The sequence below is a fragment of the Malania oleifera genome, chromosome 3 (genome assembly GCF_029873635.1).
Source record: "Malania oleifera isolate guangnan ecotype guangnan chromosome 3, ASM2987363v1, whole genome shotgun sequence".
Taxonomy (NCBI): domain Eukaryota; kingdom Viridiplantae; phylum Streptophyta; class Magnoliopsida; order Santalales; family Ximeniaceae; genus Malania; species Malania oleifera.
In genome coordinates, this window is record NC_080419.1 from 126,014,212 (window position 1) to 126,137,483 (window position 123,272).

The 123,272-nt window shown below is 36.0% G+C and overlaps 3 protein-coding genes across 5 annotated transcripts; 1 reads left to right on the top strand and 2 right to left on the bottom strand.

Annotated features, from left to right (window-relative positions):
* The first annotated feature begins 39,026 nt into the window (after positions 1 to 39,026).
* On the top strand, positions 39,027 to 50,942 carry LOC131150373 (mogroside IE synthase-like). Of its 2 annotated transcripts, XM_058101062.1 has the most exons (3): positions 39,443 to 39,678; positions 39,887 to 40,606; positions 50,058 to 50,942. In XM_058101062.1, the coding sequence occupies exons 2-3, from the start codon at positions 39,953 to 39,955 to the stop codon at positions 50,793 to 50,795; spliced, it is 1,392 nt and encodes a 463-aa protein (XP_057957045.1). In that variant the 5' UTR covers positions 39,443 to 39,678; positions 39,887 to 39,952; the 3' UTR covers positions 50,796 to 50,942. The 2 variants fall into 2 exon arrangements, with proteins under 2 accessions (XP_057957044.1, XP_057957045.1); XM_058101061.1 differs by having other exon boundaries at positions 39,027 to 40,606.
* On the bottom strand, positions 50,928 to 92,402 carry LOC131150372 (uncharacterized). 2 transcript variants are annotated; one of them, XM_058101059.1, is made up of 15 exons: positions 92,106 to 92,402; positions 89,738 to 90,400; positions 89,306 to 89,618; positions 77,552 to 77,698; positions 77,379 to 77,467; positions 77,147 to 77,239; positions 76,289 to 76,415; positions 74,328 to 74,392; positions 74,046 to 74,220; positions 73,501 to 73,695; positions 73,338 to 73,385; positions 72,629 to 72,775; positions 72,432 to 72,514; positions 52,358 to 52,473; positions 50,928 to 51,418 (listed from the first exon to the last, which is right to left on the bottom strand). In XM_058101059.1, the coding sequence occupies exons 2-15, from the start codon at positions 90,331 to 90,333 to the stop codon at positions 51,336 to 51,338; spliced, it is 2,277 nt and encodes a 758-aa protein (XP_057957042.1). In that variant the 5' UTR covers positions 90,334 to 90,400; positions 92,106 to 92,402; the 3' UTR covers positions 50,928 to 51,335. The 2 variants fall into 2 exon arrangements, 1 of the variants encoding a protein (XP_057957042.1); XR_009135527.1 differs by lacking the exons at positions 50,928 to 51,418; positions 52,358 to 52,473 and having other exon boundaries at positions 72,629 to 72,758; positions 92,106 to 92,336.
* A 1,236-nt stretch (positions 92,403 to 93,638) lies between these two features.
* On the bottom strand, positions 93,639 to 103,616 carry LOC131150374 (integrin-linked protein kinase 1-like). Its single transcript, XM_058101063.1, has 12 exons — positions 102,639 to 103,616; positions 101,539 to 101,613; positions 101,347 to 101,451; positions 99,875 to 99,960; positions 99,065 to 99,185; positions 98,560 to 98,639; positions 98,354 to 98,416; positions 98,111 to 98,232; positions 96,318 to 96,403; positions 95,884 to 96,008; positions 94,950 to 95,081; positions 93,639 to 93,884 (listed from the first exon to the last, which is right to left on the bottom strand). The coding sequence occupies exons 1-12, from the start codon at positions 103,053 to 103,055 to the stop codon at positions 93,878 to 93,880; spliced, it is 1,419 nt and encodes a 472-aa protein (XP_057957046.1). The 5' UTR covers positions 103,056 to 103,616; the 3' UTR covers positions 93,639 to 93,877.
* Positions 103,617 to 123,272: the final 19,656 nt, after the last annotated feature.

Genomic DNA, 123,272 nt, shown 5'->3' on the forward strand with positions numbered 1-123,272 from the left:
GAGTGTTAAAGTATTTGAAAAACACCATGGATTATGGTATACATTATGAAGGATATCCTACTGTTTTAGAAGGATTCACATATGCCAATTGGATAACTGATCGTAATGATCATACATCAACTGGTAGGTGGATATTCACCCATGGTGGGGGAGTTATCTCCTAGGGTTCAAAGAAGCAAAGCCTTATAACATATTCCACTATGCCATCAGAATTTGTGGCTTTAGCTTCTTGTAGCAAAGAGGCAGAATGGCTTAGGAATTTGCTATTTGAAATTCCAATTTGGCCAAAGCCTATGTCACCTATATCTTTGCATTGTGATAGTGAGGCAACTTTGTCACAGGCATATAGTAATATATATAATGGTAAATCCATACATATTGGCCTAAGACATAGTTATGTGAGGCAATTAATTAGTGATGGTTTAATTATCATAGATTTGTGAGATCAAGCCAAAATTTGGCTAATCCATTAACAAACGGACTTGCGAGAGACATGGTCTAGAAAACATCAAAGGGGATGGGACTTAAATCCATAACCCATAGTCACCAAAGAAGAAAACATAACTCAACACTTGAAATTTTCAAGCTCTTAAGTTCCATGAGCAAAGTAGATCATACGTAGCGACTGGAAGCACTAAAATGTATATGTGTCACATAATCCATATCAAGGAAAATAGTGCTTTGTACCTATGATGTGAAAAAGGTGAAGGTTGAGCTTAAGCTCTTAAGGGGATTATAACAAGTTTTGTGAGGTACTTTAATTACAAGGGTACCTTTGATAAACCTACCTATATGAGTGTCGGAAGTGGTGCCACTTCCTTTGAGAAATGGATTTATCTCTAGAACACTTATCAAACTAGGATATAGACGCAAGGTCAATCCAAGCATTGGCTTTTGGTAACACCCAAAGATTTGATAATTTGTGTGTGATATGTAGCCGGTTAATAAAAAAATGATTGTCAGTTCAAAGTTTGTCTACTAAGTAATCCTAATTAACTTTGATATGTATTCACTAAGTGAAGGTTCAAACTCTAAAAACACCTTCATTTGTGCATAAATTTTCTCTTATCTAACTAAATTGTTTTTCATCTATATTTTTAAAATGGTGGGGGAATGTTGAAATATTTTCTAAAATAATTAATTTTATAGGTTTTTAAAGTCTTCCATTTATGAATTCTCTAAAGCCTTCATGATGAGTGTTTAATGCTATGTGGGTTTGTCCCACATTGGCAAGAGTGGAAAAGAAAAGTCATTAATAAATGATAAGGTGGAATAATCTCTTAAATTTGGCTAAGAGATAGTGCTAGTGTGTATTCTAGTGCACCCTAGGACGGTGCCACTATAAGGCACTAGTGGCGCATTTAGTTGGTGCACGAGCACTTAGCACTTTGCACGCTTGCATCATTGCGAGATCGTGACCAATGATCATGATAGAATGGCTTAAAATTAATCTTATATTTTTTATAAGATCAAGTGGTGTGATCTGAACTGTATAAATAATCTAACAGTCAAAATAATTGATTTTCTAGAATGTCTCAACTAGGGCGCGATCAAGAGACCTTGGAAAGGCGACCAGGTCTACTGAACATAAGAAAGAATTAAATATATTCTAGACTATGTCGACCAAGGCTTGACCAGGGTGCAATCAAGTCAATGCTTGGTGCGACCAGGTTGACGTCTAGTCAACTTCGGAAATCTGCTTCACAAATGGCTATTAAGGAAACAGATTTGAAAAGATGTAACCTTTCGAAAAAAAAAGGCATAATTCAGTCTATTTAAAGACAAAATTTACTCCATGAATACACAGAAAAATTCAATCATCCTCTCATTCTCTCTCTCTCATAAAGCTTTCACAAATTATATTTTCTTTAATCCTGGGTTCTGTTTTCTGTAGAAATAGAATTCCAAAAATTTGTTCAAATTCCTCTAAGGGTATTTATGATCAGTTTTTCATTTGTGTATAGCGCAAACTAACATCAGATTACATTCTGGGCTTCATGGTATCCTAGAAACATATTTGCTGACTCAATACACACCAATCTAGTGAGGGCAAATAACGTTTTAAGGAAAACGACATTGTAACGTGCCTTGAAGCATTTTATGTTCTGTAGTATTTCATACATTTGTTATTCTATAGTGTAATCAAGTCTTTCCTTAAGGACTGGAGGGGTGATGTGGTGTGCTTGCAAGAAACTAAGTGGGAGATGATGGAGCAGCTCTTGATCAATGACCTTTGGGGCCGGTATGCCTATGATTGGATATCCCTTAGAGTAGTAGGCAACCCAAAGGGTATACTAGTCTTATGGAAGCCTAGTGTAGTGGAGCTATTGGACCATTCCAATTTCCAACTCCTTCTCAATCTTCTATTTGTTCAAAAGCACGAATGATAACTTTCAATGGATTTCCATAGGGGCTTACAACCCAGGTGAAGGAACCCCCCCCCCCCCAAGTCTCTTTTTTGGAATGAGCTCTTTGAGATTAGGAGTAAACAGGATGCTCATTGGATTACCGTAGAAGATTTCAACATGATTATACATCTGAATGAAAGAAGTGGTGGTAGCCTTAAGACTAGTAGCATGAAAATTCCTAGACTTTATCAATGTGAATACCCTTATTGATCTCCCTCTCGTTGATGGCAACTTCACTTGCTCGAATTGTAACGACCTGCGAGCCTAATCTACTCGCCTAGTTGGATCACCTAAAAAATGTTAAAGTAATAGGATGAGACGACGCTCAGCAAGACGAAATATGCTATTGCTAATGTGTGGCAAATGAGTTACAATTCTATAAATGTTTGATTCTATATAAACATGTATAACTGAATCTGTAAATACGGTACAAATAATATAAACCACCACCTATATCCATGTTGTTTAACATATCCGTATTTTATGTTTCTACTCATAATACTTCTAATGTACATAAGTATATTCTCTGTTTCTGTAAAACTGTATATACATAATAATAATTGAAAAACTTCCCTGTGGATAAGTGTATATCATGATTTAACCCCTCATGATAGGGTTGTGCGGCCAGTAGGCGGGATTTACCACTAGCTGGTCTACCAGGATAAACCACTGTACTCCGTCAGTCAGATCAGCCCTCCTCAACCCATTTCTAATGGGGAGCCTATTCACAACAAGGCACGATCGACTTATCTACCACGTATTATCTAAATACGTGGTTGCACTTTGAACTGTATATAGTTACGGTACCATGCTATGTAAATTGTATCTATAATGGTCCATCAGGGTTTAATAATATATAATACGTTTCTGTATATTACTATCTATTTTACCATGATTCTGTAATAATTGTATTAACCATGACGCTATAATAAACTATGTCTATATCAACTGTGTTTCTGAAATAAACTGTAAATTTGTATGTCATGGTACTATAAAACCTGTATAATCATGGTATACTCTAAAGCATATCCCCTGTTTGTATATTTTCTAAAACATAATCTTGAAAATATAGTAAAACATGTTTATGTATAAATACTATAAAACATAATTTTGTACTGTATCTATATTCTCATGCCACACACTAATTTAAAACATCTTAAATATAATTGATAAACTGCATAAATTCCTGCTGTGAATAATAATCTGATAAAAAAATGTATAATTTATACTGAAAACATACTAGAATTGCCTAGCATAGCATATTTTCCTTACCTAATTCCTGCTAGGATCCCCTACTGTGACAGGTCCTACACCCGTCAGGTTCCTCACTCAACATCCTGAAAATCATAAATCTCAAAACAAAATATCGTTATTTCCCAGCGTACTACATTTCCTACAATTGCTGGAAAGCCAAATTTTGACAAAAAGACCTTACCCTAAATCTGGAATGAAATCCAACTTTGTCCCACCAACGATCCGCTATGACAGACTTAGGGAGAACTTTCTCAGGAGCGTCATGGTGGCCTTATATCATCGATCCGGCAAACGACAGGGCCGAAATCGAAGAAAAAGGGAGGAGGAACCGCAGGGGAGAGGAGAGAGAGTGTTTTGATGATTTTCTGCGTGAAAAACTGAGTTTAGCACTATTTAGACTACGGACTTCGTCGACGAGCCACGTTATCTCGTCGACGAGGCCAAAAAGGAGATTCATCGACAAACCACATCTTCTTGTCAACGAAATTTAGAGCTTAGAAACAGCCTCTCGGTATCTTCTCATCGACGAAATATGTCCTCATCGAAGAGACTCTCTTATACCCTCATCGACGAATCCCTTATATTCATTGACGAGGACCTGATTAATTTTCTTGGGTCATTACATTGTCTCCTCCTCAGAAAATTTTGTTCTCAAAATTTACTATTCATATAACTCATCATCCCTTAAGGTAAAACGGTCTACTTATTTTATTACCTGCCCTTACTTATGGAGAAGGAATATCGTGATTACATGGGTAGTTCTGGGAGATTACAACTATAAAAGAAAATTCTCCCAAAACCAAAATACTACCTATCTTTTACTCTGCATTACAATTACATTGTACAAAACAAAATTATTACTACTTAATTTACATATCACTGTTATAACCCACTAAACTGGTGGGGGTATTTTTGTCTAATCTCATCTTCAAGCTCCTAAGACGCTTCTTCTATCGTGTGATTCCTCCACAAGACTTTTACTACTGGTATCTTCTTATTATGTAGTTCCTGTTCTTTTCTATCCAAAATCTGAACTAAAGCGTCTTCATATGATAAAGCATCACTGACTTCCAATTCGGCATAGCTGATAATATGGGAAGGATCTGGGATGTATTTCCTTAACATAGATACATGAATTATGCCATGAATCCTGAATAGAGATGGCGGTAAAGTTAGCCGATAGGCAACTGACCCAATCTTCTCGAGTATCTCAAATAGGCCAATGAACCTAGGGCTCAACTTACCCTTCTTCCCAAACCTCCTGATCCCCTTTAATGGTGCTATCTTCAAAAATACATGATCACCCACTTCAAATTCTAGTTCTCAATAGCGGATATCCGCGTAGCTTTTCTGCCGACTCTGTGCTGCACAAAGTCTATCTCGAATAAACCGAACTTTATCATACACTTGTTGTACTATTTCTGGCCCCAAAACGCGCCTCTCACCTAGCTCATTTCAGTATAAAGGGGAACGGAACCTCCTACCATAGAGCGCTTCATAAGGTGTCATGCCAATGCAAGCTTGATAGCTGTTGTTGTAGGCAAATTCCACCAATGGCATATACTGAATCCAGCTACCCCCAAAATCCAATACACACGCTCGCAACATATCTTCAAGTACCTGAATCGTTCTCTCTATCTAACCATATATCTGAGGATGGAAAGCGATGTTGAATGCTAATTAAGTCCCCAATGCCTCCTACAAACTCTTCCAAAACAACGATGTAAAACGTGGATCACGGTTTGAGACTATAGATACCGGCACTCCATGGGGTCGAACGATCTCCTGTATATAAATCTCTGTTAACCTGTTCATAGGGTAGTTAACTCTAATAGGCAGGAAATGAGCTGTCTTTGTCAGCCTATCAACAATTACCCAGATGGCATTCTAACCACGCGGCGGCGGCGGTAAGATTGTAACAAAATCCATGGATATATGGTTCCACTTCCACTCAGGAATGAAAAGTGGCTGCAACTAACTAGCCGGCATCTGGTGCTAAGCATTAACTTACTGGAATGTCAAGAATTACTGCACAAATTCTGCTATTTCCCTCTTCATGCCACTCGACCAGAAATACTCCCGCAGATCCCTATACATTTTTGTACTGTCAGGATGAACAGTGTACAAGGATCTGTGTGCTTCTTCTAGAATCGTCTTCCCAATGCTATCATTCGCAGGCACACAAAGTATGGTGCGAAATCTCAAAGCCCCATCATTAGAAATGTTGAATTCCACTCCCTGACCATCTTGTATTCTAGCTATTACTTCTGCTAATTCTGGATCATTCCCCTGAGCAACTTTAATCCTTTCATAAAGTGTAGGTTGCACAACCAGACTAGTAATAAACGACTAAGGATTATCTTCAACTAACTCCACGCAGAACCTCTCCAAGTCCATATGAATTAGGTGCTGAATCACTGCTGCGAGCTGCACTGTATCCTTTAATTTACGACTCAGTGCATCAACTACCACATTTACTTTGCCTGAGTGGTAACTAATGGTGTAATCATAATCCTTGATGAGTTCTAACTATCTCCTCTGGCACATATTCAACTCTTTTTGTGTAAAGAAGTACTTTAGGCTCTTGTGATCAAAAAATATTTCACATTTCTCACCATATAAATAATGCCTCCATATCTTCAGTGCGTGTACAACCGCAGCTAATTCCAGATCGTGAGTAAGGTAGTTCTTTTCATATTCTTTCAACTACATGGAAGCATACGCTACCACCCTACCATACTGCATCAATACACAACCGAGCCCTTTCAAGGACGCGTCACTGTAAAATACATAACCATCACCTCTGATGGAATCGTCAGTACTGGTACAGTGACGAGCCGCTGCTTTAATTCCTGAAAACTCAGCTCATATTCTTCATCCCACACAAACTTATTTTTCCTAGTTAAATATGTGAGAGGCCCTGATAAGGCAGAAAATCCCTCGACAAATCGACGATAATAACCGGCCAGTCCTAAGAAACTTCTAACTTCCTGAACGTTCTTTGGCCTAACCTAATCCACCACCGCATCAATCTTGCTGGGATCTATTAAAATACCATCTCCTGAGATTACATGGCCCAAAAATGCAACCTTCTCAATCCAGAACTAACATTTACTAAATTTTGCGTAAAGCTTTTCCTCCTTGAGAGTCTGCAATACCTTTCTCAAATGTGCCTCATGATCCTCAAAACTCCTTGAGTAAACCAGTATATCGTCAATAAAGACCACTACAAATTGATCTAGATACTGGTGAAAAACTCTATTCATCAAGTCCATGAACACAACTGGGACCTTCGTCAAACCAAATGGCATAACGAGGAACTCATAGTGTCCATACCTAGTCCTGAAGGTTGTCTTCGCAGCGTCCTCTGCTTTACCCTCACTTGATGATAACCTGATCTGAGGTCGATCTTGGAATACACCCATGTACCCTGAAGTTGATCAAACAGATTGTCTATACAAGGAAGAGGATACTTTTTCTTAATAGTAATCTTGTTTATCTTCCTATAATCAATACACATCCTCATAGTCCCGTCCTTCTTCTTTACGAACAACACTAGAGCTCCCCACGATGATACACTGGGTCGTATAAATCCCCTATTCAGCAAGCCTTGCAACTGATTCTTCAATTCTCCTAATTCAGCTAGAGCCATACAATATGGAACCTTTGAAATCGGTGTTGTCCCTGGAGGTAAATCTATGGGAAAATCCACCTCACGTTCGAGAGGCAACCCTGGTAGCTCCTCTAAAAAAACATCTGGATATTCTCGTGCGACCGGGGTACTGTCAAGCTTCGATTCATTTTCTGTCACTTCTTTTACAAAAGCTACAAACCCTTGACTCCCATCCAGGAGCAATCTACTCACCTACATGGTTGTCACCAGCTGCAATGGACCCTGTACACGAGAACCAACAAACCTGAATTCTTGTTCATCTGGGGGTCTGAAAATCACTTCCTTCTGATGGCAATTAATACTGGCGTGATTAACAGCCAACTAATTCATACCTAGTTTTATATCAAACATACACATCTCTAACATGATCAAGTCATCCGGTAGCACTGTCCCCTGAATTTTTATAGGATAGCCTCTGAGTACCCTTTTACACCTCATCACTGCCCCTAACGATGTAGCTACTAACAGTTCTCTATCTAATAACTGAGTCTCATTTCCAAATAATTTAACATTGGATATAGAGACAAAGGAATGAATAGCACCTGAATCAAATAAAACAATAATCGGATGTGATAAAAGAGTAAATGTACCTGTCACCACATCCGTAACAGCCTCAACATCAGCCGATGTCAATGCGTAACCCTCGTCAGGCTACATTCCTCTACTGGCCTCCACGAGGTACCTGATATCCTCCCCGATAGGGCCTAGGAGCTAGAACCTGATCTGGTGGTCCATGGCATTCACGTGCCATGTCGTTAGGTCTCCCACAACGATAGTAAACATCTCTCCTAACCCGGCACTCCCCCAAATGTCGTCTCCCACATGTATGACATACCGAAAAAGCCAGTGCACCCTCATTCTCGCGAGGTCTTGTCATCTGTCGCTGATCTCCCCTATCACGACCCCCTCTCCATAGACCCTTACTGGAACCAGCTTGAAAACTCTAAGGCGCAAGCCTCTTTCTCTGAATCTGGGCTGCTATACCTCTCTGTATACAACTTTCAATGGTCGCAGCCCTATCCACAACTTCCATAAATTTCTAAGCCCTGAAACCAATCACCTACTTAAACAAGTTCTGGCTCAGTCCCTCTTCAAACTTCTTTGCCTTTTTCTTTTCATAAGGTGCTAGATGTGGAGCAAAACATGACAACTCAATAAATTGAGCCATGTACTAAGATACGGTCATCTGCTCCTGTACCGGGTTTATAAACTCTTCTGCCTTCACGCTCCAAACAACCGAGGGAAAATATCACTTGAAGAACAGCTCCTTGAATCGATCCCAAGTCACTAGCTCAAGAAACCGACTTTTGCTCTTCTATCAATCGCGCTGATCTCCCCCAGCCCTTCGCCTCTCCTTTTAGTTTAAATTTTGCGAATACCACCTTCTGCTCATCTATATGAGGAAGCACAGCTAACGTCTCTTTGATTTCCTAGACCCAATACTTAGCTACAACTGGGTCATCTCCTCCAGCAAAGGATGGAGGCTTCATCCACGTAAATTGCTCAATCGTGCAACTACGCTCCCCTGAGCTCCTGGCCATCTCAACCATCACCTGCTGGGTGACGCTGCGTAGTACTACATCCGTATCACCACCACCCATTCTGGAAGGTCCTGGCCTGTCTCCCCCAACATTCATCCCACTGCTTCCTGGGTCCATCCTAAAGACAAAGAACACACTTTAAGTACCTTATTGCCTATAAAATCCTTATTTATTTTATTCAACTAAAATCCCATATTCACACTTTACTATCTTCCCTATTCTAAATTTAAAATCAGGTTCTGCAACCTAGACACACGACTCGACGATAGTTTACTATGATTTTCCTGAAATCGTCACCCTAGGAGAAACACAGAAACCACCACGGAAATCCTGCACCCAGATACAGAACAAACCTCAAATCCTTTCCTAAACTCTAGTATTGCTTCTATTGCATTATAAAGTCTACAGAACCTAACTACCTAGGCTCTGATACCAAACTGTAACGACCTGCTAATTAATCAATAATTGCTTCTTTTTATTTTTCCATATTGAAACCTACTCTGCTCTAATACCTGCCAATTCAAGTATAGTTGACAACCTGTACAGCGAGAAGCTAAATATATATATAAATCCACAACCATATATTTTAAATACAATACCAGAGTATTAGATCATTCCCAAAGTACACATATACAACTGAATAAAGGCTACACAAAAATACTCTCCTCCCCAAAAGACTCACCCTACAGATAGGGCAGGACTGAAGCCCTTCTACCTACGAGTCTGATCTGCTCGCCTAGCTGGATCACCTGAAAAATATTAAAGTAATAGAATGAGACGACGCTTAGTAAGACACAATATGCTATTGCTAGTGTATGGCAAACGAGTTACAATTCTATAAAAGTCTGATTCTATATAAACATGTATAACTGAATTTGTAAATACGATACAAATAATATAAACCACCACCCATATCCATGTTGCTTAACATATCCGTATTTTAGGTTTCTACTCATAATACTTCTAATGTACATAAGTATATTCTCTATTTCTGTAAAACTATATATACATAATAATAACTAAAAAACTTCCCCGTGGATAACTGTATGTCATGATTGAACTCCTCATGATAGGGTTGTGCGTCCCGTAGGCGAGACTTACCACTGGCTGGCCTACTAGGATAAACCACTATTGTAATGACCTGAAGAATAATGGTAATTAATAATAATAATAATAATAATAATAACAATAATAATAATAATAATAATAATAATAATAATAATAATAATAATAATAATAGAAAGGGAGGAAATAGAAATTGGAAAGGATGATTTGAGCATCCCTGAATTTCGTCGATAAAGGAAGAGTTCGTCGACAAAGGCCAGTGTATAAATAGTGTTAAACACAATTTTCCAGCTTAATTTGGCCACAAAAACTCTCTCTCTCACTCCCTCCGGTTCCCTACCCTTCTTTCTAATATCTCGGGCTAATTTTTTGTAGGTTCGACGATCTGAAGCCACCAAGACGCTCCTAAAAAAGTTCTCTGCAAGTCTACTGGAGCGAATCGTTGGTAGGACAAGTTTGGAATTCATCCCAAATTTAGGGTAAGGCTTTCTACTCAATATTTGACTTATTAACAGTTGTAAAAAGTGTAGTACGCGTAGAAATACTAAATTTTAGTTCTGAAAAATGTCATTTTCAGGGTATTGAACGGGAAACTCTGCGGGTGCGGGACTACTTACTTTAGGGGCTTCTTAGGAATCAGATAAGGGGATAAACTAAGTTAGCTATTTTATGAAAATTTATGTACGTTATTACGGCATTCGTTTTCAGGAAAAAAAATATACTTATGTATGCATTATGTTGGGAAATATTGCAGAAAATGATAATATGTTCTTATTATGCATAACACCCATTTTGTGTGGCATGAGTAGATTTTATGATGAATTACTGTTTTCTGGGAATATGATAATGATATGAAATTGTTTAAATAATGAAAAAAATCGGCGTACAAGCCGAGAATTTTATATATGTTTTTCCGGCATACAGGCCGAGCTATGGATATGTTTTACCGGCATACGAGCCGAGCTATGGATATCTTTTTTTGGCGTACGGGCTGAGCTATGGATATATTTTGCCAGCGTATGGGCCAAGCTATGGATATGTTTGCCGGCGTACGGGCAGAGCTATAGTAAAATATGAAATGTCGGTATACGGGCTGATGATTTTATGATATATAACTATGCAAATGATGTGATGATATTAATTTTGCAATTAATAGTATGAAATATCCATGTATCACAGTTTCATTATATGTTATATGCTATCAAAACCAGGTTGGCTTGGTTTAGGCTAGCACTTGCACGGTACCGCTGCTATGTGTTCATATTCATCATGATATTTGTGTTAACGCTGCTGTACGAAGTAGAGTGAGGTTGGATGGGTCGATGTGGTTTTAAGAAGTGTGAGCACCGTTGGTGTACGGACCGAGTCTGGCAGACCCATCAGACTTACAGACTGTACTTTTGACTTGGCAGTGGTTGGCCAACCATTGTCAGGTCCCACCTTCAGGACACACAACCCAGTCATGTGGGGGAAATACATGACAATAGTCAGTTAACCTACCAAGGTTGTTTTCATTTTATATTATATGAGATGAATTATATTTATGAAAATCATGTATGTTCTTCCATGATATGAGAATATATGTTTCCCAGATATGATACAGACAGTTATACTAATATGTTTATGTATGATTTTATATAGCACACAGAAATACTCATGTTGCCACACACTAGTATTAGTTTATTTCCCTTACTGAGAAATGTCTTACCCCAAATTACATGAAATTTTTAGGAGCCCCTGATAGAAGAGCAGATAAAGCTCCGCTGATATAGTATTGTTGATCTGCCCTCTCTAAAGGGTAAGTTTTGGTGGAAATAGTTGGATTTTTGTGGGAAATGTCCCTAGGTCTTTCTTTTTGGGATGTATATATTTTAAATACAGTGGATGTAGTAACTCTAGTATTGAGATGGAAGGTTTTGTGCTTTATGATATTATGATTTTATGTTTCCTACTGCTTAGGCTTCCGTTATGTGTTTCTGTTTTATCCCTGGTACCTATGGGGTTAGATTGATCATGATCTGTTGGATTTATTATACTGATTTGTATTATTTAAAAAAATAATGAAAATTAAACAGGTCGTCACAACTCTACTTCTTCAGTCAGATCAGCCATCCTCAACCCATATCTGATGGGGAGCCTGTCCACAACAAGGCACGATCGACATATCTACCACGTATTATCTGAATACGTGGTTGCACTCTGAACTGTATATAACTATGATACTATGCTCTGTAAACTGTATTTGTAATGGTCCATCAGGGTCTAACACTATAAAATATGTTTCCGTATATTACTATCTATTTTACCATGATTCTGTAATAACTGTATTGACCATGACGTTGTAGTAAATTGTATCTATATCAACTGTGTTTCTGAAATAAACTGTAAATTTGTATGTCATAGTACTATAAAAACTGTATAATCATGGTATACTGTAAAGCATATTCCCTGTCTGTATATTTTGTAAAACATAATCCTGAAAATATTATGAAACATGTTTTTGTATAAATACAGTTGTCGCGACGTCCCCGGAGCGCGTGTGCCCCGGGTGGCGAAATTAAAAATCAGTTTTAATTTTCAATTAAAAAAATATTGGAAGTCGGAGTCGCCACTAACCTTTAGTGTGGTTAGAACACAGGATTACTACCCCGTTAGGGGTAGAATCGGTCTACATTACCAGAGTTGGGGTCGGGAGTTCGGTTACGCGAGGGGAAGGTACGAGCACCCCCTACACGCCCGTTCTTACGAACGGTACCTAATTAATTTTAAATTATCCCTAAGTTAATCTAATAAGTCTTTAAACTACTCCTTTTATGAATTAATAAGCACACATGAAAAATGAATAAATAAATAAATATATACATATATTCCCTCAGAGCTTAAGGTACGTGAAGCCCGAAGGCTCATACCCCCGCAATAAAATCATAGGGATAATAATTAAGAAAATACACTCCCAAAATTTTTAAATTATATATAAAATTTTTATAGAAAAATACTAACATGGGAGGTTTTTAATATATGGTAATAGAATAATAAGCCTCACATACCTACTAATATATTATGAATGTCAAAATAAGTAACTAAATACTATATATATTAATATATTAAGGACACTTAATACTAAATATAGTAAGATTCTAATAATGATTAATACTAAACATATTTATATACTAAAAATAGCTGATACTAAAAGCACTAGGATACTAATAATTAATACTAACTATATTAATATACTAAAAAAAATAAAAAAATAAAAAATAATTGATGCTAAACATGTGATTAAAATGCTAATTTACCAAACATATAATATCCATTAAACCATAAATCACTAAATACATAATATTAGAAAGAAAATACAAAAATGCTAAATATGTAATATTTACCAATATACTAATATGTGATATACATATAACTAAAATTATTAATTTACATATAATGTCAATGAAACACCAAGCTATGAAATATGTAATACCACATTATCACAATAATAAATTTGCAATATTATAAAAATGCTAATTAATATAATAAATATATAATATCAATAAAAAGTCTACCACACTAACATTAATCATTTAATATATATACAATAGATACCACAAAAATCTAACCCTGCAATATGAACATTAACATCAATAACAAAATTCAAACTTTGAATGTTAAAATGACAAAAAATTCTACAATAATAATAATAATCGTTCAACCATAAACACAACAAAAATATACACATAAATATCAACATTTAAACAAATATTACAGCGTTATAAACCCTACACCATGAATATTAACAACAAGACAAACAAAGCATATATATTAAATATTAAAGCAAACATTACAATCCTAAAATCTCACAATAACAACCCTAGAGTATATATAAACATTATCATAAAAAGACTTTGAAACTACCCCAACAAATAATAATCTCAAACCCTAGGTAAATATAAACAAGAAATAATATAACTAACTCACCACCAATACAAAAGTTAAACTTAAATAATAACAATAAATCAAGCATACCGAACATATAAATAATAAAACATAATTAAAAGACTCAAAATATAATCTTATCAATACTTGACCCTAAATAATACGATACCTATTAAATATATATATATATATATATATATATATATATATATATATATATATATATATATATATATATATATACATATACACACACATAATACAACAACAATAGTATGTTAGGATACACACACATACAAATAACAGAAAAAGAAAAGAAAAAAAACTTAGAGACTTGAACTTTGAGAATTAAAACATATATATATATATATGGTGTGTGTGTGTGTGCACTGTGTATATATGTACAGTGCATGTGTGTGCAGAAGTCAGGGAAACTCACAGCAGGCTTACTGTGGGCTGACGGAGAGGAGGCTAGTGGCCGGAGGATGGGCGATGAGGCGGTGATGGCGGAAACGGCGAGTGGAGGGACTCACAGTGACGACGGCGGCTGCTGGGTTGCCGTGTGTGGCCGGAGGCTGGTGAGACGGGCAGTGGCGAGGAGGACTGGCAGAGGGCGACGGCGACGACATGGTGGCGATGGAGTTGGAGATCATCGGTGATGGTGATCGCTGCTGTGTGCGTCAGATGTGTTGCCGTCGCGTGTGTCTGTGCATGCAAAAGACTCGTACCGGAGTGCTGCCGGAGCTGGGGGCTGCAGCTGTCTTGTGGAGCAGAGGTCGGATCTGCTGGTCGGAGGTTAGCCGAGAGCTCGGGCGTGGCGTCGATGGTGGCTTGCCTCGGCAGTGGTTGCGGCTGCAGGAGAGCTTGGGAGGTTCGACTGGTGTGGCAATGGAGGTTAGGTGAGGATGGTAATGGCGATCGCGAGAGAGATGAAGGAGGAAGAAGAAGCAGAAGAAGAAGCAGTGTTTTTTTTTTTTCGGCCTGCTGCGCTGCGCCCCCTTTTGTGTGTGCGCTTGGCCTCCCCTTTTATAAAATCTCAACCCTAAAAATTCCTTCTTCTCCTTTCCTTTTTCATTTTTATTCCCTTCATATTTTATGGTAATAATATATATAATAGTAATGACAAAAATAACTAATAATAATAATAATACAAAAAAATAATAATAATAATAATAATAATAAATAACAAGATAAATAAATAATAGTAATAATAATAATGATAATAAAGATACTAAAAATAATAGTGACAACAAAATAATAACAATAATAATAATAATAATAATAATAATAATAATAACCGAAATAAATAATAACAATAATAATAGTAATAACAAAGATAAATAAATAAATAAAATAATAATAATAATAGTAATAATAAAAGTAAACATACTAATAATAATAATAATAATTAAAAATAATGTCAATAATAATGAAAATAATAAATATAAATAATAATAAACAATATAAATAGAAATAATAATAAAAGTAATAATAATAATACTAATAAAAAATAATAATAATAATAAATAAGATAATAGTAATAATAGTAATAAAAATACTAATGATAAAAGTAATAAAAATAATAATGAAAATAATAAATAATAATAATAATAATAATAATAATAATAATAACAATAATAATAATAATAATAATAACAAGATTAGTGAAGATTAATAATAATAATAATAATAAGAATAAATAATAATAATAATAATAATAATAATAATAAAATAATAATAATAATAGTAATACATATATTGGGCCTGGGTAAAAATAGGGGGTCTACAGCTGCCCCTCTTTGTAGGATTCGTTGCTTCAAAGTAAAAGTAAGATCTATCCTACGTTATTTGTGGCAACAAACCTGCAAAGATAAAAGACGCTGATTTTGGACCAGGCCCATTGTAACGGAAGAGACCAAAATGATTTGTGAAAACCGATTTGCATGTATGCTTGAGAGCACATGAGAATGACTTGCGTCGAGTGAGCTATAGTTCATGAGAGGTGACTTGCACCGGGTGTAGGAACCCGAGCTATAGTGAACGGAAGGTGACTTGCACCGGGTGTAGGAACCCGAGCTATAGTTCATGGAAGGGTGACTTGCACCGGATGTAGGAACCCGAGCTATAGTTCACGGAAGGGTGACTTGCACCTGGTGTAGGAACCCGAGCTATAGTTCACGATGGGTGACTTGCACCGGGTGTAGGAACCCGAGCTATAGTTCACGATGGGTGACTTACACCGGGTGTAGGAACCCGAGCTATAGTTCACGGAAGGGGGACTTGCACCGGGTGTAGGAACCCGAGCTATAGTTCACGAAAGGGTGACTTGCACCGGGTGTAGGAACCCGAGCTATAGTTCACGAAAGGGTGACTTGCACCGGGTGTAGGAACCCGAGCTATAGTGCACGGAAGGTGACTTGCACCGGGTGTAGGAACCCGAGCTATAGTTCACCAAAGGGTGACTTGCACCGGGTGTAGGAACCCGAGCTATAGTGCACGAAAGGTGACTTGCACTGGGTGTAGGAACCCAAGCTATAGTTCACGGAGGGGTGACTTGCACCGGGTGTAGGAACCCGAGCTATAGTTCATGGAAGGGTGACTTGCACCGGGTGTAGGAACCCGAGCTATAGTTCACGGAAGGGCGACTTGCACCGGGTGTAGGAACCCGAGCTATAGTTCACGGAGGGGTGACTTGCACCGGGTGTAGGAACCCAAGCTATAGTTCATGGAAGGGTGACTTACACCGGGTGTAGGAACCCGAGCTATAGTTCACGGAAGGGCGACTTGCACCGGGTGTAGGAACCCGAGCTATAGTTCACGGAAGGGCGACTTGCACCGGGTGTAGGAACCCGAGCTATAGTTCACGGAAGGGTGACTTGCACCCGGTGTAGGAACCCGAGCTATAGTGCACGGAAGGTGACTTGCACCGGGTGTAGGAACCCGAGCTATAGTTCACGGAAAGGTGACTCGCACCAGGTGTAGGAACCCGAGCTATAGTTCACAAAGGGTGACTCGCACCGAGTGTAGGAACCCGAGCTATAGTTCATGAAGGGTCAATAAGGTGGGACCGTGAATGGTTAATAAGATGGGACCTCGATGGGTCAATAAGGTAGGACCGCAAAGGGTCAATAAAGTGGGACCGTGATAGGTCAATAAGGTGGGACCGCGATGGGTCAATAAGAATGGGACCGCCAAGGGTCAATAAAGTGGGACTGTGAAGGGTCAATAAGAGTTGAACCGCGAATGGTCAATAAGATGGGACAGCGATGGGTCAATAAGGTGGGACCGCAATGGGTCAATAAGATGGGACCGCAATGGGTCAATAAGAATGGGACCGTGATAGGTCAATAAGGTGGGACCGCAATAGGTCAATAAGATGGGACCATGATAGGTCAATAAGGTGGGACCGCAATGGGTCAATAAGAATGGGATCGTGATAGACCAATAAGGTGGGACCGCAATGGGTCAATAAGATGGGACCGTGATAGGTCAATAAGGTGGGACCGCAATGGGTCAATAAGAATAGGACCGCGAATGGTCAATAAGGTGGGACCGCAATGGGTCAATAAGAATAGGACCGTGATAGGTCAATAAGGTGGGACCGCAATGGGTCAATAAGAATGGGACCGTGATAGGCCAATAAGGTGGGACCGCAAAGGGTCAATAAGATGGGACCGCGATGGGTCAATAAGAATAGGACCGTGATAGGCCAATAAGGTGGGACCGCGAAGGGTCAATAAGATGGGACCACGAAGGGTTAATAAGAATGGACCGCGATGGGTCAATAAAAGTGGACCGCGATGGGTCAATAAGAGTGGACCGCGATGGGTCAAATAAAAGTGAACAAGATAATCAGAATAATTTGGATGAAACTACTCGCATGAACGAGATAATCAAGAAAGCTTTGAGGTGATCCAACACCTCAGTGTGATCATGAACAACACCATTTTTGGATATGAGGACCGATGCCCTAATTTCAATGTAGATGGCTCAATTAGGACCAAGGAAATGGTTACCCTGTATGGGTGAGGATGAATCGGGTACAAAGTCTTGAGATTTTCTAGAAAGTGTCCTCAAGCATAAGGTTCTAAGTCCTGAAAATTTGCTCCACTGAGGATGATTAATCGAGTGCAAGATCCCGAGACTCTTTGAAGGATAAGCTCATATGGTTTTTAAGTCCTGAAAAATTCTTCACTAAGGATGATCAATTAGGTGCCAAGTCCTGAGATCTTTTGGACGATCAGTATTTTGGAAAATGGTTACTCTAGTGAGGGTAATCAATCGGGTGCGAGACCATAAGATTCTTCTGGAAAATGTCCTCAAGTGTAGGGTTCAGAATTATTCTACAGGGGATTATCGATCAGGAACAAAAACCCGAGCTTCTTGGGCTATCCATAGATCACCCTCTTTGAGACTCAACAACCAATGCATCAATTGTTTCCTGAGGTCAACTGCCACAGTTTCAAAGTATGTCAATCTGTGCATGGGGGCCAGCTGCCCCAGTTTCAAAATATGTCTAGATAAGAATGGTTCAGTCAATGATGAAAACGAATTATTCAAAAGTTTATTCAACCAAGCAAGTATAAATGAATGGTGCTCTATTGCTATATGTATGCATGTTGCTACCTAAGATGCAAAAATGCAGTGAAATGTTGTTCTGTGTGCATAGTGATGCGTGAATGCAAAGATGTATGCATATTGAATGAGATGCCCTTTATATTTTCTTTCTCATGCAATGCATAAAATGTATGGTAATGAATGAAATGCATGGTAATGAATGAAATGCATGGTAATGCATGAATCTTTTCTCCTTCCAACATGCTTGTAATCAACAACCCAATCTCTGATCTTGGGTGTGCCTGCTGATTCTGGCCATGTTTCAAATTCCAAAAGGCACTCAAAATCTGCCCTAGTGTTTACATGCCACTGGTCATGACCCTGTTTTTGACTTTGATTCTGTCTGAAAGCTCTTGAATTTGCTCCAATGAACTCAAAAATTGCCTAGTTTCGATCCTCATCCACTGATATTGGCTATGTTTTCATCATGCACTCTGATATGACGGCATCGGAATTAGTCCAAACAAAACTCAACCCAAAATCTGCCCCATTTACCATCGTTTGTTACTGATATTGGCTTCAAATTTGACTTTGACACGAAGGCACCCCAAATCAGCGTCACTAGAACTCAACACGGAGTTTGGATCATTTGAGTGCATCTGTAACTATTCTTGACAATTTTACCTGTCTTTCACAAGGATCCTCTTTTGGCGAATGTGTCAGTGATTAAGCCCTTTTGACCATCCGTCCTCCTTTTAGAGCTTTTGAAGAATGGATTTTTTTTTTTTTTTTTATGGGGGAATGAATGATGAATGATCATGCATTTAGGACATCAACTTGCTAAATCAAAAGGTCATATGCACAAAATAGATGTTTTACTGAGTTCGCTTGCGATTTCAATGGAAAAAATTCATACCAGTATTCGAGAGCCCTAATGATGATGGCGCTAACTTTTCGAACTGAATAACTGATTTTCTTTTTTAACCGATTGCCCCAATTTTATTGGGGGACTATTCTTCCACCTTGTTCTGCTGTGAAACCATTGAGAACCTTTTGTTTAATGGTTGCCCCTAGTTCAGTCAAGTCCGACTAATGTTTTGATCTCAAGATGGTCTTTAAGACTCGGGACGAAACGTTGGATGAGGGATATAGGTTTTCAGAATAAAAGGAAAACTAAGGCTCAAAAATCCCATCCCATAATGATGTTTTATGCTCCCAGTTTGAATTGAGGCACTTGCAAGATATTGACCGAACTTGTCATTTGGACAAGTTGCCTACGTACCCTTTCAGGATCAGGTCATTACGTAGTTCAGACACAATATTGCGTCTGACAAATCATTTGATACAACAATGTATACCAATCTGGTCAGGACTTTCATTTGGACTGTAATGCAGGCTAGGGTTTGGGTTAAAGAAGAAAAGAGTTAAATAAGGCTCAAAATCGTCGATTTTATCAAGGGTAATTTGGTCAAAGATCACATGTGTAGTATGTCCCTTATTTTTCTTTCTTCTTCCTTTTCTTCTTCCTTTTCTTTTATCGCAACCTTTGCTTTTCCTTTTATGAAGGAATCTTAACTTCATTTTCATTTGAATTCCATTTGGGACTGATCATTTTCTTAAAACTGCCCCAGTATGGAGTGTGATCCTTTGACGGGTTAAGAATAAAATTTTTCAGGCTCAAAAAGGGCTTTGCAAGGGGTTTCTCTTTTGCCTTTCTTTTGGGTAGCAGAAAAAATAGCCTGCCATCCTTTTGATAATGATTATTGTCTCAAATGACTTGTCAAATGCTAAGGCACCCAAACCCGAGTTAAATTTCTGGTGAACTGACTTTTAAGAAAAATTAGTTTAACAATCAAGCTCAAGTGGGTTAACAAATGGTAAATCAATATTGGGTTCTTTTTAGGGATAACTGATCGGCCAAAGATGGCCATCTATCATTCGATCAAAACTTGATTAACGGACTAACATGAGATTCATGGAACCAACCCATATTTTACTGAGGCTTTCAGAACTTCTTCGCAGTATTCGAACTCATGGAGTGACGAACATTGTTTCATCTTGCTTTATTTTCTTCTCGTAGCTTGAATTTTTCATAACTAACACCTGCTTTTGGTTCATGAATACTGGTATTTTATTTTCCTTATCTTAGCAAAGAAACACGAGTAAACAAAATTTTGGACATTGAACTCCCGATGCAAGTGATATACGAAAATGCATAATTTCATTTCTTTGATAGCAAAGGAAACTTCGGAGATAAAACCTTAAATAAATTGCAACAAAAGAAAGAAGAAAACAAAAGAAGATAAAAGCATCCATGTAGGGGGCGAATAATCAAAAGCTTGCCACTTGTATTTCTCTGTTTCCATGGTCAAAAGTAAACCCATTTATTCAGACTATATGCGGAATATCTTTGGTTCAAAACTTGTTGTACTTCTTTGACAGATCTGATCTTCAAAATATTCCTTCAATGTTGCACAATAGGCTCCTCCACGTCAATTGCCAATAGACCCAAATCTCTTAAGGTTTGTACTTTATGCTTGAAATGCCAACATTTTTCGATTGAATGACCTATTGCCCCAGAATGATACTCGCATCGAGCATTTGGGTCGTACCACCTTGGGAAAGGGGATTGTAGCAACAATCCTGGTATTGGTGCAACCATTTGAATTTCCACCAATTGCGGGAACAATTCTGCATAAGTCATCGGAATAGGTTGAACTTCTTTTCTCTTTCTTTCCATTAGGGGGCTCCCTCCCGTGTCCTGAACACTCAGCTGCCTTGAAATAGGCTTAGGTCCGAAGGGAACTGCTTGGGGTTGCGCACCTGAATGCACTATCTGATGGACTATGGGCTTGTAAGCAAAATTCTTATTTGTCCCCCGGATACCCTCTTGGTAATGATGCCCCTGAATCATCTGTGCTTCCTCGTCTTTCTTCCTCTTACTTGGGTTAGTTTCTGCATCACCACTTTTGGTTCTTCCGACTTTGATGGCCGTTTCAATTCTCTCTCCAGTAGCAACAATATCCATAAAGTCATGTGGGGTTGCCCCTAGGAGATGTCCGAAGTAGGGATCTTTCAATGTATTCACGAATAGGGAGATAGCCTCCCTATCTTCCACTGGAGGGCTCACTTGGATGGACATGTCCCTCCATCTATATGCATATTCTCTGAATGTTTCATTAGGTTTCATTTGCATGCTTTGTAAGGTCATGCGATCAGGTGCCATTTCTATCACGTGGCGGTACTGAGCTATGAAGGAATTTTCCAGATCTTTCCAAGTACGAATTCCAGCTTGATCCTGCTGAATGTACCATCTGATAGCTGCTCCAGTCAAACTATCTTGAAAGCAATGCATCATCAACCTTTCATCATCAGTATGTGCAGCCATTTTTTGGCAATACAAGCGCAGGTGGGTCCGAGGACAGTGGGTCCCATCGAATTTTTCAAAATCCGGCAACTTGAATTTTGGCGGCAGAGTGACCTTTGGTACTAGGCAAAGGTCATTAGGGTCAACGGAATCAAATGTATTATACCTTTCAATTGCTTTCAAGCGCTCCTCCAATACGTCACAACGACGCTCAGACTCAGGTCTATTTATCCCCATAGTGACAACAAAATAATAACAATAATAATAATAATAATAATAACCAAAATAAATAATAACAATAATAATAGTAATAACAAAGATAAATAAATAAATAAAATAATAATAATAATAGTAATAATAAAGGTAAACATACTAATAATAATAATAATTAAAAATAATGTCAATAATAATGAAAATAATAAATATAAATAATAATAATAAACAATATAAATAGAAATAATAATAAAAGTAATAATAATAATACTAATGAAAAATAATAATGATAAATAAGATAATAGTAATAATAGTAATAAAAATACTAATGATAAAAGTAATAAAAATAATAATGAAAATAATAAATAATAATAATAATAATAATAATAATAATAACAATAATAATAATAATAATAAAAATAACAAGATTAGTGAAGATTAATAATAATAATAATAATAATAATAATAAATAATAATAATAATAATAAAATAATAATAATAATAGTAATACATATATTGGGCCTGGGTAAAAATGGGGTGTCTACAACTGTAAAACATGATTCTGTATTGTATCTATATTCTCATGTCACACGGTAATTTAAAACATCTTAAACATAACTAATAAACTGCATAAATTCTTGCTGTGAATAATAATCTGGTAAAAAAACATATAATTTATACTAAAAACATACTAGAATTGCCTAACATAGCATATTTCCTTTACCTGATCCCAGCTAGAATCCCCTACTCTGACGGGTCCTACACCTGCAGGGTTCTCCACTTAACACCCTAAAAAACATAAATTTCATAACAAAATATCATTATTTCCCTGCGTACTACATTTCCTACAACTGCTGAAAAGCCAAATTTTGACAAAAGGACCTTACCCTGTATCTGGGATGAAATCCAACTTCGTCCCACCGACGATCTGCTCCGGCAGACTTAGGGAGAACTTTCTCTAGAGCGTTGTGGTGGCCTCAGATCGTCGATCCGGTAAACGACGGGGCCGAAATCTAAGAAAAAGGGAGGAGGAGCCATAGGGGAGAGGAGAGAGTGTGTTTTAATGATTTTTTGCGTGAAAAACTGAGTTTATCACTATTTATACTGCGAACTTTGTCGACAAGTCACATCATCTCGTCGACGAGGCCAAAAAGGAGATTCGTTGACGAACCACATCTTCTTATCGACGAAATTCAGAGCTTAGAAATAACCTCTCGATATCTTCTTATCGATGAAATATGTCCTCGTCAATGAGACTTTTTTGTACCCTCGTCAACAAATCCCCTATGTTCGTCGACAAGGACCTGATTAATTTTCTTAGGTCATTACACGAACTCCAAGGATCCACCTTCCTTTTCAAGGATCAATAGGTTCCTAATTTCTATCGAGATGGAACTTCATTTTCCTACTTCCAATGCCCATCTCCCCCGTATCCCTCTACAAAAGAGAGTTAAATGGGGGCTAAACCCCTTTTGCTTCGAGAATATGTGGTTAAAACATAATGGTTTCGAGGAATTAGTGAAAACATGGTGGTCTTCTATTCTGGTCACGTAAAAAACTAAAGGAATTAAAGGAAAGCTAAAGATATGGAACAAAACTACCTTTGGGAATGTCTAAGCAAAGAAGATTGTTATCCTTAATGGCATCAAAGATATTGATAAGCAAAAAATAATCTAGGGTCTTGATGATGAACATAAATCCAAAAAAGATATGCTTAAGAAGGAATTGAACAAAGTTATTAATATTGAAGAGACATCTTGGAGGAAAAAATCTAAAGCTTTATGGCTCAAGGAGAGGGACCGTAATACAAAATTCTTTCATTGAATAGCAAATGCTCATTGGTAGAAGTAACACCTTATCCAGCATTGAAATTAGGGAAATCACCTTAACTTGTGAAGAGGAATTTAGGAAAGGTATTTGTGATTTTTATAAAGACATTTACACTAAAACTAAGGCTTAGATACCTACAGTGGATGACATCAATTTCATATCTCTCAGTTCTTCCACTATGGGGTGGCTTAAGAGACTCTTTGAAGAAGCAGAAGTCCTCCAAGCTATTAAAGACTGCAATAGGGATAAAGCACCTAGACTAGATGGTTGCTCCTTGGCTTTCTTTCAAGCTAACTAAAGCCTCCTCAAGCACAGCTTTCTAAATGTGGTTAAGGAGTTCTATAGATTAGAAAAATTCATCAGTTGCATAAATACCACTTTTGTCACTCTGGAGATGGTATTTCTGTGGATCCCAGTAAGATTGAGGCAGTAGTGAATTGGGCTAAACCGAGAAATGTCCAGGAGATCAGGAGTTTCTCGGGGCTAGCTGGCTATTATCATCGTTTCATTGAGGGATTCTCAGCTTTGTCAGAGCCCTTGACACGACTGACGAGGAAGAATGTTAGATTTGAGTGGGATGACAGCTGTGAGCAGAGTTTTCAGGAGCTGAAGCAGAGGTTAGTCCCAGCGCCTGTATTGATCATCCCGTTTGGGGGTGAGAGGTATACCATTTACAGTGATGCGTCCTTAAAAGGACTTAGTTGTGTATTGATGCAGCATGGCAGGGTAGTTGCGTATGCGTCCCGCCAATTAAAAGAATATGAAAAGAACTACCCCACCCACAATCTTGAATTAGCTGTTGTAGTGCATGCGTTGAAAATTTGGAGGCATTACATGTACGACGAGCAGTGTGAGATTTTCTCCGACCACAAGAGTTTAAAGTATTTATCATACAGAAGGAACTGAATATGAGGCAAAGAAGGTGGTTGGAGCTGATTAAGGATTTTGATTATACCATCAGTTATCACCCAGGGAAAGTGAACGTGGTAGCTGATGCGTTGACTAGGAAATCCAGGGAGCCAATGTTGGCGGTTATGGAGATCCAGCATCCGATCATGATGGATCTGGAGAGACTCAACATAGAGTTAGTAGAGAGTGATCTCCCAGTATGTATTGCCAACCTAGTGGTACAACTTACTCTATAGGAAAGAATTAAAGCCGCTCAAAAGGAGGATCCAGAATTAGCAGAGGTGATAGACAGAGTACAGAGTGGGCAGGGGGAGGAGTTCAGTATTGCAGATGATGGAGCTTTGCGGTTCCGTTCCAGATTATGTGTTCCTGCCGATACTGAGATCAGGAAGACCATTCTAGAGGAAGCTCACAGATCTTTGTATATAGTTCATCCCGATAGTACGAAGATGTATAGAGATCTGCGAGAGTCGTACCGGTGGAGTGGTATGAACAGGGATTTCGTCGAGTATGTAGCGCAGTGTTTGACATGCCAGCAGATGAAAGCTGAGCACCAGATCCCGGCAAGGCAATTGCAGCCGTTATTTATCCCGGAGTGGAAGTGGGATCACATATCGATGGACTTCGTGTCAGGACTGCCGACGGTGTTGCATGGCCAGAATGCCATCTGGGTGATTGTTGATCGGTTGACGAAGACAGCCCACTTTATTCTTATCAAGATCAGCTACTCCCTTAGCCGTTTGGCGGAGATTTACATTCAGGAGATAGTACGTTCTTATGGGATGCTTGTATCTATTGTGTCGGATCAAGACCCACAATTCACATCACGATTTTGAAGGAGTCTGCAGGAGGCTCAGGGGTCTCAATTATCGTTTAGTACGGTATTCCATCCTCAGTCAGATGGGCAGACTGAGAAGACGATACAGACATTAGAGAATATACTCCGTGCATGCGTACTAGACTTTGAGGGTAGTTGGACTCAGTTCATGCCATTAGTAGAATTTGAGTATAATAATAGTTACAAGTCCAGCATTGGCATGGCACCATTTGAGGCTTTATACGGTAGGAGATGTCGATCTCCTTTGTTTTGGGATGAAGTGAGTGAGCGGCGAGTAGTAGGGCCAGAGCTTGTGCAGCAAGCGCTTGATAAGGTTCGGCTTATCAGGGACAGGATAAGTGCAGTATAGAGCCGACAGAAAAGTTACGCTAATAATCGCTGCAGGAATCTGGAATTTGATATAGGTAATCATGTGTTCCTGAAGATAGCTCCGATGAAAGGGGTTATGCGTTTTGGGAAGAAGGGTAAACTTAGTCCTAGGTTTATCAGTCCATTTGAGATTCTAGATAAAGAGGGTCCGGTAGCTTATAGGCTAGGTTTACCTCCGATGTTGTCCAGGATCCACGACGTATTCCATGTGGCTATGTTAAGGAAATACGTTCCAGATCCTTCTCATGTCATCAGTTATGATGAGTTGGAGCTTAGTGATTCACTGGGATATGAGGAGGTACTAGTACAGATTCTGGATAGGATAGTGCAAGAGCTACGTAACAGGACGATTCCTCAGGTAAAAGTCTTGTGGAGGAATCATGCAGTAGAAGAGGCTTCTTAGGAGTCCGAGGAACAAATGAAGTAGAGGTATCCGTATTTATTTCAAGAGGTTTGAGTGGATAAATGTAAATAGTTAAGTAGTTTTCTGTTGCAGGTACATGTAATGGTTGAATAGTGTAGTACTTTAGTTTTGGGAGAAATTTTCTTTTATATATATGTAATCTCCCAAGACTTGAAATGTAATCACGATATTCCTCCGCCATAAGTGAGGGTGGGTAATAAAATGAGTAGACCTTTTTTCCTAATTAAAGGATGGCGAATTACTGGAACAGTAAATTTCGAGGACGAAATTCTTTTAAGGGGGGAGGAATGTAGTAATCGAGAAAAATAAAATTAAAAATAATAATAATAATAATAATAATATAATATAATATAATATAATAAATTAATTAAATTAACAAGTAAAATGAATAGTATGATAAGGAAAATATATATATATATATATATATATAAGTTATTAGGATATATATGTAATACATATAAGTTAAAAGTTATAATGATATATATATAATATATGTAAGTTATCTTAAAGTGAGCTTCTCCAATAAGTTTTGTTTAATTAATAGTTATCATGATATTAACATATATATATATATATATATATATATATATATATATATATATATATAATTGTATTAGGAAGCTTGCTTTAATTAATAGTTAGTATGATATTAATATATATATATATATATATATATATATATATATATATATATATATAAACATAATAGTGCAAGCTTCTCCAAGAAGCTTCCTTTAAGTTGGGAAGTGCTCTCTCTCTCCTCTCTCTCTCTCTCTCCTACGGCTCTCTCTCTCTCTCTCTCTTCGATTCCGGGCCAGTTTTATACCAGATCGACAAATTGAAGCCACCACGATGCTCCTGGCGAAGTTCTCTACAAATCTGCCGGAGCGGATCGTTGGAGAAAACAATTTGGAAATCATCACTAAGTTGAGGTAAGGTTTTATAAGCCAAATTTGACTTTGTGGTAGTTATAGAAAATGTTGTGCGTACAAAGATACTAAACTTTAATTTTACGAGTTTTCGTTTCCAGGGTTGTTGAGTTGGGAACCCTGCAGGTGCAGGGAAAATTTTCTTAGGGGCTTTACAAGAATCAGGTAAGGGGATAAACTAAACTAGTTTTGTTTTGAGAAAATGCATGTATATATATGTAGCATCTGGTTTTAGGAAAAATAAATATATTTATATATATGATTTATATTTGTAAAATACTATTTAAATGATGACATGTTGAATACGTGGAAAATTTGTTCCGTGTGGCATGTGTATAAAAATGTTGTGAAATACTGTTTTCTGGGAATGGGGATGATATGGATTTCTATGATGGAAAACCGGCGTACGGGCCGAGATATTTATATATATATACATATATATATATATATATATATATATCTGTGTGTGTGTGATTTGCTGGCGTACAGGCCGTGCTACGTGGATATGTTTGCCGGCGCACGGGTCGTGCTATGTGAATGAAATTTGCCAGTGTACGAATTGTGCTATGTGATTTGTCGGCGTACGAACCGAGCTATGTGATTTGCCATCGTACGGGCTGTGCTATGTGATTTGCCGATGTACGGGCCAAGCTATGATAAAATGTGAAATACCGACGTACGGGCCGATGATTTTCATGATATATGTATATGTGAAAAATGATATGAATGATTTGATAATTAATAATATGAGTTATCCATGTATCACAATTTTAGTATATGCATATGATATCAGAACCTAGTTGGCTTGGTCTAGGCTAGCACTTGCATGGTACCGTTGCTATGTGTCCATGGTCCTCGTGATCATGATATCTATGTTAACGCCGCTGTATGGAGTGGTGTGAGATTGGATAGTTGATGTGGTTATTTTCAAGAAGTGTGCTGTTATCGCCCCTGGTGTACGGACCAGTCTGAGTAGACCCATCGGACCTGCAGACTACTATTTGACTTGACAGTGGTCAGCCAACTACTGTCAAGTCCCGCCTTCGGGCCACACAACCCAGTCATGTAGGGGTAATACATGACAACAGCTAACTAACCTACTAAGAATGTTTTATGTTATTATTATTATATGAGATGAAATATGATTATGAAAAATGTAGTATGTTCTACCATGTTTTGATGGTATATGTATGTTTTCCCAGATTTGATAAACAGTACTGAACATGTTATGTATGATATATGTTGAACACAGAATACTTATGTTGTGACACACTAGTATTAGTTTATTTCCCTTACTGAGAGGTGTCTCACCCCTAAATCTTATTAACTTTTCAGGAGCCCCGGATAGGAGAGCGAGAAAAGCCTCGCTGATATAGTACGGTCTATTTGCCCTTTTTGAAGGGTAAGTTTTGTACGGACAGTTAGATTTTGTGGAAAATGTCTCTAGGTTTTATTTTTGAGATGTATATATGAAAAAATAGTGATTGTAGTAACTCTGGTATATTGTGTTATATGGTATTGAGATGTACATGTTTGTATATTTTCTGCTGCTAGGGCTTCTGCTTTATGTTATGATATATCCCTGGTGCCCACGGACTCAGGTGGATTGTGACCTGCTGAGCTGGAATATGGGATATGTGATATTGATATTATATATAAAAAAAAAATATGTGGAAAAATGAGCAGGTCGTGACAGTTGCCCTCATTGCCAATGAGGTGGTGGATGCCTATCTAAAAGAAGGAAAAAGCGGAATAGTGTGCAATTTGGATATGGAGAAGGCATTTGAACATGTCAACTAGAACTTCCTCGTTTACCTCCTTAGGAAAATAGGCTTTGAGGAGGTATGGTGTAGTTGGATAGCTCAATTCATCAAAACCCCAAGCTTCTTTGTGCTTATAAATGGCTGCCCTTTTGATTTCTTTCGCTCCTCTAAAGGCTTGAGACAAGGAGATCTCTTGTCCCCTTTTCTGTTTATTTTGGTCATGGAGATGCTTAGCCTCATACTGATGAAATCTATCGAAGAAAGGATCTTTAGAGGTCTCAAAGTGGGCAAAAATGGAAGGCTTACAAAAGCCAAACAAGTCCATCCATATAATGATATCAAAGCCAAACATGTCGTACACTACAAGGTCAACTGGCAGCATCCTCCCTTGAATTTCAACCAAGAAGTCACAAACTACCTTGCTACACTCGACCACAGATCTAGACGGTGTAGCCACCCTCAGTTCATAATCTAATAATTGCACCTCTAATCCACACAATTTAACAAGACCTCAGGAAATAAAAGAATATGTTGCCCGAAAATCAAATAATACCACAGCTTCATGAGAAAGCATGTAAATGATACCTGTGACTACGTCACCAGCATTCTCAGCGTCACCAGGAGTCAAAGAATACACCCTAGCCTAGGTCGTACCCCCTGCTGACCACCAAGCTGTGTCAGAGCATTCCCTTTGTATGGTTGCTACGAGGCTCCACTATTTCCCTACATCGGACAGTCTCTCATCTGGTGCCCTTGCCTACCACACCACATACATGCCCCCATAGACAACCAACACTGCCCCGAGTGTCTCTTTATCCACAAAGGGCAACGTTGAAAATGTGCGGTGTTCTGAGACATACCACCACTATTCTTCTTCCAATTACCCTGATTTACCCCACATGAAGAACTAGGAGGCGCTGGCCTCTTTTTCGGAACCTGGACCTCTGCGTCCTCAAGCAAACACTCCTCTACCACGGTGGCTTTGTCAACCAACGTAGCAAAGTATTGTAACTTCAGAATCATCATCTGCCTACGGATCTCCTTCCTCAGACCCCTCTGAAACTTCTAGGATTTCTTCACTTCATCCAATATCACGAATGGAGCAAATTGGGACAGCTCCTGGAACTTGGCAACATACTGCTGCACTGTCATCGATTCCTACGTCAAGTTCATAAATTCCTCCATCTTCGCATTTCTAACCGTGGCCGAAAAATAACGTTCAAAGAAGAGCTCTTTGAATCGGGCCCATGTCAACATTATTGGTATCGGTTGGTGCTCTTCCATCTGCTTTACAGACACCCACCATCTCCTAGCCTCCCCTGCCAACTTGAACGTGGCAAAGGTGACCTTCTAATTCTCTGTGCAATTCAAGACATCCAGGATTTTCTCCATCTCCTGGATCCAATTCTACGCACGAACTGGATTTGCACTTCCTACGAAAGCCGAAGGCTTCAGTGTGGTGAACTGATCAATAGAGCAACCCATCTCAGTTGTAGAATAGTCCTGACCTCTATTCGTTCGCACTACCTCAGCCATGAGCTGCTGTGCAAAATCACGCAACACACTAGTAGAATCATTACCAGCCACAAGGCTGGCACCCTCACTACTACTGCCTCCCATGTTGGCAGTAATATCCCTTGATTCCATCCTGAAAATCAATATAAGCTCAATTCACTAAGTTCATATCCTTGACATTGACGTACTCCATAAATTTGACATCCTCATTCTAACTCAAGTTCCACCCTTCCACTTGGAAATGAAACCGTCAATGATTTTCTTGAACCTTTTGATTGATCCAAAAAAATACAGAAGTCTATCAATGGATTTACGTCTCCAGGTATACAAAGCAAAACTCAAGGTCTTACCCATGTCCTATACTCTGGTATATTCTAAACTATCACAACTAGAAAATCCTAGGTCCTACACATATCCCTAACCAGGCAGCATGAATCAAATCATACTTCCGACTGGCTATGGCTCTAATACCAACTGTAATGACCCATCCCTTTATACAGACCTAGGTGTCACTCACTCATACAAAGTACCTGTATCTGTTCAAGATAAGTAAACAACCCGCTCTAACCAGGGACATACGGGTATAAATCATACATAATTTCGATGTAAATGTCGCGGAAAAACATAAACATCCATTAAGATTTCTATTAGTCTTATACCAGAGTTTACTAATACATGCACAATCACATAAATTCAGACATAGAATAAATCCTTTTATTACAACCCTCCAAAAAGAAACTTCATCTAAGCTTAATACAGGATTCAAATGCTTACGTAAGCTAAACCAAAAATAATCTCCCCAGTCCCTTTAGCTACTAGGACCAACATACTAACGAACCTGAAAACAAAGGTTGTATAATGGGGTGAGACACTTCTACGTAAGGAAAAAAAGTGTTACAAAAGTGTCTGACCATATATGCATATTTGAATAAAACCCATACATATATATATATATATATATATATATATATAACATTTCTTCACAATACTGTAATATATAAGATTTATTTGCACATCCTAGTATTTAAATCATGCATATGAATATTAGAACAACGACCAGCTTGTCATAACATGTTTTGCCTTTTTACCCCGTGGCGCGGGTTGTGCACTGATATCTCCAACAATGCCCTGTTCGTGCAGGCATTTGTCAAGTATCTAATATATAGTCCGACTGCCCCCATCTGGTTTATTATTTCACCAGTGGTTTTATTACTCCTGCTAGCCGACTATCTATGTACCCACACTGATTTACATGTGTGGTTGCATTGTACCCTTCCAGTTGAGGAATTCCCTGCCATTGGGAGTATCTTTCAACTCCATTAATGAAGCTTTTTCAACTTCTCACATTGGAGTGTCTTTCAACCCCTTTTACTGGAGTATCTTTCAACTCCTTTGGTAGCAAGTTGTGGTTCCATTTATCATATATACAATTTATAGCAAAATATAGTAACCTGTGCAATTCCAGTATTTTCACAAATTCAAATAATCACATCGGGTTCAAACCGGCGCCTATCCACTCAGTTTCCCCCTTTTGTTTCACTAATACAGCTCGATGTATAATTGGCCTCTGTTTTCCACATTTTCAATATAACAAATTTGGAGCTTTAGTTCTCATATCTCATATACATAGTATAGAAAATTCATACATTTCCATTTCAACATACATCACACGAGTTTAATCCAAAAATCCGCTAAATGAAAAAAAGTTCAGCAAACTTCATTTAAATGGACAAGTAAAGGATTTAAGCATCTCCTAATACAGTTTAAATGCAAATAAGTTATTTTTGTGAAGTTTGGAGATCATACGCCAAAATCCTCGTTTTTACCAAAAACCATAAAATCATAAAATTGACATTTTTACTCTGTAGAATTTAACAAACAAGCAGTTAAATCATACATATAAATATAAACTAGTTTTTTAGTTGTTTAGTTTTCCAAAAATGTTGTTGTAATCAAATTCCCCTTACCTTAAACTCAAAACAAAACTTCGTACAAAATCGATCCAAACCGACAACCTAGGTTCTTGGAAACCTAAAATCACAGAACATAACCTTATTATAATTTCAACTACTATCCAAATATCCAATCAAAATTGAAACCAGATCCCCACCTCGATTTTTGGGAAAACCCGAAAATCTTCGAAACGACGATCCGATCTCTAAAATTGTAGAGTTTCCTCTTGTGATCCACGCAGTACCCTCTGTTTTTGGAAACGGATGACAAACGGCGAAAAATCTTAGAGAGAGAGAAAATCGCGGGTTAGAGAGAGAGAGAGAGAGAGAGAGAGAGAGAGAGAGAGAGAGAGAGAGAGAGAGGCGAGAGAGAGAGAGAGAGAGAGAGAGAGGGAGAGAGAGCTTTTGGGAGCAAACTTAGCTTCTAAGTAACTAAAATGTATATTTATAGGGCCTTTGACTAAGTCCAACTCGTCGACGAGGTGGCGTCTTCTTCGACAAACTCGCCACACAACTCGTCGACGAAGCCATCTCTTCGTCGCCGAGCTCAAGTTCCGGATATTTCTCTGACCCACTCGATATTTTCTCGTCGACAAGGCTCTAAATTTCATCGACGAGGCTCTGAAGGACTTCGTCGACAAACGTGACACCTTCGTCGACGAAACCAGATCATTTCGAGTTTGTGTCTCTACAATATTACTGGTGAGAGGGTTAGTATTTGCAAAAAAAAAGAAAAAAAAAAAAAGAATTAGGAGGGATGTTTTAAACAATGATAGTCAAGACCTAATGTTATCTTTGGTTCGCAAAATTTCTATTCATAGGACGAATGGTCATAATATAAAGATTAGATAGATTATACACACACACACACACGCACACAATGTGATTAGCATAAACCAAATAACATTGCAATATATATATATATATATATATATATATATATATAATCTATATTCTATAATAGAGAATAGACAAGAAATAACTATTTCCAAAGTTCACCATGGAAATGGCTATTACTTTCTTATTCCATGTTGGATGGAATAACACAAACTTTTCTTATTATAAATTATTACATTCCTATGCATTGTTCACTACATTTTATTGTATTTCATCATATTCTTTAATAGTCATTCTGCAAATAAAATGTAACCTTAGGGATTGATTTCGATGACTTTGGACAAGGTTCATTATATGTGATTTTGATTCTTATAATATGTTTGGGGATTTAACATATGTGTGACCTCCTCCAATGAAAGGATTAGGGGGAATTGGCATTTTAGGAATATGAATATGTTATTTATGAACAAAAATATATATTATGTGAAATGTATTATATAGTATCAGAACCTAGATGGTTACTTATGTTAAGGGCACGGTACTGTAGCAAGCTAATTAGATCGGTGTAGTAGGATACCTACTGAGTGTCGACCCCCAGAGGTTGTCAGTGAGTAGGTTGGGCAGACAAGATTGAGTATAGCCGACAGTGCAACCGCACCCATAAGGAAGTGTGGGTCAGTGGCCGATTAGCCTAGAAGTGTAGGCGGTGCAGTAGGATACCCGCTGTGTTACTGACCCCTAGAGGTTGTCGGTGTAGTAAGATGGGCAGGCCAGGTTAGGTGGGCAATCATGCATAGTTATGTTATATTTGACTTAACCTAGTAGGCCAGCCAATGTTAAGTCCAGCCTTCGGTCCGCATAACCCGGATCATGAGGGGTGGGGTCATGGTACACAGACATCTAGGGTATAATTTCAGTAATATATAGATTTAGTAGATGATTTAAATGTTATAGAAATTCATTATGATATAGTAAGATTATGTTTATAAGTATAGATTTTCATGTATTATAAGTTACAATTTAAGTTATACCACAATTATAATATTTGTAGTATATGTGTATAATATGATAAAATCACGTTACCACACACTAATATTAGTCTATTTCCTTTATTGAGAGGTGTCTCATCCTAGCATTACAAATATTTTAAGAAACCTTGACAGACGAGTGAAGTGAGCTATGTGATAGAGGAGTTCGTAAGTACTACTCAGTTGCAGGATTAGTAGTCGGGTTAGACTCATGATGGATTATTGGGGTGAATGTGTATATGTAAAAACAGTGAAACTCTGGTATTGTATATATGTAAAGTGTATTTTGGTTTCGCTGCTTAGGTGATATGTATGTATAAACAGGTGAATCCCCGGTACCTATGGGCTCGGGTTGACTATGATTTAGACTTTGACTATACGTTATGGTATCAAAGTATTATCAAAGTAATAATATTTTATGGGAAAAAAATGGATCTAAAATCGGGCTTTTACACCTTTACTTGTGCACATTGGCTCACCACCAAACCAAAGGACTCTGTAGTATATGTAGCATTTGCTAGCATGGCTACTCCAAGAGAAAAGCAAATGAAGGAATTGCACGGGGCTTGAATGGAAGGGACTTCTACTTCTATGGGTGGTTAGAAAATCCGAGGTGGTAAAACCCCCTAAAAAATTAATAGAGGAGACATCTGAGAAATGTCTCGTTGTGAGTTGGAGTCCTCAATTGAAGGTGATGTCAAGCAATGTTTTGGGATGCTTCTTCACGCATTCTAGGTGGAACTCAACGATGGAGGCATTGAGCCTTGGTGTGCTGATGGTTGGGATGCCACAATAAACAAATCAAATGACAAATGCAAAGTTCATCAAAAATGTTTGGAGGGTGGGTGAGAAGAGATTAAGAGGTGTATAAAAGAAGCAATGGAAGGGGAGACGAGGAATGAAATGAAGAGGAATGCTAGAAATGGAAGGAGTTGGCTAAGGAAGTTGTTAGTGAAGGTGGGACTTCTGATAAGAACATTGACAAATTTGTATCCAAAGTATTAGGTTCCTTGCAAAACCACAAGCTAGCTAGCTGGCAGTGTAGCAATTAATATTGCATTGGATGATCCACTTAAAAGAGCAAAATTGATTAATTAATTTCTTAAAGAACCCTCCTATTATATACTTCGTTTTACACCAATATATAAGTAATATAAAGTCTCAAATGACCTCATTATCTCCGAGACATATGGATTTTCATTTCACAATGTCTTCTTGATTTTACTAAAAAAAATCAAAGATTAAATGGCAAACTTTTTTATTAGATCCCATCTGGATGGAATATTTAAAAAATTCTAAATTTCTAAAAAAAAAAAAAACTAACTTATGGAATCATGTTGTACCAATTCTTAAACTTTTAGAACTCTTTGTTTAGCTAGCATAAAAAAAATTATAAATTGTCATTTAACATTTTATCACGGTCAAAAGACTTGAGAAAAAAAAAATTCAAATGACACCTATTGTCATTCGAAAAGGATACTTATGTGATACAAATATATATATATATATATATATATTCTTAAATATTTTACAATTTTATATATGCAGTTTGTCCAAACAAAAATTTAGTTAAAAATAAATCCAAATACCCTTCTAAAACCAAGTTCTCCCTAGAAATATCAAATACAAATGCACCTTAAAAAATTTTGAAGCATTTTTTTGCTTTCGGACTAATTGCTCTATACTAGAGTAATGTTTGAAACTTCTGTCTTGAAAATTATAGATTTAAATTTTTACAAATAACAAAAAATAAAAAATAGACAATTATCCATTAAGCGCTGGCGCAAATAATAAGTTCATGTGAGACTCCCTGGACCATTAAAAATGAAAAAAAAAAATGAAATGAATATGATTTTGACAAATCCAAGTCCATGTGGGACTCCTGTGGACCATTAAAAATGAAAAAAAAAAAAAAAAAATGGGAATGATTTCGACAAACCCTAGTTAACCATTTACTCTGGTGGGAAGTAAGCGTTTTGCAGCTGTGACCAGTGACCTACACCACATGCCCAATGCCAATACGGACAGAACAGTGACCACTATAAGACAGTGATGTTGTACAATTAACTAATAATGCGCCTTTGGGATCTAAAATTTTGTGGTTGCATGCGAGAAGGAGAAGAAGCAGAAGGTACAGACAGGCAAAAGATGTGTACAGCCAGCCACACACACTGGGAGAGCCCATTGACATTTTGATTAGGTTTGGAAGGCATTGATAAGGTCCAATATAGCTTAGGTATGCAGTGATGTCTTCCCATTGCATGTCTACTCATCTAGTTTGTTTGTGGTAGTCTCTTTGGTTAGGCATCCAGTATGTCTGTTGAAAGCAAAATGTTCAAATGAATTCTATTTGTATTTTTGTTTTTTTATTTCTTATTTTTATATTTATATTGTTTTAACAATCACAGTTATTGGAATTGTGACATGCAACCCTACTTCATTAAAGTGATCTTGATCCTATCTAAAATCGTGAATTGGTAGGGTCCTAAGATCGTCGTAGGATCATAAGATGTTACGTTCTTTCATGTACGACAGTGCCTAGTGGAAGAGCCGTCGCTCAATGGATAAAAGTTACTGTAAGGATAAGAGATTGATCTTTCCATACAATTTTTATTGGAAACATTCCTCTAACGAATTCACTGGGAACTTTATCGCAAATGGAATATACAGAATTGTGATCAATCAAATTAGCCCTTCTCTAAGGGGTTGTTGTGTAACAATTGCGTTTTATACCACATATCTTTTTTATATTTTTTTGACACCAAGAAATGAACCAGTGTTTCTAAAAACGTGATAAGTCAACTCAATCATCACCTAAGACACCAAACATTATTTACTTTGAAAAAATCAACAAAAACTTTTCAACATCATCATTCTATATATTAATCAACAAAAACTTTTCAACATCATCATTCTATATATTAATCAATCATCACCTAACACACCAAACATTATTTACTTTGACAAAAGCAACAAAAACTTTTCAATATCATAATTCTATATATGAATTATACATTTATATACATACATATATATATATATATATATATATATATATATATATATATTGAGGGGAGAATTGATATGTAAATTGTGGAAAACGCTTGAAAATTAAATATAGATAAATAAATAACTCTAACCTAATCTCTCTATTTCAAGTAGAGAGATTTGCCACGTGTCATTTTAAGAATTATTTTTCTAAAAAAAATATTATTTAATATATTTTTTAAAAAAATAATAAATCAAGAAGTAAATTCTTCTGCATAATAAATTCTTCTACATTATAAATCGGGAAATAAATTCTTTTATGGCAGCGATGAATCTGACAAGAGTAATAAATAAATAATAAATTCTTTTGCGTAATTTTTTTTATTTATTCATTTGCTTTTGTTTTCGTTATTTTGTTTCAATGCCCAATTTAGTTAGAAGTCATCAATGGACTCAACGCCGAAAACAGCGACACCCTTATAGGCAGCCAGCCCACAACCAAATTACTCCCAAGTAACAAAATTAATTATAGTAATGATTAATGAGTAATAGTTAATAGTTTTAAATAATATTTATTTTTTAAAATTTTTGAAATGACTCATGTTTCGGTCTGATTTGCACCTTCCAATTTCGCTTCATTTTTTTTTCTGCCATTTTGATTTTGCATGTCAGTTTTCCAACAACATCGCAGTTTTTCACAATGGGTGAATCTCCGTCGCTCCTATCTTTGTGCATGGAAGCAATGACTAAAGAAATACTCTCTGGTAATCTCAAGGTCGTTGCTCTTTGTGTGCTGCAATGAAGCGCGCAAACAATTATACAATGGAATTATTTATCTTTTGTATTTTTGTTTTTGATATTGTGGTTGTAGGTGTTGATGCTTTTTCGGAGATATACAATCTTCCCTCAGAACTATTCGATTGCTTATTGATGCGCTCGCCTCCTCTGGCCTTGCAAAAATTACAAAAATAGTTTAGACAAATTATTAGATAAAAAAAACTATAACTCATATTAAACTTAATTATGCAACGAATTTATAATTATTTGAATCAAATAATTTATTACAAATGATAAATAATCTTTCATTCTCATTTTAAGTTCAAACTTTCTTTTTACCATCATAATTTATTTTGTAATATAATAACTAATTATTTTTAATATTATAATTTGATAAAATGTTAAGTATTTAAAAAGCTATCACAAAAATTTTATATTATATATATATTCTAAGTCATTTAATGTATAAATTAATTATAATTTGATTTTGATTAACAAAAATTACACAAAAGAATTTATCTATTTATTACTCTTGTCAGATTCATCCCTGCCATAAAAAAATTTATTTTCCGATTTATTACGCAGAAGAATTTATTTCTTGATTTATCAATTTTTTAAAAAAATATATTAACAAATATATTTTTAAAAAAAATAATTTCCAGAATGACACGTTGCAAATCTTGTCACTTGAAGTGGCGAGATTACCTGAGAGCCATTTCAAAAATTATTTTTCTAAAAAATATATTATTTAATATTTTTTTTTTTTTTTAAAAAGATAAATCTTGAAAAAAAACTGTGTCAATCAAGATCATGGGCATACCACAGATTTAACATGATAAACTGCACTTAAACATAAAACAATCATAGACACAGGATCAAATTCCCTTCTATCATGTTGCCTCGTCGAAGCTGCGCTAGCTGTTGGCTTTTCTTTTTTTTTTTTTTTTCGGATTTTTGGGCATATTTTCCAGTTCTTTTACCTTGCTATTTCTTTTCTAAGTCAACGTTCTTAATGCTCATACCTAATCAGCAGCATGGAGGAAGTGGAACTGTAGATATAATTACATTTCTATCTTTTCATTCCCGTGTCTCGATTTTTCTGCTCCTTCTTCTCTAAACCCTAACTGCGTCGATCGAAGCTCCTCCCATCCGTTCATCCCTCCCCAGCCTGTCTCTCGATCCCGTCGCTCTCCCTGCTTCCACAGGTCAGTAGTTTCTCTTTTCTCTCCCTCACTGACCACGGATTCGATTTTTCGAGTTTCTTTGTTTGGTTCGCGCGCTGCGTGAGGTGCTGTTTTGATATTCTTTGTTTTTTTTGGGTGGTTTAGGCATATGCTTTGGCATTTGTTGTTCTTGCAATCCTTTTATTCCGGGGGAAAAACGGAGTTTGGTGGATCCGGAGCAATCCGTGCTTCTTTGATTTGTGGTGTGGTATTGGTTGCATTTGTTCCTCTAGGAGAATATTGAGTTGTTTCGGCAGTTTGTCGAGCGAGAATGAGTACAGAATTAATGTGGAGGTGATAAGGCTTTGCTTGACGGTTGAAACTGTATTTGATCATAGGTGTATGATCGATCATTTGTGTGTGTGAAACTTTTCACTCAATTTGAACTGGATTCTTTAGATGATCATAATCTAAATGCATGATTGTTCTTCTTTGAAGTTCAATTTCACCAATTTCCATTTTCTTTGAAGTTCCACTGATTTATAAACTAGTTATGATCCAGAATTCCTCAACCTGCTTCCTCGAGGATTCCTGCAACCAATCCATTCAATCAAACATTGTGACTGTGATGACTGATTCAGCTATGGAGGGAGAAGGAATGGCTAGGGGAGCCCATATTCTAGTCATCCCTTACCCAATACAAGGCCACATCAATCCAATGCTCCAATTCTCCAAGCGCCTAGCCTCCAAAGGCCTCCAAGTCACACTAGTTACGACCATCGCCATTAGCAAATCAATGCAAATCCTACCCAACAAGGTTAACATTGAGCTAATTTCGGATGGCTATGACAAAGGTGAGAAAGCAAGCCTCGAATACCATTTGGAAAGCTTTAAAACCGTAGTTTCGCAATCCTTGGCTGAGCTCATAAAGAAAAAAAACATCTCCAAGAAACCAGCTAAGTTTCTTATTTATGATTCCATCATGCCATGGGCTCTAGACATAGCTCAAGAGCTCGGGTTAGGGGGAGCACCATTCTTCACCCACTCGAGCTCAGTTGCAGCCATATACTACCATGCAAGTCACGGAACACTGAAGCTTCCTTTGGAAGGGCCTGTAATATCCATACCTTCAATGCTGATGTTGGAGGTCACTGATTTTCCATCTTTTGTTTCGGATGTGAGCTCGTACCCAACTCTGTTGAAACTTGCCCTGAACCGATTCTCAAACTTTGAGAAAGCAAAGTGGCTTTTGTTCAACACTTTTGACCAGTTGGAAGACGAGGTATGCTTGTTTAGCAAATTTTCCATTGCCAGTACATGCATGTAGACATAGGAAACATTAATCAGTGGTCAGAATAAATATTTGTGTTGATGCTCTCAATATCACTGTCTTGGCTAAGTGAAATTACTTACTTTTGTAGAACTAAAATAACCTTTTTTTTTTATGGAACCGGATAAAGCAAGCTTATGTTTCCAACAATTTTTTTCTTTTACACTAGAATTTTGGATAGACATGATATTATTACATACTGCAGTTTATGCTTACTCATTCACTTCCAGAATCTAAATCCAGTTGTGCCTCTTTCTTTTGGAGCTTTAGATTTCCACTTTTCTCATCTGCATCCATCAACATCTACACTTGCATGACTACGATGGTAAGTTGGTAATTGTGGTCCTAATAGCACCCTCTCAAAGGCACCTTTCATGGAGCACTCTTTTTTTATTTCCTAGTGGCTTGTACACAAGACTCGTTCACTCTATTTCTAAAAGGTCCAATCTTTTGAAACATATCAGCAATTAAGTTCCAAAACGCAAAAAAATTCCTAGTGGCTTGTACACAAGACTCGTTCACTCTATTTACAGTTACCTTGTTAATCTCACGGTAATCAATGCATATCTGCATCGACCCGTCCTTCTTCTTCACAAACAGTATTGAAGCTCTTCAGGGCGAAACACGAGGTCGAATGAATCCCCTATCCAGTAATTTCTGCAGCTGCTCCTTCAACTCCTGAAGTTCTACTAGAGTCATGCGGTACAAAACTTTAGAGACCGGCGCCTTACCAGGCAGCGACTCTATCGCAAACTTCACCTCACAATCCGAAGGTAAACCAAGTAAATCATCTGGGAACACATCCGAGAAGTCGTTGACTGCCCAAATATCCTCAAGTCTCAACTCATCCCGCGGTGGTTCCTCCACACAAGCTAAGTACCCCTGACATCCGTCCAAGAGTAGTCTCCTCGCCTGTGGTGCCGATAGAATCTGTGGCGCTGAACGCACACACGATCTCACGAATTCGTACTCCTGCTTCCCAGGAAGTATGAAAACTACCACTTTTCTACGACAATCGATCACAACATAACTGGAGAACAGCCATTCCATCCCCAGAATGACGTTGAACCCTAGCATGTCGTATATCACAAGATTCACGGGTAACAACTTTCCCTAAATTTTCACTACGCAGTCTATCAACATCTTCCTACAGAAAGATACACTCCCAGATGGCGTAATAACAGCTAATACCTCATTCATGTCTCGGGTCTCAAACCCACACCATCCCACAAAATTTATAGATACAAAAGAATGGGTTGCACCCGAATCAAACAGAATAGAAGTTTTATTCAAAAGCAGTAATAAAGTACATGTCACCACGTTACCTGCATGCTCAGCGTCCGCTGGAGTAAGAGAATATACTCTGGCCAGAGCTGTATTTGTCTGAGCGGTTTCCTGAGGTATCTGGTTGTTCCTTAGGTCCCCACTGAATACAGGCACATCTCGCATCGGTGCTCGACAATCACACGACTTGTGGCCTGACTGGCCACAGTTGTAGCAACTACCTCCAAATGATCGGCACTCACCCTCGTGCCACCTGTGACATCTGATACAACGACCACCAGTCTGGCTCCCTTGAGAATCTTGGCGCTCGGTATTCTGGCGATGACCCGAGCCCTTGCTCCTCTTCTTCCACGATCCCTGAAAAGATCATATCTGAGAATCAGAAGGTACTATCCTCTTCCTTGATTCTTGATCCGCCTCATTCTCTCGGATACCAGTCTCAATCACTATAGCTTTATCCACCAACACCAATAATTCGCGGATCTGAAGTATACCCACTAATCTGCGGATATCATTCCTCAAACCCTTCTCGAACCTCCAAATTTTCTCATACTCGCTCGAGATCATACATGGTGCAAAGCGGGATAGCTCTATGTACCGTGCCGCATATCCCTGCACCGTCATACTACCCTGAGTCAGCACAGAAAACTCATCTGCCTTCGCATAACATATTGAAGCCGAGAAGTATCTATTAAATAACACCTCCTTGAAACGGTTCCACGTCATCTCCTCTAAACTGGCTCTCTGCTTCTCCAGCAGACTCACCGCAGTCCACCATCGACCCGCCTCCCCTAACAGCTGGAAGGTGGCATAAAGGACTCTCTGCCTATCCGAGCAGTGCAGGACACCCAAAATCCTCTCAGTCTTCTCCACCCAATCCTCTGCCATCGTCGAGTCAGGTCTCTAGAGAACGTCGGATGATGCATGCGTGTGAACCTATTAGTGGTACACCCCGCAGCAACAGGAGAGCCCTCGCGTCCCTCACACTCCGCCTAATCTCCCGTAATACTTGCCTCGTCAAACTCCGAGGTACAGAAGGAGACTCATCACTCGCAGTCTCCTCGGAGCCACTTCCCAAGTTATTATCCTTGGGCTCCATGCTGCAACACAATAGGAATCTATCAGTATCCCTACAATACATACAGTTAACACAATGATCTACACTAATCGTGTTAACTACTCCCTGCTAGGTCTAGGTCTGTCCTATCACACCGACACGAAAGTCATCAATGATCTGCCCTACTTTTACTAGAATCGTCATCCTAGGAAAAACACGGCATACCGTCGACAAATCCTAGTCTAGCAACCGAATAACCCTCAACCAACTCTACCCATATCCACATCCTATACTCTAGTATGTACTCATAACTAAGTCTAACCAAGTCTACAAGATCTAGTAATCTGGTTAGTTCTGATACCAAGTTGTCACGCCTCGAACCCCGAAATGGGACCTAGGGGTGAAAATGTAACCCAACCTCTCCCTGTATCATACAAATCATCAAGGGATACAGTACAATGGATGAGGGTCCGACCCCGTGGGGTTCCCAGGCACCCTAAACACATCCAAACACAATCATATACGCAACGGAAAAAGTAATTCTATATACACATATGCAGTACCATACTAGAATCTATACAAAAGTATAACATGGCTCTATCAAAACATCCTAGCACTTACCCAAGTGCTAACGCAATACACCGGCCACTATGCTCCCTACACCAAGACGCTAGTTCTGGTTACTCAAAGGACCTGTAAAAAAAATGTACGTACAGTAGGGGTGAGACACCTCTCAGTAAGGAAGAACACAGATTATATCGGTGTGTAGCATTTGAGTGTTATCATGATAAAACATACATGCAGTTGAATGGAATCCAGTACTAATTCACACAATGCGTTCACGCACATATACGACGGCCATTTATATGCAGTCCCGTCACAATAACACACATGATCAGTAACCCGGTGTCGTCACACCCATCGGCCCGAAGCCGGTCCGCGTTTCAAACCCGTCCTTTCTAATCTTTTTTCAACATAAAATGGTTGACATGCCCAAAAGGAATTGATTGGTTCAATTAGACCTTACTTTAATAAAGAATGACATTCTTCTCTAGCAAGCTTAAGGGATGGAGACATTCCCGGATGGGAGGCTTTGGTTGGGCTAACATCTTCATTGAGCTTGAAAGGATTGTGAATGAAAAAATCTGGATTTTTCCAGAGTAGATGATCATGGATAAACTGGTCATGACTTTCTGCACACAGCTTAAGGAGTTTATTTTGAATGGGCTGGAAATCTAGATGAGAATAAGACAGAGAATAAATTTTGTTTGTTTGAGTAAAAGACTTGAATTCTCTTTTGCACTTAATTCCAATGGGAAGAATCCTCAGGAATTTTGAAAGACAATAAACATCTTATCCTAATAAAACATCTTTTTGAGGAAGTGGACTGCCAATGACATGAGTCCAAATGATGCAATTAGGAAGGAGTTTAATCTCAATTTTCCTTTTGAAAATCTAAGTGGTAGTAAAAATTTGATCATTTGCTGCTCTAAAGAATTGAGTATGGGAAGACCAACAATCTGATGGTAGAACTTTTGGATTAACCATGGTCTTATGGGATCCTGTATCAATGTATGCAATAGTAGATATGGGTTTATCGTATTTTTTAGGGAAGAGCTAAATTTGAACATGAAGACTTATCTAAGAATCTTCAGAAGAAAGAATAGGTTGGACCTGGAATGTTTCATCTGAATGATAGTCATCTTCTGAATCAGAATTTTCCGAATCATTAAGGACGAGAATAGTTTCTTCAGTCATCTCTTCTTGTTCTAAAAGAACAGATTCAGCATCTGCATCAAGTTCTTCATTCTGTAACTGTTAGATAAACTTTACAGATTTTGTCATGTTCATAGGGCAATGTTTTGCATAGTGGCCTTTCTTCTTGCAAATGAAACAGCGAGTAGATTTGTCATGTCCTCGTCGAAACTTCTTCTTGAAGAATCTAAACTTATTTCTTCTTCTTTGATTTTTCTGAAGCGCTTGTCAGAATCATAGTCTTTGTAGTGTTTCTTCTTTTTAGAACTACATATGCAATCCCTTTCTTTACATTTGATTTGCAAATAAGGTTTCTTGTATTATTTTGTAAACTTATGATTCTGCTTCAACATTTTTGAAAACAACTGGTAGGTATTACATAATTTTTCAAAAGCAGAGAGGATTAGCTAATGAATTTCCCCTATTGAGATATCTCTGAGTGGTCGTGAGAGAGATGCAATTTTTCTCTATAAGTTTGCCTGGATGTCTTCTGGTAAAGAATTAATATAAACCTATCTGAGATTATCATCATTAAATCCACCAAGAAGATAATATCGCCTGGACATTCTTTGATAGTGAAAATCAAGATCTTTTCTTTTCAAGGAACAACATCTCATTTCAAAATACTCTTATCTAACTTCATTAGCATGAGTATCTGGATCTCTGATAAATTCTCGATAAAGAGTTCCTAAAGCATAGGATGGAGTCTGGGATCTAATGAACGTTACCTGTCTATATTCACCAAAACTTTGAAACCAATCCCTTAAAAGTTCCAATAAATTTGAATGTGAATTCAATGAGAACTGTTTTTAAAAAAATCCATTTACATCATTTTCACAAAATATTAAAAAATAATAAAAAATAATAAAAAATAAAAAAATAAAAAACTATTCATGCTTCCATCATCTTGCCATCCTCACCTGCACCCACACAATTTCAACTTGAAATAAGAGTTGGGTTTCAATTTGGGCAAAGGTTTTGGTTTGAGGCCCATTATAGGCCTATGTGTTTCCTTTGAAGCCCAATGTGGGCCTATATTTTGATCAAAGCCCAATGTGAGCTTGGCTTATGGGCTAATTATAAATCACAAATCTATCCAACCCAATAAAACATTTCAAACCTCAAAATTCAACAAACAATTGTAAAATGCGGATCAAATGGTCTGATTCCCGGCCATATAAAACAACAAAAAAAATAGTGCACGTCTTCCCTCTCTCTCTCTCTCTCTCTCTCTCTCTCTCTCTCAGTAAACCCAGGAAGCCCCGATTCGTATGGTATATTGAAAAATCAATACTTTGAAAACCAATTTTGAATAGGAAATCACTGAACCATAAGGGTGAGTCTTCATTGCGCCATTAATTTGAGCTAAATAATAAGAATACAAGTTAAAAATCTATTCTTGTAAAATCAGTGTGGATGATTATGTTTAAAATCAGATTTTGAAAATCCCATGCCTGTTGTGATAAGAATTAGGTTTGTAATTTTGGGGAGAACTTGAACTTATCCGTGGAGAGTATTGAGCCGCCCGGCCATGGTGGTCGGATTGCCTTAACCTTGGTGGAGGCGTCATGGTACTCGACGGTGGGCAGTGTACCCGATGGTGTGGACGGCGGTGGCTTGTCAGGAGAATGTGTAGTAGAAATTGGAGGGAAGGTTTACCTTTTGGTTTTGAGTGCATTTTTAGTATTTAATAATTAGTGTAATAAATGTGGACTGTGGGCCTTTGAAAAGTAAGTGGCCACGTGTCGATTTTTTTACCGTCGAGATCAAAGGGGGGGAACGATGAGATGGCTATCCAAGTTTCATTGGGAGGACCAATAAGTATGCCACGTGTCCTCGGCCAGGGAAAAAATTATTCTCTTTTTTTTGCTTTCTTTTCATTTAAAACCAAATAAATATGAACAATATTTTTTTAAAAAAACAGAAAATTTTGGAAAATTAAAAAGAAAAAATAGAAGTACAAAAAATCAAAAAATAAATATATTTTTTATGTTTTGTAAATATTAAAAATCCAAAAATAGAAAAAAGCCATTAAAAATTATTTGAAAATGAGAAAGAACCAAAAAAACAAAAAAAAAAATTGTAGAAAATCTAAAAGAAAAAAAAAGTTTTAGGGTTAGAAATTCCAAAATAGGAGTCAACTATTGTAAATTTAAAATTTAAAAGAAATTTAAGAAAAATATTGAAATATCCATAAAAATCTCCTAAAATCCCAAAAAAAAAACCAAAAATTAAAGAATCATGGAAAATTTTTGGAAGGTCCTTGATCTTTTAGGACTTTCTTTTGATGCCTTGTGAATTTTGGAACCTTTGATTTCATAGTAACTAGTTTGTTATGTATGATTTAATTTCATCACATGTTTTTAGTGTTGTCTTGCATTGCGTTTGTCCCCTGCCTTGCATGTGCATGTGTGTGTGTGTACACACCTATGAGGAAAATTCTAAAAAAATGAGGTTATGTAATCCTCAATCATCTTCTAAGGGGCGAAAGGTCTAATAGAATTACCTCAAACCAGGTGATTTTATTAGACCTTATTTCAGTGGACACATTTAATAATTGTTTGCCTAGTATATTTATTTGCACGTGTATTTGGATATAAAGTAATTTGATCTTATTCACTTGTATGTATTATGTCTCTTCATATGTTGATGTGCTCCCTTAATTAAACTAAATTGACTTTCATAGTGAACCTTATTCTAGAACTTGGAGGTTATATCTTTGCATGCCTTTGATAATTTGGAGGTGAGGGAGGTTTTGCTTCTGTGCAAGATTTCCCCATATTTGAACGTAAGGTAAATGACACATAAAAAGTGAAGAAATTGAAAAACTACTTAATAAAAATAAGTCTTCTTGGGGATTCTTGGAGGTTATGTCAGTGCATACCTTTGGGGATTTTGAAGTGGGTGTAGAACTATCCAATATCAAAAGGCTGGGTAACTAAACATAAAATAGAAGAATATAATTCTTGATTGGTTGATTTCAAAAATAATCTTAGGTTAATCAGGTATCATCCATTAAACGAGTGCATGCAGGTTGCTAATACATTCTTCTCACAAATCTATACTCTCGAACTTTAGCGTGATACTAATACTTTCCTCTCACATAACTATACTCTTGAACTTTATCTGGTCGCGCAGAACGTTGACCATTGATTCACTGACTCTAGGTTAGCTTAGAGACCAATTAATTGGTAGTAATTAATCAAGTATCCTAACCTTACCCAGGATGAAATATGGTAAGTGGCGACTCCATTGGACAAGATTTTAAACCTATTATTCTCATTAATTTTAAGGCTTCCATTTAATCAAGGTGATTCGGAGATTCAACTCCTTTCTCTTCGGGAGATGTCTCTCTTGAACATTGTGACAACTTGGCAGCTCCACTGAGGAATATCTTAAACCCATCATTCTCATTAATTTTGAGATCGCCAATCAGTTGAGGTGATTCGGAGATTCGACCCCTTTCTTTTCATGAGGCGGCCTTCCGAGACATTGCGACAACTTTCTTTTTCCTAAAATGTTGCTAGAAAAAAGTTCTCCACTCATTATTCCTAGTCCTACAAGGTGCACTCTTTCTTTAATATATGGAGAGTTTTTTTTTGGATTTTTCCGTAATCAAGCAATTGCAACAGCCAACAGTAATCAAAACCCACCAATTAGAATACTGTGAGTAAAGTAAATTGAAAATTATGAGATCAATTTGATTTTTGCATGATTTTCAAACAAAATCAAAGATAATGGGGATGTGTTTAACTGCAGTTGTCAATGATGTGGGATCTTCGAACTCAATTCAGCTTGAAAATTTTAATCTTGAACTTATATTCGAATTTTATTAATCTTGTAACCATTGAGCTTGAGCTTGACTCATATGGGAGTTTTTTAGAACTCAAGTTTGTCTCACCTAATCTTGATTTTTTTATAAAACAATATCAAATATGTATAAATGTACATAATATGTAATATATGTATAGTTAAAGAGTTCATCCTCAAAACCTAGGTGTCAATGAGAAATAGTTAAAAGGATCTCATATTGGCTTGAGACTGCCCACAAAGACGATGTGGGACTGGATGCACATCAACACTCCCCCTCGAGCCCATGGGGGGAAATGAGGCGAGGAAAAGTCCAACCCACAGAGGAGTCAAGCAGCCCAAGGCCCAACTCTGATACCAAGTTGGAGAGCTCATCCTCAAAACCTAAGTATTAAGGAGAGCGAGCTATGAGGATCTTATATTGGCTTGAGACTACCCACAAAGGCGATGTGAGACTGGACGCACACCAACATGTATAAAACATAAGATTGCTTTGGTTGCAAAACAATATTAAAGATATATAAATCTACATAATATGTAATATACGTATAATACAAATAATATTTCATTTGTGTGATATAACATAACCTTATAATGAACTATTTTAGGTCTATGAATATTATAAAACTCTTGTTTTCTATCATCCCGTATCTAATGCAAGGTCATATAAACCCAATGCTCCAATTCACCAGGCACTTAAAGCTTCTAAAGATTTAAGGGTCACTCCCAGCACCACTACTTCCATAGTCTAGTCTATGCAAACCCAAAGCAGCTCTTTACATATTACCATCATCTCTGATGGCGAAAAATCAAGAGAGCTTTTGGAACATCAAACGTTGTGAAACTTGGCTTAACGATTGAACTGATTAGCAAACATGAGCAGAAACTATCCAATCAAGTTAATCGTGCATGACCCTTTAATGCCCACTTTTTGGGTGTTGCGCAGAGCCATGTGCTATTGCTGTCATATACTCCATGTACACCTTGGGTTGTTACAAGTGCTTGTGGAATGATCTGCCAATCATTCGTTTGTGCAGTGAGTTTGTATCAAGCTTCTTTTGAAGCAGCCTTTGAATTGCCAAGCTAGTCAAGTGGGTATAGTTCAACATTTTCGAGGAGCTCGAAAATGAGGTAGATTTTGAGAGTAGCGCTCACATTAGCTTTTGTATGTTGACCTATTTGAGAGTGTTTCAATTCACACAGCAACTTTGTTTTCACTCTTGCAAATGGAATTCATTTGATTTGTAAATGAACTATATTATAGGATTCATTTGCAAATGAACAAATGTCTTTGGCTTACCATATACAGAGATAATTTTGCATTTTACTTGTTCATAAAATTAGTTAGTTCTTTAAATTTTTTATTTTTGTTTATTTTTGTAATATAGTTAAAAGAGTTTTCCTGAGTTAAATGTTAAAAATGAAGCACCAAATGGGATATTCAATTCTTTTGTGGGTTTCGAAACTTAATTTGTTATTTTAATTTATACTGATTAGGTATTGAGCTGGATGAGAAGCCAGTGGCCAGTGAAGGCAGTAGGGCCAATCATCCCATCAATGTACTTGGACAAGAGACTGGAGGATGACAGAGACTACGGCCTCAGCCTCTTCAAGCCAAACCTGGATGCCTGCCAGACTTGGCTGGACCAGAAGGAAGCAGCCTCTGTTGTTTATGTTTCATTTGGAAGCTTAGCTTCCCTGGGAGAGGAGCAGATGGAGGAAATATCACAGGGCCTGAAGAGATGCAACGCCCACTTCATTTGGGTGGTGAGGGAATCAGAACAGCAGAAGCTTCCCACCAACTTCATTGAGGAAACTACAGAGATGGGGTTGGTGGTGATCTGGTGCAATCAGCTTCAAGTACTTGCTCATCAGGCGGTGGGGTGCTTCTTCACCCACTGCGGATGGAACTCAACACTGGAAGCCCTCAGCCTAGGGGTGCCTATGGTGGCAATGCCGCAGTGGACAGATCAGACAACGAATTCTAAGTTCATTGCTGATGTGTGGAAAGTAGGGTTGCGGGTTAAGAAGGACGAGAGTGGGATTGTTCGTAGGGAGGAAATCGCGCTGTGCATAAGGGAAATAATGGAAGGAGAGAGGGGAAATGAGATGAGGAAGACTGCTCTCAGGTGGAAAGAACTTGCCAAAGAGGCTGTGGATGAAGGAGGGAGTTCTAATAAGAACATTGAGGAATTTGTTGCAGAACTTGCAGAAGTTGAGGGAGATGCATCATGAGAGACAATCTCCCACCAATGATAAGAATTTGCCTGTTGGATTTCTGTATTTTGTTTTATCATACAATAATTAACCCACAAACATTTCATGCATCAAAATCTCATGACAAAACAATAAATTGCAACTAGAGCAGGCATAAGTTTCCCATTTTGAATTATTTCATGATAAATCTCTTAGAATTTCCTTTACATAGATCCAAGTCACAAAACTTAAAGAGTACCATTAGATCTCAATTTTGATCTCTAAGCGTACCTTATTTTACAGCACTAGCGGGAAAATTCCTTGTATAATTATTACTGATCAAAAAATAAAATTGATTTTAATATATGAACCATAGAAAAATCACAACCTCTGGACAATGGACTATACCAATGCCTAAAAAAAATTCTGCTGGTAGTAATATAAGTCATGAAACTGATTCAGGAGCCAATTCTCAGGGTGCCCAGGTCATAATTAGCCAGTAACTGATTGTCGATTCACTAGGAAAAGGTACAAGGCAGTAGCAAATTAAAAATTAAGGCATTACTGGAACACTGTCATTTACATTCTCTGGGCTTCGGCGGCACTGGCATCCTCTATTCGACTGCCCAGTTTGACGATGTCCTCAACAAGAATTTTCCCATCTGTAGTCCCCCAAAAAACAAAAAAAAAAAGAAGTCCTTCAAAATCATAGTTATTTAATAGGACAGTGTCAATTATCAATAGACAGAACTTAACTAGAAGACCAAAAAATTAGTTCTAATTCACTGACATGATCTAATAGATTTCATCACCAACTGGACCAGCCTCATTTCTTTTCCATTGAAAAAAAAGAGGGGGCAAAGCAAATAGAAAAGGGACAAATAAAATAAAACAAAAAAGGTGGGTGCTCTAATTATCCAATGGATAACACATTAGAGTCATTAGCATCTACTCAACAACAAAATATACCCACTACATTGGAGGATTCAAAACTTCATGTTAAGCCAGACTTCCCCTACTGCATCGACGTACGGTCTCGCATATTAGAATAACCCTTTTCTTTAATGCGTGATGTGCGAACAAAAAGATTGTCAATGGAGGAAATTGATGACAATTCCAACAAAAAGATTGTCAATGGAGGAAATTGATGACAAGTCCACTTTTAAAATTGTCAATAACTGAGCTTTTATGGAGAAAACTAGCTCATGTTTCCCACAAGTGCCAAATCATGCTACCATGGACTCCAATAGATACATTTCAATTGCTTTTAACAAAAAAGTTCCTTTAACATTGTTTTATTAGTCCATTAATGTGCTAAGATTAAATGTCCTGTTTTCATAAATGTTGGTCAGATGAGGATAAAATAGAAGAGCTCATTCTTAAAAATGACCATTCTTTGATGGAGATTGTTGACTAACATTTCCATCAACGCACTAGGAGCCAAAATTTAGGTTCTTACGGAGATTTAATAGATGCATTCGATCTGCTCTAAACAGGGAGTTCCAAATGCAAAAATTTTATATATATATATATAAATTTACAGACAACCTAAAAATGACAAAATTTTTCAAAAACCTGATCAACAAAAAAGAGCAACAAACCTCTATCTTTGGAAAGATTGCTTATCAGTTCTTGGATGCCGTCCTTGCCCAATGTATCCTTCAAATACATAGCTGCAGCTGCCACCTCCTCAGGAGTTACTTTCCCATCATGATCCCTGCACATACACATCACTTTCTATGTTAACTATTCCGAGAATTAGGGAGTGTCTTAAACAAAAACAACATAATATTTTAGTCCAAATTTCAATATTCTAAGGGATGACAGCCATCAAAAACAAATTAAATGTAAATCATGGCATGCATGCGCAAGACTAGACTGAGACAAGCCACGCCTAGAACAATCCCATCAAATGGTGTGAAAGCTGCAATGATGATGGACAAGGCCATGATCCAATCAAGTTAATTCTCCATCCCAAAGGATATATCACTCCATCCACTAAGATTTCCAGATATAGAAAGGTCATTATTATTTATTAAATCATCTTGAATTTGTACCTATAATAATCCAAGTGTTACTCTCACAGCAGCAACAAAACGGTGACATGATTAATGAACCTAATGATATCAGAAAACTATCCCTGGATTGTCAAACCTACATGAAATGCACCAAAATTCTTCATGGCAAAAACTACACAAACCATAAGCATCAAAGTTTCCAAAAGACGGTAAGACATCCAAATGCACATGCACACAATGGAACTATGTCAATACTGATGTTCAAATGTAGCATTCTGATAAGCAATAGACTGAACTATCCACCGAAATATGTAAAATCACAAGGATAAGTGGATCTAGTTTCGTCTTCTACTGAAATTCAACTGAAAAATAATTCTGTTACCTAGTCCAGAATCTTCAATATGAATTGTTATTTTTTTCGTCAGACCATGTAGTTTCTTTGGGCGCGTGATCACACCAACTCCTATCTCTGACCCATTACACAAAGCAAGCACAGGCACGTGCACATGCACACACACACACGCACACACACAGAGGTTGCTACAGTGTAACAGAATTAGCTTGAGACTGTTATGCCACTAAAAGTATTAGCTGTAACTTATTCCACAGGTTGTGACCATCAAAATCGTGAAACTTCTTAATTCTTATCCTCATATGACATAATTCTAAAAGCTTAAAGATAAGCAAGCTCTGAACTTAAATACATATGATAAATTGATAATAAGATATTTGTTTGTAATGAATTCTACAACAAACAACAACAACAACAAAACCAAGCCTTAAGTCCCACTAGGTGGGGTCAGCTATATAAATCATTTTCCGCCAATTTGTGCAATCATAAACCTTTTCTTTTTACAGATTCAAAAATATTAAATCCTTACTCACTATCTCCTCCCAAGTTATTTTAGGTGTACCCCTTCTACTGCCCCCCACGGTAACTAACTCACTCTTTCTCACTGGCGCACTATGTAGCCTACACTGCAAGTGTTCGTACCATATGAGTTGTCCCTCTCTTATCTTATCTTCTATAGGAGCTACATCTAACTTACCGCGAATATGTCCATTCCTTAATTTATCTTTCAATGTTATACCACTCATATCTAAGCATTCTCATCTCGGCAACTTTTACTTTTTGGACATTTTGTTTCTTCGTCGCCCAACATTCTAATCCATATAGCATAGCTGATCTTATAGTTGTCCAATAAAACTTCCCTTTTAATTTTAAGGGTATTCTAGAATCACAGAGAACACTTGAAGCACTTCTCCATTTTACCTAACTTGCTTTAACTCTATGCATTACATCATCTTCAATTTCTCCTTTATCTTGCTTAATAGAACCAAGGTATCAAAATCTACAAGTACTATTTATTTCTTCATTATCAAGTTTAACTCTCTCCAATATTCCTCCTATCATTACTAAAATTACATTTCATATATTTTGTCTTAGTTCTACTTATCCTAAAGCCTCTAGATTCAAAAGCTTCTTTCCATAATTCTAACTCAGCCACTACTCTTGTCCCAAATTTCATCAATTAATACAATATCATCTGCAAACAACATACACCATGGAACCTCCTTTTAAATACCCTTAGTCAGTTGGTCCATCACTAAAGCAAAAATATAAGGACTCAAAGCAGATCCTTGATGTACACCTATGGTGATTGAAAATTCTCTAATTTCTCCATCTATAGTCCTTACATTAGTCAATACTTCATCGTACATGTCCTTAATGACATCAATATACCTACTACATAAACCATTTTTTTTCTAAAACCCACCATAGAACTTCCCTAGGTATCCTATCATATGCTTTCACATGGATCCTTTTATTTTGGTTCAAGCTCCTTTTGACTTGAGTCCAAAAACTATGGAATTCTCAAGTCTAATTTTTGGATCAAATTAGCAGCCTCTCAACCGTTGATGCTAATTTTTTATATTGGGAAAAGATGTATGCGATATGCACAAGGCCTTTTAGTTATTTAAAAATTGACCAATTTGCCCTTTTTTAACAATGTCAATTTTTTCTTCATGAACTCATTGCCTCTCTAATAAATGATCAAGACTATCCATCTCAAATCTGTTGGATGGTCCACCGAATTGGTGGATGGCATGACTGGATGATTTTTAAAAACCTGGTTGCATATTGTTCACTTTAAACATTTTTACCATTTATTGTATCTTGATTAATCAAATGTAGGAATCATTGAATTAAGATTATTTTCAAAATGATTTAGTATTCTAAGTACAACCAATACAATGGTGGGATAACGCAATATTGGTGATGGTGGGGCATTATGACATCAATATCATTTTTTACTTTATTTGTTCTTTTAAGCAAGCAAATTGGATCAAATAAAATAGCATAATCTACCAGTTGATCACTTCTAACAACACAACCAACCATGCAAAACATCCTCTCAATCATACTCTCTTCAACAACTAAAGACCTAATATTATTTTCTTCATTGTCTACCATATGATCAAACACAGAAATAAGACGAGGCTAACCCATTTGACTGATGCTACCAGCAAACCAAGGTCTTAAATTTCGTTTCGACTAAAATTTTGAGGCTTTAAAAGTACAGAAATTCCGATATCGATTTTGATTTTGATTTTAAAAAATAATGAACACACACACACACGTGTAAAGTTAGAATCCTCATTTTGAAGCTGAACTTAAACAAGTTCGAGAACTACCTTGCCCTTATGAAGACCAATAGTGGTGGTTGGAGAACCCTTGCATTTCCGGAGGGGTTTGAATCGAAGGGAAATGGATGAGGATCTCCTCCTTAGCAGCCGAGCTGGGCCGCCGTATTTTTTCTCCCACAAAGGAAGGCTCAACATCTTTAGCCATTCAGCACATGGAGAAGAAGCCGACAGCCTTCCCAATAGATTTAAACCCAATTCTCAATAGATCAACTCCCTTTTTCCCTTGCCCTCATTGTGGCAAGCCTTTGAGTCTATTACGGAGTGGTGACTTGACACCCAACTCACAAGTGGTGGGGAAGGAAGCACATGTGATCCTTCGAGAGTGTTGTGGGGGAGAAGAGCAGTGCTGCAGGCCACTCCTTGGATTTCCATAAACATGATAAAGGCAGTCCCAAAGCCTTCCTCTTGTTTGATGATGATGGAGTGGGCCTTAACTTGGGCCTTGGAGCTAAACAAGAGAAGGTTCTAGTGTAGGAACCCCCTAATTCTTGAAATGATACTGGAATACTAGCCCTTATCCAAGCCCCTAGTATTGGCAATGACACTTCGTTCATCAATCCCAACTTTGAGGATTTGATTGATAGACCCAATTTTGAAATTCTAAATGACTTACGACTCAGACAGAACTCACTTCAAGAATCAGATATTTGTTTGGGTTCTTCGGAAATTGAAATCGGTAAGCAAAAGCATAGGTGTGACCAAGGCTTGACTAGGGCGCGACCAGGTCGACGCCTAGTGCGACCAGGTCAACGCCTAGTCGACTTCAGAAATATGCTTATTGAATGATTGTTAATGAAACATATTTGAACAGATCTAACCTTTTGGAAAAGGCATAATTCTGTCTATTTAAAGACAGAATTTACTCCATGAATACATAGAAAAATTCAATCATTCTCTCTTTCTCTCATAAGGCTTTCACAAATTATATTTTCTTCAATCATAGGTTCTATTTTCTACATAAATAGAATTTCAAAAATTTGTTCAGATTCCTCAAGGGTGTTTGTGATCAGGTTTTTGTTTGTGTATAACGCAAACTGATATCATATTACATTCCGGGTTTCATTGTATCCTGAAAACATATTGGCTAACTCAATACACACCGATTTGGTGTGGGCAAATAACGTTTTAAGGAAAACGACATTATAACGTGACTTGAAGAATTTTCTGTTATGTAGCATTTTATACATTTGTTATTCTACAATCTTAAAAAGTTATAATCAAAATGGTTGGTTCTTCAACCTTGAGGGAATTCGCTACGGATTTTGTCAAACTTGAACGATTTGATGGAAGCAATTTCAGGTGCTGGCAGAAAAAGATGCACTTTCTTCTTGCGGGTCTCAAAGTGGTGTATGTTTTGACCACCCCCAAACCTGCTGTGAATGAGAATGAGACTTTGGCTGAAGTACGTACAAGGCTAAAATGGGAACAAGATGATCATAAATGCAACGGCCACATTTGCAATTCAATGTCAGACAATCTGATTGATCTATATCAGCATAAGGCTACTGCAAAAGAGTTGTGGGATGCACTTGAGGCTAAGTATTCCACAGATGATGCGACTAGTAAGAAATTTCTGACGGGAAAACTTTTCAATTATACCATGCATACCATGCTTGATAGTAGGCCTGTTGTAGAGTAGTTTCATGAAATTATGCATATCCTTAGCCAGTTTAATCAACATAATATGAAAATTGATGAATGCATTTCTATTTTGTCTATTATTGATAAGTTACCTCCATCCTAGAAAGATGTTAGAAAATCTTTGAAGCACAAGAAGGATGATATGTCTCTTGAACAATTGGGCCAACATTTCCAAGTTGAGGAAGTGTTTAGGAAGAACCAGAAAGGTGCAAAAGAGAACACTTCCAAAGTGCATATGATGGACGAAGGAGGCAATTCTAAACAGCTCCAACATCCCAAAAAATGGAATCTGAAGAGGAAGTTCAATTTTGTCAAGAACCAAAATAAGAAAAAGAAAGGCGCATGCTTCCATTGTGGAAAACCTGGACACTACAAAAATGAGTGTCGTCTTCTTAATAAAAAGCAAGATGGAACAAACTCTAACAAGTTTGTGGCTATGATTTCTAAAATCAATGCAATTGAAGATGAGTGTGCATGGTGGATCGACTCAGGTGCAACAACGCATGTTTGCAAAGACAAGAGTTCATTCTCAAAGTATGAACCGGTGGAAGATGACAATATTCTCTACATGGGAAATTCGTCCACTGTTGTAGTCAAAGGAAAAGGGGATGTCACTTTTGAATTTAATTCTAGAAAAAGTTTAACTCACCATGTACCAGAAATTAGGAAGAATTTAGTTTCTGGAAGCCTACTTAATAAGTTTGGCTTTAAGTTAGTTTTTGAATCTAACAAATTTGTACTCTCCAAGGATGGAGTCTTTGTGGGAAAGGGCTATATGTATAAGGGTATGTTTAAGCTTAATATCAATAAAGTGAATGTTTCTATATATATTGTTGATTCACTTTCTTTATGGCATAATCGTTTATGATATGTTAATACTACAAAATTGCAAGATATGGCTAATATGGAATTAATTCCTCGATATGTAAATGACATGGATGATAAGTGCAGTGCATGTATTAAAACGAAAATAACCAGCAAACCTGTTCCTAACAAAACTACTAGAATTTCTTCTTTACTTCAATTAGTGCATAGTGATGTATGTGATTTGCATGGTACACCTACCATAGGAGGCAAAAAACATTTTGTAACATTTATAGATGATTTTTCTAGATTCTGTTATGTTTATCTTATGCATACTAAAGATGAAGTAATTGATAAATTTAAGGTATATAAGGCAAAAGTGGAAAATCAATGTGACACTAAGATAAAGTGTCTTAGATCGAATAGAGAAGGTGAATATCACTTCCCCGCCTGTTGTGAATCTATAGGTGTGATACAAGAAACTTCTGCAACATACACTCCACAACAAAATGGAGTGACAGAAAGGAAAAACCGAACATTGGTTGAAATGGCCAATGTTATGATGTCGAATTCAAAACTAAGTAGTGGTTATTAGGGTGAAGCCTTACTAACTGCTTGTCATATATTAAACAGAGTTTTTTTTAAGAGGACTAAAACTTCTCCATATCTTAAGATTTGGGTTGTAGAGCAATTGTAAGGCTTCCTGAACCTAAAATAAGGAAATTAGGCTAGCAAGAAATAGAATGTGTATTCCTTGGCTATGTTGAAAATAGCAAAGCTTATAGATTCTTGGTAATTGAACCAAATGATTCTATAGGAGTTAATTCAGTGATAGAATCCAGAGATGCGGAATTCTATGAAAATAAGTTCACTTCCATACAAAAGGTTAGTGATCAAAATAAATCAATGGAGACTTTGAAACCACTTCATATAAGTGGTGAACCTTATGAACCTAGTGAACCTAGGAGCAATAAGAGGAGGAGAACAACAAAGTCTTTAGGACCAGACTTCATAATCTACCTAGCAGAAGGTACTAGAGAATCACACTCTAGACAAACTATAATATAACCAAGCGTGGAATCAGATCCTCTTACTTATGGAGAGGCAATGAAGTCTCAAGATTCTGCATTTTGGAAAGAAGCTATAAACGATAAAATGGATATCATGGGTAATAAAACCTGAAAACTGGCTGATTTACCTCCTAGTTCAAAACCAATAGGTTGTAAATGGATCTTCAAAAAGAAAATGAAGGTAAATGGAACAATTGAAAAATTCAAAGCAAGGTTAGTAGCTAAAGGCTTTACACAAAAGGAAGGCATAGACTACTTTGATACTTATGCTCCCATTGCTAGGATTGCAACTATAAGAGTCTTGCTTGCCTTAGCTTCCATCTACAAGTTCGAAATCCATCAAATGGATGTAAAAACTGCATTCTTGAATGGAGAATTGGATGAAGAAATTTACATGGAACAACCTGAAGGCCTTATTATGCCTAGAAATGAATCTAAAGTATGTAAGTTGGTTAAGTCTCTTTATGCACTTAAACAAGCCCCAAAACAGTGGCATGAAAAATTTGACCAAGTTATTCTTTCTAATGGCTTTAGGATACATGAATCTGATAAATGTGTATATAGTAAGTTCAATTGAAATAAAGGTGTAATTATTTGCTTGTATGTTCATGATATGTTAATTTTTGGTACTGATATTGAAAGTGTTGAAAGTACAAAGAAACTTTTGTCATCTAGTTTTGATATGAAACATATGGGTAATGCAAATGTGATTCTAGGCATTATAATAATTAGAAACAATGATAAATTGATTCTCACCCAACCACACTAAATTGAAAAGATACTAAAAAAGTTTAATCATTATAACTACAAACCTGTTAGCACACCTTTTGATACAAATTTGAAATTATATCCTAACACTGGTAGAGTAGTAAATCAGTTAGAATATGCTAGAGATATTGGTTGCTTGATGTATGTTATGACTTCTACTAAACCTGATATTGCATTTTCTATAGATAAACTTAGTAGATAAGCTAGAGATATTGGTTACTTGATGTATGCTATGACTTCTACTAAACCTGATATTGCATTTTCTGTAGATAAACTTTGTAGATATACTAGTAATAATCCTAGTGATATTCATTGGCATGCTATATATAGAGTGTTAAAGTATTTGAAAAATACTATGGATTATGGTATACATTATGAAGGATATCCTACTGTTTTAGAAGGATTCACAGATGACAATTAGATAACTGATCGTAATGATCATACGTCAACCAATAGGTGGATATTCACCCATGGTGGAGGAGTTATCTCCTTGGGTTCGAAGAAGCAAAGCCTTATAACATATTCCACTATGCCATCAGAATTTGTGGCTCTAGCTTCTTGTAGCAAAGAGGCAGAATGGCTTAGGAATTTGCTATTAGAAATTCCAATTTGGCCAAAGCCTATGTCACCTATATCTTTGCATTGTGATAGTGAGGCAACTTTGTCACGGGCATTTTAGTAATATATATAATGGTAAATCCAGACATATTGGCCTAAGACATAGTTATGTGAGGCAGTTAATTAGTGATGGTGTAATTAGCATAGATTTTGTGAGATCAAGCCAAAATTTGGCTAATCCATTAACAAAAGGACTTGCAAGAGATATGGTATGGAAAACATCAAAGGGGATGGGACTTAAATTCATAACCCATAGTCACCAATGAAGGAAACACAACTCTTAACACTTGAAATTTTCAAGCTCGAGTTCCATGAGAAAAGTACATCATATGTAGTGACTAGAAGCACTAAAATGTATATGTGTCACATAATGCATCCCAAGGAAAATAGTGTTTTGTACCTGTGATGTGGAAAAGGTGAACGTTGAGCTTAAGCTCTTAATAGAATTATAACAGGTTCTATGAGGTACTTTAATTACAGAGGTACCTTTGATAAACCTACCTATACGAGTGTCGGAAGTGGTGCCACTTCCTATGAGAAATGGATTTATCTCTAAAACATTTATCAAACTGGGAAATAGACGCAAGGCTAATCCAAGTGTCAGCTTTTGGAAACACCCAAAGATCTGATAATTTGTGTGTGATATGTATCAAGTTATCAAAAGATGATTGCTAGTTCAAAGTTCGTCTACTATGTAATCCTGATTAACTTTGATATGTATTCACTAAGTGAAGGTTCAAACTCTAAAAACACCTTCATTTATGCATAAATTTTCTCTTATCTCAATAAATTGTTTTTCATCTATATTTTGAAAATTGTGGGGGAATGTTGAAATATTTTCTAAAATAATCGATTTTATGGGTTTTTAAAGTCTTCCATTTATGAATTCTCTAAAACATTCATGAGGAGTATTTAATGCTATGTGGGTTTGTCCCACATTGGAAAGAGTGAAAAAGAAAAGTCATTAATAAATTATAAGGTGGAATAATCTCTTAAAGTTGGTTAAGAGATAGTACTAGTGTGTATTCTAGTGCACCCTAGGACGGTGCCGCTGTAGGGCGCTAGTGACGCATTTAGTTGGGGCACAAGCACTTAGCACTTTGCACCCTTGCATCATTGCGAGATCGTGAGCAATGATCATAATCGGATGACTTAAAACTAATCTTATATTTTTTATAAGATCAAGTGGTGCGATCTGAACCGAATAAATAATGTAACGGTCAAAATAATTGATTTTCTAGAATGTCTCAACTAAGGCGAGGAGACCTTGAAAGTGCGACCAGGTCTACTGAACACGAAGAAAGAATTAAATATATTCTAGACTGTGTCAACCAAGGCTTGACCAGGGTGCGATCAGGTCGACGCCTGGTGCAACCAGGTTGACGCCTAGTTAACTTCGGAAATCAGATTCACGAATGGCTATTAATGAAATATATTTGAACAGATGTAACTTTTCGAAAAAGGCATAATTCAGTTTATTTAAAGACAAAATTTACTCCATGAATACATAGAAAAATTCAATCATTCTCTTTTTGGCTTTCTCTCATAAGGCTTTCACAAATTATATTTTCTTTAATCCTGGGTTCTGTTTTCTGCAGAAATAGAATTCCAGAAATTTGTTCAGATTCCTCTAAAGGTATTTGTGATCAATTTTTCGTTCGTGTATAACGCAAACTAATATCAGATTATATTCTGGACTTCGTTGTATCCTGAAAACGTATTTGCTGACTCAATACACACCGATCTAGTGGGGGAAAATAACGTTTTAAGGAAAACGACATTGTAAGGTGCCTTGAAGCGTTTTTTGTTCTGTAACATTTTATACATTTGTTATTCTACAGTGTAATCAAGTCTTTCCTTAAGGACTGGAGGGGTGATGTGGTATGCTTGCAAGAAACTAAGGGGGAGACGATGGAGCAGCTCTTGATCAATGACCTTTGGGGCCGGTATGCCTGTGATTGGATATCCCTTGGAGTAGTAGGCAGCTCAAGGGGTATACAAGTCTTGTGGAAGCCTAGTGTAGTGGAGCTATTGGACCATTCCAATTTCTAACTCCTTCTCAGTCTCCTATTTGTTCAAAAGCACGAATGATAACTTTCAATGGATTTCCATAGGGGCTTACAACCCAGGTGAAGGACCCCTCCCCCAAGTCTCTTTTTTGGAATGAGCTCTTTGAGATTAGGAGTTAACAGGATGCTCCTTGGAATACCATAGGCGATTTCAACATGATTATATATCTGAATGAAAGATGTGGTGGTAGCCTTGAGACAAGTAGCATGAGAATTCCTAGAATTTATCAACATGAATACCCTTATTGATCTCCCTCTCGTTGATGGCAACTTCACTTGCTCGAACTCCAAGGATCCACATTCCTTTTCAAGGATCGATAGGTTCCTAATTTCTATCGAGTTGGAACTTCATTTTCCTACGTCCAAAGCCCATCTCCCCTGTATCCCTCAACAAAGGGTAGTTAAATGGGGGCTAAACCCCTTTTGCTTCGAGAATATGTGGTTAAAACATGATGGTTTCGGGGAGTTAGTGAAAACTTGGTCTTCTATTCTGGTCACAAGGAAACTAAAGGAATAAAAGGAAAGCTAAAGATATGGAACAAAACTACCTTTGGGAATGTCCAAGCAAAGAAGATTGTTATCCTTAATGGCATCAAAGATATTGATGAGCAAAAAATAATCTAGGGTCTTGATGATGAACAGAAAGCCAAAAGAGATATGCTTAAGAAGGAATTGAACAAGGTTATTAATATTGAAGAGACATCTTGAAGGCAAAAATCTAGAGCTGTATGGCTCAAGGAGAGGGACCGTAATACAAAATTCTTTTATTGAATAGCAAACGCTCATTGGTAGAGTAACACCTTATCCACCATTGAAATTAGGGAAATCACCTTAACTTGGGAAGAGGAATTTAGGAAAGGTATCTGTAATTTTTATAAAGACCTTTACACTAAAACTAAGGCTTAGATACCTACAGTGGATGACATCAATTTCATATCTCTCAGTTGTTCCACTGTGGGGTGGCTTGAGAGACTCTTTGAAGAAGCAGAAGTCCTCCAAGCTATTAAAGACTGCAATAGGGATATAGCACCTAGACTAGATGGTTGCTCCTTGGCTTTCTTTCAAGCTAACTAAAGCCTCCTCAAGCACAGCTTGCTAAACGTGTTCGAGGAGTTCTATAGATCAGGAAAATTCATCAGTTGCATAAATACCACTTTTTTTCACTCTTGTTCCAAAGAAAGTTGGGGCTGCTAACATCAAGGATTTTCGCCCCCATTAACTTGGTGGGAAGCATTTATGAAATCATAGTTTAAGTACTAGTTGAGAGGTTCAAAAAACAATACTGGAAGTCCTGGTTAGTATCAGTATGCTTTTGTGTTTGAAAGACAAATCATGGATGCTGCCCTCATTGCAAATGAGGTGGTGGATGCCTATCTAAAGGAAGGAAAAAGGGGAATAGTGTGCAATTTGGATATGGAGAAGGCATTTGAACATGTCAACTAGAACGCCCTTCTTTATCTCCTTAGGAAAATGGGCTTTGGGGAGGTATGGTGTACTTGGAAAGCTCAATGCATCAAAACCCCAAGCTTCTCAATACTTATAAATGGCAGCCCTTTTGATTTCTTTCGCTCCTCTAAAGGCTTGAGACAAGGAGATCTCTTGTCCCCTTTTCTGTTTATTTTGGTCATGGAGGTGCTTAGCCTCATGCTCATTAAATCTACCGAAGAAAGGATCTTTAGAGGTCTCAAGGTGGGCAAAAATGGAAGGCTTACAGAAGTTTCTTTTCTTCTTTTCACAAATGATACTATCATTTTTTTTTAAGATGATGCCCTTCATATCCATAACCTCTTATGCATTTTGTTACGGTTTGAGGTCATCTTAGATCTAAAAAGTGAACCTTGGTAGAAGTGACCACACGTCAACGGGGAGGGTGGGGGGAAGAATTTCCTTGCTGGTCTTTTGGGTTGCAAGATGGGAACCTTTCCCATTAATTACCTCAGTCTCCCCCTCGGAGTCAAGTTCAAAGACAAAGGAATCTGGGACACTATTATTGAAAAGTTTGAAAGGAGATTGGCAAGATGAAAGAAAATTTTCTTAACAAAAAGAGGCAAACTCACTCTTATCAAGAGCACTTTGATGAATCTTCAAATTTACTTCATGTATCTCCTTCCCTTACCAGCCTTGGTCGCTAGGAGATTGAAGGGAATTGAGAAAATATTCCATTGGGGAAGCTTCAAGGAGGAGTTTAAATATCACCTTGTTCGATGGGGAGTGGTCAAACAACCCATTTTTCCGGGAGGTTTGGGGTTGAAATCCCTCCTTACTTTCAATAAAGCCCTCCTCAGGAAGTGGCTATGTAGATTCATGACTGAGAATGACCAATTTTAGTGGGACATTTTCTAAATATAGGCTAGAGCACAATGATTGGACAACTCACAATATAAGGGGTCCCTATGGAGTGAGAGTATGGAAATTCATCAGGAAAGGATGGGTTGATTTTTTTCCAATTTGTGACATTTCAAGTGGGGAATGGGACGAATGTTTACTTTTGGCATGATGTGTGGTGCAAGAACAGCTTCCTTTCCTTCCATCTACAGCTTGGCTTGTGACAAAAATGCCCTTACCAATCATCATCTCCAAATCACTGATTAGGGAATTTTCTAAGGCATTCCGTTTACTAGGAACGTGATTGATTGAGAACTACAAACACTCTGACTTCGACAGATTTCTCTACAAATTCCTTCACTAAAACATCCCCAACGAACCAAATTGCGCTTTGGATAAAATGGTGTTTTCACTGTTAGATCCTTCTACAAAAAGCTCTTCGTTGGGAACAAATTGCAATAACTCTCCTTGGATTCACATTTGGAGGACAGCAGCCCCTTCAAAGGTTGCCTTTTTTGCTTGAGAGTCCATATTTGGAAATATTTTAACCCCCCTCGACAATCTGTAGAAAAGTGGGCTTACAGTCACAAATTGGTGTTTTCTCTGTATGGCTGATACAAAATCAATCAACCACATTCTTCTCCATTGCCCTAGACAAGGAACTTTGGAATTTGGCTCTTTCCTTGGCTGGGCAGCAGTGGATTATGGCAAATTCAGTTGAAGGGGAGATTTGGGCTTGGGAAGACATCAAAGCCACCAAGGAGATGTGAAAGGCTTTGAACCTCATCCCACTCGCCATCTTTTGGTGTGCTTGGAAAAAAAAAAAATTAAGAGAGCTTTCAACGATTCAGCTACTTCACTTCAGACTTGCAAACACTTATGGACTGCTGCCGTCTCCAGCTGGCTTAGTGAGAAAATTGTTAATGATCATTATGTAATCCTTGATGTTTGCAACAATCTTCAAAGTGATTTTTTTTTTGTACCATAGGTTGGCATCCCCCTGATGTCTTGCTAATATATTTTCTCTTCGCTGTTTAAAAAAAATTGAAATTTTCTTTGAGATTTCAATAAATTTCAAATGATTTGAGGAGATTTCAATGGAAATTTTGTAAAACAGAATTTGATAGTCATTTTGATTTTGAGGATAGCATAAAGCAGAATTTTTGACAATTTCACAAAAAATAATATCATACAGCTAACTAGGTCAACTAAGATCAAGTACTGCTCATCTATCTAGGGCCTGGGTGCAAAGATGAGGAGGTCCAGCTCTCCAATCTTGGAGTCAGGTAGTGACGGCATGGAAGAATGGCCAAGGTGGAGGTTGTAAACGTAGTATTCACACATGGAGTGGGGATGTGGTGGCAGGTAAAGACCAGATCTGTTTTTAGTGTGGTAGGGAACTGCAACTCAACCAACTACGAAATTCATTGCCAGAAGTCACAGTTGGTCGGTGAGAGACAAACTTCCATATAGTCAAGGCGGCTAGGGCTACGGCTGCAATGTTAACAGAGGTGACTAGGGTTGCTCTTGGGGAGGACAAGGTGAAGAAATTTGGGCCAGGGTGTCCTGTTTTCATTTTGGGCCTGGGACAAGTACTTAAAAAGAAGAGGCTTCCTTTTTAACTAAGTTGGTCCAGTTAATCTAGCAGGCCCATAGGCATGGTAAAATTGATTCAAGCCTGGAGAATTCTTTGGAACAAAGGATGATTCTTTTTCTTGCTAGACGAGCCATTCTATTGAACAGACCCATAGTTAGCCCATAGAATTGTTCAGATCTCAAATAAAGCCCAAGAGGTTTCTATCAGATGTTCAAGGTAGCAGAAAAGCCCAAAAACCTTCTTGTTTTTTTTAATTTCTAAGGCCTAAAGGGTACGGCAAAAGACCAGGGATGCTCGTCTGGGAGTGATGGATTAAGATGACAACATTAAGGGAATATGAAGTAGAAGGCATTTCTCAGAGAAAGCGGAAGCAGCAAAGAGCCTAGGTGCAAACCCAACCTTGCAATGCTCGTCTTCAAAGCAGACTCATGATAGGAAAAAGGCATGCCCTTTTCTTTACAAAGAAGCAACAACGCAGAAGGATTAGAGGCAGAAAGGCAATAGAAGTTCCGTCTCAAACAATTCTGGAAGTTCGGTTGATGTTTCTGTTCTTTTCATAGGAGAGGAAATTCTCGTAATAGAAAGGACATCCAGTCGGCTTTCTAAACTAGATGAAAAACGGATCAGGGGGAGGGGGGTTGTTCTATAAAGAAACAGAATTCTTGAAAGATCAAGATTCAGGGGAATAATGTTGTTTTAGGGTGAAAATCTAATGGTTGGGGAGCAAGTTCAGGGGTTAAAAGGCATTAGAAGATGGTGCAAATTGGTATTGAAATGAGGAAAAAAAAAAGATTGAAGACCAGTGAGTTACATCTAATGAGATAACAAAAAGGTTCAAAAGAGAGATGAGCAAGGAAATATTAGTATATTACAACCACCAACAAACCCAGCCTTAAGTCCCACTAGTGGGGTCGACTACATGAATTCTTATCTGCCAATCTACAGGATTATGGGCAATTTCCTCTGACAATTTAAGGGTGAAATTTAAGTATATTGGAAGAGCCAATTCTACAGAAGGGTATTACTGGTGAGAGGGTTACATTCCTATGCATTGTTCACTACATTTTATTGTATTTCATCATATTCTTTAATAGCCATTCTGCAAATAAAATGGAACCTTAGGGTTACATTCCTATGCATTGTTCACTACATTTTATTGTATTTCATCATATTCTTTAATAGCCATTCTGCAAATAAAATGGAACCTTAGGGATTGATTTCGATGACTTTGGACAAGGTTCATTATATGTGATTCTGATTCATATAATATGTTTGGGGATTTAACATATGTGTGACCTCCTCCAATGAAAGGATTAGGGGGAATTGGCATTTTTGAAAATGATGGTATTGATGAGAAGCATATCGATAAGGATCAAATTTTACTAAACATCGTAGAGGAAATTTTTGGGAAGAATTTTCAAGCTCAATTTGATGGATAACTTGGGTTTACACATGCCAAATTGTGAAGGAAACAAAATTCAGCTAGATGATGGTAAAATTACAGATGAGGATTAAAAGAAACTAGAAAAATATATCTTCAAATTGAAGCATTCAATTTGAAGCAATCATTTTCATATTGTTTCAGAATTCAATCATAGTCGATTATTCATTAGAACTCAACTAACTTGAGCTAAAATTGTAATCTTGCTACAATCATTAGTTCGATTGATCAAAACACTCATTCTAAAAGTCAAAGGTGAGGTTAAAACACTCATTCTGTTGTTAGAATAGATAGTCTGTGAGGTTAAAACACTCATTCTATTGTTAGAATAGATAGTCTGGTGGGGTTTTTTTCTTTGTTTGTCTTGTTGGATGTGAAAGGTAGGGAGTTAGTGGTGGTTCTCCTCGATCTATGACCCTTCCACACCTGTTCTTAGGTCTTCTTTTTGGGATGAGTTATATCCAGTGAATAAATTTTGTTATCCTAGGTGGGTTTTAGGAAGAGATTTTACTGTGAAGAGATTCCCTCGGGAAAAGAAGGGGGAGTATGAAGAATTTTGATAGTTCCATCAGAGATTATGGGTTGAGGTAGCTAGTCATTTAGATAGGTTCTTGTTTTCTAGCGAGTGAGAGGATGAGTTTCCTAACCTCAGTAGGTTTTATCTAGGCCAGTGTCAGATCATTTCCCTATTCTACTAGAGTCTAGTAATTTCAAGTGGAGGCCATCTACTTAGATTAAAAATATGTGACTCTTAAGTCTTTTCAATCAATCTTCAGCAAGGAATGTTTGGGGTTGAGAATGTAGAGAAGGGTTGGGAAGGCTTTCGGTTTATGAAAAAATTAAAACACCTAAAAGAAGAGTTGAAAATATGGAATATTGAGGTTTGGGGACTTCAAGGTGAAGAAAGACAATATTTTAGGAAAGATTAATTTGTTGGATAGAGAAGAACAGAGGGGAGTCTTTTGAAATGGGATAAGGTGAAGAGGTTAAGGAGTTGGACGCAAAAGACAAAGTTGAAGTGGGTGAGGAATGGCACTGTAATTCTAAATTTTTCCATGGTTTGGCTTTTGGTAGGAGGAGGAGAAATATGATTGTGGAGTTGAAATTGAAGGGAGAAGAGGTCACGACTGGTTTTTTTTTTATTACTGAGGAGATTACAGATTTTTTTCCTAACTTGTTCACTGAGGAGAATCTTTGTAGGCCTATGTGTGAGGGGCTGGATTGGAGCCCTATTTGTAGGGACTAGATGAGATGGTTGGAGCAGCCTTTTGGGAAAGTGAGGTTAAGGTGATTGTGTTTAAGATGGAGAGGGATAAGGCTGTGGGTCCAGATGGGTTTAGTTGTTAGGGGAGATTTAATGAAGATAATCAATGAATTCTTTTTTAATGGGATTTTGGGTAAAATCATTAATTCAACTTTTATCATTTTTGGTTCATAATAAGAGTAATTCTATTAAAGTTGAAGATTTTAGGCCTATCAGTTTAGTAGTGTGCATAAGATCATTGCTAAGGTTTAGCTGAGAGGCAGTGTTTTGTGATAGATGATACTATTTTGGAGGCTCAAAGTGCTTTCTGGAATAGGCAGATTTTGGATGCTATTTTAGTAGCAAATGAGGATTTTGAATATGCTCAAAGAAAGAGAACTAAAGGGGTGGTTTTTAAGGTAGAATTTGAGATGGCTTAAGATAAAGTTGGAACTTCCTTGATAGTATCTTTTCTAGAAGGGGATTTAATCAAAGATGGCAATCTTGGATGAAGTTGGGGGGGGGGGGGGGGGTCGGGTGGCAAAAGAAATTTATTAAGAACGAGAATATAGAAAGTTACAAAGCTGAGGGGAGGACAAGAGAACCTCAAAACCTTAAAAAAGATGACGAGGTGTTTATCTAATGCTTCAATTCCTGTTATTATTAATGAAGAGCCTAAATCTTGGTTCAGGGCTTCAAGGGGGGTTAGGCAAGGAGATCCTCTTTCTCCTTTTTTGTTTGTCCTTGTGGTAAACGTTCTGGGTAGATTGGTTCGTAGAGCTGTAAATAGAGGTTTTATGAGAGCGATTGGGGTGGTAACTGGGAAGTGAGGGAGTTGTGGTTTCTCATCTTTGGTTTGCAGATGATATTATTCTCTTTTTCAGAAGATCATAGGAAGTCTCTTTTGAGGGCAGGACTTGGATCAACTAAGGTTGCTCCTTTATTATAGGTTGGTTACAGGTTTGAGTCTAAGGAAACGGCCTCTCTGCATAAAAGCAGGGGTGAGGCTGCGTACATTGTGACGATAATTCCCCCACCCTTGCAAAGAAGGGAGCCTTGTGGCCAAAGGATGCCCTTTTTTTATAGGGAATATATTTTAAATGTGCTTATTATTTTGCAATTGCTTGAGAGGGTTACCACTTTAAAAAATAAATTCAGGGAAGAGTGGGTTAGCTTGTATTAATAATTTAATATGGACATCTCCAGATCTTTGGAATTGTAGGACGTGGTATCCTTGATTGGCCTCTGATTTATTTAGGTGTGCCCCCAGGTGGTCATCCTAGATTGGTTGGGTTTCGGGAACCTATGGTGGAGAAGGTATCTAAGAGGTTGAATGGGTGGAAGGGTGCTTTTTTTCCTTTAGGTGGGCATATGACACTTATTCAGACTTGCCTTGCTAATATTCCTCTTCATTTGTCTATCTTAAGAATTCCTGTGATGGTAGCTAGTAGTACTAAGAAGATTATGAGTGATTTTCTTTGGTCCCGGGTAATAAAGATCATTCGGATATTTGCAGGTCGTTTGGAGGTTTAAAAAAGAGGAAGATTTAGGTCTTGGTCAGTTGGCATCTAGAATATTGCTTTAAAGGGTAAATGGTTGTGCATTTTCCTCTATAGGAGTCTTCCCTTTGGCACAAATTTGCTAAAAGTAGGTTTGGTTTGTAAGATGGGAAGCTAATTTGGGGTTGAAGGGCATTTCACAGTTATCCTCTTTTCATTCATTATACAAATTTTATTGTTGGTAATGGGTACCGTGTTTGTTTTATGAGGAAGAGGATGTCTTCAATTATGCTTTGGCATAGAATTAAGTATTAGGTCTTCATGTGTTTTTGCAGCTAGATGTTTCAAAGGGGTTTCATTTTCTGATCTATGGCATGATTGGTAGGCTGTGTAATTTTGATTTTTTTTTTCTCTTTTTCTTGAGTCTTTTAAGGAGGATTCCTTATGCTTCTTCTTGTACTTCTCATTCTTCTTAATTAATTCTTGGGCATAAGACACTTACCTACCTTGAGGTTTGGCAAAAAGACAGGAACCTCCCCTAAGGTTTCAAAAATTCCATTAACCTCCCCTAAGGTTTTAAAAATGTCAGAGACCTCCCCTTAGGTTTGCTAAAAAGACACAAATCTCCTCCCAAAAGATTTGTTTTTTTGCAAAATACAAAGGGAGGTTTGTGTCTTTTTGACAAACCTTAGGGGAGGTCTATGGCATTTTTGAAACCTCAGGAGAGGTCCTTGGAATTTTTGAAAACTCAGGGAAGGTCCCTGACCCCTTAGGTTTGCTAAAAAGACACAAATTTCCTTCCAAAAGTTTTTTTTTTTTTTTTTTTTGCAAAATACAAGGGGAGATTTGTGTCTTTTAGACAAACCTCAGGGGAGGTCTATGGAATTTTTGAAACCTCAGGGGAGGTCTATGGCATTTTTGAAACCTCAGGGGAGGTCCTTGGAATTTTTGAAAACTCAAAGGAGGTCCCTGTCTTTTTGCCAAACCTCAGGAGAGGTAAGTATCTTTCGCCCTAAATTCTTCTATCTATCAAAAACTAAATTGCTGAATGGTGAAAACTGTTGGGCACAAGGGTAAATCAATGGGACCTATTTTGCATAGATAGGATATAACATTATCCAGCAATTGATCAAGATAAGGTCACATACATTTATTTATTTGGTAGAGAAAGAAATTTATTAAGAGAGAAAATACGATCTAAGAAAGGACAAGATATCCTCAAAGCAACATTTATTAAATTTTATTATTAATTAAAATTTAATTCATTATGAAATCTCTTTTGAGAAGGAAAAAAATTATTTATTTTTAAGCTCCCTCTGAAACTCGTACTGGTCAAAATTCTGTTTCTTGCTCATGACAACCAACAGATTTTATGTCAATTCTCTGTCACAAAGTCACAAGAGTAATTTTCAGCACCTAAAGTTTCCACAAAACAAGGTTAACTTATACTAATTGAACCACCTATACTAATTGAACCATCCAAATATCATATCTTCTCAAACACTGCTGATAGCCTATAACTGCTTCAAACCATCGAACTCGACCACTATAATCCATGTGCAACTTGCCCAAATAAATCCAGCTTGATTATAATTATAAATCCATTCACTCATTTCTGCCAGAATATCCTAATCTAACAGCTTCCATTGTCTACAGAGCCTGCAAACTACCATCTATCCTTCTTAGCAAAACTATCACATGAGAAGGATCCCAACAGAATGCAATAATACCTATGTTGTTATGCGAGATCATATCAATTAGCCAATTACTAATTTAAGATTTTGTAGACCTTACTGCAAAAGAATACCATCATGATTGCAAAAAATAACCCTAAACCACAAAATGTGAAGCATGTCCAAGAGAGACCATAAACCTGTCAAGTAGTCGCCAGCGATCACCAATTTTTGCATCCACATCATCAATTTCCCTCTCAAGGTTTTGAAGCATAGCATCAACCTAAGAAATATTTATGTATCAGTCAATAGAAATGTTAAATGAACACAATATGTAACACATAAGTAAACAACTAATTATGAAAATAGTAGCAGCTTTTCGAGCTGGAAGCCTTACCCTCTCTATAAGTGCAGATGAAACCTCATCGCTAACAGCCACTTCAGCAGCATCCTCACTTTCCTCTCGGGCAGCTCTGTATGCCTTCATTATATCTTGTTCACCGGCTGTACCCTCTTTCTCCACCATGCTGTTATACAGTTCTATCTAGAAATATTAAAAGCAATCACACATAAGAAAAACAGAAATGCCATATGATTCTACAAAGGCTGGGAACAACAAAGAACAACAACACAGGGTGGGGAACAGTATCAAAATTTGCTCCCTATCCATTACAAGGGCCAAATATACCATGAAGAATATAAAATGAAGCCATCATGGACCTAAAAAGTACCTATTTGCTGGACTCAAGGCAGATTCATGAACAATATCAAGATGACAAATTGTGCATCTGAAAAGGTCGTGCCATTGAGAGAGAATTTAAAACCAAAAAACAAAACAAAACAAATAACAGATGCACAAATACTCAACATCAAAGGCAACAAGAGGAAGTATCAAATTGATTCAAGGAACTCAAATAAGAATCGTATGACCTCAGGCATGCATCATGACTACTACAAAAATGCATACTGTTCTTTTGTGTGTGTATGTGTGCATGCATGTGTGCATGGCATGCCTCAGCCACCAGGACAACATCGGACAGACACATAAAGAGTAAGATTCATACGTCAGAGATGATCAATTTGTTTTATCCATGGTTTATACACACCTCTTTATTGACAAGCCTCAGGAACTCTTCGCGCTCTTGACTCACTGACTGCAAGAATCAGGAGAGAAGAAATTAAAAACAGATGCACATATACAAAACTAGGGCAGTCAAGAAGCATCAAATTGAAGCATAAAGTGTAAAGTTTTCAACATCCAGTCCTTACAGATGCTGAAGCTAAAACAGCCAATGCACGGCTGAGTTCACAAAGCTGCTCTTGTTTTTCCAATGTTATTTCTCTAACTCGTTCTTGTGCTTCTCTGGCTGTTGAGGTAATCATCTCTTTCAAAGCTACATCCTCTTGACTAACTACAGATTCCTTCATCCTGGTTTGATCTTCTTCCTCTTTCTCTTCTTCCTCCTATATAAGTAATTAATTTAGAACAATGGAAGTAATCACAAGAAATTTAAAGGGAATTAGGCTCAAGCTTGAGGACTCAGGCACAATGTGCACAGAGCAAAGATCAGGCTAAGAAATTAGCCTATTTGCTTAGAATTCAAATTTATAACCACTTCATTGAAACAAAAAACCTTCTTTTAAAAATTTTGAACACTAATCATGATCAAAACTAAACAAAAAGGCAAGAACAATAAGTATATTAATAGAATAATCTTGCCAAATGCCAATAAATACCAAAAAAGCATGTTCAAGACCTCAACCTCCAAAACCTGTAAAAAGTGGTTAATTTGCCAAGGACTAAGTTTAGAAACCTTGATGAGTTCTTCCTGCATTTCAAGGAACTCTAATTTTCTCCTCCTTTCAGAAACAGAATCTTCAGATGGCAAAGATGTAACACCAACTGTATCCACAACTTCATCAGGCAGAGAGGACAGTGTAGCTTGAACAGCTTCCTCTGGCCTAAGCTTTCCAGAGACTGTGAAGGCTCTGCATATGTTATCAAATCCAGAGAAGTCAGAAGCAGAAATAAAGGAAAAGAAAGAAAGAATAAAGTGAACAAAAAGGACAATAAACACTTTATGGATTTACTTTACCTGGAAAGGATCAAAAGGGAAGATGGGACAGAATGATTAAGAGACAAATCCAACCAATCCTTGAGCTGCAGGAATTGCACGTTTTAACAAGTAAATACAAATTCTTCTTTTAATACATCATGCAGTTAAAAGCTACCACCAAGATAATTAAATTATAATAGGACATATCTGTTCAACAAAACTACAATAACCCGTATACCACTTACATCTTCTTCTTTTTTCTTTTTTCTTTTTTCTAAAACTCAAATTTTTATCAGCACTTTTTCTTTTTCAATACAATTTCAAAAGTTTTCCATCCAAAATGGTAAATGAAAATAAATGTAATAAAAGGCTGAAGAGGTAAAAACATCTTAAGCTTATAGCATCCTAGAATGTGTCCGTCTAACAAAGACAACAGTACCATCGCGAAATCTGAAGACAAACAATTCTTTTATAAAGACAATAATTTACCAGATCTAAGATTAGTGATAAAGGAATCACGTACTAAATCAAAAATACACCACCATTACCATTAAGCCCCAAATGATTTACTCTCCTCTTGCACTAATACATATTTTCCTTCTGTGCTAGCACATTAAATATTTAGCCTGACCTGACACAAAACTGTAAGGATTTGACCAAGGTCTTAAATTTCGATTTCGACTCAAATTTCGAAGCTCCAAAAGTACGGAAATTTCGATTTCGATGTCAATTTGGATTTCGATTTGAAAAAATAACGGAAACTAGTAGTAAAACATGGAATTCTTTGTGAAACTTTAGAAATGGTTAACAAATATAATAATATAAGTTTTAAGACTAATATATTACAAATTAAATACATCTATATTTTGTATAGGGTGGAAAAGTTTTAAAATAGTATTTGAATCAAACATGTTTGTAAGATAATGTAAATTAAACAGATTCAGTTAATGCAAACGAAATTCATAATTCATTTAAATATTATTTATTATACAAATATTGATAATTTAGACATGAATGGTTAAATAAAAGATTACTATAAGTTTATTTTTTCATATAATTTCAAAAGCACTTGACGTAACCCTTTTTTTCAATAAAATAAATTAAAAGAGAAATTTCACTTCACTCTTGAATCTCTCATTTGAATTTCGACGAAATTTCATTGTGTAGTTAAATTTTGACAAATTTCGCTAAAATTTCAAGGTTTTGATAAATTTTGGATGATTCGTTGAGATTTCGACGGAAATTATGCAAGACGGAAATCGATTGCCATTTTGATTTCAAGGGGGACGGAAATCAGAAATTTCGACGGAAATTTCGACAATTTCTTGGAAATTTAAGGCCATGGATTTAACTGCCAGTCACTGCAATGGTGGTTCTAGATGTAGTTTCTGTGTCATGACCCCCAGCTACAACTACAACTGAACAAAGACCTCAACTATTGGAAGGCAAAAAAAAAGCCTCACAAACTAAGAGTTCAAATTTATCCACTATAAGCTTGCATATAATCCTGGAGACCACATAGGCCTCAATAATGGAACTGAACAATCCCAGCACCTCAAAACAAATTTTATGTGAAGCCTTAAGCCCTAGAAATTGATCTGACTGCATATCCTACAATACATCATGATTTTAGCCACCACAAAAACAATACAGCTAACAAGAAACATGGAAAAAGGCTTCAAAGCAAGGATGAACACATATCTCCAGGCACCACCAGCCCCAGGGCCCTACAGCCCAATGGTACAGCAATAAGTAAAAAGTAGAGAACATGAGCTGATGGACATAAGGTTACAGCTAAGCAAGAAATAGGCAATCTATTAATAATGCTCAAGCAGACAAATGCAGCATATTAAGGAGCATTTACAATCTACCATACATGAATAATATTTTTTTTAGCAGAATTTACATTTAATACTAGAAATAATATAAAATTGATCTTGCAAAGTCTATGCCCTTCATATACTAAATTTGAAAAATAAAATAAATAAAAAAGGAAAAACCTGTTGACGCATCTCTTCCACTGACAGTAATCCAAGCATGCCTCTCTCTCGACAATCTTCACGGAGTTCAGCTTCTGAAAGGGACTCCACACCCTCCAATTGAATCAATTTGTCATCATTCTTAATTCTAGAAAAACAAAATAATAATATGCATGCATGAGCAAAAATTATGCAATTTATCTTCCATGCTTGGCAAAATAAATTGCCTTCCAATTCGAAATGCTTTATAAAGTGGTAAAATTGTGTATGCTTCATTTTTCCCTTCTCCCCAAGCCAAAGTATCTAGAATACAAATTGCAAGGGACATAACAAATATTTCCGCTAACAATATCATAGGATAATCTAACTCCCAGTATGATGCAAAGATTTCTGCTAGCAATATCATAGGATAATCTAACTCCCAGGATGATGCAACCCGCCTAGTATATTTAAGCTAGCACAATTCTTTCCACATCTACAGCCGTTTTTGAAGCACATCTTTCTGCTTGCCTAACACATATAAAGGAACATGTTTTCACACCAACGATAGTCTGAGAAGCATGCAGTCACAACCATTTCTAAGCTGTCCAATCTGGTGAAGCGCGCACTCCAAAAAACAAGAAAAAAAAGGGAAAAAAACCAAAGAAAAAGGAAAGAGGGAGGAGGAAGGGCAGAAGGGGTGGCAGCACTACTTGCTCCCTCTAATAGTGGCAATTCCCCCCTTGCCAGCAACTAGCTTCTTGAACGTGCAGAAAAGGTTTAACCATATTTCCTCATAAAAATCAGAAAGCAAACAAAAAATAAAAATAAATAAAACACACGGTTCTCACAAGCTGGAGTGGCACTTAAATTAAGTAAACTCGAAGAAAACCATCTCACCGTTGGAGTCTTTTTCGGAGCATATAACGCAAATATGCATCTGTTCCGAAAGGGCTGATTCCCATGTATTTGCACATATTCACTACTCGAGGCCTGAGAAAAGCAAAAGATTTCAAAACAGCAAATAATGCCACATAAACTCATTCAGAAAACAAATAGTACAAAAAGCACATTAAATGAGAAGTATTCAATCAGATACTCAAAAACCAAAGAAATTACAGGTAAAGCAAACCTGCTAATATTATCTAAAGTAAGTTCATCATTAAACAACTTCGCAAAGCCCAAAATTTCATCATTTGAGACACGAGCGCCTGTTCTAACCTGCATCAGCATTCCACATTGCTTAAAACAAGGATTGAAGATGAAAATTCATGGGAAAGTAAACTGTTGAAGCTGTATGCTTACCCTGTTCAGAAATCCATCAAGATCTTCAGCAGTTTTCTTGATTTCTCCACTCCTAGAGTTCTGGATTTCCTTTGCCATTTCCTTCACTGTGTCTTGAAGAAACTTCGCATATACTATTCTTGCATTTAGCCTTCTTTTCAATGCTTCCTACAAATTATTTATTTGAAGTGGCTCACAAACTCAGTTATTCTGCCTAAGATGAGACAAAAGAAACCAAGGTATAACCTATGAAGCATGGACACCTATGGGACACAAGTATGACACATCATGGACAGGGAGTAAATGGTTTGGAACATGGCATGGCTGGGAACCTGGGAGCCCCAATTAATAAAAATATAATATTGTATTTGAATTTATTATCTGTGTACATACAATACATATGCATCTTCTTAAAGTATAAAAAATTCCAATGTGTAGGCATCTTCCTCTTCCTTTGTTACTAGTAAAAATAAAATATGTATCATTTCTTTCATTATAATATCTTTAAGTTTATTTTAATTTTCCTCTGAAAAAACATCAAGCCAATCATTCTTGTTTATAATCATTATTTTTCAAGAATAAAAACAAAAGAAAGTCTTACTGCAATGTGTCATAATTTCTCTAAAGCATGTTAAAATTTCAGCGTGCATGAGCATTGGAGCATTTTCAACAAACATATACTTTAAATTTTTAGATCCATCTATGAACTGTAATAAATGCATGATCTTAAATTTCCACAAAATTGTCAACATTTTCTATAAAATTTTATCCTTTCTTCTGCCTTCAAATCAAACCAGCTATCAATATCCATTTTACTTGAATTTTTTCCCGAATCATCTGAAATTTATCAAATCTCAAAAGTTTCAATGAAATTTGTTGAAAATTTGATTGACGAATAATTTTTTCTTGAAATTGAAATTTAGATTCAAAACCCTATGTTGATAAAGTGAATATAACATCGTAAAATTTTTTGAAAGAATTTTTTTGGGTTTGATAATTCACATACAAAATGTGGAAAAATTAAAGAATTTCAAGAAATAAATATGATGATTTAGATAGAATTTAAGACTTTGAAGTATGAACAAAGCTTTGATAATTTTCACAAATCTTTGACTGGATTGGATTGTGAGCCATTGGAAACATATAAAGCCCTTCTTTTAAGTTTTGACTATTTGAGAGTGTCTTTATTAATTTAACTCCGTGCATATTTTGAGCTATAATTTAATTCTTAAACTTATTAATTTGCGCACATATATATATATTCTCAATCTTTGTTCATAATTTCTTAACCAATAATTTAACTTGGTCATTTATATTATAAACTATTTTTAGTGCTAGTATAATTGATTTATAAAACAAATTGATATTTATTTTATTCCATTAACAAAACTGCACCACTATAATGAAGGAATACAAAAAAAAACTGCAAATTTGTTAAATTAGTAGATGTGCATGTTATTATAAATTGGCATCTACAATTTCAATTTATAACTAAAGTTGGGTCTTAATAAATCATATTTTTATTAAAAATATAAACTAATAGCTTTAAGCCTTTTGAAAGTCTACAAAATTGAACTTGGATAATGACTGCAACATTTTATTTGACCCTTTATGTATAAATTAGCTGTACTCTCTTAATAACAAGCATTTAACCTCTTATGAATTTCATTTGTATTAATTGAATATGTTTAAAATTGTTATTTCTTCATAGTTATTAAATCCTACACACCTCCAAAAACTTGTCAATTATGTATTTTATTTACAATATTATAGTGCTCAATCTTGCATTATTACTGTTGACTAATTGGACAAAATGGAAGACCTAATCACAATGATAGGTCTCTCTCTATTTATAATATATGTCAAAGTGCATTCAAATGACCATAATACCTTTACTAACTCTCGCTTGTTAACATAACACTGACATACTAACAATGCTAAATGACTAAGAAAACCATCAACACTCCCCCTCAAGCTAGAGCATATATGTCATATGCTCCTAGCTTGTTACAAATGAATTCAATACGAGCACCCACCAAGGCTTTAGTAGATAAATCAGCAAGCTGCAAATCAAACCTCACATGAATGATAATAATGAGCTTCTGCACAAGTTTCTCCTGAACAAAGTGGCAATCAACGTCAATGTGTTTGGTCCGCTCATAGAAGACCTGGTTGGAGGCAATATGAAGGACAACTTGATTATAACACATTAGCTCCATAGACTGAGAATGTGGAAAACCCAGTTCTTCCAACACGTTCTTCAACCAAACAAGTTCACGTATAGTGTGAGTCATGGCCCTATACTCTGACTCAGCACTTGACCTAGCCACCATAGTTTGTTTCTTACTCCTCCACGAAACCAAATTTCCACCAACAAAGATACAATACCTGGTTGTGGATCTTCTGTTCAAAGGTAACCCAACCCAATCTGCATCAGTATATCCCTAAATATGAGTGTGACCTAGATCCTAATATAAGAGGTCTCTTTCAAATGCACCTTTAAGATATCTCAAGATGCGAATTACTGCATCCCAGTGACTTGTTATCAAAGAGACAAGAAGCTAACTCACAACACTTGTTATGAAAGACATATCTAGCCGAGTGACTGGGAGATAATTCAGCTTTCTAACAAGTCTCAGATAACATCTGAGTTGGGCAACAAATCACCTATATATGGACTATCTTACTATTAGGATCCATAGGTGCACCAACAGGTTTGGATCCCAACAATCCAATCTCATCTAAAAGATCAAGAACATACTTCCTCTATGACAAGATAGTTCCTATGCGAGATCTCAATACTTATAAACCTAGGAAGTATTTAAATGGTCCCAAATCCTTTGTCTAAAACTTAGTCTGAAGGAAATGTTTTAGGCTCTGAGTACCCTAATCCTCATCACCAATGATCACAATATCATCCACATACACAATAAGCAGAAGCCTTCCAAATGGAGTACTACAATAACAACAAGCCTTTAGTACCACTAGGTGGGGTCAGCTAAATGAATCATTTTCCGCCAATTCACCCAATCGAGAGTGTTTTCCTCTATTCTCCTCACTACTTCATTTCAAGTTATTTTGGGCCTACCCCTACCCCTTTTCATGTCAAAAACAACTCACTCACTCCTCCTCATAGGTGCTCTACTAGATATGCGTTTCAAAAGTCCAAACCATCTAAGTCACCCCTCCCTTATCTTCTCTTCAATTGGTGCTATGCCTAAATTATTGCTTATATGTTTATTTTTTACTTCATCTTTTAATGTTATACCACTCATCCACCTTAACATTCGCATTTCAACAACTTTTACTTTTTGTACATGTTTCTTAGTTGCCCAACATTCTAAACCATAAAGCATAGCCGAGCAGCCTTATAGCCATCTTATAATACTTTTCTTTTTAATTTTAAAGGTATTCTACGATCACAGAACACACCTAACGCACTCCTCCATTTTACCCAACCTGTTTTATTCTATGTACTACGCCTTCTTCAATTTCCCCTCCCGCTTGCATAATAGATCCAAGATATCTAAATCTATTAGTGCTATTAATCGTTTGATTATCAAGTTTAATCTTCTCCCCACTACTACTCCTTACATTACTGAAATTACATTGCATACATTTTGTCTTATTCCTACTTATCCTAAACCCTTTATTAATCCTTCCGGATAGAGTATAATAATAAAATACAAGAGATCTACTACATACCACTAAAGGCCAAACTCAAGTACTATACTAAACTAAATCGACCAAACCATACCCTCAAAGACTATTCTAAATCATATAGTAACTTCTTATGCAGACACACTAAGCCCGACTCCATTTGAGCAACAAACCTAGGTGGTTGATACATATAGACCTCTACCTGAAGATCACCATGTAGGAAAACATTCTTCACATCTAACTAGGGTGGAGGCTAGTGATAGGTGGTGGCTAAGGAGATGAACAAACGTACTAAGGCAAGTTTGGCAACATAAGTGAATGTGTCTAAATAGTCCAAGCCATACACCTGAGTATATCCCTTAGCAACAAGACAAGCCTCCAGTTGAGCCATCAAACCATCTAGATTGACCTTTACAGTGTACACCCACCGACAACCAACCACAAACTTATAAGGAGGAAGACATACCAATTCCCAAGTATCATTATCCTGTAGAGCATGCATCTCTTCTATCATTGCGTTCCTCTACCCAAAATGGGACAAGGCTTCAGAAATAGACTTGAGAAGAGCAACAAAATATGGGACACTAACAAAACAGTAGTATGAGGGTGATGAGAAATCATAAGAAACAAAATTTGAGATTGGATGTTGGGCACAAGTGTGTTTACCTTTTTGAACAACAGTAGGAGGATTAACCACTTGGGGAAGAGGATCGTCTGAAGAGGGAACTGTAGGAGTAGAAGTGGTAGCTGGTACACTTGCATATTGGGACAATCCAAGCAACAAGAAGAATCCAAACTGGATGAAGATGTAGGAAGACTAGACGAAGAAAATAAGTTCGAATAAGAAAGGCTAAGCAGAGGAAAGGACTCATCAAGGTCAATAGAACTCAAGGAATCAGAATAATACAATGTAAACTCAAAAAAAGGTGACATCAACAAAAACAAATAATCAATGCAAAGTGGGACTATAACATCAATATCCTTTTTTAAGAATAGGAATAACCCAAAAAATATACATTTGTAGAATGTGGATCCAATTTATCCCTTCCTAGAATTAATTGATGAACAAAGGACACATAGCTAAATATAAGAGGAAAAGGACACATAGCTAAATATACGAGGAAGGGAGAAAAAAAAAAACCTTAAGGTAATTGAATAAATGATTTTACCACCAAGGACAAAAGATGGCATTTTGTTGATGAGAAAGCAAGCGTTGAGCACAACATCACTCCAAAAAACTTTGGGAACATTTATTTGATACAATAGGGTTCGAGTGACTTCAAGAATATGTATGTTTTTCCGCTCCACAACTCCATTTTGTTGTGAAGTGTGGACACAAGATGACTAATGGATCATGCTAGAGTTTTTCATATAGGTAGTGAATTGAGTACTGAAGTACTCCTCAACATTATCACCACGAAGCATCCAGACTAGCATATCAAATTGAATCCTTATTTGTGAACAAATGGCACAAAAGATATTAAACAACTCATAAGTATCTTTCTTTAAATACAACCAAGTCATTCTGGAGTGGTCATTGACAAAAGTACCAAAGTATCGAAATCACAACTTTGACGTGACACAACTAGGACCCCAAACATCGGAATGGACTAACATAAAAGGGCTAATGATTCTTTTATTGACTTGGGATGCAGAGGGAACACGATGATGCTTTCCTAATTGACAAGATCATAGTCGAGGTTAGACAAGGAACTCAAAGTAGGAACTAGCTGTTTTAACTTATACAATGATGGATGACCAAGGCGACGATGGATTTGATGTGATGTGGCAGCGGCACTATAGGCAATAGGAGAAAAGAGCAAGTAAAAGTGGTAAAGTCCAACAGCCTCACGTCCTGTGCTAATCGCCTTCCTTGTCTTCAGATCCTAAATAAGGATAGAATCAAGAAAGAAGGTTACAAAGCAATTTAGTGACTTCGTAATGTTGCTAACAGACATGAGATTAAAGGGGGATTTTGGAATGTAGAGAATAGAATAAAGACAAATGGAGGGAGTAGGATTTACTGCTCCTATTCCCTTAGTAGCAGTGGACCCATCAGCAAGGGTACTTGAGGTAGATTTGTAGAATACTGGGGAGTAGAAAATAAGTTGGTGAAACTTGTCATAGGGTTAGTAGTAGCAGAGTCGATAAACCAAGGAGATACCAGATGACATACAGATGGTATGGTTACTTTTCTGAGCAAAAGATGCAATGTGGGGGGGGAGGGGGGGGCGCTAGGCCAGAAGGAAAATGACAAAAACACAAACATGAAAAAGATGATGACAAACACAATGACAGCAAAACAAACCAGCACAGGAAACCAATAAAAAAAGATGCAATGTGATGAGATGCTTGTTGGGATGCCTAATACTGCAGGAATCTTGAATACTCCTCCTCTGATATAGCTATAGTACGTTGTTCACTCAAACAACTAACTAACAAGGGAGACACACTTTTGGGATTTGGGAGCTCCATTCCAACACACATACAACCTCGATAGAGCAGCTGATCAAGAAATACACAACAAACAACATGTTTTTTGAATTCACCAACTCAATCCCAACATATAAAACCTTCGACAAACCAATACAAACCACAAGCCCACTATGTATGAACCAGAAACACAACAATACCACTGTTTCAGGCCCAATAAACTCAATAGATATTGACAAACAGCTTCGAGAAGCATCAAACAACCATCCCTCGGATGTCTTAAATGAGCAACTAAAAATGGTGAGATCTTTGGACTAAAAACATCACGAAAAACTTCAATAATATGTTTATAGAGGGGTTTGAGAACTGCTGGAAGAATTCAGGCCAGAAACATACCCAAAATTGGCTTCACATGCCGTCATGTGGGGTCAGTCCTGGCAACCTTCGACCGGCACATGAGGAAGTTTCTGGAGATGGGATTTCAGTGGGGGCAGATTGGCAGTGACTGTGGGTGACTATAGTGCTGTTTTTGCAAAATCTATGGTGGATTTTGTGTTCTTGAATTGGCACTGTCGCCTAGGATTTTTCTGGCGACTGCTCTGGCTTACAGCAGCTGCTGGCTGTTTTCTCTTAGGGCTATAGTGCTGCTGGAAATTCTTCTACAATGGTAGACATACAGCGGATTTAGGGTTTTAGGCTACAGTTTTGGTGGTGGCTGTGACTTAGGGTTTAGGTCTCAAAATCATGCTCTGATACAATGTTGAATAATTAGATGAAATGGAAGACCTAATCACAATGATAGGTCTCTCCCTCTATTTATAATATACATCAAAGGACATGTCGATTACCATAATACCCTTACTAACTCTCACTTGTTAACATAACACTCACACACTAACAATGCTAAATGACTAAGATAACCATCAACAATTATATCTACAGTTCCTAAAGTTTCATTCAAAAAATCACATGTTTTACTACTAATTTCCATTATTTTTAAATCCAAAATCAACACTGACATAAAACTGTCCATATTTTTGCCAAATGTTAGTAGATGTGAATTTTGAAATCTTTGTTACAATAATATGTGTACAAGGAGTGATGGTATCTTACATGTGCTGGACTTGACACAAATATGGCACGCTTAAAAGAAGTGTCTATGCTAGTTGGGGATATCTGAAAGTGTTTTTGTATTTGTGTACATGCAAGGGCACTTGCAAATGTATACATTGTTCAATATAAAAGCTTACGTAATGGTTAAAACAGGGATGAAAAGAAAGCCTAGGTATGTGCAAGCAGACGTCATGAAGATGCACAAACATGCAAATGTCCATCAAAGAATGCACATGCATGAGAGAGAGAGAAATACATGCCACACCTTGATGATGATAGAGAAACACAAATGACAAGATCACACAAATTGACTTTTCAATGCTAAACTTACTGAAACGTATTTATATCATATTAGAAAAAAAACCCACCATCCCTCATCATCTTGATATAAAAGTAAGAATCATTTATGGTAGTTGAATGGATGCATTGGTATTTGGCAGGTGGCTAAACCACAGGAAAGGAAAATCAGAACATAATTCAAACAATATTCAGTCCTTTGTTAGCAAGATAGTATATAAGTTGTATATGCAGGTTCTTGGATGGGAGTGTGTTGCATACATGGGATGTAGTGGAGGCTGCCAAGAGAGGAGAACTAGGCAGTCGTTTCGAGCTCAAGTGTCAAGCAATGGGATGATTATGTATGAATGATTATGGTTTTAGAGAGAGAAGCTCTGAGTTAGAGAGAGCGTCTTAAGTGAGAGATGAGGACCAAAAGATTTCCAAATGAGGTGAAAAGGGAGTTATATTTATAATGCTAATTAGGAGCGAGGCTATTATCCGATGAGGGAGGATCATGATTGTGTATAAGGTTTCGACCCATGGGAAAAAGATAATTTGAGTCATTCAATGATATAATGACACGTAACCATAAAGAAGGAATGAGGAAATGCCACATGACATGGTGACAATTAAGCTAGCTAAACAAGGATTAGGGGGGATAAACCAAACCTTCGTCCAAGCCCACCAAGTCAAATCTCTCTACAACATCCCAAGACCTAAGATTGATCAAAAGACACGACATGTGTCTCGTGATTGATCCCGGGTGCACATTTACTACAAAAATTATGAAATTAAAAGTTGGCAAAGTAAGCATATAATGTTTGATTGCAGACCCTAATTTTCTTTTCTTTTTTACAAAAAAGAAGCTATATTATTAGATAGAAAGAAGGGAAGAAATAATGAGTTGGGTCAAGGAGTCCACCAAAGAAAAAAGAAGAAGATGAAAAAAATAAAAAATAAACACAAAATTAAAAAATAAAAGTAGACAATATTAACAAAGAAAACCCCTTTTCAACCCATTCCCATCCTAATTTACCGAGCTTTTCAAATTCACTAATTCCCTTTTACCCTTTTAACTTTTGACTTATACTATACTATCCATGCACACTTCATTTCCTCCAATATCAGTCACTTTTAAGCCCATTTTAGCCAAAATATTTTGAGCTTCTAACTCCTTTGAAAACTCCTCCATGGGTGTAGGCAAAATTCTATCCCTTCGCTGCATATTGTTATCTAGCCAATCATTATCAAAAATAGAAATTCCCTCCAAACCTTCCTATGGGGATGAATGGACATACGAGTAATTCCCTATTTCTTCACAATCATCTGAAACGCACCTATATTGTTCTCAAATTTCATCCAACAACCACCCTCCACCGCAGTCAAACTCACTAATATAATCACTTTCCGAATCTGAAAGGCCACTCATTTCTTTTCTTCCTTTTTCTTTACTCGCCCCATTTCTACACCTAACCTCCTTCTTAGCATGAAAATCTTCCACTATGCCAAGTTCTCCCTCAGAATCCCTCCTTAATACCTTAGCCATTGACTCACCAGAGTTTTCTCTCTCATCTTCAACGACCTTCCTCATCTTAGCACCCATACAAGCCGCCTTCCAACAAGCATGAACCTTGTTTCCCCCCAATCTTTAATTATTTAGACCAAAACCATCAGCTTTCCCCCATAAAACATCTTTTGATTTTTTTTTTCTTTTCCGTCCCACCTTTAGTCCTTCTACAAAACTAGCCGCATTTGTAATCCTGTGATCTTGTTTTGAATCTAATGTGCTCATGTTCTGATCTTGTTCCAAACATTGATCAGTTCAACTACTAATTTGGAGAGCAATAGATTGGGAATGGACTCTACTATCAAAGGGACTAGGGTCCTCCTTTCCGGTACTTGTTCTCTGTGTTTTAGGATCGGGACAATTATTTTGGGCCTGCTCACTTTTGGTTTCCAGCAAGGAAGTTCCTGGATCATTCTTGCACAAACCATAATCCTAACCACCACCAAGGCCCATCTGCGCACAGCCCAAAGGCTGAGCTCCCTTTGACTCCACATTAAAATCCAAATCAGACTTTCTTGAACATTGGGCTTGTTCAAATAAGTGATCCAATTTGTTCAAAAAAGACGAGCCTCCTTTTTTTCAATAATTTGGGCCAGGTCCAACACAAGAAATATACCCCCAGCCTAGTCCTCTTCACAATCTCCTCCCTGTAGCAGCCTAGCTGTATCTGAGAGAAGCAGAACTCCAGCTGGAACTGTAGCTTCCTTCACCTTCTGATCAATTGATTCTGGATGGTCACTGGTGGAACCTGACTTTGAAACCCCATGGTCCCTCATCTGCGTCGCACCTCCACGCCAACAGCATCATTCTTCTCTCCCAGCCATTGTCCCCAAATTTCCAGAAAGAGATTGACTACCAAGCTCCACATCGTCTTTTTTGCCTTCCTGCACCACCTGACTCCACGACCTGGGATGTGAAGGGTCATCTGCACCTGCACCAACAGATTCCTTTCAAAATTCCTTAGCAATCTCACAAAATTCCTCACAAAGTTTCTCCATCCATTGCCCTTTGCACCGCCAAAAATGAATACTGCAAATTTCCTTCCTTTCCACCCTAACCCTAACTCCAAAAGCTTTCACACCTTCTTCCATCTAATCGACATCCAATATTGTGGGATACCCTTGCAAATGCTCCAATAGCCCCTTTCAATCCAGCTGAAGATCAACAAGTCAACAACCCATCAACAAACCAAAAAGTTGCCTCCTTAGACAACCTAACTCATCTGTTTCAAGCAGCATTATTTTTTATCATGAGCAAAGAAGAATCTCCCCGATCTTGTCTAGACCCAGATCAAAGGATTTACCTTTGTCTAGAGTCTCTAGACCCAGATCAAAGAAATATCCATAGCTCCTTACACATGAGCGAGAGAGAGGATTGTATCACAAGAGTGAAAGAGAGAGGGGAGGAATGTTCGAGCGAGTGAGAGAGAGAGAGAGAGAGAGAGAGAGAGCAAGACATTTTCCCCCCTATCGATAATTGTTGTTATAGTCATTGTCAATAGTAGCAATTTACAAAATGCCTTTGAATTTAATTAATTAAACAATGCATTTAAGAGTCCATTTGATTGGAAATAAGAGGAGAAATAAAATGAGTCTCTCTCCAATTCTCTTGTTTGACTAATATAAAGGCGAATCACAATCAATATTTTATTTAATAATTATGTGATGTAAAATAAGTTATTGCATAAGCTTTTGGCTCCAATTTTACCACAATGTTTACAAAAGGTTTAGGAAATGAAAAAACAAAATTACAAGTCGGTTTCACACCCAATACAGACGGTTCCATATATATCTGTTTTGATTTATTCACTAGGTATTACTGACATAGAGGTTGTTTGGTATCACTGTCAAAAATTATAGTAACAAAAATCAAAAACAAAAACCAGAAACCAAAAACAAAAACCAAAACTAAAACCAGAAACCAACAACTTGTTTGGTTAGTATTTATAAAATTAAAACAAATTTAAAACTTAATTAAAAAAATATTCATTGTCGACTTTAAATCAAACAATATTATAAAAATATGATTAAAATAATAAAATTACAAAATAATGTACATAAAAAAAAACTATAATAAACAAAAAATATTATAATCATTTTACTTAATCGCTATACTTTCAAATCTTACTTTACAATAAAAATTTTATTTGACATGACATGACATTTGAAAAATAGTAAAAATATTTCTTAACAAGCTTTATTATTATCTTTTAAAATTTATGTATATCTTTATTTTAGTTATATTTAAATTCATATTATCATCTTATTTTAAGTTCAATTTAAAAGTGTATAAAATGAATGATTTAATCCAACGAACTATTTCTAGATATTAAAATTTCTGGCAACAGACTACCAAGACAACTAAAAACTATAAAGTCTCGTTTTTAGGCCTTTCACAAACAGTTGAAAACCAACAACAAAACAGAAAAGTGGCATCATATTACATAAACAAACACGTTTTTGTGTTTATTTCTTCACTATGCAAAAACAAAAACAGAAATAGAAAACAGCAGCAATACCAAACAAGCCCATAAGTTCTGTAATATCCTGCTCTCAATGAAATCAATCAGGCATGAAATATTTTCAATAAAACCAAAGACTCGTCAGAAACTATAATGATGGAATGCTGCTTCTCTTTTTCCTTTGCGACTACATTACACAGTGTGCAGGACTGAAAGAACAAGGCAGCAAATAGATTTCTAGTGACCCAACAACAACTAGTACCTGTTCTTTCATTTTGTCTTGAAAGGTTGAAGGCAGCATGTTGGGGAATAATTTCAAGAATACTGGCAGCAAAAATTCCATGAAGGGAACTATGATAAAAACCGCAAAAGGAACTAGCCTGAAAATATCAGCCGTAGTTCGTGTCAGCTGCTGCCTCTCCCTACGAGAGAGACTCTTCCCACCAGCAAGTTTTAACAGCAGTCTTGAACTAATCCTCACATCGGCCCACAGTAGCTTAAAACCCAACCAATAATGTTGCAGAGTTGACACAATTTCATCGTTCCAGTGGTGGAGCTTCTTGGACCAATCTTCCCTGCCAGTTTACAACATATTTAAGATTAAAACCACATTAATTTTTAACTCGAGAGGGATTAAAGCCTCCCTGGCCCCAGCACCCCCCCCCCCAAAAAATAAAAAATAAAGAAATCCAACCTGCTCATAGAAGCTACAGCTCTCAAAGCAGGACCAATCCCTAAAAGAGTGGCCCACACTCTCTCTAAAATGGTTTTAGCAACCTTTTGAGACTCTTGCAACTTTTTGGCCTTTGCTTTGGCTTTTGCACTACTCAAACCTTCAACAGCTTGATCACATTCCTCTGGAGAAGCTTCCTTTTTCTTTTTAGCCACCAGTTCTTCTCTTTCCTCATCGTCACTGCCAAATTCAGGCTGGCCTGCAGTGGCTGTGGAAGCATACCTTATAGAGTGAGATATCAACCTGATTCCCATTGGTGCAATAAATTCTGATCCAACATTTCTATGGCCAGACAATGAAAATCCATTATATCTATGCCTGCAAAGTCCAAAATCTGAAACACGTGTATACTCTTTAGTCACTGAAAATGCAGCAGCATCCTTTATGCAACTAAAATATGCAGAAGGATGATTCGTAACAGCACTTTGGCCTTGTGAATCCACAGACTGAACATATTTCCCATGACCCAGAATTTGAAAACTTGAAATCAGACCAGTAGAGTTGTTCAGGTAATCAAAAACAAATCTCTTCCTTCGCAAAAGTGCTCTAGAAGCCATTGTTAGATGTTGATATTTTTACAAGGAGAAGCGCAAAGACATATTTTGAGCCACCAGTCCAATTAATCTGGCAGGAAAAACAAGTATATAGTGAGCAATCACATGTATGACAACAAATACTATAATAATATGGAAATATATGGAAATCCAAATCATCCGTGTCACCGCATACTTTCAATAAGAAATTCAGGAAAATTAAATAACTCATACAGTGAAATCAGTTTCTTTACCAACCAGTATCCAAAACTAGACTTTGAAGAGGTACAAAATCCACATTCTGTGAGCTTTTTCCAAATGGTGCTTTCTTTCAACATAAAAATCAGCAAAGTATAAAATAAAAATATTTGAAATAAGTCAAAGTGATAATCTAACATGACATTACAACTCTAATTCCAGGATTTCCTGGGTTTAAATCTTGTTATTTGTGTTTTCCCCAATTATGTATGTTTTGTTTTTGTGCACCCATTCAAATTTGATATGTTTGCCTCTTCACGAGCAAGATGTCACACATGAGGAAGAGTATTGGATATAGCTTGATGTACATAGTTAGCCAAACACTTAACATTTCGACGAAATAATAATATAACTCAAAAAATAAACTTTAAAAAAATGCAACATTTAGTGCACAAGACCCCATTCTATGACAGCCAAACATAAAATAATTAAGTCAATAAATAATTTTACACATATCAAATTGCTTCAGTCTCAAAATTATATATTGTTTTCAATAAGCACTATACACAAAAAGTCACTGAGGTAATTATTGATAAACAGGCTCACTTCTTACAATAGCACATCCCAAAAAAAAGGCACACACAGACACTCAAGGCCAGAGAAAATTTATCACACTCCGGACATAAGAAATGCATAATTTACTTGAATAATAATTTAAAAATAAAATAAAATACACAACAATAAAAGAGAATGACTTCATGTCATTATTATTAGTTAATCCAATCTAGCAATAGAACTTAATGGACAATTTCCCAAAATAATATCCTGCAGAAAAGAACAAGAAAAAAAAAATGCGGTGTGAGCACCGACTAAGTAGACAATAATATTTAATAGATCCAAGCTTGGACAAAATGGGGAAAAAAGAAAACATTAAGATACAGCTATTATAATTAATAATTAACATTTCAAAAAATAATATTGAAATTGAAATTGATATGCAGTGCGTAATCTAGGAAAAATTATCAATAAATTAACAAGAATAAAATCAAGGAAATATTATTGCTAATATCGAGTTGTTAATGCTAATATTAAAAAAAAAAATTAGATGAAATTGACATAAAGAGCATATGCTAACAAGATTTTTTACTAAAATAACAAGATCAAAGCCAAAGCCAAGTAGAAAAGTGCTTCCTAATATGAAGTATTAATCATAATATCAGAAAATAATAAAAATTCCAGCTGAAACTGTTAGGCGGTACATATACCAACAACAAACTAACTAGAACGATTTTAACCAAAAAAAAAAAAAGGAAAAGTGATTAGTATTTTCGAGTTATTAATCTTATTTCTGCCTGTTCTGGCAGAAAGAAAATTTTAAGTAACTCACTCAGAACAATTTTACAATTCAATACGAAGAGCAACAGATATAAACAAAAACTTGTGAAGAAAGAAACCCAGGAACGATATGTGAAAGAACTGCTCCCGGAAACTTAAACATGACCCAATTCACAAAGAAAGCAACAATGGGGAAAAAAATACGGAAATGTAAAGATAAAGAGCTCAAATGGTTCAATTGATTCTTGAAGTTGTACACTTACCGCTTAAACGAAAAGAAGATGCAAACCGACGAAGAACCAATCTCGGACAGAGAGAGAGAGAGAGATTGAGCAGCCGGCAGCTGAAAGTTAGGGTCTCTGTCGACGCGAGAATGAGGACGAAGAGGGAGGGAGGGAGGGAGGGAGGTTTTAGAGAGAGTTTAGGAAGAAACGGTGGGGGGGATTGAGTGTGGTGCAGAGGAGGGTTTCTACGGTCCATCGCAGGCTGCCTTCCGTTCGATGGCGCCCATGTTTTGAAATGGCATTTTAGTGCACCTGCCAATGGTTGTCTGCTTTCCCCGGTCGAAGTCAAGGACACGTGATTTTATCATTTTACCATTTTAGTGGGGGTTTAATTTTACATATTCATTTGGGTATTATTTGTCCTTTCAAGCGCTACAATAAGGTTCATGCTATATGACGTGAACTCTAATGACTAAAAGAGCAATTGAAATTCAGATCATTTATTTGAGTTAGATTTTTGTTTTTTAAATGCAAAGGAGTCTCAATTGGGTTGAGCTTCAACCCTAATATATACAAAGTAAAACTCAAGCTTGAACATACTAAAAGTTTCGATTGGAGTTTATCAAAAATCAATTCAATTCGGTCCAAGATCATAATTTTCAAAATAACAATATATTTTGTTATGCACTATTCTATAAATTACTTTATTTTTTTATTATTTAAATCTTTTTTAATACAATAATAAGTGGAGTTAGTCTAGTTGTTGGTGTCCCCCCCCCCCCCCAAAAAAAATGATTTTGGATTTGGCTCACCTCCATTTCCAACTATTTTTGCTTTCTTTTCTTTTTGTTCCATTTTCTTTCATTATACCAAACTCAAGAAAAGAAATCCTGTTCACATCAGATTAAAATAAAGTGTTACAATTTTAAAATTTTAAATCGTTTCGAACAAGTTTGATTTGTACTAGTCAAAGACTCCTTTTAAAGTTTTAAATACTATGATAAATTTATTTCGAACAATGTATTGGTAACATAATCATTATAAATTTTGTACACAAAAAGGCTTTCTAGGCAAAGATTCTTTTTTGAAAAATTTTCAAATTTATTTTCATAAAACTGTTTTTAAAAGATCAAAATGCTTGTGACATATAAATATTTTTATTTGGTTTGAATTCTAAGACTCCCATCAATGTTTAGTTCAATGTAAAATTTTGAAAAATATTTTTAAAAAAAAAATTCATTATAAATGTGACCTGCATATGAATCGTGCATGAAAATAATTATATTTTCATACAGCCTATTAAGAATATGTATCGAATTAATGTCCTAAAATTTTCAACCATCATAAATAAATTATAAAAAAAATCCAACGCAAGAGAATTCAATTAACTATAATGAAATATGAATATCTCAAAATACTGAAAGATAGGATAATGAGAAGCAAATGGCCTATAAAGATCTATAACCAACGATGGAGGAGATCATCATTGCCTGCTAATCATCCTAACAAAGATAAGAAGTCATGAGAGAATAACTTAAACACAGATCCCGCACATAGTTCCAAGAAGTAGGCTGCTGTTGATAAGTACTTTATTATTCATCTATGTATGCAAAACAAATAATCTGAATAGAGCAGTATACAGTAGAAAGGGGCTGTTCCAGCTCCTTTCGAAAACCACTGATTTTGATTTTGACACAATTTATTCTGCTGAAGAACCATTCCTCACAAAATCACAATAACGTTACAGCAGGAACCCCCAAAATTGGCCTGTGGAGAACCTCTTTGTCCAGTCTTCAGTTTCTGAATGCCTCTCATTTCCTGCAAGCAATTGCATTATAGCATGCATTAGGTGGGGAAGAAAAGCATAGAGAGAGAGAGAGAGAGAGAGAGAGAGGTTTGATAATTATAGTTCTCAGTAAGTTATAAATTTATTCTTGAACATTTGGTAAATGAGGGGTCAATCCATATGCGTATCAGAAAACACTATGGTGGAAACTAGCTCAAACATTGCCAACCACCAAAACAAAAGGGATGGATAAAAAAATTTCATTCAATTATTGAATTCTGGTTTTCTGGAGTGCAACACAAAAATTGAGGCTAGTCAAAAGCTTTCACCAAAACCATTTCTCCCATGTTTGGAGAGGTCTTGGGTTTGGAGTTATATTGGATTTTGGATAAGATGTAATACAAAATAGTAATCAAATTTGTCCAAATCCACCCAAATCCAAATCCAAATCCAAGACATACTCCCAAACACTAGCTTATGATATTCTAAATTCCATGGGGATAGAGCTGACTTTCCAGATTGCCAACCCTAGCCAGGGTACTTGGAATCACTATAAATTGTAGGGGAAGTGAATGATTTTTTCCAGCATGACACTGTGGGCTGGCAGGAGTGAACGCTCATTTCAAGAAAACAGCTCCAGTGTAATGTATATTATTAAGCTAATGCCTTGGCTTCTTTTTTCTTGTCAAGTAATACATTCTTAACCATGGTCAAGAGAATTTAATGTTTCTTACACTAGGTGCTGCTGCTTTTTTTCATTGGAAGATCTCTTCCTCTCAATGTACTCCCCCTCCCCTTTTCGCTTTTTGAGAAATAAAAATAGAAGTAACTTAACTGATCATTTTTCACACAATGAAACCTAGATGGTCAAGACAAGACAAGACAGTCTAATAAATAGGAAAATGTTGTATTAACTGGAAGCAAACGCCTCCATCCTGAGAGGCCGCCTGGTTTTCTTCAGTGGCATCAAATGTAACCATAGAATTACTATTTTTATAAAACTGGAAATGCAATATTTTGTTTCAACTAAAATTTTTTTCCAACAGATATCAAACATCATTATGTGGGGGCCAGGATACTTTGTAAGAGATGCATACCAGGGAAGCTTAAACGTGTCTTTCCACCATCCATGTTTAGAGCAGTTTGACACAACTTTGTCTAGCCGTACGATAATCTCAGAGAAAGTTGGTCTAACAACAGGTTCCGGATCCCAACATTCCTCAAGCAACCTGCGTGCATATCTAGATAGTATCAAAACCATGCACATTTATTTTCTTAATTTAGATGTTAATGGGCAAGAGGGTGGCTCTTGGATCAACTGTAAGGTTGCTCCTTTGTGACTGGTTGGTCATGGGTTCCAGGACAAGGAAACAGACTCTCTGAATAAAAACAGGGCTAAGGCTGCGTACATTGTGACGACCCTTCCCCTTACCCTTGCAAAGCGGGGAGTCTTCTAGCCTGGTAATATCTTTTTTTTTATAGATGTTAATGAACAAACAGGAATGCATATCTGGAAATATATTATCCCACCATGCTCGGTGGTGTTCATCAGTCCTACAACTATCTTAATTTTTAAAAAGATATAGCAAAATAGATTTTAGAAGAATCTAAACAGTAGGTTATAAGATGAGACAAGGAGAGAACCATCCTGTTCTCAAGAGCGGAAAAAAAAAATGATTTTTTAAAAAAATCATTTGATCATAGAATTCTGCCAATTAATTCACATTATTATGACAAGAAACTAAAACTCTACAATAAGAGACTTGCATTGATGGAAATGCATCCCAAACAGAAAATAAAAACTGAAAAATAGAAGCCACAAGCTATATGTCCAAAGAAGTCGCCTAGTAATACCAAAATTCATCTAAAGAAGCTTTATGGTAACATTTTTCTAGCTATCCGATTGTAGCATTATAGAAAATGAAGGAAACCTTGTCTCTAAAACTAGAGGTTTATAGGCAAGACTTATCAACTAAGAAAGTTAAATTGCTTCAAACTATGGAAGCCTTGTAATTCAGAAAGATTACATACTCTTTTAGATCGGGAGGATAGCTTTTGGACTTGGTCTTGAATGGTGGTCTCTGTCCTTCTAAACACATCATTTTAGCAGCTTCTTCCAGAGGCTTGGGATGGAAAGGCTGTACTCCCTCAATCATCTGAAATCCCAGACAACAAGCACAACAGGCATCATGCAAGGATAGCAGAACTAAAACTCAGAGCAATCAAGTTTTACTCTTGAAACCAAGGTTGTAGCTTTATTTTAACAGAAGAGGTGTGATGCCAATCAAAATCGACTTGGATCACGAGGCAATGTGAGCTTGTTAGAGAGTCAACATGTAAACAATATGAGAACATAGTGCATACATGTAAAATAGAGAAGTAAACGGCAAAATTGAACTGCATTCAAACATCTCAACATGAGAAAGTTTTAACCATGCAAGTATACAAGCATACACTGAATATACCTCATACAGAATGAGGCCGAAAGAGAATGCATCCACGCTTCTGTCAAAAATTTCATCTTTATAAATCTCAGGTGCCACGTATAAACCTATAATCATAACATTAGAACCATTAAAAAGAACCTTTGGATATCTTTGGTGTTAAAAAAAAAGTCAAACAGCACAGAAAATGACATTGAATTTTTCAAAAATAATAATTAAACATTAAATATTGAAAGATCTTTAGACTCTAGGGATTCTCTAAAGTCCCAATTTAAAAATAATCCCTGCTCCATTCTCCTCAATAAGCACCCTAAAATTGACAAATTATATTTTCTACGGGACTTCAATTTAAATTTGTCTAGTAAGTTCATCCATAAGTGATGCAAAAGGATAAGAACTTAAAGCTGATCCCTCACACAAACCCATTGAATATGACAGGATTAGGAAATGCTCTCGTTCTCTAATTGTTCCTGCACTAGTAACTACCACACATATTTTTTATTATGCATAACAACTGGAAACCTGTTTCTCCTTCTAAAACCCATCACGTTATCTCCTCATGGAACCATATCATAAGCTTCTTTTGGGTTAATAAAAATACCATGTAAATCTCTTTTCTTCTTTTTATACCATCCCATAAATGACTTCATAAATTGCTTCCATGGTAAATACTCCAGGCATAAATCCAAGTTGATATTTTGGTACCCTTATTTCTAATATGACTTAAAAGGATAAAACAAATAAATTGTCAAGTGATACTTAATTGGGTGCAGAATCAAATAGAGTGCATCAACAGGTTAATGCAAATGAATAAATTAAAAAAAAAAATTTATAAAAAAATGCAGTCACAAAGTGTACACCAATAGAATGCACAAATAAAGATTGACAATCATATTCAGAAAGTCAAAAGTGGCAAAATTCTATTCCCAACCATGTGCAAAAAATACCACATCCAGACATATTGCCTCCCAACTGAGTATTTGATTCCAATACCAACAGTTCAGAAGGCCAATGAAGGGAGGAGGCTCCTCCCCGATAAATCCTATTTTGTGTTGGAACAATTAGTTATTTCTTTTAATAAGAATAATTAGTCAAAATGGCCATGTGGTCATCCTATAATTGCGTTATGTATTTTTGGAGGAAAAATCTGGAGCTACATGTTTAACCCACATTTTACTCTTTCTTAGGCACATATGCACTTGGTTGGGATCTCATGGGCATTTCGAGCCTCAATATTGGAAATGCTTATCTCAGCAAATCCTATTTTTATACTTTTAATTAGTTTGGCAGTTCTCTTGGCAACTCTCTCCATTGGCTATAGGGATTCATAAAGAGAAGAATGCCAAGATTTTGAACTTGTTTTTCTTATTGAGATCTTGGTCAAAGATTGCTAAATTTGGCCCTCTTGATTAGATTAGGTCTACAAGTCGAAATCTTTGGGAGATTTCTAAACAAGCCATGTAAGACAACAGAAAGGATTTTTTATTCTGGGCAGTGTAGTGAAGGGTTTCAACTATTCATTTTTGCACTCAGATTATTAGGCTGTTGAAGGGTTTCTCACTCCTTTCCAGGCCAACTCTTCTGGTCTCTAGTTGAAGTAATTACTTGATGAAAAAAAAAAAAAAAAGCCTGAACAGGAGTATCTATTGACAGTTATTTTGATTTCCTCCCAAAAAGAACATGGAATGCTGTATAAAACTCAAACTACCCTTATATGAGGAACCTCAAGTCTAAGTGAAAGTTTAAAAAACATCAAGAAAGGATCCTCCAAGATAAAAATAAAATAAAATAAAAAATTCATGAGTAGAACTTACTTAAAAGACCAGTTAGAGCCCCTGGCTGTGCCAGTTTTGCTTTGTTGGGCGAAATTTTTGACAATCTTATCAAACCAAATCCAGCTACCTTCAATTGGCCTCCACTATCCAGCAAAATATTTCTGGCACCTTACCAAAATTTCAAATATTAACAGTACATCATCCCAATGAGTACAAATCATAAGCTACATTTTTTTTATTGCTCTATACATTGAAATCAACTTTTGCATTAGGTTGTCTTACTTTGGCTTTAAATCACAGTGGATAATTGGCTCTGGTTTGCATTCATGAAGATAATTCATGCCCCTGATGACAAAAAAAAAAAAATCAACCAGCATTTCAAAATATGAAAAACTCCAGAACTCAGGACATGCTATAGAGGAGGAAAATTCTGTAACGAAATATGTTCACAAAATTACTCATTAGAAAATAAGCAAAATTTCACTAACCTTGCAATATCAAGGGCAAATCTTAGAGCTTTTGATGGAGATAAGCGTCCTTTCTTTATAAGATAGCTTCCCAAGTCACCCTGAAAAATAACATCAATATAAGAAATATTCAATTGAGATAAATATATTCTATCCAGTCAACAACACTCAGAAGTAGGAACGAGTAATTTCCAGTGTAGAGCAAATAAACTAGCCCAATGGGTAGAAACTTGAAATGACCTATTCAACAATCAACAGGTATCGATTGAGAACTTAAATTTGGGGGAAAATGTTGGACAGTTAGGCCACAATGATAACTATCTTCATATAAGAAAAACTAGGAGTTTCATATGTGTAAAATTTTGAAACAAAATGGTTGAGATCAAAGATGGAAAAGAGTTCGGCATATTTCATAGGCATTCAATGAGGCAAAAACAATTCATTCTCATTTCCTGCCTGCAGAAGAACAAACATCAAAAACCCCATTATCCCAGAGAGAGAGAGAGAGAGAGAGAGAGAGACTTACATTTGAATGATACTCTGAGACGATCATCATGGGTATATTTTGAGTAACGGCTCCAACAAACTGAACTACATTTGGATGCCGAACTTTCTCTAATAACATTAGTTCATGTTTGAAAGCATTTCTGCATGCAATGAAATTGTAAGAGCTGTGCAGACAAGTCTATGAACCAAAATGTTGTACCCTTATTTTTCCAAGAAACCCATCAATAACTAGAGAAAACCTACAGAAACAGTGGAACTCATTCAACCGAGTTAAGCATTAAACTGAAATATTACACAAACAACATTATCTACTTTTCCAAATAATATGAAGCCTTGAACAGTCTATACACCCAATTGAAAGTTTTCCAAAAGAGAATAATATGCAAATATTTAGATTATAAAGACTAAGGCTTAAAGAGTATGTGTAAATTGAGTTTGATTCTACTCTGAAGATCATAAAGCTCAGTAATCCAGAATCTTTTTGTAAGAGATCACATTCGAAGACCCAGTGATGACTTGGTTACCAAGAATCCAAGACAACAAAACACGCATCATATAAGAACACAAACACAAGTGAAAGTCAACAAAAAAGATAAGGGCATCTAAGCAGCAACAGAAGTATAAATTGCAATGTATATGTACAATTGCTCAAAAGGCAAAGAAGGAGCTGATTGCAGCAAAAAAAAAAAAATTAATAAAATTGTAGTTGTTATGTATCGAGGGTTCATACATATTTTAGGCAGATTCAAAAAACACTAGTTTAGTCATTGTGTGTGAGTTACTCTACAACAATTGCACACAAATGTTGAGCAATGAGGTAAGCATATACATGCTGTCAGGGTCTGAATAGCTGTCCTTATCAAGTATCTTCACAGCAACCTTTGTACCATTCCATTTTGCTACTTGATATGTACCCTGTCAATTAGCATACAAGTACATATATTATTTCAGTCTAGAACAGGGAATTTATTTAAGAAAGGAAAAATGATCTCACATAGCTCATTCATGTTAATCCATAACTGTAACTTGAGCCAAGTTATAAGGCTATGAAGCATGGTTGCATCAAATTCTAAAAATGATAGCACATGGCAAGGACCAAACAGTAAAAAATTAATTTAAGAGGAAGACAGTGCGTGTGTGTGTGTGTGTGTGTGCATGTGTTGAGTGTGACAAGTATTAGATTTATATAACACTGTATATAAGCAGAAGTTCTCAAGATATCGCATCATTTATGGGAATGTAGCCAATGTTATTTTAATTGTAATAAATGATCTCATGAAGAAAATAGAAGAAAGTTTAGCTACAACCATTTACAATGCTTAAAGTGCGTTAAACAAGCATAGAGAAGAGCTGTAAGAGTGCCCAAGGAGTGTAGGTGTGAAAGAGTCTGCTGCTTTATGAAAGATTCTTGCTATGTAGTTTTGTCAGGAATCATTAAGATGACAGCTCTATTTTCATCCTTATAAAAAGATGGTGATTACATACTGATACCAAACAGTGAAATCAAAGCACATTCTAGCCTCTAAATAAAATATGAGGAAACAGAATACTGTACCAGATGTTAAACCATATGTTGCAGCAATAAACAGTTTTTTAAGTGTTGGAGTGTCCAACAAGTGCAGGTGTCCAACATACACAGAGCTCCTATATAAAAGAGCCTGTGCTACATAGGGCCCAGAATCATTAAGATGACAAGTCTATTTTTCATTGTAATAAAAAGGATAATGATTTCATACCCCACTCTGAAATCAGACTGCATTCTAGCCTCTAAATGAAATAAGGAAATGTAACAGATGTTGAAAAATCCTATAATATAAAAAATGTTATTCCTTCATACACAGTAGAATATTTGTTGGGAACAACTTAGTATCGCTTCGTGCATCAATTCTAAGGCTACATGAAATATAACTGCTATAATGGTCCCTAGCAAGTAAGAATGATAAGAAAGCCAATGTCAATAGAACGTTTCCCAACTAAATGCACACAAAAATAATAATGCAACTGTGGCATTATTTTTTTAAATAAAAAATCAAAACTATTCATGAGAATAAATAATTATAGCGGAAGGAGGATAAAAAATTCTCCAAAAAAGAAAGCAACGTATAATGCAAAAGAACGGAGTAAAAACTACATTATAGCTGCTCTCCAATCCCTTCGGATAGCAACTGCGACATTATGCCTTCTAAAAAAGAGAATTGCCAACTAGGAAGATAATCAAGTCAAAAATAAGAAGCATGGAAAAGGGTGATAAATTTCATTAAAATACATAATTAATAGATAGAGAAGGGAACAGGACCTCACCTTTGAAATACCATCGCTCTTGCGAACTTGAAGCTCCAGTGGATTAAGCTCATATTCTGGTACTTCTCGAGGATTTGCAACAGTCATTGGCGTCTTTCTTGTTTTCTAAAAGTACGGAAAAAGCTTTTGCATCAATCCTTAAATAAAAATTGTCTTTTCGAATGGCATGCAGGAAAGAAGTTCATATATTACCGGAACTTTAGCTCCACGAGCCTTCAAAATATTGTAAACATCTACATTTCCATAATACTTGGCATCAGCAGCAGCCTATCCCAAGAAGAAATACTTAATCAAAAGATCATATTTGTAAGAGAAGTAACAAAACTAGCAGAACACAAGAAATCTTAATTGCTAGATTTTTTATGTTCCCAAAATAATAGTTCAGCCTTAAAATATAACATAGTTAAAACAGAACAAGGATAAAATGAGCAGCATGGAAAATTAGTGGGAAAAAAAAAACCTACCATCCATTTCCTATAAAAAAAAAAAAAAAAAGGAGATGAGTTGCATCTCGGTTACATGAACAATGCAATTAAGAAGCCAAAACTGGTGTCACTTATGTCTTAAGAGTAAAAGAGTACAAAGATAATTCCTTCTCTACATAGTTAAAGGCAGAACAAGAATAAAAAGGCCAGCTTGGCAAATTAGTGGCAAAACTCTTAGCAAGTAATTGTGTTGAATCTCAATTCCTAGAACAATGCAAGAATCCAAAATGGCCGTACCACTTTTGCATTAGATATTAACCCTTCCTGGATTTGGTCATAAGCTGTTTCTGTCCTAAATCAAATTTGGAAGAGCTAACCTTGGTCAGCTTGCTTATGACTAAACACTACGAGAAAGCCAAAATCAAGTTGCACTGCTTGCCCCAAAAAATGACTGATTCGTCCACCACTATACAGCTTAGCAAGAGCCATCTCTCTATTAGATTTGCAAAGTCCCTACTCTTCGAATTCATGTAGTCATTGTTTTTATATAATGGAGGGGTGCTGTAAATTGACTGGCTGCCTCAGGGACACCTAGGGCAGCAACCCCACCGCTCTTCCAATAAATCAAACATCTTAGTTAAGGGCAGAGCTCGCCCTTGTCATGGGGCTTCCTTGGTTCAGGTCAAACAGTTATCTTGATCTTATATCAACATTTGTTCCCAAAATTTTATGATTTTGCAAACCTAACATCTAACAGTCCCACAAAGCAATATTCAAAGAAAAACAATTCTACACCACCACTAGCAGCAGCCAAAAATTGGATAGGACAACGGGGATGCAAAAATACATAAATATGAATAAATCTACCGTGCTCCCCCAACGATCGCGAGCATCAATATTGGCCCTTCGACTCAACAGAAGCTTCACTACGTCAACGCGTCCTTCACACGCAGCAATATGCAAAGCCGTCCGACCATCCAAATCAATGCTATTCACGTCGGTGCCCTCGTCGAGTAAGTCCTCCACTCCCTTCACGTCCCCTCTGCAAGCCATGAACAGCAGCTGCATCGTCGAGTCGAGGTTCTCCGGCACCGTGATCTCCTCGCAGACGGGGCTCCGGCGTATCGGATCGAGCGAAGACTGCCGACCGAATGCGAACCTCAAGTTGTTGCGCCGCGGATCGAACGAGGATTGCCGCGAGAACTGCCGCCCGAAACTCCTCCTCAAGGAGCCAGTCGAGAATTGCCGCGAGATCCCCCGCTTCAACTGCGAAGCTAATGCCATTATTTCTCGCTCTCTCGCTGTTTCTCTCTCTCTCTCTCTCGATAATCAAAACTACGCTTCTCTTGAAATTACCAAAGGCTAGCTCATCATCACTTGGAAGAAGAGCCGGAAAGGAGAGATTTGGACGACATTGAAGGAATCAAAACATCATCGAATTGTATCGAGAGGGAGAGCTCGACCGAGAGCTCTGGAGAAGCTCCCGATATCGAGCGAGGGCAGAGGAGTTGGATCATGGAAAGAGCAGAGGAGGCATCGAAGATGATGATTGACTAAGAGATTGAGGATTGAGGTCCGGAGATCCGATTGACGCGCCCCGAGCAGAGAGAGAGAGGGAGAGAAGGAAGCGATCGGTTGACAGCGGGATAAATGGAGGATAGGAGAGGAGAAAAAAGAGTGGCTTTGAAGGCGGCTTTCTTTTCTTTACATTTCTTTTCTTTTCTTTCCTTTTTCTAATTTATACGCATATTTTCCGAGAAAACCGTTGGTGTTTTTTTATATTTGTCGCCGTTGGCGTGTGAAAACGCGCCAAGCTTGCCTCCGGTTGCTTCCTGTGCCTTGCCTCCGGTTGGATTTTGTAAATTTTAAATTGTGACCTATCAATACCAAAAAGTTTATAATATTTTTTAAATGTGTAAATGTTTTTCTCTAAAATTATACTAAGGAAAAGAAATCTGTCTAAAAAATTACTTTATATTTGTTGCTATTTTTATGACTTACTTATTATAAGTTGGTAAGTTGCATTTTTAAATTTTAATTTTGATGAGAACGATAAATTATAATTATAGTATTATAAATATTTTTGCATTTCTTTTATTTACCATTCTTAAAATATAATGAAATTTTTATAAATATCATATATAAATAAAGTGAAGAATAATACACACACGAGCTTAGTGAAGAAAATTTTAAAGCCATACATAATTAATATTTGTTTTTTTTATTTTTTAATGATAGTAATTTAAATGAGAAAATACAATAAAAATAATTTTTCTCTATATTTTCTTTCTCTTTCTTTTCTCAAATTAACAAGATCTTTTATTCAAGCTGACTCTATTTGTTGTGACAAAAGAAACTTTTAAAATGAGAGAGAGAGAGAGAGAGAGAAGTTGTGTGGATCGTAAGGATATTAGAATACTATTTAGGAGTAAAGCATTTCTACCATTAATAAGAAGTCAAACAATTAAAAGGAATTGAAACCGAAATTACATTTCTATTAATCTATTCAATTCCTTCCGATGAAAAAGAAAAAAAAAAAACAGTCAAAAAATCTTTCCTATTTCATTACTCTATGCCACAAGCTATGTTACACGAGATAAACCCAAGACCTCCGATATAAAATATTAATATAGAAAATATTTATATTCATCATAGTTGACATTTCCCTCTAATTTATTTTAAAATTTAATTAATGAGATTTAATTTTTTTAATTAAGCTACGGATTCATAGCAACAGAGTGTCACCAACATAAATCATTAATTAATTATCAATTCCCTAGAAGGATAATAATTTAATATAATTCCATATTATTTAATTCAAATGTTGACCACAAACAATATTGAATGATCTTAAACTATACAATATTCAAAGAAATTGCATTCTAAATTCTTAAACTTAATCTTTCTACTTTTTAATCAAAATAATTTCATTAAAAGGATAATAATTTTATATAATTTAATTCAAATGCTGACCCATTTTACATGAACGACAATCTTGAATAATTGTGAAAATATTCAATAGGAAAAAAGTGCATTCTAAATTTTAAGCTTAATCGTTTCATTTTTTTAATCAAATCAATGCATAGAAGTTAATTAGCTGTCTGTTTTACCAATAATCTACATAAATTAGTTTTTAATACTTCAAAATATTTTTAGCTAGTCATTTTGTTTGAAAGCAAAACTTGAGTAGAACCATTTGAGTAGAATTACTAATTGTTAAAATATATACCATCACAAAAAAAACACTTTATTATTTTCAGAGGAATAAAAATGAAAAACATAACTTGAAATGATTTTCTAGGTCTTAGCATCACGGACTAATATTGTTGTTTTATGCACTTATTTTATAAGTTATTTAATGAAAATTAAGTAGGTAGAAGACTTAAACTTATAGTTGGCAATGAGAAAATGATTAAAATTCTAGCATATATCAGCAAGATTGAAGTCAATGAAGTTAAGTTTGTATTAAACGGTACGAAACACATAAGGTTATTGAACTGAATGACATCTCGATTGAAGTATGGAAACGTAAAGGTGATAATAAAATTTGATTGCTAGCTAATTTATCTAACATAATTTTTAAAACTAAGAAAACGATAGAGGTATAAGGGAAAAAGATGCTTCAACCGCTATAAACAAAGATAGAGGAGAAATTACAAAAGTTACATAAATTAATGAAAAATAGGACAAAGAAAGGGATTTGCTCATAATTTTGATTGACCTAGAGAAAACTTACAATAAAATGTCAAGGGAAGTTCTATGGTAAGTTTGGAAAGAAAAGGAAGTTTGTAATATCTCAAGCGGTAGATGTAGAAACCCGAACCAAAAAAAAAATTAAAAAATAAATAAAAGAAAAGAGAAAAGAGAAATAAAAAGAAAATAAAGGAAATAGTTTGGTACAACACCAAACCGTCGACGATTTTGTAGGACTTAGGAAAACCGTCGACAATTTTAGGCAGGAAGGTTTGGTTTGAGACCAAATCGTAATGACAGTTTTGGAAATCTCAAGAAAATAGTCAACAGTTTCGTCTCGGGCTGAAAACTTATAAATAGCACTTAAGTCATTTTTTATTTCATTTTCTCATTTCCCTCCACTTCCCTCCTGTAGGGTTTCGTCTCCCTGAGTGTCTCTCTCTCTCCCGCGCATCTCTCTCTCTCCTAAGGCCTCCCGAGGCTCCGTCAAGTCCCCCCCGTCATTTCCTTCTTCCTCCTCGGCTTGTCGGCGACCTTCTCCTCATTGTAGTCAGGAACCTGAGATTTGTTCCAAGGAGCGTGGTAGGCTGTTTTCAGGATCAGGTCAGGGAAATAAATTATGTCAGTTAGTTTTCTAAATTGAACCAATTGAATTGAGAATATGGATACAAAAATACTATCTATGATTTTCTAAATTATTCAAGCATATGAAAACGATGGGTTTTGGTTATTATATATATATTTTGGGGGAAAACCAAAGTAAGTAGGGTTGATCGTCTCCTTTTTCTTATTAAACCGGTATTTTGAGTTGAATAAAAATTATGGAGATGGTCAAACCTAGTTTTCAACGAAAATATATTTTTCCCGGGCAATTTAGTATATTATGATTTATCAATCAAAAATCGCATGGCATGAGATTTATTTATATTTTACTGCATAATTGAATCTGGGTATTTTTATGACATTATACAGTGAAAATGTGATTTGTACTGATTGATGGAAATATTGGAAATGTGATGGAAATTGTGAAATGTGACATGATGGCTGAATGTCGGGTTTGATATGACGGCTGAATGCTGGGTTTTGATATGACAGTCGAATGTCGGGTTTTGATATGACAAGTTTTATATTGAATTATGAAAATGAGATTATATTACAATTTGTATTACTTAAATTGCATTATATGGTTTAAGAATCCTACGGACCAGATGTGATGAGAGTACGGTACCGTTGCTAGTAAATGAGTTAGTGCAGCCACACGGTAGTGAGACGTGTAAGCCTTCAAACAGTCGATTTGGTCGCGAAGAGTTGTTGTACCCCTCTGGAGTCTGAACCATACTAAGTAGGCAAATCGAATTAACAGACGGGATTCTATAACCTAACTTGGTGGTAGGCTAGCCATGGCTAAGTTCAATATTCGAACTGCACAACCCGATTATGGGGATTTATACATGATGATGATGTTGTTTGTTCAAAAAGGGGGTTTCTTCTATGCATATATGTGAATTTATGAAAATGATATTAATTACCAAGCTAATTATATTGTGAATAAAATGTATATTCCCAATTGTATAAGTGTGAGTTACATTATACAAATGTTATATTTGTCAGTTAAAGTAAATTAAAGAATGTGTCTAATTTCACTGAAACTCATGTTAGTCATATACTGATAATAATTTATTTCGCTTTACTGAGAAGTGTCTCACCCTGGTAAATATATCAACTTTTCAGGGCCGACAGGAAACAGAGTCTAGGAGCTCCAAGGCGGGACCTAGACGAGCTAGCTGAGAGTGAGTGTTGGTAGGACCCTATTTTGTTATATTTAATTGCTTTTGGTCATTATAGGTTGTAATATATTTTGGAAGATATTGTTGCAAAGGTTGAGGGCTAATACTCTGGTATGTACGATATTAGAATAATATTTTGCTTCCGTTGTTCGTTTGTTTAAATTAATTATAGGATGGTATTATCCTGGATCCCACTGGATCCGTGGATGTTGCATTGTGGTATAAGAGGTATCATATGATGATATTATTTTATGTTTATTATGGAATATTTTTGGAGTCGTTACAGTAGATGTAGTAAAGTCGAGAGAATATCCAAACAATGTACATCATAGGTTTATTTTGAGTATTTATTCTTTATATTAGAAATTGATGAACTTAATTACTAGGAATATCCAAAATGATCGATGTTTCATAGTGTATGCATTTGTAGTTGATATTGTCTCGACTAAATGATTGATGTTTCATTGTGTATGTCTTTGTAAACGATATTATCTCGATGGGAAACACTATGAATAAATAAACTCTAAATTATAACTTTGGAAACACTAGGAATAAATAAACTCTAAATTATAACTTTGGAAACACTAGGAATAAATAAACTCTAAATTATAACTTTGGAGAGAAACTTTAGAATTTAGAGGTTTTAGGATAAGTAGAATTAGGATAAAATATATATATATATATATATAATTTTAGTAGGAACACTAAAGGAAATAGCATAATATTGAGTATTTATTTATGAAGAACCTACCAACGATCATTAGATCCAGGATATGATTGAGAAAATTTATACAATTGAAAAATCAAATATTAACATCTTAGAGCTTGTTGCTCTTCTTAAAAGTAAGAAGAATCCTATTTGGTGTTAGTTAGAAGTTCCACTAAGTGCGGATGACCATATGATTTTTTTTTTTCTGTAATTGTGTGGGATCGTAAACAATATCCTCTAAAATGGGGGAATGTAAAATCCTTAATAACTATTGATGTTAACCAACTCACTCCTAATTATCGTATTATTTGACTTACATTTGGTTGGCTAAACCATTTGAACCTTTCCTAATCGATCCTATCTTCTAACATTGTTATGTTTAACCTATCACAAATGTATTAATTCCTTCATTTTTTCTTTTAAATTTATACACTCATCCATATATCTTAGCATCCTCATTTTGATCACACTAGAGCATCTTAGTTGTTAAACATTGGCTTAGTTGGTCTTGTAGTCTTGCTAATGAACTATTCTTTTAGTTTTAAGATATTTTATGATCATATAACATGCTCGAAGTAGTACTCTCATTTTACCCAGCCAGCTATAATTTTGTGGATTATATTTTCTTCAACTATCATTTTCAACCAACTATATATTCATATGTAAATAGACCAGAATTCACATATAAAATCAAAATTCTCAATATTTTCGTCAAGTAAATATTTTCCAAAGACTTTGACAGTGAACCAATTCCAAGTAACTTGCTCATCAAGAGTAACAACTTACCTAGTTATTACTTTCCTATAATCAAACGAAAAGTTTGTAGCCTTTTGTTTCATAACTTTAAAAGTCTCTTACTCATTTGACTAATACTTATCTCATTTAAAGTAGTTACGGATCACGTAACACACATTAATATGCTAGTATTATGTGATGAAATCTTAACATACATATATATAACACTAGTGCAAAATATAGTAAAAATAAACTTTTTCTATCTCATCTCACTATTACCGTGAAAAATGTTCATTTATAAGTTTCTCATTATATTCATCTTATTACCGAGAGTAACTACCCCACAAACCAGATATAATTATAGTTAAGTTCTAAAGCATGAACTAATAAAAATTAAGAGATGTGTAATTGTCATTTCAAGGATAAAAAAAATTAAAATTTATACTCATGCAATTACAGAAGACAAGTTTAACATCACTCAATATTTTTGTCATAATTAGTCTAATTTTCTTCCATTGTATCAATTTTTAATATTTCAAATGTAGTAATCCAAAGAATAATAGTATTTTAATAATAAAGAAGAAGAAAAATGGAAACAGGAACAGAAGGAGGTAGTAGCACGTTCATCGACGACATCAAACTTTGGAAAAAATACTCCAATAAATTTATTAGGGCCTCGTCAACGAATACAGGAGATTCATAGACGAGGATACAACAGGATCCCGTAGACGAGGGTGAGCTTCATTGACAAGAAAATACCGAGAGGGGTGTTGGGCTTTTTGAATTTTGTTGACGAGGAGACAAGGTGTAGTAACCGGGAAAAATAAAAATTTTTAAAAAATAAATAAATAAAAATAATAATAAATTAAATTAATTAAATTAACAAGTAAAATAAATAGTATGATAAGGAAAATATATATATATACATAATGGTGTGCAAGCTTCTTTAAGAAGCTTGCTTAGATTTTTTGGAAGTGCTCTCTCTCTCTCTCCTACGACTCTCTCTCTCTCTCTCTCTCTCTTCGATTCCGGGCCAGTTTTACGCCGGATCGACAAACCGAAACCACCACGACGCTCCTAACGAAGTTCTCTACAAGTCTGCCGGAACGGATCGTCAGGGAAACGAAATTGGATTTCATCCCAAATCCAAGGTAAGACTTTATACTCAATATTTAGATTTTTGACAGTTGAAGAAAATGATATACGCGTAAAAATACTGAACTTTAATACTGGAAATTTTCATTTCCAGGAGTGTTGATTGGGAACGTTGGGAATCATCCCTAAGTTGAGGTAAGGCTTTTTAAGTCGAATTTGACTTAGTAGTAGTTATAGAAAATGTTGTACGTACGAAAATACTGAACTTTAGTTTTGCGAGTTTCCATTTTCAGGGTGTTAAGTTAAGAACTTTGTGGGTACGAGGAAGATTTTCTTAAGGGCTTTTCAGGAATCAGGTAAGGGAATAAACTAAACTAGTTTTGTTTTAAGAAAATGCATATATATATATATATATATATATGTAGCATCTGGTTTCAGGAAAAATAAATATATTTATATATATGATTTATATTTGAAAAATACTATTTAAATGATGATATGTTGAATACGTGGAAAATTTGTTCAGTGTGGTATGAGTATAAAAATATTGTGAAATACTGTTTTCTGGGAATGAGGATGATATATCCCTATGATGGAAAACTAGTGTACGAGCCGAGATATTTATATATATATATATATATGTGATTTACCGGCGTATGGGCCATACTATGTGGATATGTCTACCGGCATACGGGCCGTGCTATGTGGATATGTTTGCCGGTGTACGGGCCATGCTATGTGGATGAGATTTGCCAGCGTACGGGCTGTGCTATGTGATTTACCGGCGTACGGGCCGAGCTATGATAAAATGTGTAATTTCGGCGTACGGGCCGATGATTTTCATGAAATATGTATATGTGAAAAATGATATGATTGATTTAATAATTATTGATATGAGATATCCATGTATCACTATTTTAGTATATGTATATGATATCAGAACCTGGTTGGCTTGGTCTAGGCTAACACTTGCACGATACCGTTGCTATGTGTCCATGGTCCTCGTGATCATGATATCTGTGTTAACTGTAACATCCCTCAATTTCTTAACATAAAATACCACATAATAAATAAAATGGTCAACCCAAACCCGTGGGTAGCGGGGACACCTGTCAAACACAGCGGAAAACCTAGCAGCAGTAAACATAAAATCTCAAACATCCAATCATAAAACATAATACCAAAGCTTTCTATAACATCAAAATACTGTTATGATATATAACCTCCAAATGTCAAAATAACACTAGGATTAAATAACAAAAACTCCCGATCCTAGTTCAATGCTTACCCTTCTAGTAGGGAAGCTCCAATCACTCAATGGCGGCTCTAACCCGCCGGTCTCACTGGATTTCCTGAAAATCATTTAATGTTCGGGGGTGAGACACTTCTTAGTAAGGGAAAATAAACTAAATACAGTTGTGTGGCAACATGAATATTTAATGCATTTATACGTATACAGTACATTTCATAATTCTATAAATACCATCATATCGTATTAGGTAAACATATATTTTTACATCTGTTAATAAATCATAACATACATAAAATCATCTGTTATAACTGTAGTACTGAAAACAAACTCAGGATGACTAACTAGCTGGTGTCATGTATTACCCCCCATGACGGGTTGTGCAGCCCGAAGGCGGGATCCTACAATGGCTGGCCGACCACTGTCGAATCAAATATGTCTGTAAGTACGATGAGCCCGCCACACCCTGGTCCGGACTGTCAGGTGGACTTTCACACTCTATTGAAAGCCACATCGACTATCCATCTCCCATCCTCTATTAGGATGGTTAGCACTAATCTGACGTAGATATCTGATCTACACATATAGTTACGGTACCAAGCCCCCTGAACTGAACTAAACTAACATCCTGGTGGTGATAACATATAATACATGATCATATAGATAACATCATTACGGCCTCGTGTCGAAAATATAGTAATTAGGGCCTCGTGCTGAAAACATAAATACGTGGCCTCGCGCCAATAACATAAGTACGGCCTCATGCCGATAACATAAATACGGCCTCGTGCCGATAACATAAATTCATGGCCTCGCGCCAATAACATAAATACGACCTCGTGCCGATAATATAAATATATGGCCTCACGCCAAAAACATAAATACGGTCTCGTGCCGATAACATAAATATATGGCCTCGCGCCAAAATTGTTTCAAGTATATATATTCTGAAAATACATCATTTATCACATAATCGTCAAAACCATCACAACATAACTCATATTTTCATAATACCTGAAATCATGCTTTGTTCGTAAAATTTTCACATCATAATACATTTCACATAAAATAATATTCATGCCACACATATGCTGTTAAAAGTTACACTTCATATTCTAAAATCGTGAATTCTTTACATCTCATATATACATATACATTTTAATCATCATAGCAGCATTTTCCCAATCATACATTTCATTCATAATACACAATATAACATATGCTTTTCTGAAAATAAATTTACTCATAATCAATAATAATTTGTATGGAAAATTACTACTTTAGTTTATTCCCTTACCTGACTATTGAAAAATTCCTTAGGACCCAAATCCTACGCTCTTAGCGCCCGAAATTTAACTCCTGCAATTTATATTTTTCCCCAGATTAATTAATGATGTAGGACGGGAACAATCTACCTATGTCCTACGATTCAACCCTCACACAAGCACATACACTTAAACACTTTAATTTAAGAATTTAATTATTTGAACATAAACACAATAAATCATGTTTTATTTCACATGTTCAAGGATTTTGAAAAGGTGTATGACTTGTCCAGCAATTAAGTCCCGATTGGTTCTTTCACAACGGAATCAAGTTATATACTGAAAAGTTGTTATTTCAAAGATTCAAGAATAAAAGTTCTATGTTAGCAAACTAATATTCATACAATTGATTTTAACTAGCAAGTACCAATATTGCAATCTATGGATCAAATGGGCTATTCAAAGATGTGATTTTAATCTACTAGCAAGGGTTCACAAAATATAAAAAGATTCAAACACAAGTATTGAAGTTACCAAGATATTGGTTTGGATGACTTGACGTTGTTCCACACGTAGTTAGGTCATACCGTTGGTCCTTTGTACAAGCTTTGAATCACAAGATGAACACAGTAATGAAGTGTAGATGATGATCATTGTGTGGGTGTATGAAGACACTGGTCGTGTGGTGTTGATGGGGGCCGTGAGAATATTAGATGGAGGAGGGGTTGATGGAGTCGTTGGATAGTTTAATGGTCTCTCACCACTTGATCTCCGGAGAGAACGCCGTAGCCTCACACTACTCACAAGGAGAGGAACAAGCTTTACAAGCTCAAGCAAAGAGATGCTTCTTCAATATTCAACTTCAACTTCCAATAACTTTCAACAACAACTCTCAACAACTTTTAACAACTATTAACCTAACACAATTAATACTTACTAAAAAACAAGGAACTCCAACTCATAAGCACACAACTCAAGCTTAGTTGTCTTGCATTATTACAATTCAAATTTGAAATCTAAACACATTCCAAAAGGAAGGCCAAAACCGTGTGGGACCCATTGGAGCCATGTGGAGGCCACATGGGTTTTGAGTTGGACTTTGCTTCAATACTTCACTAGGGTCTTCAAGCATGGTCTTCAAGCACCTAGTAATCTTGAAATAACATATACACGAAAAATATAAATTAACACAATAGCAAAGTCTTCACATAAAAAAAATCTTCCATCAAAGAAGTAGATGATCTTCAATAAATCCCATGTGTTCCTGCAAAATAGATATAAATAATAGTGGACATCTGGAGGTCATCCACGTGTCACCATGTCAGCAAAAGAGTGGAGATTGGGAGGTCATCCATGTGTCATCATATCAGTAAAAGGGATACATAAGGCATGTTGATCCCCATCAATTAATCTATTTCTCTAAAATAATACTCATCTAGCCTTCCCTAAGCTCCATATAGTTCAAATTAATATTTAAACTATTATTTAATATCCCCACTTAATTTTCTAAATTTTGCCTGCGGGTCTCAAAATTACACCCGCGGCGCTCACTTAGGCCCTAAATTTCAGAAATCCTACTTCAATCCTAGATGCTTAATATTTTAGCATTTCTAAATCAATGCTAATTAATTAAAAATAAGCCCCTCAACAATCGCCTCACCCTAAATTTGGGGTTTTGGCCCGACACCCCCACGAGAATTCCGTCCCACTAAACTTGTAGAGAATCATCCCTAGATTCTCGTGGTGGTGTCCGTTCATTAATTGGGCTTATATTTTGCAAGAAATTAAAGAAAAATGGGAAAATGGCTTACCCCAAGGAATACCCTTATGCCGCTCCTACCACCGATCTGCTCTTGTAGAAATGACAGCAGCGGCGAATGGAGTCCAGTGGTATCTTTAGATTTTTGATCGAGCGAAAATCCGTCATGAAATCGAGGAGAGAGGGAGAGAGAACGTGAGGTGAAAGAAATAGATTGCAGAGAGTTACAAAGAAAAGAAAAGAAAAGAAGAAGGAGAAGAATAATAATAATAATAATAATAATAATAGATATACTTTGAATCTCCTGAAGCTTGTTGAAGCTTCAGTAGGATAAATATAATAATAATACTAATATTTAATTAATATTAATAATAATATTTTTTTTTAATAAAAAAATTAATTTTAATTAATTAAATTTTTTTCTTTTTAAATTCGTTTAATTAATTATTATTATTTTATTTTTTTTTATTTTTTATTTTTTTGAAAATCAATCCACTAATCTTTTATATCTCTTTTTGGGGTTTTTATAGACGCCGTTGTATAGAGTGGTGTGAGATTGGATGGTCAATGTGGTTATTTTCAAGAAGTGTGCTGTTATCGCCCCTGGTGTACAGACCAGTCTGGGTAGACCCATCGGACCTACAGACCACTGTTTGACTTGGCAGTGGTCGGCCAACTATTGTCAGGTCCCGCCTTCAGGCCACACAACCCAATCATGTGGGAGTAATACATGACAATAGCCAGCTAACCTACTAGAATTGTTTTATGTTATTATTATTGTATGAGATGAGATATGTTTATGAAAATGCAATATATTCTGTTATGTGTTGATATATATGTATATTTTCTCAGATTTGATAAACAGTATTGAATATGTTATGTATGGTATATGTAGAACACAAAATAGTCATGTTGCCACACACTGGTATTAGTTTATTTCCCTTACTGAGAGGTGTCTCACCCCTAAATCTTATTAAATTTTCAAGAGCCCCGGATAGGAGAGCGGGAAAAGCCCCGCTGATATAGTACGGTCTATCTGCCCTTTTTGAAGGGTAAGTTTTGTAGGAACAGCTAGATTTTGTGAGAAATGTCCCTAGGTTTTATTTTTGGGATGTATATATGAAAATACAGTGATTGTAATAACTCTGGTATATTGTGGTATATGGTATTGAGATGTACATATTTGTATATTTTTTGCTGCTAGGGCTTCTGCTGCTTTATGTTCTGATATTTCCCTGGTGCCCACGGGCCCAGGTGGATTGTGACCTGCTGAGCTGGTATGTGTGATGTGTGGTTTTGGTTAAAAAAAAAATGTGGTAAAAAATGAGCAGGTCATGACACAAGGTTCATCGACGAAATTACTTAAGGACTCATCGACGAGATGACGTGTCTCGTCGACGAATCTGTCCCTATAAATAGTGAAAACTCGGATTTTTATCCTATTTCAGCACAAATTACTCTCTTCTCTCTCTCTCCTATGGCCCCTCCCACTTATCTCTTCGATTTCAGCCTCGTCAGTCGCCAGATCATTGATTTGAAGCCACCACGACGCTCCTGGTGAAGTTCTCTGCAAATTTGCCGGAACGGATCGTTGGTGGGACGAAATTGGAATTCATCCCAAATCCAGGGTAAGGTCTTTTATTCAGTTTTTGGCCTTCTGACAATTGTAAGAAATGATGCAGGTCGAGAAATATTGATATGCTGTTATGGAAAATGTGATTTTCAGGGTATTGAGTGGAGAACCCTGCGGGTGCTGGACCCGTTATAGTATGGGATTTTTAGTGGAAATCAAGTAAAGAAAATATGCTATGTTAGACAAATTTTACTATGTTTTAGTATAAATTATACGCTTTTATCAGATGATTATTCACAATAGAAATTTGTACAGTTTATTATTTATACATAATATGTTTAAAACTTCTATGTGGCTTGAGGATATGGGTATAGTAAAGAAACATGTTCTACAGTATTTTCATGATATGATTTACAGAATATACAGTCAGTGGTTATGTTTTATAGTAATTACAATACTATTATTGTCACGACTTGCTCATTTTTCACATATTTTCTTTTTTATATCAATCAACATCAAACCAAAACTACACCTCACACATACCAGCTCAGCAGGTCACAATCTACCTGGACCCATGGGTACCAAGGATATAACAGAACATATAGTAGAAGCCTACGCAGCAGAAAATATAAAATCATATACGTCTCATCATAATGTGCATAACACATACCAGAGTTACTATAATCACTATCTCACAGTATATACATCCCAAAATGAAATCTAAGGACAATCCCTACAAAACCTAACTGTCCCTACCAAAAACTTACCCTTCCAAAGAGGGCAAACAGACCATACTATATCAGCGGGGCTTTTCCTGCGCTTTTCCTGCTCTCCTATCCGGGGTTCCTGAAAAGTTAATAAGATTTAGGGGTGAGACACCTCTCAGTAAGGAAAATAAACTAATACCAGTGTGTGGCAACATGAGTATTCTGTGTTCTACATATACCATACATAACATATTCAATACTGTTTATCGAATATGGGAAAACATACATATATATCAACACATAGCAGAATATATTGCATTTTCATAAACATATCTCATCTCATACAATAATAATAACATAAAACAATCCTGGTAGGTTAACTGACTGTTGTCATGTATTACCCCCACATGACTGGGTTGTGTGGCCCGAAGGCGGGACCTGACAATGGTTGGCCGACCACTACCAAGTCAAACAGTAGTCTGTAGGTCTGATGGGTCTACCTAGACTGGTCCGTACACCAGGGGGATTAACAGCACACTTCTTGAAAATAACCACATCGACCATCCAATCTCACACCACTCCGTACAGCAGCGTTAACACAGATATCATGATCACGAGGACCATGTACACATAGCAACGGTACCGTGCAAGTGCTAGCCTAGACCAAGTCAACCAGGTTCTGATATCATATACATATATTAAAATCGTGATACATGGATATCTCATATCAATAATTATCAAATCAATCATATCATTTTTCACATATACATATTTCATGAAAATCATCGGCCCGTACGCCGGCAAATCACATATATATATATATATATATATATATCTTGGCCCGTACACCGGTTTTCCATCATAGAAATCCATATCGTCCCCATTCCCAGAAAACAGTATTTCACAACATTTTTATACTCATGCCACACTAAACAAATTTTCCACGTATTCAATATATCATCATTTAAACAGTATTTTCTAAATATAAATCATATATATAAATATATTTATTTTTCCTGAAACCAGATGCTACATACATATACATGCATTTTCTCAAAACAAAACTAGCTTAGTTTATCCCCTTACCTGATTCCTAAAAAACTCCTAAGAAAATCTTCCCCATACCCACAAGGTTCTCAACTCAACACCCTGAAAATGAAAACTCATAGAATTAAAGTTCAGTATTTTCGTACGTACAACATTTTCTATAACTACCACTAAGTCAAATTCAGCTTAAAAAACCTTACCTCAACTTAGGGATGATTCCCAACGTTCCCAATCAACACCCCTGGAAATGAAAATTTTCAGTATTAAAGTTCAATATTTTTACGCGTATATTACTTTCTTCAACTGTCAAAAATCTAAATATTGAGTATAAATCCTTACCTTGGATTTGGGATGAAATCCAACTTCATTTCCCTGATGATCCGCTCTGACAGACTTGTAGAGAACTTCGCTAAGAGCATCGTGGTGGCTTTGATTTGTCGATCCGGCGTAAAACTGACCCGGAATCGAAGAGAGCGAGAGAGAGTCGTAGGAGAGAGAGAGAGAGAGAGCACTTCCAAAAAAAAAAATCTAACCAAGCTTCTTCACACCATTATGTATATATATATATATATATATATATATATATTAATATCATACTAAACATTAATTAAAGTAAAGTTTCTTGAAGAAGCTGTCACACTTTATATATATATACCTTTAACCTATATATTAAATATATATCATAATAACTTACTTATTTATATATATATATATATATATATATATTTTTTCCTTATCATACTATTCATTTTACTTGTTAATTTAATTATTTTATTTTATTTTATTTTATTATTTTAAATTTTATTTTTCCCGGTTACTACAATTATTATACAGTTTTCAGTACCATAATTATACAGTTTACAGTACCATGATTATACAGTTTTCAATACCATGAGTTACAGATTACAGTTCAGTTCAAAGATACAGATTATACAATTACAGTTTATTTCATTGTCATGGTTTATACAATTATTACAGAATCATGGTAAAACAGCTAATGTATATAGAAATGTATTATATAGTATCAGATCCTGTTAGACCATACAATTACAGAGCACGATACCGTAGTTACATACAGTTTATAGAGTGCAACCACCTATTCAGATAATACGTGGTAGAAGGTTGATCGTATAGTGCCCTAGACGTGGACGTGCTCCCCATCAGATATGGGTTAAGGATGACAGATTAGACCGAGGGAGTATAGTGATTTACCTTGGTCGGCTAGCCAGGGTAGATCCCGCCTACGGGCCGCACAATTCTGTCATGAGGGGTTAAATTATGACACACAGTTATCTACAGGGAAGTTTTCAGTTATTATTATGTATATACGGATTTACAGAGACAGAGAATATACTTATGTACATTAAAAGTATTTTAAATAGTACCCTAAATTACTTATATGTTAAGCAACATGGAAATGATGATGGTTTATATTACTTGTACTGTATTTACAAATCCAGTTATATATGATTTTATTGAAACAAATTTACATAATATTGTAACTCATTTGCCACACACCAGCAATAGCATATTTCGTTTCGCTGAGCGTTGGCTCATCCCAATTATTTTAACATTTTTTAGGTGATTTAGGTAGGCGAGTAGATTAGGCTCGCAGATAGAGGGGCCTCAATACTGCCTTGATATTAGAGTGAGTATTTTTGGGAGTATTTTTGTATAGTCCTAACCTAGTTGAGGGTAGTTTTGGGGAACAGTTATATATGTATATTTTGGAAAACAATTTAGCACTCTGATATTGTATATATTTACATATGGTATGTTTATTTGATTTCTACTTCTCGTTGTTTAGGTTGATAATTAGGTTTAATTTAGTATGATATCAGAACATTATAAATGTTATGGTATATATATATATATATATATATATATATATATATATATATATATTAAAAAAAAATCCATTTAAATAGCTGGTTGTTACATCAAATAACAAAACCAACCATAAAAGTTTAATTATCATAATACCCTTTTTAATTGATGGGTACCATATTAAAGAAAAGGTAAAAAATTAGGAGCCACAAACACATTGCAATGATTATGTCTCAACCCAAAATGCTTTAATGTGGTTATATGGTTCTTGTTTTTTTATGATAAATCTAAAGACTCCCTTGTGTCTTGTAAGGGATGATTTTTTTTTTCTTTATATATATATAAAAGGAGTAGGTAAAAGAAATGGAGTTGTAAAGAATGATTTTTCTTTAATATAAAATTAAAAATTCATCAAGTACAGGACGATGGTTTTTAAAATATATAAGTGAAATGTATGTTCTGGTGTCGATTGTAATGATGTAGGTTCTAATCATTTTAGTGGGTTCAAAGATTAACATAACATCTCATAATTTGTAAATTCTAAATCTTATATGTAGAAATTGTTTCTTACAAATATATATTTTTTAAAGGGTCTCTTGAGTTTTTGGAAAATTACCAAAAAAAATAAAATTATTCTTCTAATTTTTAATAAATTACTAAAAGAATACATGTATTGTGCCTCCTTTGAGAAGCCCATCGATCTTTTGACAAATTACCATATAAAAAAATTTTGATTTTTTTTTGAAAAATTACTAAAATAACAATTATTATAAATTATTGACAAAAACAACTATTCTATTTTCATTAGGTTCTGTTTAAAATTCAAAAAATATTATGGAAAAGAAAGTAAAATATCAAGAAATTCATGTTTTTATGTTTAGTTAGTGAGGAAAATAATAAAGAAAATAAAAAATATACCAAATTCATGAACAAAATTTTAATTTTACACATCATTAATATTTAATTTTGTCTTAATTTTTAGTAATAAAAAATAAGCTTTCATTTTTAATAAAAGTTAACATAAAATAAAAAAATAATAAAAAATGAGGTTTCTCATTATTTTCCTTTCTTTTTCTTTTTACAAGTAAAATTTTTATCCTAACATTGCAGCTTAAAGGTCCGTTTGGATCAAGGATTCTGCTCGAGGATAGGAAAGGAAAGCAAAATAAGAAAGAAACTCATTTTCCCTTATATTTTTCTTCTCTATTAAATATTATCAACAATGAAAATTTATTTTAATAACAAAAAATTAATAAGAATTAAATATTAATGATGTGTAAAATTAAAATTTAATTCATAAATTTGATATATTTTTATTTTATTTCACACTTTCCTTAATAATTAAATAAAAAATTATAAAATCTTTCATAATTTTTTTGTTTAAAATTTTTTTTTTTCGAGTTCTAAACAATATTAAAAGCCTCATTTACAAAATCACATCAAGAGTTAAACGTGGACCGTTCCAAAAAGAAAGGTTAATGGTCGTCCCCACCTAATTGTTGGGCTAGTGATTTGACAGAACCCACTGGGCCGACTGGGCTGGGAGCTACTGTGGGCCCACCTAAGAGAGGCCCCTGGGCCCCCTCTTGTTTGACTTAGAGTCCGTTACGCACTTAGGCCCAAAAAAGTTCAAGGATCACTAACGCTATTCTTTTGACACGTGGAAAGTCGGCGCAATGAGTGCACCAATCAAAACGACAGCAAAGCCAATACATAATTACTCTTTTAACTTTTTTGAGGTTCACGTCGGCAAAGGATTAAATAAAATTTTTATTCATTTATTTATTTGTTTGGTACAGCTACAAAACTTTCTATAGTAGCTTCTAATCCTTCACACGTGTAATTTATTTTTCTAATTATATATTTTCTTAAATTTGAATTTTAACAAATAAAAAGTATTAATTAAAATATAGGTAGTAATAGTTTCTATGAACTTTTTTTTTCTTGTATATTTAAATTATCAAATTTATTTAAGTTTTGCATAGATTGTTGTACAAAAAGAAATTATGAGTTTTTGAATATTAAATTTTAATTATAAAATATATTAAGTTGTTCTCCGAATATATTTATATATTTAGTAAATCTGTTTGTATCAAATTAAATTAGGTTAGCAGAATGATAGAGACATTTTTTGAGGTTTCAAAAATTTAATTTGCGTTCCTGAGGTCTAAAAAAGGTCACACATCTTCCTTGAGATTTGTCAAAAAAATAAAATTTTTTTCTCACATTTTATAAAAAATATAAGTATTTTAAGGGGAGGTTTGTAGTTTTTTAAACCTTAGAAAAGATTCCTAAATTTTTTTGAAACCTTACGAGAGGTTAGTGTTTTTTACCAAACCTCAAAAGAGATTAGTGTCTTTTGTTTGAAAAATTATTAGGTATGTTAGGTGTGTACACTGAGTTTAATATGATTTTATCATATGTATAAAAAATAAGTATATTGCCTAATTTAGTAAAAATACAAATATATTGCGAAGTGATATTGAATCCAGTATGTATCGTCAGTATATTTAATATTTTTTTTATGTGAATTGAATTGTATGAAGAGCAAATTTGGTTAATTTTTATGATTTTAACATTTTTTTAGTGTCCACTTGGATCAATGATTTTATGTGGGAAAAGAAAATGAAAGAAAAATAAGAAAGAAACTCATTTTCCCCTATATTTTTCTTATTTATTAAATACTATAAAGAGTGAAAGTTTGTTTTAACATCACTAAAAATTAAAAAAATAAAATAAAATATTAATAACTTGTAAAATCAATTTTTTTTTTTTTTTTATAAATTTGGTACATTTTTTTATTTTCTTTCTCATTTTCTTCGATAACCAAACATAAAAAAAAAAAAAAAAATTCTTTTAAATTTTTCTTTTCTTTCCCTCATATTTTTTAAGTTACAAACAGGCCTCTAAGCCAACAATCAGTAAAGCATTTTTATTTTCTTAAAATATTCGATTCCTATTCACATAAATTTAACTTTTTTATGAAGATATTTCATATATTATATAGTCAAATCATTAGACTATCCTCTGAGAGGGGATGTCCATTTTGCAATACCAAATTTTATAAGATTGCAATTGCTTATTATACCCATCTTATCTATTAGTGATTAGTGCTTTTACCATGCCATTTTCATGGAGTAAGAAATCTTTCACTTAATTTGTCTTAGCATCAAAATCATATCACAAAAATAATCTTTAGATCGACCTAAACTAGGGTTCTAAAGTTTTTCTACTTATTAATGTGACAATGAAGAATTGATAGGCTTCATGTTTGCTTTCAAAGCTTTGATTGTGGAACAGAGCAATCTTGGCCTAGCAGTAGCAGAGGTGTGGCCAACCCAATCCTAGCCCCCAATTGAAGTTGGGGGTTGAAAAATTAAAAAACATTGAATATGCCCTTTATAATTGGACTCTTTCCTTAATTTTAAGTTTGTGAATAACTTCAAAATACGATCCATGCATTTGAGAATAGGAATTTCAGATATCTTAAATTTAAATTTGAATGCATTTAAATAAATTTAATATAATTTAATATTATATTTTATCTAAATCTGATCCAAATCCAAATCAAGAACTTTCCAAAAATAGGGAGCATATGCTGCTACTTTTTTTAAAAAAAAATTATATATATATAAAAGATTTGAACTAGTTTTTGACCTAGAAAAAATATTGGGTTTGTTGGCTGGTCGAACTAGTGGATTAAATTGATGGTCGAACCAATGACAATGTCACGACATATATAATTGCAAACAATAATATTATTGAAAAAAAAGTGTTCATAATTATTTATTAGTTATTTAGAGAAATAAAATAACGGCTAACACATTTTGGATAAAATTTATATTTTTTAAAAATATCTTGATTTTATTATTATTAGTAAAAAGAAAAGAGATATAAGATAATATTTAATTTAATTAATAAGTTACTTTATTTGGGCGTGTGAGTTTATACATATATTAATCATTAGGGATTGAACCAATTTTGAAAAAATGGAAATAGAAGTGTTTAATTGTGCTGTTCATCACAAAAAACATTATAATAGCAAATCATAAGTG

What these genes read in the sequence shown, in the direction of transcription:
- LOC131150373 (XM_058101061.1), top strand. Translation starts at nt 39,878, where the DNA reads ATGATCCAGAATTCCTCAACCTGCTTCCTCGAGGATTCCTGCAACCAA. An exon ending in TTGACCAGTTGGAAGACGAG is followed by an intron (nt 40,607 to 50,057) that starts GTATGCTTGTTT and finishes TATACTGATTAG; the next exon opens with GTATTGAGCTGGATGAGAAG.
- LOC131150372 (XM_058101059.1), bottom strand. Translation starts at nt 90,333, where the DNA reads ATGGCTTCTAGAGCACTTTTGCGAAGGAAGAGATTTGTTTTTGATTAC. An exon ending in TTGATGGATTTCTGAACAGG is followed by an intron (nt 77,468 to 77,551) that starts GTAAGCATACAG and finishes ATGCTGATGCAG; the next exon opens with GTTAGAACAGGCGCTCGTGT. An exon ending in TGCAGGAAGAACTCATCAAG is followed by an intron (nt 73,696 to 74,045) that starts GTTTCTAAACTT and finishes TTACTTATATAG; the next exon opens with GAGGAAGAAGAGAAAGAGGA.
- LOC131150374 (XM_058101063.1), bottom strand. Translation starts at nt 103,055, where the DNA reads ATGGCATTAGCTTCGCAGTTGAAGCGGGGGATCTCGCGGCAATTCTCG. An exon ending in AGAGCGATGGTATTTCAAAG is followed by an intron (nt 99,961 to 101,346) that starts GTGAGGTCCTGT and finishes GCTAATTGACAG; the next exon opens with GGTACATATCAAGTAGCAAA. An exon ending in CACTGTGATTTAAAGCCAAA is followed by an intron (nt 98,233 to 98,353) that starts GTAAGACAACCT and finishes GTAAGGTGCCAG; the next exon opens with AAATATTTTGCTGGATAGTG.